This window comes from Telopea speciosissima, chromosome 7 (assembly GCF_018873765.1).
Source record: "Telopea speciosissima isolate NSW1024214 ecotype Mountain lineage chromosome 7, Tspe_v1, whole genome shotgun sequence".
Lineage (NCBI taxonomy): Eukaryota > Viridiplantae > Streptophyta > Magnoliopsida > Proteales > Proteaceae > Telopea > Telopea speciosissima.
Genome location: NC_057922.1, coordinates 37,585,042 through 37,729,220, shown reverse-complemented (window position 1 = coordinate 37,729,220; position 144,179 = coordinate 37,585,042).

Here is a 144,179-nt window from a genome sequence, read left to right as displayed (position 1 = left end):
CCCTAGATGACCCACCCGATCTGGTTTAAACAAAAAATGAACTTATATCGAAATAGGTATCAATTCGAAGGTGACGACCCTCAACATCGCATGCATACAGCTAATAAGAGCTGAGGACATATTTTAGAACATCCCAAACCCAAAAAAGTACAGAAATGCCCCCAAATAAACCCAAACGACCCACCCGGTCTAGTTTAAACCGAAAATGAATATTTGCCAAAATTGGTATCGATACGAATGTCACGACCCTCAACTTCATACCCACATGTGTAATAAGAGATAAGGACACATTTTAGAACATCCAAAACTCAAAAAAAGTACAGAAATGCCACCAAATAATCCCAAACAACCCACCCGACCTTATATAAATAAAAAATAAACATATGTCGAAATAGGTAATCAATTCAAGGTCACAACCCTCAACATCGCATCCACACATCTAATTAGAGATGAGGACACATTTTCGAACATCCCAAACCCAAAAAAGTATAGAAATGCCCCCAAATAACCCCAAACGACCCACCCGATCTGGTTTAAATCGAAAATGAACATACGTCGAAATAGGTATCGATTTCAAGGTCACGACCCTCAACATCGCATCCACATGTCTAATAAGAGATAAGGACACTTTTTAGGACATCCCAAACCCAAAAAAGTATAGAAATGCCCCCAAACAACCCCAAATGACCGACCCGGTCTGGTTTAAAACCGTAAATGAACATAAGTCGACATAGGTATCAATTCGAAGGTCACGACCTTCAACATCGCATCCACACATCTAATAAGAGATGAGGACACATTTTAGAACATCCCAAACCCAAAAAGGTATAGAAATGCCACCAAATAACCCCAAGCGACCCACCCGGTCTAGTTTAAACCGAAAATGAACATTTGCCGAAATTGGTATCGATACGAAGGTCACGATCCTCGACTACATATCCACACGTGTAATAAGAGATAAGCACACATTTAAGAACATCCAAAACACAAAAAAGTACAGAAATGCCCCCATATAATCCCAAATGACTCACCCGGTCTTGTTTAAACCGAAAATAAACATATGTCAAAATAGGTAATCGATTCGAAGGTCACGACCCTCAACATCGCATCCACACATCTAATAATAGATGAGGACACATTTTTGAACATCCCAAACAAGAAAAAGTACAGAAAAGCCCACAAATAACCCCGAACGACCCACTCGATCTGGTTTAAACTGAAAATGAACTTTCGTCAAAATTGGTATCGATACGAAGGTCACGACCCTCTACTTCATATCCACACCTGTAATAGGAGATAAGCACACATTTTAAAACATCCCCAACCCAAAAAAGTATAGAAATGCCCCCAAATAACCCCAAACAAACCACTTGGTCTTGTTTAACCCGAAAATGAACATATGTCGAAATAGGTATCGAATCCAAGGTCACCACCCTCAACATCGCATCCACACGTCTAATAAGAGATAAGGACACTTTTTAGAATATTCCAAACCCAAAAAACTATAGAAAAGCCCCCAAACAATCCCAAACGACCCACCCGGTCTGGTTTAAACCGTAAATGAACATAAGGCAAAATAGGTATCGATTCCAAGGTTACGACCCTCGACATCACATCCACACATCTAAGAAGAGATAAGGACACTTTTTAGAACATCCAAAACCCAAAAAAGTATAGGAATGCCCCCAAATAACCCCAAACGAGCCACCCGGTCTGGGTTAAATTGAAAATGAACATATGTCGAAATCGGTATCGATTCGAAGGTCATGACCATCAACTTCATATCCACACGTGTAGTAAGGGATGAGGACAATTTTTAGAACATCCCAAACCCACAAAAGTTCAGTAATGCCCCTAAACAATCCCAAATGACCCAACCTGTCCGGTTTCAATCTCAAATGAACAAAAGTCGAAAAAGGTTTCGATTCGAAGGTTACGACCCTTGACATTGCATCCACACATCTAGAACATCCCAAACCCAAAAAAGTATAGAAAGGCCCCCAATAACACCAAACTACCCACTCAGTCTTGTTTAAACCGAAAATGAACATTTATCCAAATTGGTATCGATCTGAAGGTCACAACCCTCAACTTCATATCCACACGTGTAATTTGAGATGAGGACACACTTTAGAACATCCCAAACCCAAAAAAGTATAGAAATGCCCCCAAATTATCCCAAACGACCCACTCGGTCTTGTTTAAACCGAAAATGAACATTTGTCCAAATTGGTAACAATACGAAGGTCACGACCCTCAACTTCATATCCACACGTCTATGAAGAGAGGACTCTTTTTAGAACATCCTAAACCCATAAAAGTACAGAAATGCCCCCAAATAACCCCAAACGACCCACCCGGTCTGGTTTAAATCGAAAATGAACATTTATCAAAATTGGTATCGATACGAAGGTCACGACCCTCAACTTCATATCCACACCTGTAATAAGAGGACACAATTTAGAACATCCCAAACCCCAAAAAGTGCAAAAAAGTGCAAAACTGCCCCCAAAATAACCCCTAACGACCCACCCGATATGGTTTAAACCGAAAATGAACATTTGTCCATACTGGTATCGATCCGAAGGTCACGACCCTCAACTTCATATCCACACGTACAATAAGAGATAAGGACACATCTTATAATATCCCAAACCCAAAAAAGTACGGAAATGCCCCCAAATAACCCCAAACGACCCACTCGGTCTTGTTTAAATCGAAAATGAACATATGTCAAAATAAGAGTCGATTCCAAGGTCACCACTCTCAACATTGCATCCACATGTCTAATAAGAGATAAGGACGCTTTTTAGAACATCCCAAACCCAAAAATGTATAGAAATGCCCCCAAATAACCCCAAACGACCCACTCGATCTTGTTTAAACTGAAAATGAACATTTGTCCAAATTGGCATCGATACGAAGGTCACGACCCTCAACTTCATATCCACACCTATAATAAGAGATAAGGACACATTTTAGAGCATCCCAAACCCCAAAAGGTGCAGAAATGCCCCCAAATAACCCCAAACGACCCACTTGGTCTTTTTTAAACAGAAAATGAACATATGTCGAAATAGGTATCGAATCCAAGGTCACCACCCTCAACATCACATCCACACGTCTAATATGAGATAAGGACACTTTTTAGAACATCCCAAACCCAAAAAACTACAGAAATGCCCCCAAACAACCCCAAAGGACCCACCTGGTCTGGTTTAAAACGTAAATGAACATAAGGCGAAATAGGTATTGATTCGAAGGTTACGACCCTCGACATCACATCCACACATCACAAAAGAGATAAAGACACTTTGTAGAACGTCCAAAACCCAAAAAAGTATAGAAATGCCCCCAAACAATCCCAAACGACCCACCCGGTCTGGTTTAAACCGTAAATGAACATAAGGCAAAATAGGTATCGATTCCAAGGTTACGACCCTCGACATCACATCCACACATCTAAGAAGAGATAAGGACACTTTTTAGAACATCCAAAACCCAAAAAAGTATAGGAATGCCCCCAAATAACCCCAAACGAGCCACCCGGTCTGGGTTAAATCGAAAATGAACATATGTCGAAATCGGTATCGATTCGAAGGTCATGACCATCAACTTCATATCCACACGTGTAGTAAGGGATGAGGACAATTTTTAGAACATCCCAAACCCACAAAAGTTCAGTAATGCCCCTAAACAACCCCAAATGACCCAACCTGTCTGGTTTCAATCTCAAATGAACAAAAGTCGAAAAAGGTTTCGATTCGAAGGTTACGACCCTTGACATTGCATCCACACATCTAGAACATCCCAAACCCAAAAAAGTATAGAAAGGCCCCCCCAATAACACCAAACTACCCACTCAGTCTTGTTTAAACCGAAAATGAACATTTATCCAAATTGGTATCGATACGAAGGTCACAACCCTCAACTTCATATCCACACGTGTAATTTGAGATGAGGACACACTTTAGAACATCCCAAACCCAAAAAAGTATAGAAATGCCCCCAAATTATCCCAAACGACCCACTCGGTCTTGTTTAAACCGAAAATGAACATTTGTCCAAATTGGTAACAATACGAAGGTCACGACCCTCAACTTCATATCCACACGTCTATGAAGAGAGGACTCTTTTTAGAACATCCCAAACCCATAAAAGTACAGAAATGCCCCCAAATAACCCCAAACGACCCACCCGGTCTGGTTTAAATCGAAAATGAACATTTATCAAAATTGGTATCGATACGAAGGTCACGACCCTCAACTTCATATCCACACCTGTAATAAGAGGACACAATTTAGAACATCCCAAACCCCAAAAAGTGCAAAAAAGTGCAAAATTGCCCCCCAAAATAACCCCTAACGACCCACCCGATATGGTTTAAACCGAAAATGAACATTTGTCCATACTGCTATTGATCCGAAGGTCACGACCCTCAACTTCATATCCACACGTACAATAAGAGATAAGGACACATCTTATAATATCCCAAACCCAAAAAACTACGGAAATGCCCCCAAATAACCCCAAACGACCCACTCGGTCTTGTTTAAATCGAAAATGAACATATGTCAAAATAGGAGTCGATTCCAAGGTCACCACTCTCAACATTGCATCCACATGTCTAATAAGAGATAAGGACACTTTTTAGAACAACCCAAACCCAAAAAAGTGTAGAAATGTCCCCAAACAACCCCAAACGACCTGCCCGGTCTGGTTTAAACCAAAAATGAACATAAGTTGAAATAGGTGTCTACTCGAAGGTTACGACCCTCGACATCGCATCGACACGTCTAAGAAGAAATAAGGACACTTTTTAGAACGTCCAAAACCCAAAAAATAACAGAAATGTGCCCAAATAACCCAAAACGACCCACTCAGTTTGATTTAAACCAAAAATAAACATATGTCGAAATACGTATCGATTCGAAGGTCACGACCTTCAACATCGCATCCACACGTCTAATAAGAGATAAGAACATTTTTTAGAACATCCAAAACTCAAAAAAGTACACAAATGCCCCCAAATAACCCCAAACGACCCACCCGGTCTGATTAAACCAAAAATGAACATTTGTCGAAATGGGTATCGATACGAAGGTCACTACCCTCAACTTCATATCCACACGTGTAATAAGAGATAAGGACAAATTTTAGAACATCCCAAACCCAAAAAAGTATAGAAATGCCCCCAAACAGCCCCAAACAACCCACTCGGTCTTATTTAAATAGAAAATGAACATATGTCGAAATAGGTATCGATTCGAAGGTCACAACCCTCAACATCACATCCACACGTCTAATAAGAGATAAGGACAATTTTTAGAACATCCCAAACCCAAAAAAAATACAAAAATGCCCCAAAACAACCCCAAAGGACCCACCCAGTCTAGTTTAAACTGCAAATGAACATAAGCCGAAATAGGTATCGATTTGAAGGTTATGACCCTTGAAATCGCATCCATACTTCTAATGAGAGATAAGGACACTTTTTAGAACATCCCAAACCCAAAAAAGTATAGAAATGTCCCCAAATAGCACCAAACGACCCACCCGGTTTGGTTCGAACAAAAAATGAACATATGCCAAAATAGGTATCGATTCGAAGGTTACGACCCTCAAGATTGCATCTACACATCTAATAAGAGATAAGGACAAATTTTAGAACATCCCAAACCCAAAAAAGTATAGAAATGCCCCCAAATAACCCCAAAACCCACCCGATGTGGTTTAAACCGAAAATGAACATATGTCGAAATAGGTATCGATTCGAAGGTCACGACCCTCAACATCGCTTCCACACATCCAATAAGAGATAAGGACAATTTTTAGAACATCCCATACCCAAAAAATACAAAAATGCCCCAAAACTGCCCCCAAAGGACCCACCTTGTCCGGTTTAAATCGCAAATGAACATAAGTCGAAAGAGGTATCGATTCGAAGGTTACGACCCTTGACATCGTATCCACACTTCTAATGAGAGATAAGGACACTTTTTAGAACATCCCAAACCCAAAAAAGTATAAAAATGCCCCCAAATAGCACCAAACGACCCACCCGGTTTGGTTCGAACAAAAAATGAACATATGCCAAAATAGGTATCGATTCGAAGGTCACGACCCTCAAGATCGCATCCACACATCTAATAAGAGATAATGACACATTTTAGAACATCCCAAACCCAAAAAAGTATAGAAACGCCCCCAAATAACCCCAAACGACCCACCTGGTTTGGTTTAAATAAAAAATGAACATATGTCGAAACAAGAATCAATTCGAAGGTCACGACCCTCAACATTATATCCACACAGCTAATAAGAGATAAGGACAAATTTTAGAACATCCCAAACCCAAAAAAGTACAGAAATGCCCCCAAATAAGCCCAAACGACCCACCCGGTCTAGTTTAAATCGAAAATGAACATTTGCCAAAATTGGTATCGATACGAAGGTCACGACCCTCAACTTCATACCCACACGTGTAATAAGAGATAAGGACACATTTTAGAACATCCAAAACTAAAAAATGTACAGAAATGCCCCCAAATAATCCCAAACAACCCACCCCATCTTATTTAAATAAAAAATAAACATATGTCGAAATAGGTAATCAATTCGAAGGTCACGACCCTCAACATCGCATCCACACATCTAATTAGAGATTAGGACACATTTTCGAACATCCCAAACCCAAAAAAGTATAAAAATGCCCCCAAATAACCCCAAATGACCCAATCAATCTGGTTTAAATCGAAAATGAACTTTCATCGAAATAGGTATCGATACGAAGGTCACGACCCTCTACTTCATATCCACACCTGTAATAAGAGATATGTACACATTTTAGAATATCCTAAACCCAAAAAAGTACAGAAACGTCCCCAAATAACCCCAAATGACCCACCCGGTTTGGTTTAAACCAAAAATGAACATAGGTCGAAATAGGTATCGATTCTTTGGTCACAACCTTCAACATTGCATCCACACATCCATTAACAGATAAGGACACTTTTTAGAACATCCCAAACCCAAAAAAGCACAGAAATGCCCCCATATAACCCCAAACGGCCCACCCGATCTGGTTTAAACCGAAAATGAACATTCGTCGAAATTGGTATCGATACGAAGGTCACGATCCTCAACTTCATATCCACACCTGTAAAAAGAGATAAGGACACATTTTTGAACATCCCAAACCCAAAAAAAATATAGAAATGCCCTCAAATAACACCAAACGACCCACCCGATCTGGTTTAAACCGAAAATGAACATACGTAGAAATAGGTATCGATTCCAAGGTCATGACCCTCAACATCGCATCCACGTGTCAAATAAGAGATAAGGACACTTTTTAGAACAACCCAAACCCAAAAAAGTACAGAAATGCCCCCAAACAACCCCAAACGACCCACCCGGTCTGGTTTAAATCGTAAATGAACATAAGTCGAAATAGTTATCGATTCGAAGGTTACGACCCTCGACATCGAATCCACAAATCTAAGAAGAGATAAGGACACTTTTTAGAACGTCCAAAACCCAAAAAACTACAGAAATGCCCCCAAATAACCCTAGATGACCCACCCGATCTGGTTTAAACAAAAAATAAACTTATATCGAAATAGGTATCAATTCGAAGGTGACGACCCTCAACATCGCATGCATACAGCTAATAAGAGCTGAGGACATATTTTAGAACATCCCAAACCCAAAAAAGTACAGAAATGCCCCCAAATAAACCCAAACGACCCACCCGGTCTAGTTTAAACCGAAAATGAATATTTGCCAAAATTGGTATCGATACGAATGTCACGACCCTCAACTTCATACCCACATGTGTAATAAGAGATAAGGACACATTTTAGAACATCCAAAACTCAAAAAAGTACAGAAATGCCACCAAATAATCCCAAACAACCCACCCGACCTTATATAAATAAAAAATAAACATATGTCGAAATAGGTAATCAATTCGAAGGTCACAACCCTCAACATCGCATCCACACATCTAATTAGAGATGAGGACACATTTTCGAACATCCCAAACCCAAAAAAGTATAGAAATGCCCCCAAATAACCCCAAACGACCCACCCGATCTGGTTTAAATCGAAAATGAACATACGTCGAAATAGGTATCGATTTCAAGGTCACGACCCTCAACATCGCATCCACATGTCTAATAAGAGATAAGGACACTTTTTAGGACATCCCAAACCCAAAAAAGTATAGAAATGCCCCCAAACAACCCCAAATGACCGACCCGGTCTGGTTTAAACCGTAAATGAACATAAGTCGACATAGGTATCAATTCGAAGGTCACGACCTTCAACATCGCATCCACACATCTAATAAGAGATGAGGACACATTTTAGAACATCCCAAACCCAAAAAGGTATAGAAATGCCACCAAATAACCCCAAGCGACCCACCCGGTCTAGTTTAAACCGAAAATGAACATTTGCCGAAATTGGTATCGATACGAAGGTCACGATCCTCGACTACATATCCACACGTGTAATAAGAGATAAGCACACATTTAAGAACATCCAAAACACAAAAAAGTACAGAAATGCCCCCATATAATCCCAAATGACTCACCCGGTCTTGTTTAAACCGAAAATAAACATATGTCAAAATAGGTAATCGATTCGAAGGTCACGACCCTCAACATCGCATCCACACATCTAATAATAGATGAGGACACATTTTTGAACATCCCAAACAAGAAAAAGTACAGAAAAGCCCACAAATAACCCCGAACGACCCACTCGATCTGGTTTAAACTGAAAATGAACTTTCGTCAAAATTGGTATCGATACGAAGGTCACGACCCTCTACTTCATATCCACACCTGTAATAGGAGATAAGCACACATTTTAAAACATCCCCAACCCAAAAAAGTATAGAAATGCCCCCAAATAACCCCAAACAAACCACTTGGTCTTGTTTAACCCGAAAATGAACATATGTCGAAATAGGTATCGAATCCAAGGTCACCACCCTCAACATCGCATCCACACGTCTAATAAGAGATAAGGACACTTTTTAGAATATTCCAAACCCAAAAAACTATAGAAAAGCCCCCAAACAATCCCAAACGACCCACCCGGTCTGGTTTAAACCGTAAATGAACATAAGGCAAAATAGGTATCGATTCCAAGGTTACGACCCTCGACATCACATCCACACATCTAAGAAGAGATAAGGACACTTTTTAGAACATCCAAAACCCAAAAAAGTATAGGAATGCCCCCAAATAACCCCAAACGAGCCACCCGGTCTGGTTAAATCGAAAATGAACATATGTCGAAATCGGTATCGATTCGAAGGTCATGACCATCAACTTCATATCCACACGTGTAGTAAGGGATGAGGACAATTTTTAGAACATCCCAAACCCACAAAAGTTCAGTAATGCCCCTAAACAACCCCAAATGACCCAACCTGTCTGGTTTCAATCTCAAATGAACAAAAGTCGAAAAAGGTTTCGATTCGAAGGTTACGACCCTTGACATTGCATCCACACATCTAGAACATCCCAAACCCAAAAAAGTATAGAAAGGCCCCCCAATAACACCAAACTACCCACTCAGTCTTGTTTAAACCGAAAATGAACATTTATCCAAATTGGTATCGATACGAAGGTCACAACCCTCAACTTCATATCCACACGTGTAATTTGAGATGAGGACACACTTTAGAACATCCCAAACCCAAAAAAGTATAGAAATGCCCCCAAATTATCCCAAACGACCCACTCGGTCTTGTTTAAACCGAAAATGAACATTTGTCCAAATTGGTAACAATACGAAGGTCACGACCCTCAACTTCATATCCACACGTCTATGAAGAGAGGACTCTTTTTAGAACATCCTAAACCCATAAAAGTACAGAAATGCCCCCAAATAACCCCAAACGACCCACCCGGTCTGGTTTAAATCGAAAATGAACATTTATCAAAATTGGTATCGATACGAAGGTCACGACCCTCAACTTCATATCCACACCTGTAATAAGAGGACACAATTTAGAACATCCCAAACCCCAAAAAGTGCAAAAAAGTGCAAAACTGCCCCCAAAATAACCCCTAACGACCCACCCGATATGGTTTAAACCGAAAATGAACATTTGTCCATACTGGTATCGATCCGAAGGTCACGACCCTCAACTTCATATCCACACGTACAATAAGAGATAAGGACACATCTTATAATATCCCAAACCCAAAAAAGTACGGAAATGCCCCCAAATAACCCCAAACGACCCACTCGGTCTTGTTTAAATCGAAAATGAACATATGTCAAAATAAGAGTCGATTCCAAGGTCACCACTCTCAACATTGCATCCACATGTCTAATAAGAGATAAGGACGCTTTTTAGAACATCCCAAACCCAAAAATGTATAGAAATGCCCCCAAATAACCCCAAACGACCCACTCGATCTTGTTTAAACTGAAAATGAACATTTGTCCAAATTGGCATCGATACGAAGGTCACGACCCTCAACTTCATATCCACACCTATAATAAGAGATAAGGACACATTTTAGAGCATCCCAAACCCCAAAAGGTACAGAAATGCCCCCAAATAACCCCAAACGACCCACTTGGTCTTTTTTAAACAGAAAATGAACATATGTCGAAATAGGTATCGAATCCAAGGTCACCACCCTCAACATCACATCCACACGTCTAATATGAGATAAGGACACTTTTTAGAACATCCCAAACCCAAAAAACTACAGAAATGCCCCCAAACAACCCCAAAGGACCCACCTGGTCTGGTTTAAAACGTAAATGAACATAAGGCGAAATAGGTATCGATTCGAAGGTTACGACCCTCGACATCACATCCACACATCACAAAAGAGATAAAGACACTTTGTAGAACGTCCAAAACCCAAAAAAGTATAGAAATGCCCCCAAACAATCCCAAACGACCCACCCGGTCTGGTTTAAACCGTAAATGAACATAAGGCAAAATAGGTATCGATTCCAAGGTTACGACCCTCGACATCACATCCACACATCTAAGAAGAGATAAGGACACTTTTTAGAACATCCAAAACCCAAAAAAGTATAGGAATGCCCCCAAATAACCCCAAACGAGCCACCCGGTCTGGGTTAAATCGAAAATGAACATATGTCGAAATCGGTATCGATTCGAAGGTCATGACCATCAACTTCATATCCACACGTGTAGTAAGGGATGAGGACAATTTTTAGAACATCCCAAACCCACAAAAGTTCAGTAATGCCCCTAAACAACCCCAAATGACCCAACCTGTCTGGTTTCAATCTCAAATGAACAAAAGTCGAAAAAGGTTTCGATTCGAAGGTTACGACCCTTGACATTGCATCCACACATCTAGAACATCCCAAACCCAAAAAAGTATAGAAAGGCCCCCCAATAACACCAAACTACCCACTCAGTCTTGTTTAAACCGAAAATGAACATTTATCCAAATTGGTATCGATACGAAGGTCACAACCCTCAACTTCATATCCACACGTGTAATTTGAGATGAGGACACACTTTAGAACATCCCAAACCCAAAAAAGTATAGAAATGCCCCCAAATTATCCCAAACGACCCACTCGGTCTTGTTTAAACCGAAAATGAACATTTGTCCAAATTGGTAACAATACGAAGGTCACGACCCTCAACTTCATATCCACACGTCTATGAAGAGAGGACTCTTTTTAGAACATCCCAAACCCATAAAAGTACAGAAATGCCCCCAAATAACCCCAAACGACCCACCCGGTCTGGTTTAAATCGAAAATGAACATTTATCAAAATTGGTATCGATACGAAGGTCACGACCCTCAACTTCATATCCACACCTGTAATAAGAGGACACAATTTAGAACATCCCAAACCCCAAAAAGTGCAAAAAAGTGCAAAATTGCCCCCAAAATAACCCCTAACGACCCACCCGATATGGTTTAAACCGAAAATGAACATTTGTCCATACTGCTATCGATCCGAAGGTCACGACCCTCAACTTCATATCCACACGTACAATAAGAGATAAGGACACATCTTATAATATCCCAAACCCAAAAAACTACGGAAATGCCCCCAAATAACCCCAAACGACCCACTCGGTCTTGTTTAAATCGAAAATGAACATATGTCAAAATAGGAGTCGATTCCAAGGTCACCACTCTCAACATTGCATCCACATGTCTAATAAGAGATAAGGACACTTTTTAGAACAACCCAAACCCAAAAAAGTGTAGAAATGTCCCCAAACAACCCCAAACGACCTGCCCGGTCTGGTTTAAACCAAAAATGAACATAAGTTGAAATAGGTGTCTACTCGAAGGTTACTACCCTCGACATCGCATCGACACGTCTAAGAAGAAATAAGGACACTTTTTAGAACGTCCAAAACCCAAAAAATAACAGAAATGTGCCCAAATAACCCAAAACGACCCACTCAGTTTGATTTAAACCAAAAATAAACATATGTCGAAATACGTATCGATTCGAAGGTCACGACCTTCAACATCGCATCCACACGTCTAATAAGAGATAAGAACATTTTTTAGAACATCCAAAACTCAAAAAAGTACACAAATGCCCCCAAATAACCCCAAACGACCCACCGGTCTGATTAAACCAAAAATGAACATTTGTCGAAATGGGTATCGATACGAAGGTCACTACCCTCAACTTCATATCCACACGTGTAATAAGAGATAAGGACAAATTTTAGAACATCCCAAACCCAAAAAAGTATAGAAATGCCCCCAAACAGCCCCAAACAACCCACTCGGTCTTATTTAAATAGAAAATGAACATATGTCGAAATAGGTATCGATTCGAAGGTCACAACCCTCAACATCACATCCACACGTCTAATAAGAGATAAGGACAATTTTTAGAACATCCCAAACCCAAAAAAAATACAAAAATGCCCCAAAACAACCCCAAAGGACCCACCCAGTCTAGTTTAAACTGCAAATGAACATAAGCCGAAATAGGTATCGATTTGAAGGTTATGACCCTTGAAATCGCATCCATACTTCTAATGAGAGATAAGGACACTTTTTAGAACATCCCAAACCCAAAAAAGTATAGAAATGTCCCCAAATAGCACCAAACGACCCACCCGGTTTGGTTCGAACAAAAAATGAACATATGCCAAAATAGGTATCGATTCGAAGGTTACGACCCTCAAGATTGCATCTACACATCTAATAAGAGATAAGGACAAATTTTAGAACATCCCAAACCCAAAAAAGTATAGAAATGCCCCCAAATAACCCCAAAACCCACCCGATGTGGTTTAAACCGAAAATGAACATATGTCGAAATAGGTATCGATTCGAAGGTCACGACCCTCAACATCGCTTCCACACATCCAATAAGAGATAAGGACAATTTTTAGAACATCCCATACCCAAAAAAATACAAAAATGCCCCAAAACTGCCCCCAAAGGACCCACCTTGTCTGGTTTAAATCGCAAATGAACATAAGTCGAAAGAGGTATCGATTCGAAGGTTACGACCCTTGACATCGTATCCACACTTCTAATGAGAGATAAGGACACTTTTTAGAACATCCCAAACCCAAAAAAGTATAAAAATGCCCCCAAATAGCACCAAACGACCCACCCGGTTTGGTTCGAACAAAAAATGAACATATGCCAAAATAGGTATCGATTCGAAGGTCACGACCCTCAAGATCGCATCCACACATCTAATAAGAGATAATGACACATTTTAGAACATCCCAAACCCAAAAAAAGTATAGAAACGCCCCCAAATAACCCCAAACGACCCACCTGGTTTGGTTTAAATAAAAAATGAACATATGTCGAAACAAGAATCAATTCGAAGGTCACGACCCTCAACATTATATCCACACAGCTAATAAGAGATAAGGACAAATTTTAGAACATCCCAAACCCAAAAAAGTACAGAAATGCCCCCAAATAAGCCCAAACGACCCACCCGGTCTAGTTTAAATCGAAAATGAACATTTGCCAAAATTGGTATCGATACGAAGGTCACGACCCTCAACTTCATACCCACACGTGTAATAAGAGATAAGGACACATTTTAGAACATCCAAAACTAAAAAATGTACAGAAATGCCCCCAAATAATCCCAAACAACCCACCCCATCTTATTTAAATAAAAAATAAACATATGTCGAAATAGGTAATCAATTCGAAGGTCACGACCCTCAACATCGCATCCACACATCTAATTAGAGATTAGGACACATTTTCGAACATCCCAAACCCAAAAAAGTATAAAAATGCCCCCAAATAACCCCAAATGACCCAATCAATCTGGTTTAAATCGAAAATGAACTTTCATCGAAATAGGTATCGATACGAAGGTCACGACCCTCTACTTCATATCCACACCTGTAATAAGAGATATGTACACATTTTAGAATATCCTAAACCCAAAAAAGTACAGAAACGTCCCCAAATAACCCCAAATGACCCACCCGGTTTGGTTTAAACCAAAAATGAACATAGGTCGAAATAGGTATCGATTCTTTGGTCACAACCTTCAACATTGCATCCACACATCCATTAACAGATAAGGACACTTTTTAGAACATCCCAAACCCAAAAAAGCACAGAAATGCCCCCATATAACCCCAAACGGCCCACCCGATCTGGTTTAAACCGAAAATGAACATTCGTCGAAATTGGTATCGATACGAAGGTCACGATCCTCAACTTCATATCCACACCTGTAAAAAGAGATAAGGACACATTTTTGAACATCCCAAACCCAAAAAAGTACAGAAATGCCCCCAAACAACCCCAAACGACCCACCCGGTCTGGTTTAAACCGAAAATGAACATACGTAGAAATAGGTATCGATTCCAAGGTCATGACCCTCAACATCGCATCCACGTGTCAAATAAGAGATAAGGACACTTTTTAGAACATCCCAAACCCAAAAAAGTACAGAAATGCCCCCAAACAACCCCAAACGACCCACCCGGTCTGGTTTAAATCGTAAATGAACATAAGTCGAAATAGTTATCGATTCGAAGGTTACGACCCTCGACATCGAATCCACAAATCTAAGAAGAGATAAGGACACTTTTTAGAACGTCCAAAACCCAAAAAACTACAGAAATGCCCCCCAAATAACCCTAGATGACCCACCCGATCTGGTTTAAACAAAAAATGAACTTATATCGAAATAGGTATCAATTCGAAGGTGACGACCCTCAACATCGCATGCACACAGCTAATAAGAGCTGAGGACATATTTTAGAACATCCCAAACCCAAAAAAGTACAGAAATGCCCCCAAATAAACCCAAACGACCCACCCGGTCTAGTTTAAACCGAAAATGAATATTTGCCAAAATTGGTATCGATACGAATGTCACGACCCTCAACTTCATACCCACATGTGTAATAAGAGATAAGGACACATTTTAGAACATCCAAAACTCAAAAAAATACAGAAATGCCACCAAATAATCCCAAACAACCCACCCGACCTTATATAAATAAAAAATAAACATATGTCGAAATAGGTAATCAATTCGAAGGTCACAACCCTCAACATCGCATCCACACATCTAATTAGAGATGAGGACACATTTTCGAACATCCCAAACCCAAAAAAGTATAGAAATGCCCCCAAATAACCCCAAACGACCCACCCGATCTGGTTTAAATCGAAAATGAACATACGTCGAAATAGGTATCGATTTCAAGGTCACGACCCTCAACATCGCATCCACATGTCTAATAAGAGATAAGGACACTTTTTAGGACATCCCAAACCCAAAAAGTATAGAAATGCCCCCAAACAACCCCAAATGACCGACCCTTCTGGTTTAAACCGTAAATGAACATAAGTCGACATAGGTATCAATTCAAGGTCACGACCTTCAACATCGCATCCACACATCTAATAAGAGATGAGGACACATTTTAGAACATCCCAAACCCAAAAAGGTATAGAAATGCCACCAAATAACCCCAAGCGACCCACCCGGTCTAGTTTAAACCGAAAATGAACATTTGCCGAAATTGGTATCGATACGAAGGTCACGATCCTCGACTACATATCCACACGTGTAATAAGAGATAAGCACACATTTAAGAACATCCAAAACACAAAAAAGTACAGAAATGCCCCCCATATAATCCCAAATGACTCACCCGGTCTTGTTTAAACCGAAAATAAACATATGTCAAAATAGGTAATCGATTCGAAGGTCACGACCCTCAACATCGCATCCACACATCTAATAATAGATGAGGACACATTTTTGAACATCCCAAACAAGAAAAAGTACAGAAAAGCCCACAAATAACCCCGAACGACCCACTCGATCTGGTTTAAACTGAAAATGAACTTTCGTCAAAATTGGTATCGATACGAAGGTCACGACCCTCTACTTCATATCCACACCTGTAATAGGAGATAAGCACACATTTTAAAACATCCCCAACCCAAAAAAGTATAGAAATGCCCCCAAATAACCCCAAACAAACCACTTGGTCTTGTTTAACCCGAAAATGAACATATGTCGAAATAGGTATCGAATCCAAGGTCACCACCCTCAACATCGCATCCACACGTCTAATAAGAGATAAGGACACTTTTTAGAATATTCCAAACCCAAAAAACTATAGAAAAGCCCCCAAACAATCCCAAACGACCCACCCGGTCTGGTTTAAACCGTAAATGAACATAAGGCAAAATAGGTATCGATTCCAAGGTTACGACCCTCGACATCACATCCACACATCTAAGAAGAGATAAGGACACTTTTTAGAACATCCAAAACCCAAAAAAGTATAGGAATGCCCCCAAATAACCCCAAACGAGCCACCCGGTCTGGGTTAAATCGAAAATGAACATATGTCGAAATCGGTATCGATTCGAAGGTCATGACCATCAACTTCATATCCACACGTGTAATAGGAGATAAGGACAGTTTTTAGAACATCCCAAACCCAAAAATGTATAGAAATGCCCCCAAATAACCCCAAACGACCCACTCGATCTTGTTTAAACTGAAAATGAACATTTGTCCAAATTGGTATCGATACGAAGGTCACGACCCTCAACTTCATATCCACACCTATAATAAGAGATAAGGACACATTTTAGAGCATCCCAAACCCCAAAAGGTACAGAAATGCCCCCAAATAACCCCAAAAGACCCACTTGGTCTTTTTTAAACAGAAAATGAACATATGTCGAAATAGGTATCGAATCCAAGGTCACCACCCTCAACATCACATCCACACGTCTAAAATGAGATAAGGACACTTTTTAGAACATCCCAAACCCAAAAAACTACAGAAATGCCCCCAAACAACCCCAAAGGACCCACCTGGTCTGGTTTAAAACGTAAATGAACATAAGGCGAAATAGGTATCGATTCGAAGGTTACGACCCTCGACATCACATCCACACGTCACAGAAGAGATAAAGACACTTTGTAGAATGTCCAAAACCCAAAAAAGTATAGAAATGCCCCCAAATAACCCCAAACGACCCACCCTGTCTGGTTTAAATCACAAATGAACATAAGTCGAAATAAGTATCAATTCGAAGGTTACGACCCTCAACATCGCATCCACACATCTAATAAGAGATAAGGGCACATTTTAGAACATCCCAAACCAAAAAAAGTATAGAAATTCCCCCAAATAACCCCAAACGACCCACCCAGTCTGGTTTAAACAGAAAATGAACATATGTCAAAATTGGTATCAATTTGAAAGTCACGACCCTCAACTTCATATCCACACGTGTAATAAGGGATGAGGACAATTTTTAGAACATCCCAAACCCACAAAAGTTCAGTAAAGCCTCTAAACAACCCCAAATGACCCAACCTGTCCGGTTTCAATCTCAAATGAACAAAAGTCAAAAAAGGTTTCGATTCGAAGGTTACGACCCTTGACATCGCATCCACACATCTAGAACATCCCAAACCCAAAAAAGTATAGAAAGGCCCCCGAATAACACCAAACGACCCACTCAGTCTTGTTTAAACCGAAAATGAACATTTATCCAAATTGGTATCGAGACGAAGGTCACAACCCTCAACTTCATATCCACACGTGTAATTTGAGATGAGGACACACTTTAGAACATCCCAAACCCAAAAAAGTATAGAAATGCCCCCAAATTATCCCAAACGACCCACTCGGTCTTGTTTAAACCGAAAATGAACATTTGTCCAAATTGGTAACAATACGAAGGTCACGACCCTCAACTTCATATCCACACGTCTATGAAGAGAGGACACTTTTTAGAACATCCTAAACCCATAAAAGTACAGAAATGCCCCCAAATAACCCCAAACGACCCACCCGGTCTGGTTTAAATTGAAAATGAACATTTATCAAAATTGGTATCGATACGAAGGTCACGACCCTCAACTTCCACACCTGTAATAAGAGGACACAATTTAGAACATCCCAAACCCCAAAAAGTGCAAAAAAGTGCAAAACTGCCCCCAAAATAACCCCTAACGACCCACCCGATATGGTTTAAACCGAAAATGAACATTTGTCCATACTGCTATCGATCCGAAGGTCACGACCCTCAACTTCATATCCACACGTGCAATAAGAGATAAGGACACATCTTATAATATCCCAAACCCAAAAAAGTACGGAAATGCCCCCAAATAACCCCAAACGACCCACTCGGTCTTGTTTAAATCGAAAATGAACATATGTCAAAATAGGAGTCGATTCCAAGGTCACCACTCTCAACATTGCATCCACATGTCTAATAAGAGATAAGGACACTTTTTAGAACAACCCAAACCCAAAAAAGTGTAGAAATGTCCCCAAACAACCCCAAACGACCTGCCCGGTCTGGTTTAAACAAAAAATGAACATAAGTTGAAATAGGTGTCTACTCGAAGGTTACGACCCTCGACATCGCATCGACACGTCTAAGAAGAAATAAGGACACTTTTTAGAACGTCCAAAACCCAAAAAATAACAGAAATGTGCCCAAATAACCCAAAACGACGCACTCAGTTTGATTTAAACCGAAAATGAACATATGTCGAAATACGTATCGATTCGAAGGTCACGACCTTCAACATCGCATCCACACGTCTAATAAGAGATAAGAACATTTTTTAGAACATCCAAAACTCAAAAAAGTACACAAATGCCCCCAAATAACCCCAAACGACCAACCCGGTCTGATTAAACCAAAAATGAACATTTGTCGAAATGGGTATCGATACGAAGGTCACTACCCTCAACTTCATATCCACACGTGTAATAAGAGATAAGGACACATTTTAGAACATCCCAAACCCAAAAAAGTATAGAAATGCCCCCAAAAAGTCCCAAACAACCCACTCGGTCTTATTTAAATAGAAAATGAACATATGTCGAAATAGGTATCGATTCGAAGGTCACGACCCTCAACATCACATCCACACGTCTAATAAGAGATAAGGACAATTTTTAGAACATCCCAAACCCAAAAAAATACAAAAATGCCCCAAAACAACCCCAAAGGACCCACCCAGTCTAGTTTAAACTGCAAATGAACATAAGTCGAAATAGGTATCGATTTGAAGGTTATGACCCTTGAAATCGCATCCATACTTCTAATGAGAGATAAGGACACTTTTTAGAACATCCCAAACCCAAAAAAGTATACAAATGTCCCCAAATAGCACCAAACGACCCACCCGGTTTGGTTTGAACAAAAAATGAACATATGCCAAAATAGGTATCGATTCGAAGGTTACGACCCTCAAGATTGCATCTACACATCTAATAAGAGATAAGGACAAATTTTAGAACATCCCAAACCCAAAAAAGTATAGAAATGCCCCCAAATAACCCCAAAACCCACCCGATGTGGTTTAAACCGAAAATGAACATATGTCGAAATAGGTATCGATTTGAAGACCCTCAACATCGCTTCCACACATCCAATAAGAGATAAGGACAATTTTTAGAACATCCCATACCCAAAAAAATACAAAAATGCCCCAAAACTGCCCCCAAAGGACCCACCTTGTCTGGTTTAAATCGCAAATGAACATAAGTCGAAAGAGGTATCGATTCGAAGGTTACGACCCTTGACATCGTATCCACACTTCTAATGAGAGATAAGGACACTTTTTAGAACATCCCAAACCCAAAAAAGTATAAAAATGCCCCCAAATAGTACCAAACGACCCACCCGGTTTGGTTCGAACAAAAAATGAACATATGCCAAAATAGGTATCGATTCGAAGGTCATGAACCTCAAGATCGCATCCACACATCTAATAAGAGATAATGACACATTTTAGAAGATCCCAAACCCAAAAAAGTATAGAAACACCCCCAAATAACCCCAAACGACCCACCTGGTTTGGTTTAAATCGAAAATGAACATATGTCGAAACAAGAATCAATTCGAAGGTCACGACCCTCAACATTATATCCACACAGCTAATAAGAGATAAGGACAAATTTTAGAACATCCCAAACACAAAAAAGTATAGAAATGCCCCCAAATAAGCCCAAACGACCCACCCGGTCTAGTTTAAATCGAAAATGAACATTTGCCAAAATTGGTATCGATATGAAGGTCACGACCCTCAACTTCATACCCACACGTGTAATAAGAGATAAGGACACATTTTAGAACATCCAAAACTAAAAAATGTACAGAAATGCCCCCAAATAATCCCAAACAACCCACCCCATCTTATTTAAATAAAAAATAAACATATGTCGAAATAGGTAATCAATTCGAAGGTCACGACCCTCAACATCGCATCCACACATCTAATTAGAGATTAGGACACATTTTCGAACATCCCAAACCCAAAAAAGTATAAAAATGCCCCCAAATGACCCACTCAATCTGGTTTAAATCGAAAATGAACTTTCATCGAAATAGGTATCGATACGAAGGTCACGACCCTCTACTTCATATCCACACCTGTAATAAGAGATATGTACACATTTTAGAATATCCTAAACCCAAAAAAGTACAGAAACGTCCCCAAATAACCCCAAATGACCCACCCGGTTTGGTTTAAACCAAAAATGAACATAGGTCGAAATAGGTATCGATTCTATGGTCACAACCTTCAACATTGCATCCACACGTCCATTAACAGATAAGGACACTTTTTAGAACATCCCAAACCCAAAAAAGCACAGAAATGCCCCCATATAACCCCAAACGGCCCACCCGATCTGGTTTAAACCGAAAATGAACATTCGTCGAAATTGGTATCGAAACGAAGGTCACGATCCTCAACTTCATATCCACACCTGTAAAAAGAGATAAGGACACATTTTTGAACATCCCAAACCAAAAAAAATATAGAAATGCCCCCAAATAACCCCAAACGACCCACCCGATCTGGTTTAAATCGAAAATGAACATACGTAGAAATAGGCATCGATTCCAAGGTCACGACCCTCAACATCGCATCCACATGTCTAATAAGAGATAAGGACACTTTTTAGAACAACCCAAACCCAAAAAAGTACAGAAATGCCCCCCAAACAACCCCAAACGACCCACCCGGTCTGGTTTAAATCGTAAATGAACATAAGTCGAAATAGTTATCGATTCGAAGGTTACGACCCTCGACATCGAATCCACAAATCTAAGAAGAGATAAGGACACTTTTTAGAACGTCCAAAACCCAAAAAACTACAGAAATGCCCCCAAATAACCCTAGATGACCCACCCGATCTGGTTTAAACAAAAAATGAACTTATATCGAAATAGGTATCAATTCGAAGGTGACGACCCTCAACATCGCATGCACACAGCTAATAAGAGCTGAGGACATATTTTAGAACATCCCAAACCCAAAAAAGTACAGAAATGCCCCCAAATAAACCCAAACAACCCACCCGGTCTAGTTTAAACCGAAAATGAACATTTGCCAAAATTGGTATCGATACGAACGTCACGACCCTCAACTTCATACCCACAGGTGTAATAAGAGATAAGGACACATTGTAGAACATCCAAAACTCAAAAAAGTACAGAAATGCCACCAAATAATCCCAAACAACCCACCCGACCTTATATAAATAAAAAATAAACATATGTCGAAATAGGTAATCAATTCGAAGGTCACAACCCTCAACATCGCATCCACACATCTAATTAGAGATGAGGACACATTTTCGAACATCCCAAACCCAAAAAAGTATAGAAATGCCCCCAAATAACCCCAAACGACCCACCCGATCTGGTTTAAATCGAAAATGAACATACGTCGAAATAGGTATCGATTCCAAGGTCACGACCCTCAACATCGCATCCACATGTCTAATAAGAGATAAGGACACTTTTTAGGACATCCCAAACCCAAAAAAGTACAGAAATGCCCCCAAACCACCCCAAATGATCGACCCGGTCTGGTTTAAACCGTAAATGAACATAAGTCGACATAGGTATCAATTCGAAGGTCACGACCCTCAACATCGCATCCACACATCTAATAAGAGTTGAGGACACATTTTAGAACATCCCAAACCCAAAAAAGTATAGAAATGCCACCAAATAACCCCAAGCGACCCACCCGGTCTAGTTTAAACCGAAAATGAACATTTGCCGAAATTGGTATCGATACGAAGGTCACGATCCTCGACTACATATCCACACGTGTAATAAGAGATAAGCACACATTTAAGAACATCCAAAACACAAAAAAAATACAGAAATACCCCCATATAATCCCAAATGACTCACCCGGTCTTGTTTAAATCGAAAATAAACATATGTCAAAATAGGTAATCGATTCGAAGGTCACGACCCTCAACATCGCATCCACACATCTAATAATAGATGAGGACACATTTTTGAACATCCCAAACAAGAAAAAGTACAGAAAAACCCACAAATAACCCCGAACGACCCACTCAATCTGGTTTAAACCGAAAATGAACTTTCGTCAAAATTGGTATCGATACGAAGGTCACGACCCTCTACTTCATATCCACACCTATAATAAGAGATAAGGACACATTTTAGAGCATCCCAAACCCCAAAAGGTACAGAAATGCCCCCAAATAACCCCAAACGATCCACTTAGTCTTTTTTAAACAGAAAATGAACATATGTCGAAATAGGTATCGAATCCAAGGTCACCACCCTCAACATCACATCCACACGTCTAATATGAGATAAGGACACTTTTTAGAACATCCCAAACCCAAAAAACTACAGAAATGCCCCCAAACAACCCCAAAGGACCCACCTGGTCTGGTTTAAAACGTAAATGAACATAAGGCGAAATAGGTATCGATTCGAAGGTTACGACCCTCGACATCACATCCACACGTCACAGAAGAGATAAAGACACTTTGTAGAACCTCCAAAACCCAAAAAAGTATAGAAATGCCCCCAAATAACCCCAAACGACCCACCCTGTCTTGTTTAAATCACAAATGAACATAAGTCGAAATAAGTATCAATTCGAAGGTTACGACCCTCAACATCGCATCCACATATCTAATAAGAGATAAGGGCACATTTTAGAACACCCTAAACCAAAAAAAGTATAGAAATTCCCCCAAATAACCCCAAACGACCCACCCGGTCTGGTTTAAACAGAAAATGAACATATGTCAAAATTGGTATCAATTTGAAAGTCACGACCCTCAACTTCATATCCACACAAGTAATAAGGGATGAGGACAATTTTTAGAACATCCCAAACCCACAAAAGTTCAGTAATGCCCCTAAACAACCCCAAATGACCCAACCTGTCTGGTTTCAATCTCAAATGAACAAAAGTCGAAAAAGGTTTCGATTCGAAGGTTACGACCCTTGACATCGTATCTACACATCTAGAACATCCCAAACCCAAAAAAGTATAGAAAGGCCCCCGAATAACACCAAACGACCCACTCAGTCTTGTTTAAACCGAAAATGAACATTTATCCAAATTGGTATCGATACGAAGGTCACAACCCTCAACTTCATATCCACACGTGTAATTTGAGATGAGGACACACTTTAGAACATCCCAAACCCAAAAAAGAATAGAAATGCCCCCAAATTATCCCAAACGACCCACTCGGTCTTGTTTAAACCGAAAATGAACATTTGTCCAAATTGGTAACAATACGAAGGCCACAACCCTCAACTTCATATCCACACGTCTATGAAGAGAGGACACTTTTTGGAACATCCTAAACCCATAAAAGTACAGAAATGCCCCCTAATAACCCCAAACGACCCACCCGGTCTGCGTTTTAAATCGAAAATGAACATTTATCAAAATTGGTATCGATACGAAGGTCACGACCCTCAACTTCATATCCACACCTGTAATAAGAGGACCCAATTTAGAACATCCCAAACCCCAAAAAGTGCAAAAAGTGCAAAACTGCCCCCAAAATAACCCCTAACGACCCACCCGGTATGGTTTAAACCGGAAATGAACATTTGTCCATGGTATCGATCGAAGGTCACGACCCTCAACTTCATATCCAAACGTGCAATAAGAGATAAGGACATATCTTATAATATCCCAAACCCAAAAAAATACGGAAATGCCCCCAAATAACCCCAAACGACCCACTCGGTCTTGTTTAAATCGAAAATGAACATATGTCAAAATAGGAGTCGATTCCAAGGTCACCACTCTCAACATTGCATCCACATGTCTAATAAGAGATAAGGACACTTTTTAGAACAACCCAAACCCAAAAAGTGTAGAAATGTCCCCAAACAACCCCAAACGACCTGCCCGGTCTGGTTTAAACCAAAAATGAACATAAGTTGAAATAGAATAGTCTTATTGGGAAGGTTTCTAATAAGGAGATTAGAGATGTGTTGTTTTCTATGAAGAATTCTAAGGCTCCTGGACCGGATGGATTTGGAGCAGCTTTTTTCAAGCATGCTTGGGAGGTTGTTGGTGAGGATCTTACTCGGCTATTAAATGGTTCTTTTCCACTTCTTTTATGCCGAGTTCTATCAATGCTACGTTCATTAGTCTTATCCCTAAAACTGATGCAACTTCTTCTTTTGCGGGGTATAGACCTATGGCTCTTTGTAATCTATTTTACAAAATCATTACAAAAATTTTGTCTAATAGGCTGCAAGGAGTGGTGGGGAAGGTAGTTAGTGACAACCAATCTGCTTTTATTAAGGGCCGGTCTATTGTGGATAATATCTTAGTTTGCCATGATATTGTTAGGGTATTGAGCATAAAGGAACTTCCTACGGCAGTTTTGAAGATTGATTTACATAAGGCCTAGACTCTCTTAGTAGGAAATTTCTTTTTGAGATCATGGAGCGGATGGGGTTTCCAAGCATGTTTATTCGGTGGGTGAAGGCGTGTGTTGACACACCATGCTTCTCAATCCTTCTTAATGGGAGTCCTACAGGTTACTTTAGGGGAGGAGGGGAATTCGGCAGGGGACCCCCTCTCCCCTTATTTGTTCACTATAGCCATGGAAGGTTTCTCGGCTTTGATGCGAAGTTAGAGATGGAGGGGCAGATTAGTCTATCCTAGATGTAAAAGCTCCCATCTTTCTCATCTCATTTCAGACGATTTGATGATCTTTGTGAAGGCTGTCTCGGACTCTATTTCGGCTTGTTTGGGAGCTTTGTCTGATTTTCATACCTACTCGGGTTGAAACTCAACAGAGTTAAGTCCTCTATTATTTTAGGGGGCCTCACTCAAACGGCCAGACTGCAACTTTTGGATTTAACGGAATTTGTGGACACTAAGTTGCCTATTCGGTACCTTGGTGTCCCCCTTATTTCTCGAAAACTTTCAATGGCAGACTGCTCCGCCATTGTGGACCTGGTTCGGAAAAGACTTGAAGGCTGGAAAGCACGATTCCTTTCTTTTGCAGGCAGGTTGCAACTCCTCAGATCTGTCCTACAGGGCTGCTATATTTATTGGTCAGGTATTTTTGCCTTGCCAGGTGGTGTCAAGCGAAAGTTGGAATCCATGTTTGCAAACTTTCTTTGGACGGGCCCTTCCTTCGAAAGAAAGGTACACTATATTTCTTGGGATAAAGTATGTAAGCCTAAGGATGAGGGAGGCTTGGGTATTCGCAGGATTTCAGATATGAATATTTCGGGTATCCTAAAGCAGATTTGGTGGATTGTCTCCATAAAAGACAGTCTCGGGTTCGATGGGTGTATGCCCGTTATCAAAGAATGATTCCATTTGGACGGTGAAAACCCCCCAAAATTGTTCCTGGGTTTGGCGTAAAGTTCTCAAATATAGAGACTTGGCTGAGCCCAATATTCACCACTTTATTGGGTCTGGCCGGTTTACAAGGCTCTGGCTGGATAAGTGGCACCCCCAAGGGGTTTTATTTAAGAGGTTTGGAGATCGCATCAGATATGATGCGGGTTCTAATCGTATGGCCTTGGTTTCAGATATTATACGGCATGGTGAGTGGCATCCCACTCCTCCTGGTTCCTTTGACCTTATTAGTGCTTGGGGTGAGTTACAACATGTTCCTATTTTGAGAGATATGGATGACCTTATTGTTTGGAAGGAAAATCCAAATGGCTTATTTACCACTAAATCAGCCTGGGAGACTCTTAGAGGGACTGCTCCTAAGGTAGGTTGGCATAAATTTATTTGGTTTGCACAGAACTTCCCTAAGCATTCTTGCACCACTTGGAGATGTCTTACGGAAGGCCTCCCTACCAAGGACCAGCTTATTAAGAGGAACATCCAAGTTGGACAGAATTGCAGTTTTTGCTGGGCTGGGATTGAAAGTCATGAACATCTCTTCTTCATTTGCCCCTTTTCAAGTAGCATTTGGGGTAAAGTTAGCTCTTTGTGTTCTCAAGGAGGAGGGGGACCTACCACTATTCAGAGTGCAATTGCTTGGCTTGCTAGTAGTGCTTGTGCTGATGATATGTTAGATATGGTTCCTAAATTGGCTTTTTGTGCCACTGTCCACTACATTTGGTGGGAAAGAAATCGAAGACTTTTTGAGAATAAGGTTAGGACTCATGACCAGATTGTTGAGGCCATTCGGCTGGATGTGTCTATTAAATGTGCTGCTTTTCCCATTTCGGTGATCCAAAACCCGAGGAACCAGTTCCTAGCTGATAAGTGGGGGCTTAGGGTGGATTGGAAGACTATTACTCAGAAAACTTGTGCCTGGTTTAGGCCTCCAGCTAATATGACCGTTCTTCATTGTGATGGATCCTTAACGGTTGATAGGGCCTCCTATGGTGGGATAATTCGTGATGCTACAGGTGCAGCCATTATGGCTTTTGTGGGTAATGGAGACAACAATTCTGTTCTTAGCATGGAGCTTTATGCAATTTTAAGGGGGGTTTCTCTTTGTGTTCAAAACAGCCAGCTTCAGGTTTCCATAAGATCTGATTCCAAGCTTGCAGTGGATATTCTGAATGGGGTCGTGAGCTGCCCTTGGAATATGCAAACTTTGAGAGATCGTATTTCTTCTATCTTCCATCATCTACAACGTAAGGAAATCAAACATGTTTGGAGGGAGATCAATCAGCCAGCAGACTTTATTGCTTCTATGGATACTGGAGATGGGGAAGTTATTATTTATCCACCGGATTTCCCACCGGAATTGGTGGAGTTGATAAAAAATGACCATGACCGGAAAGTCTATTTTCGAAACTTGTAACTTGAGTCTTGGGCCATTTGCTAGGCTGTATAACCGAGGGCCTGTCCTCGGGTTGTTTTGGGAGCTCTCCTCTTCCTCTTAGGCCTGTCTAAGGGGGGAGGGAAGGGGCTGCCCTCTTTTGTATCTTTTCTGTTTCTTTATACAATCATACTTACCTATCAAAAAAAAAAAAAGGTATCGATTCCAAGGTCACGACCCTCAACATCGAATCCACATGTCTAATAAGAGATAAGGACACTTTTTAGAACATCCCAAACCCAAAAAAGTACAGAAATGCCCCTAAACAACCCCAAACGACCCACCCGGTCTGGTTTAAACCGTAAATGAACATAAGTCAAAATAGTTATTGATTCGAAGGTTACGACCCTCGACATCGAATCCACAAATCTAAGAAGAGATAAGGACACTTTTTAGAACGTAGAAAACCCAAAAAACTATAGAAATGCCCCCAAATAACCCCAGATGACCCACCTGATCCGGTTTAAACCGAAAATGAACTCATGTCGACATAGGTATAAATTCGAAGGTCACGACCCTCAACATCGCATCCACACATCTAATAAGAGATGAGGACACATTTTAGAACATCTCAAACCCAAAAACGTATAGAAATGCCACCAAATAACCCCAAGCGACCGACCCAGTCTAGTTTAAATCGAAAATGAACATTTACCGAAATTGGCATCGATACGAAGGTCACGATCCCCAACTACATATCCACACGGGTAATAAGAGAAAAGCACACATTTAAGAACATCCAAAATATAAAAAAGTACAGAAATGCCCCCAAATAATCCCAAACGACTCACCCGGTCTTGTTTAAACCGAAAATAAACATATGTCAAAATAGGTAATTAATTCGAAGGTCACGACCCTCAACATCGCATCCACACATCTAATAATAGATGAGGACACATTTTTGAACATCCCAAACAAGAAAAAGTACAGAAAAGCCCCCAAATAACCCCGAACGACCCACTCGATCTGGTTTAAACCGAAAATGAACTTTCATCGAAATTGGTATCGATACAAAGGTCACGACCCTCTACTTCATATGCACACCAGTAATAAAAGATAAGGACACGTTTTAGAATATGCCAAACCAAAAAAAGTACAGAAATGCCCCAAATAACCCCAAATAACCCACCCGGTTTGGTTTAAACCGAAAATTAACATAGGTCAAAATAGGTAAGATTCTGAGGTCACGACCTTCAACATCGCATCCACACGTCCAATAAGAGATAATGACACTTTTTAGAACATCCCAAACCCAAAAAAGTACAGAAATGCCCCCATATAACCCCAAACGGCCCACCCGATCTGGTTTAAACCGAAAATGAACATTCGTCGAAATTGGTATCGATACGAAGGTCACGACCCTCAACTTCATATCCACACGTGTAATAAGAGATAAAGACACATTTTAAAACATCCCAAATCCAAAAAAGTACAGAAATGCCCCCAAATAACCCCAAACGACCCACTCGATCTTGTTTAAACCGAAAATGAACATTTATCGAAATTGGTATCTATACGAAAGTCAGGACCCTCAACTTCATACCCACACCTGTAATAAGAGATAAAGACACATTTTAGAAAACCCAAACCCAAAAAAGTACAGAAATGCCCCCAAATATCCCCAAACGACCCACCCAGTCTGGTTTAACCCGAAAATGAACATTTGTCAAAATTGGTATCAATTCGAAGGTCACGACCCTCAATATCGCATCCACACTGCTAATAAGAGATGAGGACACATTTTTGAACATCCCAAACCCAAAAAAGTACAGAAATGCCCCCAAATAACCCTAAACGACCCACCCGATCTGGTTTAAATCGAAAACGAACATTTGTCTAAATTGGTATCGATACGAAGGTCACGACCCTCAACTTCATATCCACACCTGTAATAAGTGATAAGGATACATTTTAGAACATCCCAAACCCAAAAAAGTACAGAAATGCGCCCAAATAACCCCGAACGACCCACCCGGTCTAGGATAAATCGAAAACAAACATTTGTACAAATTGGTATCGATACGAAGGACACGACCCTCAACTTCATATCCGCACATGTAATAGGCGATAAGGACACAGTTTAGAACATCCCCAACCCAAAAATTTATAGAAATGCCCCCAAATAACCCCAATCAAACAACTCGGTCTTGTTTAAACCGAAAATGAACATATGTCGAAATAGGTATCGAATCCAAGGTCAGAACCCTCAACATCGCATCCACACATCTAATAAGAGATAAGGACACTTTTTAGAATATCCCAAACCCAAAAAACTACAGAAATGCCCCCAAACAACCCCAAACGACCCACTCGGTCTGGTTTAAACCGTAAATGAACATAAGTCGAAATAAGTGTCAATTCGAAGGTTACGACCCTCAACATCGCATCCACACGTCTAATAAGCGATAAGGGCACTTTTTAGAACATCCCAAACCCATAAAAGTATAGAAATGCCCCCAAATAACCCCAAACGAGCCACCCAGTCAGGTTTAAACCGAAAATGAACATATGTCAAAATTGGTATCGATTCGAAGGTCACGACCCTCAACTTCATATCCACAAGTGTAATCGGAGATAAGGACAGTTTTTAGAACATCCCAAACCCAAAAAAGTATTGAAATGCCCCCAAATAACCCCAAACGACCCACTCGGTCTTGTTTAAACCGAAAATGAACATTTTTCCAATTTGGTATCGATACGAAGGTCACGACCCTCAACTTCATATCCACACCTATAATAAGAGATAAGGACACATTTTAAAGCATCCCAAACCCCAAAAAGTACAGAAATACCCCCAAATAACCCCAAACGTCCCACTCGGTCTTTTTTAAACCGAAAATTAACATATGTCAAAATAGGTATCAAATCCAAGGTCACCACCCTCAATATCGCATCCACATGTCTAATATGAGATAAGGACACTTTTTAGAACATCACAAACCCAAAAAACTACAGAAATGCCCCCAAACAACCCCAAAGGACCCACCCGGTCTGGTTTAAACAGTAAATGAACATAAGGTGAAATAGGTATCGATTCGAAGGTTACGACCCTCGACATCACATCCACACGTCTAAGAAGAGATAAAGACACTATTTAGAACGTCCAAAACCCAAAAAAAAATACAGAAATGCCCCCAAATAACCCCAAACGACCCACCCTGTCTGGTTTAAATCGCAAATGAACATAAGTCAAAAAAAGTATCAATTCGAAGGTTACGACCCTCAACATCGCACGTACATGTCTAATAAGAGATAAGGGCACATTTTAGAACATCCCAAACCAAAAGAAGTGTAGAAATTCCAACAAATAACCCCAAATGACCCACCCAGTCTGGTTTTAATAGAAAATGAACATATGTCAAAATTGGTATCGATTTGAAGGTCACGACCCTCAACTTCATATCCACACGTCTAATAAGCCAAAAGGACAATTTTTAGAACATCCCAAACCCACAAAAGTACAGTAATGCCCCCAAACAACCCGAAACGACCCAACCTGTCTGGTTTAAATCGCAAATGAACCAAAGTCGAAAAAGATTTCAATTCCAAGGTTACGATCCTTGACATCGCATCCACACATCTAATAAGTGATAAGGAAACCTTTTAGAACATCCCAAACCGAAAAAAGTATAGAAAGGCCCCCGAATAACACCAAACGACCCACTCAGTCTTGTTTAAACCGAAAATGAACATTTGTCCAAATTGGTATCGATACGAAGGTCACGACCCTCAAGTTCATATCCACACGTGTAATTTGAGATGAGGACACACTTTAGAACATCCCAAACCCAAAAAAGTACAGAAATGCCCCCAAATAACCCCAAACGACCCACTCAGTCTTGTTTAAACCGAAAATGAACATTTGTCCAAATTGGTATAGATACGAAGGTCACGACCTTGAACTTCATATCCACACGTCTATGAAGAGAGGACACTTTTTTGAACATCCTAAACCCAAAAAGATACAGAAATGCCCCCAAAGAACCCCAAATGACCCACCCGGTCTGGTTTAAACCGAAAACAAACATTTATCAAAATTGGTATCGATACGAAGGTCACGACCCTCAACTTCATATCCACACCTGTAATAAGAGATAAAGACACAATTTAGAACATCCCAAACCCAAAAAGTGAAGAAATGCCCCCAAAATAACCCCTAACGACCCACCCGATATCCTTTAAATTGGAAATGAACATTTATCCAAACTGGTATCGATCCGAAGGTCACGACCCTCAACTTCATATCCACACGTGCAATAAGAGATAAGGACACATTTTAGAATATCCCAAACCCAAAAAAGTACAGAAATGCCCCCAAATAACCCCAAAGGACCCACCCTGTCTGGTTTAAACCGTAAATGAACATAAGTCAAAATAGGTATCGATTCGAAGGTTATGACCCTTGACATCGCATCCACACTTGTAATGAGAGATAAGGACACTTTTTAGAACATCCCAAACCCAAAAAAGTATAGAAATGCCCCCAAATAGCACCAAACGACCCACTCGGTCTTGTTTAAATAGAAAATGAACATATATCCCAATAGGAGTCGATTCCAAGGTCACCACCCTCAACATCGTATCCACACGTCTAATAAGAGATAAGGACACTTTTTAGAGCAACCCAAACCCAAAAAAGTGCAGAAATGCCCCAAAACAACCCACCCGGTTTGGTTTAAATCGAAAATGAACATAAGTCGAAATAGGTGTCTATTCGAAGGTTACGACCCTCGACATCGCATCGACACGTCTAAGAAGAAATAAGGACACTTTCTAGAACCTCCAAAACCCAAAAAACAACAGAAATGCGCCCAAATAACCCAAAACGACCCACCCAGTTTGATTTAAACCGAAAATGAACATATGTCAAAATAGGTATCGATTCTAAGGTCACGACCTTCAACATCGCATACACACGTCTAATAAGAGATAAGAACACTTTTTAGAACATCCTAAACCTAAAAAAGTACACAAATGTCCCCAAATAACCCCAAACTGAAAATGAACATTTGTCGAAATGGGTATCGATACGAAGGTCACGAACCTCAACTTCATATCCACACGTGTAATAAGAGATAAGGACACATTTTAGAACATCCCAAACAAAAAAAGTATAGAAATGCCCCCAAATAACCCCAAACGACCCACTCGGTCTTATTTAAATAGAAAATGAACATATGTCGAAATAGGTATCGATTCGAAGTTCACGACCCTCAACATCGCATCCACATGTCTAATAAGAGATAAGGATAATTTTTAGAACATCCCAAACCCAAAAAAATACAAAAATGCCCCCAAACAACCCCAAAGGACCCACCCTGTTTGGTTTAAACCGCAAATGAACATAAGTCAAAATAGGTATCGATTCGAAGGTTATGACCCTTGACATCGCATCCACATTTCTAATGAGAGATAAGGACACTTTTTAAAACATCCCAAACCCAAAAAAGTATAGAAATGCCCCCAAATAGCACCAAACGACCCACCCGGTATTGTTCGAACAAAAAATGAACATATGCCGAAATAGGTATCGATTCGCAGGTCACGACCTTCAAGATTGCATCCACACATCTAATAAGAGCTAAGGACACATTTTAGAACATCCCAAACCCAAAAAAGTATAGTAATGCCCCCAAATAACCCCAAAGACCCACCCGATGTGGTTTAAACCGAAAATGAACATATGTCAAAATAAGTATCAATTCGAAGGTTACGACCCTCAACATCGCATGCACACGTCTAATAAGAGATAAGGGCACATTTTAGAACATCCCAAACCAAAAAAAGTATAGAAATTCTCCCAAATAACCCCAAATGACCCACCCAGTCTGGTTTAAATAGAAAATGAACATATGTCAAAATTGGTATCGATTTGAAGGTCACGACCCTCAACTTCATATCCACACGTGTAATAAGGGTAAGGACAATTTTTAGAACATCCCAAACTGACAAAAGTATAGTAATGCCCCCAAACAACCCCAAACGACCTAACCTGTCTGGGTTAAATCGGAAATGAACAAAAGTCAAAAAAGGTTTCGATTCGAAGGTTACGACCCTTGACATCGCATCCACACATCTAATAAGTGATAAGGAAACTGTTTAGAACATCCCAAACCCAAAAAAGTATAGAAAGGTCCCCGAATAACACCAAACGACCCACTCAGTCTTGTTTAAACCGAAAATGAACATTTGTTCAAATTGGTATCGATACGAAGGTCACAACCCTCAACTTCATATCCATACGTCTATGAAGAGAGGACACTTTTTAGAACATCATAAACCCAAAAAAGTACTGAAATGCCCCCAAATAACCCCAAACGACCCACCCGGTCTGGTTTAAACCGAAAACAAACATTTATCAAAATTGGTATCGATACGAAGGTCACGACCCTCAACTTCATATCCACACCTGTAATAAGAGATAAGGACACAATTTAGAACATCCCAAACCCAAAAGAGTGCAGAAATGCCCCCAAAATAACCCCGAACGACCCACCCGGTAAGCTTTAAACCAAAAATGAACATTTGTCCAAACTGGTATCGATTCGAAGGTCACGACCCTCAACTTCACATCCACACCTGCAATAAGAGATAAGGACACATTTTAGAATATCCTAAACCCAAAAAAGTACAGAAATGCCCCCAAATAACCCCAAACGACCCACCCGGTCTGGTTTAATCCAAAAATGAACATAAGTCAAAATAGGTGTCCATTCGAAGGTTACGACCCTCGACATCGTATCGACACGTCTAAGAAGAAATAAGGACAATTTTTAGAACGTCCAAAACCCAAAAAACAACAGTAATGCGCCCAAATAACCCCAAACGACCCACCCGGTCTGATTAAATTGAAAATGAACATTCGTCGAAATTGATTTAGATACGAAGGTCATGACCCTCTACTTCATATCCACACCTGTAATAAGAGATGAGGACACATTTTTGAACATCCCAAACCAAAAAAAGTACAGAAACGCCCGCAAATAACCCCGAACGACCCACCCGATCTGGTTTAAACCGAAAATGAACTTTCGTCGAAATTGATTTAGATACGAAGGTCATGACCCTCTACTTCATATCCACACCTGTAATAAGAGTTAAGGACACATTTTAGAATATCCCAAACCCAAAAAAGTACAGAAACGCCCCCAAATAACCCCAAACGACCCACCCAGTTTGGTTTAAACAGAAAATGAACATAGGTCAAACTAGGTATCGATTCTAAGGTCACGACCTTCACCATCGCATCCACACGTCCAATAAGAGATAAGGACACTTTTTAGAACATCCCAAACCCAAAAAAGTACAGAAATGCCCCCATATAACCCCAAATGGCCCACCCGATCTGGTTAAAATCGAAAATGAACATTCGTCGAAATTGGTATCGATACGAAGATCACGATCCTCAACTTCATATCCACACCTGTAAAAACAGATAAGGACACATTTTCAAACATCCCAAACCCAAAAAAATGTAGAAATGCCCCTAAATAACCCCAAACGACCCACCCGATCTGGTTTAAACCGAAAATGAACAAACGTAGAAATAGGTATCGATTCCAAGGTCACGACCATCAACATCGCATCCACATGTCTACTAAGAGATAAGGACACTTTTTAGAACATCCCAAACCCAAAAAAGTATAGAAATGCCCCCAAAAAACCCCAAACGACCCACCCGGTCTATTTTAAATCGTAAATGAAAATAAGTCAAAATATTTATCGATTCGAAGGTCATGATCCTCAAGTTCATATCCACACCTGTAAAAAGAGATAAGGACACATTTTTGAACATCCCAAACCCAAAAAAATATAGAAATGCCCCCAAATAACCCCAAACGACCCACCCGATTTGGTTTAAACCGAAAATGAACATACGTAGAAATAGGTATCGATTCCAAGGTCACGTCCCTCAACATCGCATCCACATGTCTAATAAGAGATAAGAACACTTTTTAGAACATCCCAAACCTAAAAAAGTACACAAATGCCCCCAAATAACCCCAAACGACCCACCCGGTCTGTTTAAACTGAAACTGAACATTTGTCGAAATAGGTATCGATTCTAAGGTCACGACCTTCAACATCGCATCCACACGTCTAATAAGAGATAAGAACACTTTTTAGAACATCCCAAACCTAAAAAGTACACAAATGCCCCCAAATAACCCCAAACTGAAAATGAACATTTGTCGAAATGGGTATCGATACGAAGGTCACGAACCTCAACTTCATATCCACATGTGTAATAAGAGATAAGGACACATTTTAGAACATCCCAAACAAAAAAAGTATAGAAATGCCCCCAAATAACCCCAAACGACCCACTCGGTCTTATTTAAATAGAAAATGAACATATGTCGAAATAGGTATCGATTCGAAGTTCACGACCCTCAACATCGCATCCACATGTCTAATAAGAGATAAGGACAATTTTTAGAACATCCCAAACCCAAAAAAATACAAAAATGCCCCCAAACAACCCCAAAGGACCCACCCTGTCTGGTTTAAACCGCAAATGAACATAAGTCAAAATACATATCGATTCGAAGGTTATGACCCTTGACATCGCATCCACACTTCTAATGAGAGATAAGGACACTTTTTAGAACATCCCAAACCCAAAAAACAATAGAAATGCCCCCAAAATAACCCCAAACGACGCACCCGGTCTGGTTTATATCGAAAACGAACATTTGTCTGAATTGGTATCGATACGAAGGTCACGACCCTCAACTTCATATCCACACCTGTAATAAGGGATGAGGACACATTTTAAAACATCCCAAACCCAAAAAACTACAGAAATGCCCCCAAAATAACCCCAAACGACCCACCCGGTCTGGTTTGAACCGAAAATGAATATTTATCTAAGTTGGTATCGATACAAAGGTCACGACCTTCAACTTCAAATCGACATGGGTAATAAGAGATAAGGACACATTTTAGAATATCCCAAACCCAAAAAAGTACAGAAATGCCCCCAAATAAACCCAAACGACCCACTCGATCTTGTTTAATCCGAAAATGAACATATGTCGAAATAGGTATCGATTCCAAGGTCACGACCCTCAACATCGCATCCATACGTCTAATAAGAGATAAGGACACTTTTCAGAACATCCCAAACCCAAAATAGTATTGAAATGGCCCCAAACAACCCCTAACGACCCACCCGGTCTGGTTTAAACCAAAAATGAACATAAGGCAAAATAGGTATCGATTCAAAGGTTACGACCCTCGACATCACATCCACACGTCTAAGAAGAGATAAGGACACTTTTTAGAACGTCCAAAACCCGAATTGCTACAAAAATGCCCCCAAATAGCCCCAAATGACCCACCCCGTCTGGTTTAAATCGCAAATGAACATAAGTCGAAATAAGTGTCAATTCGAAGGTTACGACCCTCAACATCGCATCCTCACGTCTAATAAGAGATAAGGGCACTTTTTAGAACATACCAAACCCAAAAAAGTATAGAAATGCCCCCAAATAACCCCAAACGAGCCATCCGGTCTGGTTTAAACCGAAAATGAACATATGTCGAAATTTGTATCCATTCGAAGGTCACGACCCCCAACTTCATATCCACACGTGTAATAAGAGATAAGGACAATTTTTAGAACATCCCAAACCCAAAAAAATACAAAAATGCCCCCAAACAACCCCAAAGGACCCACCCTGTCTGGTTTAAACCGCAAATGAACATAAGTTAAAATAGGTATCGATTCGAAGGTTATGACCCTTGACATCGCATCCACACATCTAATGAGAGATAAGGACACTTTTTAGAACATCCCAAACCCAAAAAAGTATAGAAATGCCCCCAAATAGCACCAAACGACCCACCCGGTATTGTTCGAACAAAAAATGAACATATGCCAAAATAGGTATCGATTCGAAGGTCACGACCTTCAAGATTGCATCCACACATCTAATAAGAGCTAAGGACACATTTTAGAACATTCCAAACCCAAAAAACGTATAGAAATGCCCCCAAGTAACCCCTAACGACCCACCCGATGTGGTTTAAACCGAAAATGAACATATGTCGAAATAGGTATCGATTCGAAGGTCACGACCCTCAACATCGCTTCCACACATCCAATAAGAGATAAGGGCACTTTTTAGAACGTCCAAAACCCAAAAAACTACAGAAGTGCCCCCAAATAACCCCAAACGACCCACTCGGTCTGGTCTAAATGAGATGAGGACAAATTTTAGAACATCCCAAACCTAAAAAATTATAGAAATGCCCCCAAATAAGCCCAAACGACCCTCCCGGTCTAGTTTAAACCGAAAATGAACATTTACCGAAATTGGTATCGATACGAAGGTCACGACCCTCAACATCATACCCACACGTGTAATAAGAGATAAAGACACATTTTAGAACATCCCAAACCAAAAAAGTACAGAAATGCCCCTAAAAACCCCCAAACGACCCACTCGATCTTGTTGAAATCGAAAATGAACATTTATCGAAATTGGTATCTATACGAAGGTTAGGACCCTCAACTTCATATCCACACCTGTAATAAGAGATAAGGACACATTTTAGAAAACCCAAACCCAAAAAAAGTATAGAAATGCCCCCAAATATCCCCAAACGACCCACCCAGTTTGGTTTAACCCAAAAATAAACATTTGTCGAAATTGGTATCAATTCGAAAGTCACGACCCTCAATATCGCATCCACACATCTAATAAGAGATCAGGACGCATTTTTGAACATCCCAAGCCCAGAAAAGTACAGAAATGCCCCCAAATAACCCCAAATGACCCACCCGGTCTGGTTTAAATCGAAAACGAATATTTGTCTAAATTGGTATCGATACAAAGGTCATGACCTTCAACTTCATATCTACACCTGTAATAAGTGACTAGGACACATTTTAGAACATCCCAAACCCAAAAAAGTACAGAAATGCCCCAAATAACCCCAAACGACCCACTCGATCTTGTTTAAACCGAAAATGAACATTTATCGAAATTGGTATCTATACGAAGGTCAGGACCCTCAACTTCATATCCACACCTATAATAAGAGATAAGGACACATTTTAGAAAACCCAAACCCAAAAAAAGTACAGAAATGCCCCCAAATATCCCCAAACGACCCACCCAGTTTGGTTTAACCCGAAAATGAACATTTATCGAAATTGGTATCAATTCGAAAGTCACGACCCTCAATATCGCATCGACACATCTAATAAGAGATGAGGACATATTTTTGAACATCCCAAGCCCAGAAAAGTACAGAAATGCCCCCAAATAACCCCAAACGACCCACCCGGTCTGGTTTAAATCGAAAATGAACATTTGTCTAAATTGGTATCGATACAAAGGTGATGACCCTCAACTTCATATCTACACCTGTAATAAGTGATTAGGACACATTATAGAACATCCCAAACCCAAAAAAATACAGAAATGCCCCAAATAACCCCAAACGACCCACCCGGTCTGGTATAAACCGAAAATGAACATTTGTACAAATTGGTATCGATACGAAGGACACGACCCTCAACTTCATGTCCACACGTGTAATAGGAGATAAGGACACATTTTAGAACATCCCCAACCCAAAAAAGTATAGAAATGCCCCCAAATAACCCCAAACAAACCACTCGATCTTGTTTAAACCGAAAATGAGTATATGTCGAAATAGGTATCGAATCCAAGGTCACCACCCTCAACATCGCATCCACATGTCTAATAAGAGATAAGGACACTTTTTAGAATATCCCAAACCCAAAAAACTGCAGAAATGCCGCCAAACAACCCCAAACGACCCACCTGGTCTGGTTTAAACCGTAAATGAACATAATGCAAAATAGGTATCGATTCGATTGTTACGACCCTCGACATCACATCCACAAGTCTAAGAAGAGATAAGGACACTTTTTAGAACGTCCAAAACCCAAAAAACTACGAAAATGCCCCCAAATAACCCCAAACGACCCACCCTGTCTGGTTTAAATTGTAAATGAACATAAGTCGAAATAAGTGTCAATTCGAAGGTTACAACCCTCAAGATCGCATCCACACATCTAATAAGAGATTATGAGACTTTTTAGAACATCCCAAACCCAAAAAAGTATAGAAATGCCCCCAAATAACCCCAAACAACCCACCCGATGCGGTTTAAATCGAAAATGAACATATGTCGAAATAGGTATCGATTCGAAGGTCACGACCCTCAACATCGCTTCCACACATCCAATAAGAGATACGGACACTTTTTAGAACGTCCAAAACCCAAAAAACTACAGAAGTGCCCCCAAATAACCCCAAACGACCCACCCGGTCTGGTCTAAATTGAAAATGAGCATATGTCGAAACAGGTATCAATTCGAAGGTCACGACCCTCAACATCGCATCCACACAGCTAATATGAGATGAGGAAAAATTTTAGAACATCCCAAACCTAAAAAAGTGCAGAAATGCCCCCAAATAAGCCCAAACGATCCTCCTGGTCTAGTTTAAACCGAAAATGAACATTTACCGAAATTGGTATTGATACGAAGGTCACGACCCTCAACTTCATACCCACACGTGTAATAAGAGATAAGGACACATTTTAGAACATCCAAAACTCAAAAAAGTAAAGAAATGCCCCCAAATAATCCCAAACAACCCACCCGATCTTGTTTAAATCGAAAATAAACATATGTCGAAATAGGTAATCAATTCGAAGGTCACGACCCTCAACATCGCATTCACACATCTAATTAGAGATGAGGACACTTTTCGAACATCCCAAACCCATTATAGAAATGCCCCAAATAACCCCAAATGACCCACTCGGCCTTATTTAAACCGAAAATGAACATATATCGAAATATGTATCGATTCGAAGGTCACGACCCTCAACATCGTATCCACACGTCTAATAAGAGATAAGGACAATTTTTAGAAGATCCCATACCCAAAAAAATACAAAAATGCCCCCAAACTGCCCCAAAGGACCCACCTTGTTTGGTTTAAATCGTAAATGAACATAAGTCGAAATAGGTATCGATTCAAAGCTTACGACCCTTGACATCGCATCCACACTTCTAATGAGAGATAAGGACACTTTTTAGAACATCCCAAACCCAAAAAAGTACAGAAATGCCCCCAAATAGCACCAAACGACCCACCCGGTTTGGTTCGAACAAAAAATGAACATATGCCAAAATAGGTATCGATTCGAAGGTCACGACCCTCAAGATTGCATCCACACATCTAATAAGAGACAATGAGACATTTTAGAACATCCCAAACCCAAAAAAGTATAGAAATGCCCCCAAATAACCCCAAACGACCCACCCGGTTTGGTTTAAACCGAAAATGAACATATGTCAAAATAGGTACCGATTCGAATAGGCTGCAAGGAGTGATTGGGCAGGTGGTCAGTGACTGTCAGTCTGCTTTCATCAAGGGAAGGTCTATAGTAGAGAATATTTTGGTTTGCCATGATGTGGTTCGAGGGATTGAGCAGAAAGGCACTAGCCCCACAGCTGTTTTGAAGATCGATCTCCATAAAGCTTATGATTCTCTTAGTAGGAGGTTTTTGTTTGAGATTATGGAGAGAATGGGTTTCCCTCAGCAGTTCATTGGTTGGGTGAAGGTTTGTGTGGACTCCCCTTCTTTCTCCATTTTACTGAATGGGAGTCCGGCAGGATATTTTAAAGGAGGAAGGGGTATTCGGTAGGGGGATCCAATATCTCCTTACCTATTCACTATTGCTATGGAGGGCTTCTCGGCTATGATGAGGAAATTGGAGGTTGAAAATAGGATCACTCTTCTCCCCAGGTGCAAGAGGTCCCATCTCTCTCACCTTATTTTTGCTGATGATTTGATGATATTCGTGAAAGCCACCACAGACTCTATTTCGGCCTGCCTGGGGGTCCTGGGTGATTTTCATACCTACTCTGGGTTGAAACTCAATAGGATTAAGTCCTCTATTATTTTAGGGGGCCTAACCCACACGGCCAGACTGCAACTTTTGGAATTAACGAATTTTGTGGATACCAAATTACCTATTCGGTATTTAGGTGTTCCGCTTGTCTCTCGGAAATTAACTTTTGCTGATTGCACCTCTATTCTGGATCGTGTTAGGAGCAGACTTGATGGATGGAAGGCTCGGCTCTTATCTTTTGCAGGGAGGCTTCAGCTGTTGATCTCAGTCCTTCAGGGGTGTTATATCTATTGGTCAGGACTCTTTGGTTTGCCTAGTGCTCTCAAGACAAAGCTGGAGTCTATGTTCTCGAATTTTCTATGGGCTGGCCCATCTCTTCATCGTAAGGTACATTACATTTCTTGGGATAGAATTTGTAAGCCTAAGGCTGAAGGGGGCCTTAGAATTAGGAGGATTTCTGATATGAATTCTGCGGGTATCCTTAAGCAAATCTGGTGGATTGCTTCTAGGAAGGACAGCCTTTGGGTTAGATGGGTGTACACCCGATACCTTAGAAATGATTCTATTTGGACTGTTAAGACTTCCCAAAATTGCTCTTGGGTGTGGAGAAAGTTTCTTAAGTATAGGGACTTGGCTGAACCCCATATCTATCATATTATTGGGAATGGCCACTCTACTAGACTATGGTTGGATTATTGGCACCCCAAAGGGGTTTTGATTAAAAGGTTTGGTGATCGGATTCGATATGATGTTGGTTCCACCAGGCTTGCCTTGGTTTCTGATCTTATTAGGAATGGCCAATGGCTTTCCCCCCCTCAGGGCTCTTTTGATCTGATTACTGTTTTTAGAGACCTCCCTAGTATTCCCATTGTTAATGGAAGGGCAGATCTTGTTGTTTGGAAAGGTACGGCTAATGGCACTTTTTCTACAAAGTCGGCTTGGGAGAAAGTGAGGAGTAGATCTATAATGGTAGCTTGGCACAAGCTTGTTTGGTTTCCTGGTTTTTTGCCTAGGCATCCTGTCCTGCTTGGAGATGCCTGATGTCAGGGCTCCCCACAAAAGACCAGCTTCAAAGAAGGAATATAAATATTGGGCAGAATTGTATTCTTTGTTGGGGAAATTCAGAATGCCATAGCCATTTATTCTTTGAGTGTCCTTTTTCCAGAAACATTTGGGATAGAGTTAGTTCTATGCTTTTCCTTGGTGGTAAAGGCCCGGCTAGCCTCCTCGATGTGGTTAACTGGCTTGTTCAGGTAGTGTGTGTTAATGATAATTTGGATGTTATCCCTAAGATGGCTTTTTGTGCGTCAATCTATCATGTTTGGTGGGAGAGAAATCAGCGTCTCTTCAGTAATCAAGCAAGGTCTTATGATGCTATTATCCAAGCTATTAAGTTTGATGTTGTGACTAAGGGCTCTCAAAGCCCTATTTCGGTTGCCTATTCACCTAGGAATCAATTCTTGGTCGATATGTGGGGTTTACAGGTGAGATGGGCTCCTGTTATTCCCAAAGCTTGTGTCTGGCCCATACCTCCAGCAGATTTGTTTACTTTGCATTGCGATGGTTCCTTGAGGGGAGATGGAGCTGCTTACGGGGGCCTTATTCGCAATACCTTGGGGGACCCGGTTTTGGCTTATGTCGGCAAAGGTGTGGAGGCCTCGGTTCTTCATATGGAGTTACTAGCCATTTACAGGGGGGTTACTCTGTGCTTACAGAGAGAGCTTCGCCATATGTCCATCAGATCTGATTCGAAGGTGGCTATCGAGATTCTTACAGGTGTTTCCAGCTGCCCTTGGAGTGTATATACCTTGAAGTTCCAGATTTTTTCTAGCCTAAACCAGTTGGCTCGTTATGAGATAAGGCATGTTTGGAGGGAGTTGAATCAGCTGGCGGATTTTATTGCTTCTATTGATCTTAGTGATGGGGAGACTATTTTATATCCTTCGGGTTTTGTTGAGGATCTTAACCGGTTGATTTATGATGATGTCTCCGGTAAGGTCCAGTTTAGACCTCCTTGATTGGGTCGGGTGTCTTTCTCATGTATTACCGAGGGGCATGTCCTCGGGGGGTGTGGGGCCCTTCCTCCCTCTTAGAGTTGTCTAAGGGTTGGAAGTAGGCTGCCTTCTTTTGTTTTCTTTCTTTTTCTTTTATACACATACATCTTACTTATCGAAAAAAAAAAGGTACCGATTCGAAGGTCACGACCCTTGACATCACTTCCACACATCCAATAAGATATAAGGACACTTTTTACAACGTCCAAAACCAAAAAAACTACAGAAGTGTGTATCAATTCGAAGGTCACGACCCTCAACATCGCATCCACACATCTTATAAGAGATAGGGACACTTTTTAGAACATCCAAAACCCAAAAAAGTACAGGAATGACCCCAAATAACCCCAAACCACCCACCCAGTCTTGTTCAAACCAAAAATGAACATATGCCGAAATAGGTATCGCTTCGAAGGTCACGACCCTCAACTTCATATCCACACGTGTAATAGGAGATAAGGACACATTTTAGAACATACAAAACTCAAAAAAGTGCAGAAATGCCCACAAATATTCTAAAACAACCCACCCGGTCTGTTTTAAACCGAAAATGAAGATATGTCGAAATAGGTATCAATTCGATGCTCACGACCCTCAACATCGCATCCACACATCTAATAAGAGATGAGGACACATTTTAGAACATCCCAAACCCAAAAAAGTATCGAAATGCCCCCAAACAACCCCAAACGACCCACCCTGTCTGGTTTAAATCGCAAATGAACATAAGTCAAAATAGGTATCGATTCGAAGGTCACGACACTCAACATCGCATCCACACGTCTAATAAGACATAAGGATAATTTTTAGAACATCCCAAACCCAAAAAAGTACAGAAATGCCCCCAAACAACCCCAAATGACCCACCTTGTCTGGTTTAAACTGAAAATGACCATAAGTTAAAATAGGTATCGATTTGAAGGTTACGACCCTTGACATAACGTCCACACGTCTAAGCAGAGATAAGGACACTTTTTAGAACATCCTAAACCCAAAAAAGTATAGAAATGCCTCCAAATAACCCCCAACGATCTACTCGGTCTTGTTTAAACCGAAAATGAACATATGTTGAAATAGGTATTGAATCGAAGGTCACGACCCCCAACATTGCATCCACACGGCTAATAAGAGATAAGGACAATTTTTAGAACATCCCAAACCCAAAAAAGTACAGAAACGCCCGCAAACAACCCCAAACGACCGACCTTGTCTGGTTAAACCGGAAATGACTATAAGTCAAAATAGGTATCGATGCGAAGGTTACGACCCCTGACATAGCATCCACACGTCTAATAAGAGATAAGGACACTTTTTAGAACATCCCAAACCCAAAAAAGTATAGAAATGCCCCCAAATAACCCCAAACAACCCACCCGATCTGGTTTAAATCGAAAATGAACATTTATCTAAATTGGTATCGATACGAAGGTCACGACCCTCAACTTCATATTCACATGTGTAATAATAGATAAGGACATATTTTAGAACATCTCAAACCCAAAAAAGTATAGATATGCCCACCAAATAACCACAAACGACACACTCGGTCTTGTTTAAACCAAAAATGAACATATGTCGAAATAGGTATCGATTCCATGGTCATGACCCTCAACATCGCATCCACACATCTAAAAAGAGATAAGGACAATTTTTAGAACATCCCAAACTCAAAAAAAGTATAGAAATGCCCGCAAACAACCCCAAACGACCCACCCAATCTAGTTTAAACCGTAAACGAACATAAGTAGAAATAGGTATCAATTCGAAGGTCACGACCCTCAACATCGTATCCACATGTCTAATAAGAGATTAGGACACTTTTTAGAACATCCCAAATCCAAAAAAGTACAGAAATGCCCCCAAAAAACCTCAAACGACCCACTCGGTCTTGCTTAAACCAAAAATGAACATATGTCGAAATAGGTATCGATTCGAAGGTCACGACCCTCAACAGCACATCCACGCGTCTAATAAGAGATTAAGACACTTTTTGGAATATCCCTAATCCAAAAAAGTACAAAAATGCCCCCAAATAACCCCAAACGATCCATCCAGTCTGGTTTAAACCGAAAATGAACATTTGTCTAAATTTGTACCGATACGAAGGTCACGACCCTCAACTTCATATCCACACCAGTAACAAGAGATAAGGACACATTTTAGAACATCCCAAACCAAAAAAAGTACAGAAATTCCCCAAAATAACCCCAAACGACCAACCCTGTATGGTTTAAACCGCAAATGAACATTTGTCTAAATTTGTACCGATACGAAGGTCACAACCCTCAACTTCATATCCACACTAGTAATAAGAGATAATGACATATTTTAGAACATCCCAAATCCAAAAAAGTACAGAAATGCCCCCAACTAACCCCAAACAACACACTCGGTCTTGTTTAAATAAAAAATGAACATATGTCAAAATCGGTATCGATTCGAAGGTCACGACCCTCAATATCGCATCCACACGTCTAATAAGAGATAAGGAAAATTTTTAGAACATCCCAAACCCATAAAATTATAGAAATGCCCCCAAATAACCCACCTTGTCTGGTTTAAACTGAAAATGACCATAAGTCGAAATAGGTATCGATTCAAAGGTTACGACCCCTGATATGGCGTCCACACGTCTAATCAGAGATACGGACACTTTTTAGAACATCCCAAACCCAAAAAAGTATAGAAATGCCCCCAAATAACCCCAAACGACCCACCCTATCTGGTTTAAACCGAAAATGAACATTTGACTAAATTGGTATCGATACGAAGGTCACGACACTCAACTTCATATCCACACGTGTAAGAAGAGATAAGGACACATTTTAGAACATCCCAAACCCAAAAAAGTACAGAAATGTCCCCAAATAACCCAAAACAACACACTCGGTCATCTTTAAATAAAAAATGAACATATGTCAAAATAGGTATCGATTCCATGGTCACGACCCTCAACATTGCATCCACATGTCTAATAAGAGATAAGGACAATTTTTAGAACATCCCAAACCCAAAAAAGTACAGAAATGGCCGCAAAGAACCCCAAACGACCGACCTTGACTAGTTTAAACTGAAAATGACCAGAAGTCGAAATTGGTATTGATGCGAAGGTTACGACCCCTGACATAGCGTCCACACGTCTAATAAGAGATAAGGACACTTTTTAAAACATCCCAAACCACAAAAAGTATAGAAATGCCCCCAAATAACCCCAAACAACCCACCCGGTCTGGTTTAAATCGAAAATGAACATTTGTCTAAATTGGTATCGATACGAAGGTCACGACCCTCAACTTCATATTCACACTTGTAATAAGAGATAAGGACACATTTTAGAACATCCCAAACCCAAAAAAGTATAGATATGCCCACCAAATAACCCCAAACGACACACTCGGTCTTGTTTAAACAGAAAATGAACATATGTCGAAATAGGTATCGATTCCATGGTCATGACCCTCAACATCGCATCCACACGTCTAAAAAGAGATAAGGACACTTTTTAGAACATCTCAAACCCAAAAAAAGTATAAAAATGCCCGCAAACAACCCCAAACGACCCACCCAATCTAAATTAAACCGTAAATGAACATAAGTAGAAATAGGTATCAATTCGAAAGTCACGACCCTCAACATCATATCCACATGTCTAAGAAGAGATTAGGACACTTTTTAGAACATCCCAAATCCAAAAAAGTACAGAAATGCCCCCAAATAACCCCAAACAGCCCACTCGGTCTTGCTTAAACCAAAAATGAACATATGTTGAAATAGGTATCGATTCAAAGGTCATGACCCTCAACATCGCATCCACACGTCTAATAACAGATTAAGACACTTTTTGGAACATCCCTAATCCAAAAAAGTACAGAAATGCCCCCAAAAAACCCCAAACGACCCATCCAGTCTGGTTTAAACCGAAAATGAACATTTGTCTAAATTTGTACCGATACGAAGGTCACGACCCTCAACTTCATATCCACACCAGTAATAAGAGATAAGGACACATTTTAGAACATCCCAAACCAAAAAAAGTACAGAAATGCCCCAAAATAACCCCAAACGACCCACCCTGCATGGTTTAAACCGCAAATGAACATTTGTCTAAATTTGTACCGATACGAAGGTCACAACCCTCAACTTCATATCCATACCAGTAATAAGAGATAATGACATATTTTAGAACATCCCAAATCCAAAAAAGTACATAAATGCCCCCAACTAACCCCAAACAACACACTCGGTCTTGTTTAAATAAAAAATGAACATATGTCAAAATAGGTATCTATTCGAAGGTCACGACCCTCAATATCGCATCCACGCGTCTAATAAGAGATAAGGATAATTTTTAGAACATCCCAAACCCAAAAAATTATAGAAATGCCCCCAAATAACCCACCTTGTCTGATTTAAACTGAAAATGACCATAAGTCGAAATAGGTAGCGATTCGAAGGTTACGACCTCTGACATAGCATCCACACCTCTAATAAGAGATACGGACACTTTTTAGAACATCCCAAACCAAAAAAAGTATAGAAATTCCCCCAAATAACCCCAAACGACCCACCCGATCTGGTTTAAACAGAAAATGAACATGCGTCAAAATTGGCATCGATACCAAGGTCATGATCCTCAACTTCATATCCACACCTGTAATAAGCGACAAGAACACATTTAAGAACATCCCAAACACAAGAAAGTATAGAAATGCCCCCAAATAACCCCAAACGACCCACTCGGTCTTGTTTAAATCGAAAATGAACATATGTCGAAATAGGTATCTATTCCAAGGTCACGACCCTCAACATCGTATCCACACGTCTAATAAGAGATAAGGACACTTTTTAGAAAATCCCAAACCCAAAAAAGTACAAAAAAGCCCCCAAACGACCCACCCGGTCTTGTTTAAACCAAAAATGAACATATGTCAAAATCGGTATCGATTGGATGGTCACGACCCTCAACATCGCATCCACTTGTCTAATAAGCGATAAGGACAATTTTTAGAACATCCCAAACCCAAAAAAGTACAGGAATGCCCCCAAATAATCCCAAACGACCCACCCGATGTGGCTTAAACCAAAAATGAACATTCGTCGAAATTGGTATTGATACGAAGGTCATGACCCTCAACTTCATATCCACACCTGTAATAAGAGATAAGCACACATTTTAGAACATGCCAAACCCAAAAAAATACAGAAATGCCCCCAAATAACCCCAAACGATCCACCCGGTTTGGTTTAAATCGAAAATAAACATAGGTCAAAATAGGTATCGATTCGAAGGTCACGACCCTCAAGATCGTATCCACACGTCTAATAAGAGATAAGGACACTTTTTAGAAGATCCCACAGCCAAAAAAATACAGAAATACCCCCAAATATCCCCAAACGACCCACCCGGTCTGGTTTAACCCGAAAATAAACATTTATCAAAATTGGTATCGATGCGAAGGTCATGACCCTCAACTTCATAACAACACATGTAATAAGAGATAAGGACACATTTTAGAACATTCCAAACCCAAAAAGCTACAAAAATGCCCCCAAATAACCCCAAACAACCCACTCGGTCTTGCTTAAACCGAAAATGAACATATGTCGAAATAGGTATCGATTCAAAGGTCATGACCCTCAACATTGCATCTACACATGTAATAAGACATAAGGACATTTTTTAGGACATCCCAAACCCAAAAAAGTATAGAAATACCCTCGAAAAACCCCAAACGACCCACCCTGTCTGGTTTAAATCACAAATGAACATAAGTCTAAATAGGTATCGATTCGAAGGTTACGACCCTTGACATAGCATCCACACGTCTAATAAGAGATAGGGACACTTTTTAGAACATCCCAAACCCAAAAAATTATAGAAATGCCCCCAAATAACCTGAAACGACCCATCCGGTCTGGTTTAAACCGAAAATGAACATATGTCGAAATAGTTATCAATTCGAAGGTCACGACCCTCAACATCACATCCACACATCTAATAAGAGATGACGACACATTTTACAACATCCCAAACCCCAAAAAGTACAGAAGTGCTCCCAAATAACCCCAAACGACCCACCCGATCTGGTTTAAATCGAAAATGAACATTCGTCTAAATTGGTATCGATATGAATGTCACGACCCTCAACTTCATATCCACACGTGTAATAAGAGATAAGGACACATTTTAGAACGTCCCAAACTTAAAAAAAGTACCAAAATGCCCCAAACAACCCCAAATGACCCACCCTATCTGGTTTAAATCGTAAATGAACGTAAGTCAAAATAGGTATCGATTCGAAGGTTACGACCCTTGACATCGCATCCACACATCTAATAAGAGATAAGGACACTTTTTAGAACATCTCAAACCCAAAAAAGTATAGAACTGCCCCCAAATAACCCCAAACGACCTACTCGGTCTTGTTTAAATCGAAAATGAACATTTGTCTAAATTGGTATCGATACGATGGTCATGACCCTCAACTTCATATCCACACCTGTAATAAGAGATAAGGTACATTTTAGAACAACCCAAACCCAAAAAAGTATAGAAATGCCCCCAACTATCCCCAAACGACTCACTCGGTCTTGTTTAAACCGAAAATGAACATATGTCAAAATAGGTATCGATTGGAAGGTAACGACCCTTAACATCGTATCCACACGTTTAATAAGAGATAAGGACAATTTTTAAAACATCCCAAACCCAAAAAAGTACAGAAATGCCCCCAAACAACCCCAAACGACCCACCCTGTCTGGTTTAAACCGCAAATGAACATAAGTGGAAATAGGTATCGATTCGAAGGGTACAACCCTTGACAACGCTTCCACACGTCTAATAAGAGATAAGCAGACATTTTAGAACATCCCAAACCCAAAAAAGTAGAGAAATGCCGCCGAATAACCCCAAACGACCCACTCGGTCTGGTTTAAACCGAAAATGAACATTTGTCAAAATTGGTATGGATACGAAAGACATGCCCCTCAACTTCATATCCACACGAGTAATAAGGGATAAGGACACATTTTAAAACATCCCAAACCCAAACAAGTACAAAAATGCCCCCAAATAACCCCAAACGACCCACCTGGTTTGGTTTAAACCAAAAATGAACATATGTAGAAATAGGTATCGATTCGAAGGTCATGACCCTCAACAATGCCTCCACACGTCTAATAAGAGATAAGGACATTTTTTAGAACTTCCCAAACCAAAAAAAGTACAGAAATGCCCCAAATAACCCCAAACGATCCACCCGATTGCGTTTAAACCAAAAATGAACATAGGTTGACATAGGTATTGATTCGAAGGTCATGACCCTCAACGTCTAATAAGAGATACGGACACATTTTAGAACATTCCAAACCCAAAAAAGTAGAGAAATTCCCCCAAATAACCCCAAACGACCCACTCGATCGGGTTTAAATCGAAAATGAACATTGTCAAAATTGGTATGGATATGAAGGGTATGCCCCACAACTTCATATCCACACGTGTAATAAGAGATAAGGACACATTTTAGAACATCCCAAACCCAAAAAAGTACAGAAATGCCCCCAAATAACCCAAACGACTCACCCGGTTTGGTTTAAACCAAAAATGAACATATGTCAAAATAGGTATCGATTCGAAGGTCACGACCCTCAACAATGCATCCACACGTCTAATAAGAGATAAGGACATTTTTTTGAACATCCCAAACCCAAAAAGTATAGAAATGCCCCAAATAACCCCAAACGATCCACCGGTTTGATTTAAACAAAAAATGAACATTCGTCGAAATTGGTTTCAATACGAAGGTCACCATCCTAAACTTCATATCCACACCTATAATAAGAGACAAGGGCACCTTTTAGAACAACCCAAACCCAAAACAGTACTTAAATGGCCCCAAACAACCCCAAACGACCCACCTGGTCTACTTTAAACCGCAAATGAACATAAGTCAAAATAGGTATCGATACGAAGGTCACGACCCTCAACTTCATATCCACACGTCTATGAAGAGACAAGGACACTTTTTAGAACATCCAAAACCCAAAAAACTACAGAAATGCACCCAAATAACCAAAAAACGACCCACCTGGTCTGGTTTAAACCGAAAATGAACTTATGTCGAAATAGGTATCGACCCTCAACATCGCATCCACACGTCTAATAAGAGATAAGGACACTTTTTAGAACATCCCAAACCCAAAAAAGTACAGAAATGCCCCCAAACAACCCCAAACGACCCAGCCGGTCTGGTTTAAACTGAAAATGAACATATGTCGAAATAGGTATCAATTCGAAGGTCACGACCCTCAACATCTCATCCACACATCTAATAAGAGATGAGGACACATTTTAGACCATCCCAAACCCAAAAAAGTATAGAAATGCCCCCAAATAACCCCAAATGACCCACCCGGTTTGGTTTAAACCGAAAATGAGCGTATGTCGAAATAGGTATCGATTCGAAGGTTATGACCCTTGACATCTCATCCATACGTCTAATAAGAGATAAGGACATTTTTAAGAACATCCAAACCCAAAAAAGTATAGAAATGCTCCCATATAATCCCAAACGACCCACCCAGTTTGGTTTAAATCGAAATGAATATATATTAAAATAGGTATCAATTCGAAGGTCACGACCCTCAACATCGCATCCACACATCTACTATGAGATGATGACACATTTTAGAACATCCCAAACCCAAAAAAGTACAGAAATGCCACCAAATAACCCCAAAAGACCCACCCGGTCAAGTTTAAATTGAAAATTAACATTTTTCTAAATTGGTATCGATACGAAGGTCACGACCCTCAACTTCATTTCCACACGTGTAATAAGAGATAAGGACACATTTTAGCACATCCCAAACCCAAAAAAGTACAGAAATGCACTCAAAAAGCCCAAACGACCCACTCGGACTTCTTTAAACCGAAAATGAACATTCGTCAAAATAGGTATCGATTCGAAGGTCACGACGCTCAACATCGTATCCACACGTCTAATAAAAGATAAGGACATTTTTTAGAACATCCCAAACCCAAAAAAGTACTGAAATGCCTCAAATAACCCCAAACGACCCACACGGTCTTGTTTAAACCGAAAATGAACATAGGTCGAAATAGGTATCGATTCAAAGGTTACGACCCTTGACATTGCATCCACACGTCTAATAAGAGATAAGGACACTTTTTAGAACATCCCAAACCCAAAAAAGTACAAAAATGCCCCCAAATAACCCCAAACGACCCATCCGATCCAGTTAAAACCGAAAAAGAACATTCATCGAAATTGGTACCGATACTAATGTCACGATTCTCAACTTCATATCCACACCTGTAATAAGATATAAGGACACATTTTAGAACATCTCAAACCGAAAAAAGTACAGAAATGCCCCCAAATAACCCCAAACGACAAACTCGGTTTTCTTTAAATCGAAAATGAACATATGTCGAAATAGGTATCGATTCGAAGGTCACGACCCTCAACAATGCATCCACACGTCTAATAAGAGATAAGGACATTTTTTTGAACATCCCAAACACAAAAAAGTACAGAAATGCCCCAAACCCCAAACGATCCACCCGATTTTATTTAAACCGAAAATGAACATTCGTCGAAATTAGTTTCGATACGAAGGTCACAATCCCCAACTTCATATCCACACTAGTAATAAGAAATAAGGACACATTTTAGAACATCCCAAACCCAATAAAGTACATAAATGCCTCAAATAACCCCAAACGACCCACACGGTCTTGTTCAAATCGAAAATGAACATAGGTCAAAATAGGTATCGATTCGAAGGTTACGACCCTTGACATTGCATCCACACGTCTAATAAGAGATAAGGACACTTTTTAGAACATCTCAAACCCAAAAAACTATAGAAATGCCCCCGAATAACCCCAAACGACCCACTCGGTTTGGTTTAAACTGAAAATGAACATATGCCGAAATAGGTATCGATTCGAAGGTCACGACCCTCAACAATGCATCCACACGTCTAATAAGAGATAAGGACATTTTTTGAACAATACAAACACAAAAAAGTACAGAAATGCCCCAAATAACCCCAAACGATCCACCTGGTTTTATTTAAACCGAAAAAGAAGATTCGTTGAAATTGGTTTCGATACGAAGGTCACAATCCTCAACTTCATAACCACAGCTGTAATAAGAGATAAGGACACATTTTAGAACATCCCAAACCCAAAAAAGTACAGAAATGCTCCCAAATAACCCCAAACGACCCACTGGTCTAGTTTAAACCAAAAATGAACATTTGTTTATTTTGGTATCGATATGAAGGTCACGACCCTCTACTTCATGTCCACACGTGTAATAAGAGATAAGGACACATTTTAGAACATCCCAAACCCAAAAAAGCATAGAAATGCCCCCAAAGAACCCCAAATGACCCACTCGATCATGTTTAAATCGAAAAAGAACATATGTCAAAATAGGTATCGATTCTTAGGTCACGACCCTCAACATGGCATCCACATATCTAATAAGAGATAAGGACACTTTTTAGAACATCCCAAACCCAAAAAAGTAGAGAAATGCCCCCAAAAAAACGAAACGACCCACCCGGTCTAGTTTAAAGCGCAAATGAACATAAGTTGAAATAGGTATCGATTCGAAGATTACGACCCTCGACATCGCATCCACACGTCTAAGAAGAGATAAGGACACTTTTTAGAACACCCCACACCCAAAAAAGTACAAAAATACCCCAAAATAATCCCAAACGACCCACCGGTCAGGTTTAAACCAAAAATGAACATTTGTCTAATTTCGTATCGATACGATGGTCACGACCCTCCACTTCATGTCCACATGTGTAATAAGAGATAAGGACACGTTTTAGAACATCCCAAACCCAGAAAAGCATAGAAATGCCCTCAAAGAACCCCAAATGACCCACTCGATCATGTTTAAATAGAAAATGAACATATGTCAAAATAGGTATCGATTCCAAGGTCACGACCCTCAACATGGCATCCACATATCTAATAAGAGATAAGGACACTTTTTAGAACATCCCAAACCCAAAAAAGTAGAGAAATGCCCCCCAAAAAAGGAAACGACCCACCCGGTCTGGTTTAAAGCGCAACTGAACATAAGTTGAAATAAGTATCGATTCGAAGATTACGACCCTCGACATCGCATCCACACGTCTAAGAAGAGATAAGGACACTTTTTAGAACACCCCACACCCAAAAAAGTACAAAAATATCACAAATAACCCCAAACGACTCACCCGATCTGGTTTAAAACGAAAATGAACATTTATCGAAATTGGTAACGATACGAAGGTCACGACCCTCAACTTCATATCCACACGTCTATGAAGATATAAGGACACTTTTTAGAACTTCCAAAACCCAAAAAACTACAAAAATGCACCCAAATAACCAAAAAATGACCCACCTCGTCTGGTTTAAACCGAAAATGAACTTATGTCGAAATAGGTATCGACCCTCAACATCGCATCCACACGTCTAATAAGAGATAAGGACACTTTTTACAACAGCCCAAACCCAAAAAAGTACAGAAATGCCCCCAAACAACCCCAAACGACCCACCCGGTCTGGTTTAAACTGAAAATGAACATATGTCGAAATAGGTATCAATTCGAAGGCCACGACCCTCAACATCTCATCCACACATCTAATAAGAGATGAGGACACATTTTAGACCATCCCAACCCCAAATAAGTATAAAAATGCCCCCAAATAACCCCAAATGACCCACCCGGTTTGGTTTAAACCGAAAATGAGCATATGTCGAAATAGGTATCGATTCGAAGGTTATGACCCTTGACATCTCATCCACACGTCTAACAAGAGATAAGGACATTTTTAAGAACATTCCAAACCCAAAAAAGTATAGAAATGCTCCCATATAACCCCAAACGACCCACCCAGTTCGGTTTAAACCGAAATGAATATATGTTAAAATAGGTATCAATTCGAAGGTCACGACCCTCAACATCGCATCCACACATCTACTAAGAGATGATGACACATTTTAGAACATCCCAAACCAAAAAAAGTACAGAAATGCCACCAAATAACCCCACACGACCCACCCGGTCAGGTTTAACCTGAAAATTAACATTTTTCTAAATTGGTATCGATACGAAGGTCACGATCCTCAACTTCATTTCCACACCTGTAATAAGAGATAAGGACACATTTTAGCACATCCCAAACCCAAAAAAGTACCGAAATGCACTCAAAAAGCCCAAACGACCCACTCAGACTTCTTTAAATCGAAAATGAACATTCGTCGAAATAGGTATCGATTCGAAGGTCACGACGCTCAACATCGTATCCACACGTCTAATAAGAGATAAGGATATTTTTTAGAACATACCAAACCCAAAAAAGTACAGAAATGCCTAAAATAACCCCAAACGACCCACACGGTCTTGTTTAAACCAAAAATGAACATAGGTCGAAATAGGTATCGATTCAAAGGTTACGACCCTTGACATTGCATCCACATGTCTAATAAGAGATAAGGACACTTTTTAGAACATCCCAAACGCAAAAAAGTACAGAAATGCCCCCAAATAACCCCAAACGACACACCCGATCTGGTTTAAACCGAAAAAGAACATTCATCGAAATTCGTACCGATACTAATGTCACGATCCTCAACTTCATATCCACACCTGTAATAAGATATAAGGACACATTTTAGAACATCTCAAACCCAAAAAAGTACAGAAATGCCCCCAAATAACCCCAAACGACCCACTCGGTTTTGTGTAAACCGAAAATGAACATATGTCGAAATAGGTATCGATTCGAAGGTCACGACCCTCAACAATGCATCCACACGTCTAATAAGAGATAAGGACATTTTTTTGAACATCCCAAACACAAAAAAGTACAGAAATGCCCCAAATAACCCCAAACGATCCACCCGATTTTATTTAAATCGAAAATGAACATTCGTGAAATTAGTTTCGATACGAAGGTCACAATCCTCAACTTCATATCCACACTAGTAATAAGAGATAAGGACACATTTTAGAACATCCCAAAAACCAAAAAAGTATATAAATGCCTCAAATAACCCCAAACGACCCACACGGTCTTATTCAAACCGAAAATGAACATAGGTCGAAATAGGTATCGATTAGAAGGTTACGACCCTTGACATTGCATCCAAACGTCTAATAAGAGATAAGGACACTTTTTAGAACATCCCAAACCCAAAAAAGTACAGAAATGCCCCCGAATAACCCCAAACGACCCACTCGGTTTGGTTTAAACTGAAAATGAACATATGTCGAAATAGGTATCGATTCGAAGGTCATGACCCTCAACAATGCATCCACACGTCTAATACGAGATCAGGACATTTTTTGAACAATACAAACACAAAAAAGTACAGAAATGCCCCAAATAACCCCAAACGATCCACCTGGTTTTATTTAAATCGAAAATGAACATTCGTTGAAATTGGTTTCGATACGAAGGTCACAATCCTCAACTTAATATCCACAGCTGTAATAAGAGATAAGGACACATTTTAGAACATCCCAAACCCAAAAAAATACAGAAATGCCCCAAAAAACCCCAAACGACCCACTCGGTCTGGTTTAAACCGCAAATGAACATAAGTCAAAATAGGTATCGATACGAAGGTGACGACCCTTAACTTCATATCCACACCTGTAATAAGAGATAAGGACACATTTTATAACATCCCAAACCCAAAAAAGTACAGAAATGCCCCCAAATAACCCCAAACGACCCACCGGTCCAGTTTAAACCAAAAATGAACATTTGTCTAATTTGGTATCGATACGAAGGTCACGACCCTCCACTTCATGTCCACACGTGTAATAAGAGATAAGGACACGTTTTAGAACATCCCAAACCCAAAAAAGCATAGAAATGCCCCCAAAGAACCCCGAATGACCCACTCGATCATGTTGAAATCGAAAATGAACATATGTCAAAATAGGTATCGATTCCCAGGTCACGACACTCAACATGTCATCCACATATCTAATAAGAGATAAGGACACTTTTTAGAACATCCCAAACCCAAAAAAGTAGAGAAATGCCCCCAAAAAAATGAAACGACCCACCCGGTCTATTTTAAAGCACAAATGAACATAAGTTGAAATAGGTATCGATTTGAAGATTATGACCCTCGACATCGCATCCACACGTCTAAGAAGAGATAAGGACACTTTTTAGAACACCCCACACCCAAAAAAGGACAAAAATACCCCAAAATAACCCCAAACGACCCACCGGCCTGGTTTAAACCAAAAATGAACATTTGTCTAATTTGGTATCGATACGAAGGCCACGACCCTCCCCTTCATGTTCACAAGTGTAAGAAGAGATAAGGACACGGTTTAGAACATCCCAAATCCAAAAAAGCATAGAAATGCCCTCAAAGAACCCCAAATGACCCACTTGATCATGTTTAAATCGAAAATGAACATATGTCAAAATAGGTATCGATTCCAAGGTCACGACCCTCAACATGGCATCCACATATCTAATAAGAGATAAGGACACTTTTTAGAACATCCCAAACCCAAAAAAGTAGAAAAATACCCCCAAAAAAATGAAACGACCCACCCGGTCTAGTTTAAAGCGCAAATGAACATAAGTTGAAATAGGTATCCATACCAAGATTACGACCCTCGACATCGCATCCACACGTCTAAGAAGAGATAAGGACACTATTTAGAACACCCCACACCCAAAAAAGTACAAAAATAACCCCAAAATAACCCCAAAAGACCCACCGGTCTGGTTTAAACCGAAAATAAACATTTGTCTAATTTCGTATCGATACGAAGGTCACGACCCTCCACTTCATGTCCACACGTGTAATAAGAGATAAGGACACATTTTAGAACATCCCAAACCCACAAAAGCATAGAAATGCCCTCAAAGAACCCCAAATGACCCACTCGATCATGTTTAAATAAAAAATGAACATATGTCAAAATAGGTATCGATTCCAAGGTCACGACCCTCAACATGGCATCCACATATCTAATAAGAGATAAGGACACTTTTTAGAACATCCCAAACCCAAAAAACTAGAGACATGCCCCCAAAAAAACGAAACGACCCCTACGGTCTGGTTTAAAGCGCAACTGAACATAAGTTGAAATAGGTATCGATTCGAAGATCCTCAACTTCATATCCACACCTGTAATAAGATATAAGGACACATTTTAGAACATCTCAAACCCAAAAAATTATAGAAATGCCCCCAAATAACTCCAAACGACCCACTCGGTTTTGTTTAAACCGAATATGAACATATGTCGAAATAGGTATCGATTCGAAGGTCACGACCCTCAACAATGCATCCACACTTCTAATAAGAGATAAGGACATTTTTTTGAACATCCCAACCACAAAAAAGTACAGAAATCCCCCAAAGAACCCCAAACGATCCACCCGATTTTATTTAAACCGAAAATGAACATTCGTCGAAATTAGTTTCGATACGAAGGTCACAATCCCCAACTTCATATCCACACCAGTAATAAGAGATAAGGACACATTTTAGAACATCCCAAACCCAAAAAAGTACATAAATGCCTCAAATAACCCCGAACGACCCACACGGTCTTGTTCAAACCGAAAATGAACATAGGTCGAAATAGGTATCGATTCGAAGGTTACGACCCTTGACATTGCATCCACACATCTAATAAGAGATAAGGTCACTTTCTAGAACATCTCAAACCCAAAAAAGTACAGAAATGCCCCCGAATAACCCCAAACGACCCACTTGGTTTCGTTTAAACTGAAAATGAACATATGTCGAAATAGGTATCGATTCGAGCGTCACGACCCTCAACAATGCATCCACACGTCTAATAAGAGATCAGGACATTTTTTGAACAATACAAACACAAAAAAGTACAGAAATACCCCAAATAACCCCAAACAATCCACCTGATTTTATTTAAACCGAAAATGAACATTCGTTGAAATTTGTTTCGATACGAAGGTCACAATCCTCAACTTCATATCCACAGCTGTAATAAGAGATAAGGACACATTTTAGAACATCCCAAACCCAAAAAAATACAGAAATGCCCCAAAAAACCCCAAACGACCCACTCGGTCTGGTTTAAACCGCAAATGAACATAAGTCAAAATAGGTATCGATACGAAGGTCCCGACCCTCAACTTCATATCCACACCTGTAATAAGAGATAAGGACACATTTTATAACATCCCAAACCCAAAAAAGTACAGAAATGCCCCCAAATAACCCCAAACGACCCACCGGTCTAGTTTAAACCAAAAATGAACATTTGTCTAATTTGGTATCGATACGAAGGTCACGACCCTCCACTTCATGTCCACACGTGTAATAAGAGATAAGGACACGTTTTAGAACATCCCAAACCCAAAAAAGCATAGAAATGCCCCCAAAGAACCCCGAATGACCCACTCGATCATGTTGAAATCGAAAATGAACATATGTCGAAATAGGTTTCGATTCCAAGGTCACGACCCTCAACATCGCATCCACACATCTAATAAGAGATACAGACACTTTTAGAACATCCCAAACCCAGAAAAGTACAGAAATTCCCCCAAACAAGACCAAACGACCCACCCGGTCTGGTTTAAAGCGCAAATGAACATAAGTTGAAATAGGTATCGATTCGAAGGTTACGACCCTCGACATCGCATCCACGCGTCTAAAAAGAGTTAAGGACACTTTTTAGAACGTCCAAAACCCAAAAAACAACAGAAATGCCCCAAAATAACCCCAAACAACCCATCTGGACTGGTTTAAACCGAAAATGAACATATGTCAAAATTGGTATTAATACGAAGGTCACGACCCTCAACATCGCATCCACACATCTAATAAGAGATGACCAAACATTTTAGAACATCCCAAACCCAAAAAAGTACTGAAATGCCCCCAAATAACCCCAAATGACCTACCCGGTTTGGTTCAAACCGAAAATGAACATAGGTCAAAATAGGTATCGATTCAAAGGTTATGACCCTCAACATCGCATCCACACGTCTAATAAGAGATAAGGACACTTTTTAGAACATCCCACACCCAAAAAAGTACTGAAATACCCCCAAATAACCCCAAAGGACCCACCCGGTCTGGTTTAAACCGAAAATGAACATTTATCAAAATTGGTATCGATACGAAGGTCACGACCCTCAACTTCATATCTACTGGTGTAATAAGAGATAGGGACACATTTTAGAACATCCCAAACCCAAAAAAATATAGAAATGCCCCCAAATAACCCCAAACAACCCACTTAATCTTGTTGAAATCGAAAATGAACATATGTCAAAATAGGTGTCGATTCGAAGGTGACGACGCTCAACATTGCATCCACATGTCTAATTATAGATAAGGACATTTTTTAGAACACCCCAAACCCAAAAATATACAGAAGTGCCCCCAAACAACCCCAAACGACCCACCGGTCTAGTTTAAACCAAAAATCAACATTTGTCTAATTTGGTATCGATACAAAGGTCACGACCCTCCACTTCATGTCCACACGTGTAATAAGAGATAAGGACACGTTTTAGAACATCCCAAACCCAAAAAAGCATAGAAATGCCCCCAAAGAACCCCAAATGACCCACTCGATCATGTTTAAATCGAAAATGAACATATGTCACAATAGATATCGATTCCCAGGTAACGACTCTCAACATGGCATCCACATATCTAATAAGAGATAAGGACACTTTTTAGAACATCCCAAACCCAAAAAAGTAGAGAAATGCCCCCAAAAAAATGAAATGACCCACCCGGTCTATTTTAAAGCGCAAATGAACATAAGTTGAAATAGGTATCGATTCGAAGATTACGACTCTCGACAGCGCATCCTCACGTCTAATAAGAGTCAAGGATACTTTTTAGAACATCCCGAACCCAAAAAAGGACAAAAATACCCCAAGATAACCCCGAACGACCCAACCGGTCTGGTTTAAATCGAAAATGAACATTCGTCGAAATTGGTATCGATACGAAGGTCACGATCCTCAACTTCATATCCACAGGTGTAATAAGAGATAAGGACACATTTTAGAACATCCCAAACCCAAAAAAGTAAAGAAATACCTCCAAAGAACCCCAAACGACCCACTCGATCATGTTTAAATCGAAAATGAACATATGTCGAAATAGGTTTCGATTCCAAGGTCACGACCCTCAACATCGCATCCACACATCTAATAAGAGATACAGACACTTTTAGAACATCCCAAACCCAGAAAAGTACAGAAATTCCCCCAAACAAGACCAAACGACCCACCCGGTCTGGTTTAAAGCGCAAATGAACATAAGTTGAAATAGGTATCGATTCGAAGGTTACGACCCTCGACATCGCATCCACGCGTCTAAAAAGAGTTAAGGACACTTTTTAGAACGTCCAAAACCCAATAAACAACAGAAATGCCCCAAAATAACCCCAAACAACCCATCTGGACTGGTTTAAACCGAAAATGAACATATGTCAAAATTGGTATTAATACGAAGGTCACGACCCTCAACATCGCATCCACACATCTAATAAGAGATGACCAAACATTTTAGAACATCCCAAACCCAAAAAAGTACTGAAATGCCCCCAAATAACCCCAAATGACCTACCCGGTTTGGTTCAAACCGAAAATGAACATAGGTCAAAATAGGTATCGATTCAAAGGTTATGACCCTCAACATCGCATCCACACGTCTAATAAGAGATAAGGACACTTTTTAGAACATCCCACACCCAAAAAAGTACTGAAATACCCCCAAATAACCCCAAAGGACCCACCCGGTCTGGTTTAAACCGAAAATGAACATTTATCAAAATTGGTATCGATACGAAGGTCACGACCCTCAACTTCATATCTACTGGTGTAATAAGAGATAGGGACACATTTTAGAACATCCCAAACCCAAAAAAATATAGAAATGCCCCCAAATAACCCCAAACAACCCACTTAATCTTGTTGAAATCGAAAATGAACATATGTCAAAATAGGTGTCGATTCGAAGGTGACGACGCTCAACATCGCATCCACATGTCTAATTATAGATAAGGACATTTTTTAGAACACCCCAAACCCAAAAATATACAGAAGTGCCCCCAAACAACCCCAAACGACCCACCGGTCTAGTTTAAACCAAAAATCAACATTTGTCTAATTTGGTATCGATACAAAGGTCACGACCCTCCACTTCATGTCCACACGTGTAATAAGAGATAAGGACACGTTTTAGAACATCCCAAACCCAAAAAAGCATAGAAATGCCCCCAAAGAACCCCAAATGACCCACTCGATCATGTTTAAATCGAAAATGAACATATGTCACAATAGGTATCGATTCCCAGGTCACGACTCTCAACATGGCATCCACATATCTAATAAGAGATAAGGACACTTTTTAGAACATCCCAAACCCAAAGAAGTAGAGAAATGCCCCCAAAAAAATGAAATGACCCACCCGGTCTATTTTAAAGCGCAAATGAACATAAGTTGAAATAGGTATCGATTCGAAGATTACGACTCTCGACAGCGCATCCACACGTCTAAGAAGAGACAAGGATACTTTTTAGAACACCCCACACCCAAAAAAGGACAAAAATACCCCAAAATAACCCCAAACGACCCACCGGTCTGGTTTAAATAAAAAATGAACATTTGTCTAATTTCGTATCGATACGAAGGTCACGACCCTCCACTTCATGTCCACAAGTGTAATAAGAGATAAGGACACGTTTTAGAACATCCCATACCCAAAAAAGCATAGAAATGCCCTCAAAGAACCCCAAATGACCCACTTGATCATGTTTAAATCGAAAATGAACATATGTCAAAATAGGTATCGATTCCAAGGTCACGACCCTCAACATGGCATCCACATATCTAATAAGAGATAAGGACACTTTTTAGAACATCCCAAACCCAAAAAAGTAGAGAAATGCCCCCAAAAAAACGAAACGACCCACCCGGTCTAGTTTAAAGCGCAAATGAACATAAGTTGAAATAGGTATCGATTCGAAGATTACGACCCTCGACATCGCATCCACACGTCTAAGAAGAGATAAGGACACTTTTTAGAACAAACCACACCCAAAAAAGGACAAAAATACCCCACAATAACCCCAAACGACCCACCGGTCTAGTTTAAATAAAAAATGAACATTTATCTAATTTCGTATCAATACGAAGGTCACGACCCTCCACTTCATGTCCACAAGTGTAATAAGAGATAAGGACACGTTTTAGAACATCCCAAACCCAAAAAAGCATAGAAATGCCCTCAAAGAACCCCAAATGACCCACTTGATCATGTTTAAATCGAAAATGAACATATGTCAAAATAGGTATCGATTCCAAGGTCACGACCCTCAACATGGCATCCACATATCTAATAAGAGATAAGGACACTTTTTAGAACATCCCAAACCCAAAAAAGTAGAGAAATGCCCCCAAAAAAACGAAACGACCCACCCGGTCTAGTTTAAAGCGCAAATGAACATAAGTTGAAATAGGTATCGATTCGAAGATTACGACCCTCGATATCGCATCCACACGTCTAAGAAGAGATAAGGACACTTTTTAGAACACCCCACACCCAAAAAAGGACAAAAATACCCAAAAATAACCCCAAACGACCCACCGGTCTGGTTTAAACCAAAAATGAACATTTGTCTAATTTGGTATCGATACGAAGGTCACGACCCTCCACTTCATGTCCACACGTGTAATAAGAGATTAGGACACGTTTTAGAACATCCCAAATCCAAAAAAGCATAGAAATGCCCTCAAAGAACCCCAAATGGCCCACTTGATCATGTTTAAATCGAAAATGAACATATGTCAAAATAGGTATCGATTCCAAGGTCACGACGCTCAACATCACATCCACATGTCTAATTAGAGATAAGGACATTTTTTAGAACATCCCAAACTAAAAAATGCACAGAAGTGCCCCCAAACAACCCCAAACGACCCACCCTGTCCGGTTTAAATTGCAAATGAACATAAGTCGGAATAGGTATCGATTCGAAGGTTACGACCCTTGACAGTGCATCCACACGTCTAATAAGAGATAAGGACACTTTTTAGAACATCCTGAACCCAAAAAAGTACAAAATGCCCCCAGATAACCCCAAACAACCCACCCGATCTGGTTTAAATCGAAAATGAACATTCATCAAAATTGGTATCGATACGAAGGTCACGATCCTCAACTTTATATCTACACCTGTAATAAGAGCTAAGGACACGTTTTAGAACATCCCAAACCCAAAAAAGCACGAAAATGCCCCCAAACGACCCACTCGGTCATGTTTAAATAAAAAATGAACATATGTTAAAATCGGTATCGATTCTTAGGTCACGACCCTTAACATGGCATCCACACAACTAATAAGAGATAAGGACACTTTTTAGAACATCCCAAACCCAGAAAAGTGTAGAAATGCCCCCAAACAACACCAAAAGACCCACCCGGTCTGGTTTAAAGCGCAAATGAACATAAGTTGAAATAGGTATCGATTCGAAGGTTACGACCCTCGACATCGCATCCGCAAGTCTAAGAAAAGATAAGGACACTTTTTAGAATGTCCAAAACCCAAAAACCTACAGAAATTCCCCCAAATAACCCCAAACAACCCACCCAGACTGGTTTAAACCAAAAATGAACATATGTCGAAATAGGTATCAATTCGAAGGTCACGACCCTCAACATCGCATCCACACATGTAATAAGAGATGAGTACACATTTTAGAACATCCCAAACCCAAAAAAGTACAGAAATGCCCCCAAATAACCCCAAACGACCCACTCGGCCTTGTTTAAATAAAAAATGAATATATGTCAAAATAGGTATCGATTCGATGGTCACGACGCTCAATATCGCATCCACACGTCTAATAAGAGATAAGGACATTTTTTAGAACATCCCAAACCCAAAAAAGTTATAAAATGCCCCCAAACAACCCCAAACGACCCACCCTGTCTGGTTTAAATTGCAAATGAATATAAGTCAAAATAGGTATCGATTCGAAGGTTACGACCCTTGACATTGAATCCATACGTCTACTAAGAGATAAGGACACATTTTAGAACATCCCCATCCCAAAAAAGTATAGAAATGCCCCCAAACAACCCCAAACAACCTACCCTGTCTGGTTTAAATCGCAAAGGAACATAAGTCGAAATAGGTATCGATTCGAAGGTAACGGCCCTTAACATTGCATCCACACGTCCAATAAGAGATAAGGACACTTTTTAGAACATCCCGAACCCAAAAAAGTACAAAAATACCCCCAGATAACCCTGAACGACCCACCCAGTCTGGTTTAAACCGAAAATGAACATTCGTCGAAATTGGTATCGATACGAAGGTCACGATCCTCAACTTCATATCCACACTTGTAATAAGAGCTAAGGACACATTTTACAACCTCCCAAACCCAAAAAAGCAAAGAAATGCCTCCAAAGAACCCCAAACGACCCGCTCGATCATGTTTAAATCGAAAATGAACATATGTCGAAATAGGTATCGATTCCAAGGTCACGACCCTCAACATGGCATCCACACATCTAATAAGAGATACGGACACATTTTAGAACATCCCAAACCCAAAAAAGTACTGAAATGCCCCCAAATAACCCCAAACGACCTACCCGGTTTGGTTCAAACCGAAAATGAACATAGGTCAAAATAGTAATCGATTCAAAGGTTACGACCCTCAACATCGCATCCACACGTCTAATAAGAGATAAGGACACTTTTTAGAACATCCCACACCCAAAAAAGTACTGAAATACCCCCAAATAACCCCAAAGGACCCACCTAGTCTGGTTTAAATAAAAAATGAACATTTATCAAAATTGGTATCGATACGAAGGTCACGAACCTCAACTTCATATCCAATGGTGTAATAAGTGATAGGGACACATTTTAGAACATCCCAAACCCAAAAAAGTATAGAAATGCCCCCAAATAACCCCAAACGACCCACTTAATCTTGTTTAAATCGAAAATGAACACATGTCAAAATAGGTGTCGATTCGAAGGTGACGACGCTCAACATCGCATCCACATGTCTAATTATAGATAAGGACATTTTTTAGAACATCCCAAACCCAAAAATTTACAGAAGTGCCCCCAAACAACCCCAAACGACCCACCCAGTCTGGTTTAAATTGCAAATGAACATAAGTCGAAATAGGTATCGATTCGAAGGTTACGACCCTTGACATTGCATCCACACATCTAATAAGAGATAAGGACACTTTTTAGAACATCCCGAACCCAAAAAAGTATAGAAATGCCCCCAAACAACCCCAACCGACCCACCCTGTCTGGTTTAAATCGCAAATGAACATAAGTCAAAATAGGTATCGATTCGAAGGATACGACCCTTGACATTGCATCTACACGTCTAATACGAGATAAGGACACCTTTTAGAACATCCTGAACCCAAAAAAGTACAGAAATACCCCCAGATAACCACAAACGACCCACCCGGTCTGGTTTAAACCAAAAATGAACAGTTATCAAAATTGGTATCGATACGAAGGTCACAACCCTCAACTTCGTATCCACAGTTGTAATAGGAGATAGGGACATATTTTAAAACATCCCAAACCCAAAAAATTATAGAAATGCCCCCAAATTACCCCAAACGACCAACTCGGCCTTGTTTAAATCGAAAATGAACATATGTCAAAATAGGTATCGATTCGATGGTCACGACCATCAACATTGCTTCCACACGTCTACTAAGAGATAAGGACATTTTTAAGAACATCCCAAACCCAAAAAGGTGATAAAATGCCCCAAAACAACCCCAAATGACCCACCCTGTCTGGTTTAAATTGCAATTGAACAGAAGTCAAAATAGGTATCGATTCGAAGGTTACGACCCTTGACATTGCATACACACGTCTACTAAGAGATAAGGACACTTTTTAGAATATCCCGAACCCAAAAAAGTATAGAAATGCTCCCAAACAACCCCAAACGACCTACCCTGTCTGTTTTAAATCGCAAATGAACATAAGTCCAAATAGGTATCGATTCAAAGGTTACGACCCTTAACATTGCATCCACACGTCCAATAAGAGATAAGGACAATTTTTAGAACATCCCGAACCCAAAAAAGTACAAAAATACCCCAAGATAACCCCGAACGACCCACCCGGTCTGGTTTAAATCGAAAATGAACATTCGTCGAAATTGGTATCGATACGAAGGTCACGATCCTCAACTTCATATCCACAGGTGTAATAAGAGTTAAGGACACATTTTAGAACATCCCAAACCCAAAAAAGTAAATAAATGCCTCCAAAGAACCCCAAACGACCCACTCGATCATGTTTCAATCGAAAATGAACATATGTCGAAATAGGTTTCGATTCCAAGGTCACGACCCTCAACATGGCATCCACACATCTAATAAGAGATACGGACACTTTTAGAACATCCCAAACCCAAAAAAGTACAGAAATGCCCCCAAACAAGACCAAACGACCCACCCGGTCTGGTTTAAAGCGCAAATGAACATAAGTTGAAATAGGTAACGATTCGAAGGTTACGACCCTCGACATCGCATCCACGCGTCTAAAAAGAGTTAAGGACACTTTTTAGAACGTCCAAAACCCAAAAAACAACAGAAATGCCCCAAAATAACCCCAAACAACCCATCTGGACTGGTTTAAACAAAAAATGAACATATGTCGAAATTGGTATTAATACGAAGGTCGCGACCCTCAACATCGCATCCACACATCTAATAAGAGATGACCAAACATTTTAGAACATCCCAAACCCAAAAAAGTACTGAAATGCCCCCAAATAACCCCAAATGACCTACCCGGTTTGGTTCAAACCGAAAATGAACATAGGTCAAAATAGGTATCGATTCAAAGGTTATGACCCTCAACATCGCATCCACACGTCTAATAAGAGATAAGGACACTTTTTAGAACATCCCACACCCAAAAAAGTACTGAAATACCCCCAAATAACCCCAAAGGACCCACCCGGTCTGGTTTAAACCGAAAATGAACATTTATCAAAATTGGTATCGATACGAAGGTCACGACCCTCAACTTCATATCTACTGGTGTAATAAGAGATAGGGACACATTTTAGAACATCCCAAACCCAAAAAAGTATAGAAATGCCCCCAAATAACCCCAAACAACCCACTTAATCTTGTTGAAATCGAAAATGAACATATGTCAAAATAGGTGTCGATTCGAAGGTGACGACGCTCAACATCGCATCCACATGTCTAATTATAGATAAGGACATTTTTTAGAACATCCCAAACCCAAAAATGTACAGAAGTGCCCCCAAACGACCCCAAACGACCCACCCTGTCTGGTTTAAATTGCAAATGAACATAAGTCGAAATAGGTATCGATAAGAAGGTCACGACCCTCAACTTCATATCCACACCTGTAATAAGAGATAAGGACACATTTTAGAACATCCCAAACCCAAAAAAGTACAGAAATGCCCCCAAATAACCCCAAACGACCCACCGGTCTAGTTTAAAGCAAAAATCAACATTTGTCTAATTTGGTATCGATACAAAGGTCACGACCCTCCACTTCATGTCCACACGTGTAATAAGAGATAAGGACACGTTTTGGAACATCCCAAACCCAAAAAAGCATAGAAATGCCCCCAAAGAACCCCAAATGACCCACTCGATCATGTTTAAATCGAAAATGAACATATGTCAAAATAGGTATCGATTCCCAGGTCACCACCCTCAACTTGGCATCCACATATCTAATAAGAGATAAGGACACTTTTTAGAACATCCCAAACCCAAAAAAGTAGAGAAATGCCCCCAAAAAAATGAAATGACCCACCCGGTCTATTTTAAAGCGCAAATGAACATAAGTTGAAATAGGTATCGATTCGAAGATTACGACTCTCGACAGCGCATCCACACGTCTAAGAAGAGACAAGGATACTTTTTAGAACACCCCACACCCAAAAAAGGACAAAAATACCCCAAAATAACCCCAAACGACCCACCGGTCTGGTTTAAATCAAAAATGAACATTTGTCTAATTTCGTATCGATACGAAGGTCACGACCCTCCACTTCATGTCCACAAGTGTAATAAGAGATAAGGACACGTTTTAGAAGAAATGCCCTCAAAGAACCCCAAATGACCCACTTGATCATGTTTAAATCGAAAATGAACATATGTCAAAATAGGTATCGATTCCAAGGTCACGACCCTCAACATGGCATCCACATATCTGATAAGAGATAAGGACACTTTTTAGAACATCCCAAACCCAAAAAAGTAGAGAAATGCCCCCAAAAAAATGAAACGACCCACCCGGTCTAGTTTAAAGCGCAAATGAACATAAGTTGAAATAGGTATCGATTCGAAGATTACGACCCTCGACATCGCATCCACACGTCTAAGAAGAGATAAGGACACTTTTTAGAACACCCCACACCCAAAAAAGGACAAAAATACCCCAAAATAACCCCAAACGACCCACCGGTCTGGTTTAAACCAAAAATGAACATTTGTCTAATTTGGTATCGATACGAAGGACACGACCCTCCACTTCATGTCCACACGTGTAATAAGAGATAAGGACACGTTTTAGAACATCCCAAATCCAAAAAAGCATAGAAATGCCCTCAAAGAACCCCAAATGGCCCACTTGATCATGTTTAAATCGAAAATGAACATATGTCAAAATAGGTGTCGATTCCAAGGTCAAGACGCGCAACATCACATCCACATGTCTAATTAGAGATAAGGACATTTTTTAGAACATCCCAAACTAAAAAATGTACAGAAGTGCCCCCAAACAACCCCAAATGACCCACCCTGTCCGGTTTAAATTGCAAATGAACATAAGTCGAAATAGGTATCGATTCGAAGGTTACGACCCTTGACAGTGCATCCACACGTCTAATAAGAGATAAGGACACTTTTTAGAACATCCTGAACCCAAAAAAGTACAAAATGCCCCCAGATAACCCCAAACAACCCACCCGATCTGGTTTAAATCGAAAATGAACATTCATCAAAATTGGTATCGATACGAAGGTCACGATCCTCAACTTTATATCTACACATGTAATAAGAGCTAAGGACACATTTTAGAACATCCCAAACCCAAAAAAGCACGAAAATGCCCCCAAACGACCCACTCGGTCATGTTTAAATAAAAAATGAACATATGTTAAAATCGGTATCGATTCTTAGGTCACGACCCTTAACATGGCATCCACACAACTAATAAGAGATAAGGACACTTTTTAGAACATCCCAAACCCAGAAAAGTGCAGAAATGCCCCCAAACAACACCAAACGACCCACCCGGACTGGTTTAAAGCACAAATGAACATAAGTTGAAATAGGTATCGATTCGAAGGTTACGACCCTCGACATCGTATCCGCACGTCTAAGAAAAGATAAGGACACTTTTTAGAATGTCCAAAACCCAAAAAACTACAGAAATTCCCCCAAATAACCCCAAACAACCCACCCAGACTGGTTTAAACCGAAAATGAACATATGTCGAAATAGGTATCAATTCGAGGGTCACGACCCCCAACATCGCATCCACACATGTAATAAGAGATGAGGACACATTTTAGAACATCCCAAACCCAAAAAAGTACATAAATGCCCCCAAATAACCCAAAACGACCTACCCAGTTTGGTTCAAACCGAAAATGAACATAGGTTGAAATAGGTATCGATTCGAAGGTTACGACCCTCAACATCGCATCCACACGTCTAATAAGAGATAAGGACACATTTTAGAACATCCCACACCCAAAAAAGTACAGAAACACTCTAAAATAACCCCAAACGACTCACCCGGTCTGGTTTAAACCAAAAATGAACAGTTATCGAAATTGGTATCGATACGAAGGTCACGACCCTCAACTTCATATCCACAGGTGTAATAAGAGATTGGGACACATTTTAGAACATCCCAAACCCAAAAAAGTATAGAAATGCCCCCAAATAACCCCAAACGACCCACTCGGCCTTGTTTAAATTGAAAATGAATATATGTCAAAATAGGTATCGATTCGATGGTCACGACGCTCAACATCGCATCCACACGTCTAATAAGAGATAAGGACATTTTTTAGAACATCCCAAACCCAAAAAAGTTATAAAATGCCCCCAAACAACCCCAAACGACCCACCCTGTCTGGTTTAAATTGCAAATGAATATAAGTCAAAATAGGTATCGATTCGAAGGTTACGACCCTTGACATTGAATCTACACATCTACTAAGAGATAAGGACACATTTTAGAACATCCCCAACCCAAAAAAGTATAGAAATGCCCCCAAACAACCCCAAACGACCTACCCTGTCTGGTTTAAATCGCAAATGAACATAAGTCGAAATAGGTATCGATTCGAGGGTAAGGACCCTTAACATTGCATCCACACATCCAATAAGAGATAAGGAGACTTTTTAGTACATCCCGAACCCAAAAAAGTACAAAAATACCCCCAGATAACCCCGAACGACCCACCCAGTCTGGTTTAAACCGAAAATGAACATTCGTCGAAATTGGTATCGATACGAAGGTCACGATCCTCAACTTCATATCCACACCTGTAATAAGAGCTAAGGACACATTTTACAACCTCCCAAACCCAAAAAAGCAAAGAAATGCCTCCAAAGAACCCCAAACGACCCGCTCGATCATGTTTAAATCGAAAATGAACATATGTCGAAATAGGTATCGATTCCAAGGTCACGACCCTCAACATGGCATCCACACATCTAATAAGAGATACGGACACATTTTAGAACATCCCAAACCCAAAAAAGTACTGAAATGCCCCCAAATAACCCCAAACGACCTACCCGGTTTGGTTCAAACCGAAAATGAACATAGGTCAAAATAGTAATCGATTCAAAGGTTACGACCCTCAACATCGCATCCACACGTTTAATAAGAGATAAGGACACTTTTTAGAACATCCCACACCCAAAAAAGTACTGAAATACCCCCAAATAACCCCAAAGGACCCACCTAGTCTGGTTTAAATCGAAAATGAACATTTATCAAAATTGGTATCGATACGAAGGTCACGAACCTCAACTTCATATCCAATGGTGTAATAAGTGATAGGGACACATTTTAGAACATCCCAAACCCAAAAAAGTATAGAAATGCCCCCAAATAACCCCAAACGACCCACTTAATCTTGTTTAAATCGAAAATGAACACATGTCAAAATAGGTGTCGATTCGAAAGTCACGACGCTCAACATCGCATCCACATGTCTAATTATAGATAAGGACATTTTTTAGAACATCCCAAACCCAAAAATTTACAGAAGTGCCCCCAAACAACCCCAAACGACCCACCCAGTCTGGTTTATATTGCAAATGAACATAAGTCGAAATAGGTATCGATTCGAAGGTTACGACCCTTGACATTGCATCCACACATCTAATAAGAGATAAGGACACTTTTTAGAACATCCCGAACCCAAAAAAGTATAGAAATGCCCCCAAACAACCCCAACCGACCCACCCTGTCTGGTTTAAATCGCAAATGAACATAAGTCAAAATAGGTATCGATTCGAAGGATACGACCCTTGACATTGCATCTATACGTCTAATAAGAGATAAGGACACTTTTTAGAACATCCTGAACCCAAAAAAGTATAGAAATACCCCCAGATAACCACAAACGACCCACCCGGTCTGGTTTAAACAGAAAATGAACAGTTATCAAAATTGGTATCGATACGAAGGTCACAACCCTCAACTTCGTATCCACAGGTGTAATAAGAGATAGGGACATATTTTAAAACATCCCAAACCCAAAAAATTATAGAAATGCCCCCAAATAACCCCAAACGACCAACTCGGCCTTGTTTAAATCGAAAATGAACATATGTCAAAATAGGTATCGATTCGATGGTCACGACGCTCAACATCGCTTCCACACGTCTACTAAGAGATAAGGACATTTTTAAGAACATCCCAAACCCAAAAAGGTGATAAAATGCCCCAAAACAACCCCAAACGACCCACCCTGTCTGGTTTAAATTGCAATTGAACATAAGTCAAAATAGGTATCGATTCGAAGGTTACGACCCTTGACATTGCATACACACGTCTACTAAGAGATAAGGACACTTTTTAGAATATCCCGAACCCAAAAAAGTATAGAAATGCTCCCAAACAACCCCAAACGACCTACCCTGTCTGTTTTAAATCGAAAATGAACATAAGTCGAAATAGGTATCGATTCGAAGGTTACGACCCTTAACATTGCATCCACACGTCCAATAAGAGATAAGGACAATTTTTAGAACATCCCGAACCCAAAAAAGTATAAAAATACCCCAAGATAACCCCGAACGACCCACCCGGTCTGGTTTAAATCGAAAATGAACATTCGTCGAAATTGGTATCGATACGAAGGTCACGCTCCTCAACTTCATATCCATAGGTGTAATAAGAGCTAAGGACACATTTTAGAACATCCCAAACCCAAAAAAGTAAAGAAATGCCTCCAAAGAACCCCAAACGACCCACTCGATCATGTTTAAATCGAAAATGAACATATGTCGAAATAGGTTTTGATTCCAAGGTCACGACCCTCAACATGGCATCCACACATCTAATAAGAGGTACGGATACTTTTAGAACATCCCAAACCCAGAAAAGTACAGAAATGCCCCCAAACAAGACCAAACGACCCACCCGGTCTGGTTTAAAGCGCAAATGAACATAAGTTGAAATAGGTATCGATTCGAAGGTTACGACCCTCGACATCGCATCCACGCGTCTAAAAAGAGTTAAGGACACTTTTTAGAACGTCCAAAACCCAAAAAACAACAGAAATGCCCCAAAATAACCCCAAACAACCCATCTGGACTGGTTTAAACAGAAAATGAACATATGTCGAAATTGGTATTTATACGAAGGTCGCGACCCTCAACATCGCATCCACACGTCTAATAAGAGATGACCAAACATTTTAAAACATCCAAAACCCAAAAAAGTACTGAAATGCCCCCAAATAACCCCAAATGACCTACCCGGTTTGGTTCAAACCGAAAATGAACATAGGTCAAAATAGGTATCGATTCAAAGGTTATGACCCTCAACATCGCATCCACACGTCTAATAAGAGATAAGGACACTTTTTAGAACATCCCACACCCAAAAAAGTACTGAAATACCCCCAAATAACGCCAAAGGACCCACCCGGTCTGGTTTAAACCGAAAATGAACATTTATCAAAATTGGTATCGATACGAAGGTCACGACACTCAACTTCATATCTACTGGTGTAATAAGAGATAGGGACACATTTTAGAACATCCCAAACCCAAAAAAGTATAGAAATGCCCCCAAATAACCCCAAACAACCCACTTAATCTTGTTTAAATCGAAAATGAGCATATGTCAAAATAGGTGTCGATTCGAAGGTCACGACGCTCAACATCGCATCCACATGTCTAATTATAGATAAGGACATTTTTTAGAACACCCCAAACCCAAAAATGTACAGAAGTGCCCCCAAATAACCCCAAACGACCCACCCTGTCTGGTTTAAATTGCAAATGAACATAAGTCGAAATAGGTATCGCTACGAAGGTCACGACCCTCAACTTCATATCCACACCTATAATAAGAGATAAGGACACATTTTAGAACATCCCAAACCCAAAAAAGTACTGAAATGCCCCCAAATAACCCCAAACGACCCACCGGTCTAGTTTAAACCAAAAATCAACATTTGTCTAATTTGGTATCGATACAAAGGTCACGACCCTCCACTTCATGTCCACACGTGTAATAAGAGATAAGGACACGTTTTAGAACATCCCAAACCCAAAAAAGCATAAAAATGCCCCCAAAGAACCCCAAATGACCCACTCGATCATGTTTAAATCGAAAATGAACATATGTCAAAATAGGTATCGATTCCCAGGTCACGACCCTCAACATGGCATCCACATATCTAATAAGAGATAAGGACACTTTTTAGAACATCCCAAACCCAAAAAAGTAGAGAAATGCCCCCAAAAAAATGACCCACCCGGTCTATTTTAAAGCGCAAATGAACATAAGTTGAAATAGGTATCGATTTGAAGATTACGACCTCGACATCGCATCCACACGTCTAAGAAGAGACAAGGATACTTTTTAGAACACCCCACACCCAAAAAGGACAAAAATACCCCAAAATAACCCCAAACGACCCACCGGTCTGGTTTAAATAAAAATGAACATTTGTCTAATTTCGTATCGATTCGAAGGTCACGACCCTCCACTTCATGTCCACAACTGTAATAAGAGATAAGGACACGTTTTAGAATATCCCAAACCCAAAAAAGCATAGAAATGCCCTCAACGAACCCCAAATGACCCACTTGATCATGTTTAAATCGAAAATGAACATATGTCAAAATAGGTTTCGATTCCAAGGTCACGACCCTCAACATGGCAGCCACATATCTAATAAGAGATAAGGACACTTTTAGAACATCCCAAACCCAAAAAGTAGAGAAATGCCCCCAAAAACGAAACGACCCACCCGGTCTAGTTTAAAGCGCAAATGAACATAAGTTGAAATAGGTATCGATTCAAGATTACGACCCTCGACATCGCATCCACACGTCTAAGAAGAGATAAGGACACTTTTAGAACACCCCACACCCAAAAAAGGACAAAAATACCCCAAAATAACCCCAAACGACCCACCGGTCTGGTTTAAACCAAAAATGAACATTTGTCTAATTTGGTATCGATACGAAGGTCACGACCCTCCACTTCATGTCCACAAGTGTAATAAGAGATAAGGACACATTTTAGAACATCCCAAATCCAAAAAAGCATAGAAATGCCCTCAAAGAACCCCAAACCCCATACGTCAAAATAGGTGTCGATTCCAAGGTCACGACGCTCAACATCACATCCACATGTCTAATTAGAGATAAGGACATTTTTTAGAACATCCCAAACTAAAAAATGTACAGAAGTGCACCCAAACAACCCCAATCGACCCACCCCGTCCGGGTTTAAATTGCAAATGAACATAAGTCGAAATAGGTATCGATTCGAAGGTTACGACCCTCAACTTCATATCCACACGTGTAATAAGAGATAAGGACACTTTTTAGAACATCCCAAACCCAAAAAAGTACAAAAATGCCCCAAATAACCCAAACAACCCACCCGATCTGGTTTAAATCAAAAATGAACATTCATCAAAATTGGTATCGATACGAAGGTCACGATCCTCAACTTTATATCTACACGTAATAAGAGCTAAGGACACGTTTTTAGAACATCCCAAACCCAAAAAGCACGAAAATGCCCCAACTAACCCCAACGACCCACTTGGTCATGTTTAAATAAAAATGAACATATGTTAAAATAGGTATCGATTCTTAGGTCACGACCCTTAACATGGCATCCACAACTAATAAGAGATAAGGACACTTTTAGAACATCCCAAACCCAAAAAGTATAGAAATGCCCCCAAAACACCAAACGACCCACCCGACTGGTTTAAAGCGAAAATGAACATAAGTTGAAATAGGTATCGATTCAAAGGTTATGACCCTCAACATCGCATCCACACGTCTAATAAGAGATAAGGACACTTTTAGAACATCCCACACCCAAAAAGTACTGAATACCCCCAATAACCCCAAAGGACCCACTCGATATGGTTTAAACCAAAAATGAACATTTATCAAAATTGGTATAATACGAAGGTCACGATCCTCAACTTCATATCACACTGTGTAATAAGAGATAATGACACATTTTAGAACATCCCAAACCCAAAAAGTATAAATGCCCCCAAATAACACCAAACAACCCACTTAATCTTGTTGAAATCGAAAATGAACATATGTCAAAATAGGTATCGATTCAAAGGTCACGACCAACATCGCATCCACATGTCTAATATAGAGATAAGGACACATTTTAGAACATCCCAAACCCAAAAAGTACAAAATGCCCCCAAACAACCCCAAGTGACCCACTCGATCTTGTTTAAATTGCAAATGAACATAAGTCTAAATAGGTATCGATTGAAGGTTACACGACCACAACATTGCATCCACATGTCTAATAAGAGATAAGGACACTTTTCAGAACGTCCAAAACCAAAAAAAACTACTGAAATACCACCAAATAACCCCAAAAGACCCACCCGGTCTGGCTTAAATCGAAATTTAACACATGTCGAAATAGGTATCGATTCGAAAGTCATGACCCTGACCATTGCATCCACACGTCTAATAAGAGATAAGGACACTTTTTAGAACATCCGAAACCCAAAAAATACAGAAATGCCCAAAAATAACCCCAAAATGACCCACCCTCCGCTTTAAACCGCAAATGCACATAAGTCGAAATAGGTATCGATTCGAAGGTTACGACCCTCGACATCGCATCCACACATCTAAGAAGAGATAAGGACACTTTTAGAACGTCCAAAACCCAAAACTATAGAAATGCCCCCAAATAACCCCAAACGACCCACCGGTCTGGTTTAAACAAAAATCCACATATGTCGAAATAGGTATCAATTCGAAGGTCAGGACCCTCAACGTAGCATCCACACATCTAATAAGAGATGATGACACATTTTAGAACCTGCCAAACCCAAAAAAGTACAGAACTGCCCCCAAATATCCCCAAATGACCCACCCGATCTGGTTTAAATCGAAAATGAACATTTTTCGAAATTGGTATCGATACGAATGTCACGACCCTCAACTTCAAATCCACACGTGTAATAATAGATAAGGACACATTTTAGAACATCCCAAACCCAAAAATGTTTTGAAATGCCCCTAAATAACCCCAAAAGACCCACTCGATCTTGTTTAAACAGAAAATGTACATATGTCGGAATAGGTATCGATTCGAAGGTCAAGACCCCCAACATCGCATCCACACGTCTAATAAAAGATAAGGACACTTTTTAGAACATCCGAGACCTAAAAAAATATAGAAATGCCCCCAAACAACCAAAAACGACACACCCTGTCTTGTTTAAACCGCAAATGACCATAAGTCAAAATAGGTATCGATTCGAAGGTTACGACCCTTGACATCACATCCACACTTCTAATAAGAGATAAGGACACTTTTTAGAACATCCCAAACCAAAACAGTTTATAAATGCCCCCAAATAACCCCAAACGACCCACTCGGTCTTGTTTAAACAGAAAATGAACATAAGTCGAAATAGGTAACGGTTCCAAAGTCACGACCCTTAACATTGCATCCACACGTCTAATAAGAGATAAGGACACTTTTTAGCACATCCCAAACCCAAAAAAGTACAGAAATGCCCCCAATTAACCCCAAACGACCCACCCGATCTGGTTTAAACTGAAATAGAACATTCATCGAAATTGGCATCGATACGAAGGTCACGACCCACAACTTCATATCCACACCTGTAATAAGAGATAAGGACACATTTTAGAATATCCCAAACCCAAAAAAGTACAGATATGCCCCCAAATAACCCCAAACGACCCACCCGGTCTGGTTTAAACCAAAAATGAACATTTGTCGAAATTGGTATCGATACGAAGGTCACGACCCTCAACTTCATATCCACAGGTGTAATAGAGATAAGGAAATATTTTAGAACATCCCAAACCCAAAAAAGTACAGAAATGCCCCCAAATAACCCAAAACGACCCACCCGATCTGGTTTAAATCAAAAAGGAATATTCGTCAAAATTTGTATCTATACGAAGGTCACGGTCCTCAACTTCATATCCACACCGGTAATAAGAGATAAGGACACATTTTAGAACATCCCAAACCCAAAAAAGTACAGAAAAGCCCCCAAATAACCCAAAACGACCCACCCGATCTAGTTTAAATCGAAAATGAACATTCGTCGAAATTTGTATCAATACGAATGTCACGATCTTCAACTTCATATCCAAACCTCTAAGAAGAGATAAGGACACATTTTAGAACATCCCAGACCCAAAAAAGTACAGAAATGCCCTCAAATAACCCCAAACCACCCACTCAGTCTTGTTTAAACCGAAAATGAACATATGTCTAAATTAGTATCGATACGAAGGTCACGACCCTCAACTTCATATCCACACGTCTATGAAGAGACATGGAAACTTTTTAGAACATCCAAAACCCGAAAAACTATAGAAATGCCCCAAAATAACCCCAAACGACCCACCCGGTCTGGTTTAAACAGAAAATGAACATTTGTCGAAATTGGTATCAATACGAATGTCACGACCCTCAACTTCATCTCCAGACGTGTAATAAGAGATATGGACACATTTAAAAACATCCCAAACCCAAAAAAGTATAGAATTGCCCCCAAATAACCAAAAACGACCCACCCGATCTGGTTTAGATAAAAAATGAACATTAGTCGAAATTGGTATCAATACGAAGGTCACGATCCTCAACTTCATATCCACACTTGTAATAAGAGATAAGGACACATTTTAGAGCATCCCAAACCTAAAAATGTACAGAAATGCCCCCAAATAACCCCAAACGACCTACTCGGTCTTGTTTAAACAAAAAATGAACATATGTCGAAATAGGTATCGATTCCAAGGTCACGACCCACAACATCGCATCCACACATCTAATAAGAGATAAGGACACTTTTTAGAACATCCCAAACCGAAAAAAGTTTAGAAATGCCCCCAAATAACCCCAAACGACCCACTCGATCTTGTTTAAACCGAAAATGAACATTTGTCGAAAATGGTATCAATACGAAGGTGACGACCCACAACTTCATATTCACATGTGTAATAGAGATAAGGACACATTTTAGAACATCCCAATCCCAAAAAAAGTACAGAAATGCCCCCAAATAACCCAAAACGACCCACCGGATCTGGTTTAAATCGAAAGGGAACGTTCGTCAAAATTTGTATCGATACGAAGGTCACGATCCTCAACTTCATATCCACACCTGTAATAAGAGATATAGACACATTTTAGAACATCCCAAACCCAAAAAAGTACAGAAATGCTCCCAAATAACCCCAAACGACCCACCCGGTTTGGTTTAAACCAAAAATGAACATTTGACTAAATTGGTATCGATACGAAGGTCACGACCCTCAACTTCATATCCACATGTGTAATTAGAGTTAAGGACACATTTTAGAACATCCAAAACCCAAAAAAGTACAGAAATGCCCTCAACTAACCCCAAACGACCCACTTGGTCTTGGTTTAAACTGAAAATGAACATATGTCGAAATAGGTATCAATTCGAAGGTCACGACTCTCAACATCGCATCTACACATCTAATAAGCGATGAGGACACATTTTAGAACATCCAAAACCCAAAAAAGTATAGAAATGCCCCCCCAATAACACCAAACGACCCACCCGATCTGGTTTAAAACGAAAATGAACATTCGTCAAAATTGGTATCGATACGAAGGCCGGGACCCTCAACTTCATATCCACACCTGTAATAAGAGATAAGGATACATTTTAGAACATCCCAAACCGAAAAAAGTATAGAAATGCCCCCAAATAACCCCAAACGACCCACCCGATATGGTTTAAACCAAAAATGAACATTAGTCGAAATTGGTATAATACGAAGGTCACGATCCTCAACTTCATATCGACACCTATAATAAGAGATAATGACACATTTTAGAACATCCCAAACCCAAAAAATTATAGAAATACCCCCAAATAACACCAAACGACCCACCCGATCTGGTTTAAACAGAAAATGAATATTTTTCAAAATTGGTATCGCTACAAAGGTCACGACCCACAACTTCTATCCACATGAGTAATAAGAGATAAGGACACATTTTATAGCATCCCAAACCCAACAAAGTACAAAAATGCCCCCTAATAACCCCAAGTGACCCACTCGATCTTGTTTAAACCGAAAATGAACATTTGTCTAAAATGGTATCGATATGAAGGTCACGACCCACAACTTTATTTCCACATGTCTATGAAGAGATAAGGGCACTTTTCAGAACGTCCAAAACCAAAAAAAAAACTACTGAAATACCACCAAATAACCCCAAAAGACCCACCCGGTCTGGCTTAAATCGAAATTTAACACATGTCGAAATAGGTATCGATTCGAAAGTCATGACCCTGACCATTGCATCCACACGTCTAATAAGAGATAAGGACACTTTTTAGAACATCCGAAACCCAAAAAAATACAGAAATGCCCAAAAATAACCCCAAAATGACCCACCCTGTCTGCTTTAAACCGCAAATGCACATAAGTCGAAATAGGTATCGATTCGAAGGTTACGACCCTCGACATCGCATCCACACATCTAAGAAGAGATAAGGACACTTTTTAGAACGTCCAAAACCCAGAAAACTATAGAAATGCCCCCAAATAACCCCAAACGACCCACCTGGTCTGGTTTAAACAAAAAATCCACATATGTCGAAATAGGTATCAATTCGAAGGTCAGGACCCTCAACGTAGCATCCACACATCTAATAAGAGATGATGACACATTTTAGAACCTCCCAAACCCAAAAAAGTACAGAACTGCCCCCAAATATCCCCAAACGACCCACCCGATCTGGTTTAAATCGAAAATGAACATTTTTCAAAATTGGTATCGATACGAATGTCACGACCCTCAACTTCAAATCCACACGTGTAATAATAGATAAGGACACATTTTAGAACATCCCAAACCCAAAAATGTTTTGAAATGCCCCTAAATAACCCCAAACGACCCACTCGATCTTGTTTAAATCGAAAATGTACATATGTCGGAATAGGTATCGATTCGAAGGTCAAGACCCCCAACATCGCATCCACACGTCTAATAAAAGATAAGGACACTTTTTAGAACATCCGAAACCTAAAAAAATATAGAAATGCCCCCAAACAACCAAAAACGACACACCCTGTCTTGTTTAAACCGCAAATGACCATAAGTCAAAATAGGTATCGATTCGAAGGTTACGACCCTTGACATCACATCCACACTTCTAATAAGAGATAAGGACACTTTTTAGAACATCCCAAACCAAAACAGTTTATAAATGCCCCCAAATAACCCCAAACGACCCACTCGGTCTTGTTTAAACAGAAAATGAACATAAGTCGAAAGAGGTAACGATTCCAAAGTCACGACCCTTAACATTGCATCCACACGTCTAATAAGAGATAAGGACACTTTTTAGCACATCCCAAACCCAAAAAAGTACAGAAATGCCCCCAATTAACCCCAAACGACCCACCCGATCTGGTTTAAACTGAAATAGAACATTCATCGAAATTGGCATCGATACGAAGGTCACGACCCACAACTTCATATCCACACCTGTAATAAGAGATAAGGACACATTTTAGAATATCCCAAACCCAAAAAAGTACAGATATGCCCCCAAATAACCCCAAACGACCCACCCGGTCTGGTTTAAACCAAAAATGAACATTTGTCGAAATTGGTATCGATACGAAGGTCACGACCCTCAACTTCATATCCACAGGTGTAATAGAGATAAGGAAATATTTTAGAACATCCCAAACCCAAAAAAGTACAGAAATGCCCCCAAATAACCCAAAACGACCCACCCGATCTGGTTTAAATCAAAAAGGAATATTCGTCAAAATTTGTATCTATACGAAGGTCACGGTCCTCAACTTCATATCCACACCGGTAATAAGAGATAAGGACACATTTTAGAACATCCCAAACCCAAAAAAGTACAGAAAAGCCCCCAAATAACCCAAAACGACCCACCCGATCTAGTTTAAATCGAAAATGAACATTCGTCGAAATTTGTATCAATACGAATGTCACGATCTTCAACTTCATATCCAAACCTCTAAGAAGAGATAAGGACACATTTTAGAACATCCCAGACCCAAAAAAGTACAGAAATGCCCTCAAATAACCCCAAACCACCCACTCAGTCTTGTTTAAACCGAAAATGAACATTTGTCTAAATTAGTATCGATACGAAGGTCACGACCCTCAACTTCATATCCACACGTCTATGAAGAGACATGGAAACTTTTTAGAACATCCAAAACCCGAAAAACTATAGAAATACCCCCAAATAACCCCAAAAGACCCATCCGGTCTGGTTTAAATAAAAAATGAACACATGTCGAAATAGGTATTAATTCGAAGGTCACGACCGTCAACATCGCATCCACACATCTAATAAGCGATGAGGACACAATTTAGAACATCCCAAACCCAAAAAAGCAAAGAAATGCCCCAAAATAACCCCAAACGACCCACCCGGTGTGGTTTAAACAGAAAATGAACATTTGTCGAAATTGGTATCAATACGAATGTCACGACCCTCAACTTCATCTCCAGACGTGTAATAAGAGATATGGACACATTTAAAAACATCCCAAACCCAAAAAAGTATAGAATTGCCACCAAATAACCAAAAACGACCCACCCGATCTGGTTTAGATAAAAAATGAACATTAGTCGAAATTGGTATCAATACGAAGGTCACGATCCTCAACTTCATATCCACACTTGTAATAAGAGATAAGGACACATTTTAGAGCATCCCAAACCTAAAAATGTACAGAAATGCCCCCAAATAACCCCAAACGACCTACTCGGTCTTGTTTAAACAAAAAATGAACATATGTCGAAATAGGTATCGATTCCAAGGTCACGACCCACAACATCGCATCCACACATCTAATAAGAGATAAGGACACTTTTTAGAACATCCCAAACCGAAAAAAGTTTAGAAATGCCCCCAAATAACCCCAAACGACCCACTCGATCTTGTTTAAACCGAAAATGAACATTTGTCGAAAATGGTATCAATACGAAGGTGACGACCCACAACTTCATATTCACATGTGTAATAGAGATAAGGACACATTTTAGAACATCCCAATCCCAAAAAAAGTACAGAAATGCCCCCAAATAACCCAAAACGACCCACCGGATCTGGTTTAAATCGAAAGTGAACGTCATCGTCAAAATTTGTATCGATACGAAGGTCATGATCCTCAACTTCATATCCACACCTGTAATAAGAGATATAGACACATTTTAGAACATCCCAAACCCAAAAAAGTACAGAAATGCTCCCAAATAACCCCAAACGACCCACCCGGTTTGGTTTAAACCAAAAATGAACATTTGACTAAATTGGTATCGATACGAAGGTCACGACCCTCAACTTCATATCCACATGTGTAATTAGAGTTAAGGACACATTTTAGAACATCCAAAACCCAAAAAAGTACAGAAATGCCCTCAACTAACCCCAAACGACCCACTTGGTCTTGGTTTAAACTGAAAATGAACATATGTCGAAATAGGTATCAATTCGAAGGTCACGACTCTCAACATCGCATCTACACATCTAATAAGCGATGAGGACACATTTTAGAACATCCAAAACCCAAAAAAGTATAGAAATGCCCCCCAATAACACCAAACGACCCACCCGATCTGGTTTAAAACGAAAATGAACATTCGTCAAAATTGGTATCGATACGAAGGCCGGGACCCTCAACTTCATATCCACACCTGTAATAAGAGATAAGGATACATTTTAGAACATCCCAAACCGAAAAAAGTATAGAAATGCCCCCAAATAACCCCAAACGACCCACCCGATATGGTTTAAACCAAAAATGAACATTAGTCGAAATTGGTATAATACGAAGGTCACGATCCTCAACTTCATATCGACACCTGTAATAAGAGATAATGACACATTTTAGAACATCCCAAACCCAAAAAATTATAGAAATACCCCCAAATAACACCAAACGACCCACCCGATCTGGTTTAAACAGAAAATGAATATTTTTCAAAATTGGTATCGCTACAAAGGTCACGACCCACAACTTCTATCCACATGAGTAATAAGAGATAAGGACACATTTTATAGCATCCCAAACCCAACAAAGTACAAAAATGCCCCCTAATAACCCCAAGTGACCCACTCGATCTTGTTTAAACCGAAAATGAACATTTGTCTAAAATGGTATCGATATGAAGGTCACGACCCACAACTTTATTTCCACATGTCTATGAAGAGATAAGGGCACTTTTCAGAACGTCCAAAACCAAAAAAAAACTACTGAAATACCACCAAATAACCCCAAAAGACCCACCCGGTCTGGCTTAAATCGAAATTTAACACATGTCGAAATAGGTATCGATTCGAAAGTCATGACCCTGACCATTGCATCCACACGTCTAATAAGAGATAAGGACACTTTTTAGAACATCCGAAACCCAAAAAAATACAGAAATGCCCAAAAATAACCCCAAAATGACCCACCCTGTCTGCTTTAAACCGCAAATGCACATAAGTCGAAATAGGTATCGATTCGAAGGTTACGACCCTCGACATCGCATCCACACATCTAAGAAGAGATAAGGACACTTTTTAGAACGTCCAAAACCCAGAAAACTATAGAAATGCCCCCAAATAACCCCAAACGACCCACCTGGTCTGGTTTAAACAAAAAATCCACATATGTCGAAATAGGTATCAATTCGAAGGTCAGGACCCTCAACGTAGCATCCACACATCTAATAAGAGATGATGACACATTTTAGAACCTGCCAAACCCAAAAAAGTACAGAACTGCCCCCAAATATCCCCAAACGACCCACCCGATCTGGTTTAAATCGAAAATGAACATTTTTCGAAATTGGTATCGATACGAATGTCACGACCCTCAACTTCAAATCCACACGTGTAATAATAGATAAGGACACATTTTAGAACATCCCAAACCCAAAAATGTTTTGAAATGCCCCTAAATAACCCCAAAAGACCCACTCGATCTTGTTTAAATCGAAAATGTACATATGTCGGAATAGGTATCGATTCGAAGGTCAAGACCCCCAACATCGCATCCACACGTCTAATAAAAGATAAGGACACTTTTTAGAACATCCGAAACCTAAAAAAATATAGAAATGCCCCCAAACAACCAAAAACGACACACCCTGTCTTGTTTAAACCGCAAATGACCATAAGTCAAAATAGGTATCGATTCGAAGGTTACGACCCTTGACATCACATCCACACTTCTAATAAGAGATAAGGACACTTTTTAGAACATCCCAAACCAAAACAGTTTATAAATGCCCCCAAATAACCCCAAACGACCCACTCGGTCTTGTTTAAACAGAAAATGAACATAAGTCGAAATAGGTAACGATTCCAAAGTCACGACCCTTAACATTGCATCCACACGTCTAATAAGAGATAAGGACACTTTTTAGCACATCCCAAACCCAAAAAAGTACAGAAATGCCCCCAATTAACCCCAAACGACCCACCCGATCTGGTTTAAACTGAAATAGAACATTCATCGAAATTGGCATCGATACGAAGGTCACGACCCACAACTTCATATCCACACCTGTAATAAGAGATAAGGACACATTTTAGAATATCCCAAACCCAAAAAGTACAGATATGCCCCCAAATAACCCCAAACGACCCACCCGGTCTGGTTTAAACCAAAAATGAACATTTGTCGAAATTGGTATCGATACGAAGGTCACGACCCTCAACTTCATATCCACAGGTGTAATAGAGATAAGGAAATATTTTAGAACATCCCAAACCCAAAAAAGTACAGAAATGCCCCCAAATAACCCAAAACGACCCACCCGATCTGGTTTAAATCAAAAAGGAATATTCGTCAAAATTTGTATCTATACGAAGGTCACGGTCCTCAACTTCATATCCACACCGGTAATAAGAGATAAGGACACATTTTAGAACATCCCAAACCCAAAAAAGTACAGAAAAGCCCCCAAATAACCCAAAACGACCCACTCGATCTAGTTTAAATCGAAAATGAACATTCGTCGAAATTTGTATCAATACGAATGTCACGATCTTCAACTTCATATCCAAACCTCTAAGAAGAGATAAGGACACATTTTAGAACATCCCAGACCCAAAAAAGTACAGAAATGCCCTCAAATAACCCCAAACCACCCACTCAGTCTTGTTTAAACCGAAAATGAACATTTGTCTAAATTAGTATCGATACGAAGGTCACGACCCTCAACTTCATATCCACACGTCTATGAAGAGACATGGAAACTTTTTAGAACATCCAAAACCCGAAAAACTATAGAAATGCCCCCAAATAACCCCAAAAGACCCATCCGGTCTGGTTTAAATAAAAAATGAACACATGTCGAAATAGGTATTAATTCGAAGGTCACGACCGTCAACATCGCATCCACACATCTAATAAGCAATGAGGACACAATTTAGAACATCCCAAACCCAAAAAAGCAAAGAAATGCCCCAAAATAACCCCAAACGACCCACCCGGTCTGGTTTAAACAGAAAATGAACATTTGTCGAAATTGGTATCAATACGAATGTCACGACCCTCAACTTCATCTCCAGACGTGTAATAAGAGATATGGACACATTTAAAAACATCCCAAACCCAAAAAAGTATAGAATTGCCCCCAAATAACCAAAAACGACCCACCCGATCTGGTTTAGATAAAAAATGAACATTAGTCGAAATTGGTATCAATACGAAGGTCACGATCCTCAACTTCATATCCACACTTGTAATAAGAGATAAGGACACATTTTAGAGCATCCCAAACCTAAAAATGTACAGAAATGCCCCCAAATAACCCCAAACGACCTACTCGGTCTTGTTTAAACAAAAAATGAACATATGTCGAAATAGGTATCGATTCCAAGGTCACGACCCACAACATCGCATCCACACATCTAATAAGAGATAAGGACACTTTTTAGAACATCCCAAACCGAAAAAAGTTTAGAAATGCCCCCAAATAACCCCAAACGACCCACTCGATCTTGTTTAAACCGAAAATGAACATTTGTCGAAAATGGTATCAATACGAAGGTGACGACCCACAACTTCATATCCACATGTCTATGAAGAGAAAAGGACACTTTATAGAACGTCCAAAACCTAAAAAACTACTGAAATGCCCCCAAAAAACCCCAAACGACCTACCCGGTCTGGTTTAAACCGAAAATGAGCATATGTCGAAATAGGTATCGATTCGAAGGTCATGACCCTGAACATTGCATCCACACGTCTAATAAGAGATAAGGACAATTTTTAGAATATCCCAAACCCAAAAAGTACAGAAATGCCCCCAAATAACCCTAAAGGACCCACCGTATCTGGTTTAAACCGTAAATGAACATAAGTCGAAATAGGTATCAATTCGAAGGTTACGACCCTCGACATCGCATCCACACATCTAAGAGGGGAAAAGGACACTTTTTAGAACTTCGAAAACCCAAAAAACTATAGAAATGCCCCCAAATAACCCCAAACGACCCACCCAGTCTGGTTTAAACCGAAAATGAACATATGTCAAAATAGGTATCAATTCGAAGGTCACTATCCTCAACATCGCATCCACACATCTAATAAGAGATGAGGACACATTTCAGAACCTCCCAAAGCCAAACAAGTACAGAACTGCCCCCAAATAACCCCAAACGACCCACCCGGTCTAGTTTAAATCGAAAATGAACATTTGCCGAAATTGGTATCAATACGAAGGTCACAACCCTCAACTTCACATCCACACTTGTAATAAGAGATAAGGACACATTTAAGAACATCCAAAACTCAAAAAAGTACAGAAATGCCCCCCAATAATCCCAAACGACCCACCCGGTCTTGTTTAAACCAAATTAAACATATGTTGAAATAGGTAATCAATGCGAAGGTCACGACCCTCAACATCGCATCCGCACTTCTAATAAGAGATGAGGTCACATTTTCGAACATCCCAAACCCAAAAAACTACAGAAATACCCCCAAATAACCCCAAACGACCCACCCGATCTGGATTAAATCGAAAATGAACATTCATAAAAATTGGTATCGATACGAAGGCCGCAACCCCCAACATCATATCCACACCTATAATAAGAGATAAGGACACATTTTAGAACATCCCAAACCCAAAAAAGTATAGAAATGCCCCCAAATAACCCCAAACGACCCACCCGATCTGATTTGAACAAAAAATGATCATTAGTCGAAATTGGTATCAATACGAAGGTCATGATCCTCAACTTCATATCCACACCTGTAATAAGAGATAAGGACACATTTTAGAACACCCCAAACCCAAAAAAGTACTGAAATGCCCCCAAATAACCCCAAATGACCCACCCGATCTGGTTTGAACAAAAAATGATCATTAGTCGAAATTGGTATCAATACGAAGGTCATGATCCTCAACTTCATATCCACACCTGTAATAAGAGATAAGGACACATTTTAGAACACCCCAAACCCAAAAAAGTACTGAAATGCCCCCAAATAACCCCAAACGACCCACCCAATCTGGTTTAAACCTAAAATGACTATTTGTCTAAATTGGTATCGATACGAAGGTCACGACCCACAACTTCATATCCACAAGTGTAATAAGAGATAAGGACACATTTTAAAGCATCCCAAACCTAAAAAAGTACCAAAATTCCCCCAAATAACCCGAAACGACCCACTCGATCTTGTTTAAATCGAAAATGAATATTTATCTAAAATGGTACCGATACGAAGGTCACGACCCACAACTTCATATCCACATGTCTATGAAGAGATAAGGACACTTTCTAGAACATCCAAAACCCAAAAAACTACTGAAATGCCCCCAAATAATCCCAAACGACCGACCCGGTGTGGTTTAAACTGAAAATGAACATATGTCGGAATTGGTATCGATTCGAAGGTCACGACCCTGAACATTGCATCCACACATCTAATAAGAGATAAGGACAATTTTTAGAATATCCCAAACCCAAAAAAGTACAAAAATGCCCCCAAACAACCATAAACGATCCACCCTATCTGGTTTAAATCGCCAATGAAAATAAGTCAAATAGGTATCGAATCGAAGGTTACGACCCTCGATACCGCATCCACACATCTAAGAAGAGATTAGCACACTTTTTAGAATGTCCAAAACCCAAAAAACTATAGAAATGCCCCTAAATAACCCCAAACGACCCATCCGGTCTGGTTTAAACCAAAAATGAACATATGTCGAAATAGGTATCAATTCGAAGGTCACGACCCTCAACGTAGCATCCACACATCTAATAAGAGATGAGGACAAATTTTAGAACCTCCCAAACCCAAAAAAGTACAGAACTGCCCCCAAATATCCCCAAACGACCCACCCGATCTGGTTTAAATCGAAAATGAACATTTTTCGAAATTGGTATCGATACGAATGTCACGACCCTCAACTTCAAATCCACACGTGTAATAATAGATAAGGACACATTTTAGAACATCCCAAACCCAAAAATGTTTTGAAATGCCCCTAAATAACCCCAAATGACCCACTCGATCTTGTTTAAATCGAAAATGTACATATGTCGAAATAGGTATCGATTCGAAGGTCAAGACCCCCAACATCGCATCCACACGTCTAATAAGAGATAAGGACACTTTTTAGAACATCCGAAACCTAAAAAAATATAGAAATGCCCCCAAACAACCAAAAACGACACACCCTGTCTTGTTTAAACCGCAAATGACCATAAGTCAAAATAGGTATCGATTCGAAGGTTACGACCCTTGACATCACATCCACACTTCTAATAAGAGATAAGGACACTTTTTAGAACATCCCAAACCAAAAAAGTTTATAAATGCCCCCAAATAACCCCAAACGACCCACTCGGTCTTGTTTAAACCGAAAATGAACATAAGTCAAAATAGGTAACGATTCCAAAGTCACGACCCTTAACATTGCATCCACACGTCTAATAAGAGATAAGGACACTTTTTAGCACATCCCAAACCCAAAAAAGTACAGAAATGCCCCCAATTAACCCCAAATGACCCACCCGATCTGGTTTAAACTGAAATAGAACATTCAACGAAATTGGCATCGATACGAAGGTCACGACCCACAACTTCATATCCACACCTGTAATAAGAGATAAGGACACATTTTAGAATATCCCAAACCCAAAAAAGTACAGATATGCCCCCAAATAACCCCAAATGACCCACCCGGTCTGGTTTAAACCAAAAATGAACATTTGTCGAAATTGGTATCGATACGAAGGTCACGACCCTCAACTTCATATCCACAGGTGTAATAGAGATAAGGAAATATTTTAGAACATCCCAAACCCAAAAAAGTATAGAAATGCCCCCAAATAACCCAAAACGACCCACCCGATCTGGTTTAAATCAAAAAGGAATATTCGTCAAAATTTGTATCGATACGAAGGTCACGCTCCTCAACTTCATATCCACACCGGTAATAAGAGATAGGGACACATTTTAGAACATCCCAAACCCAAAAAAGTACAGAAAAGCCCCCAAATAACCCAAAACGACCCACCCGAGCTGGTTTAAATCGAAAATGAACATTCGTCGAAATTTGTATCAATACGAATGTCACGATCTTCAACTTCATATCCAAACCTCTAAGAAGAGATAAGGACACGTTTTAGAACATCCCAGACCCAAAAAAGTACAGAAATGCCCTCAAATAACCCCAAACCACCCACTCAGTCTTGTTTAAACCGAAAATGAACATTTGTCTAAATTGGTATCGATATGAAGGTCACGACCCTCAACTTCATATCCACACGTCTATGAAGAGACATGGAAACTTTTTAGAACATCCAAAACCGAAAAACTATAGAAATTCCCCCAAATAACCCCAAAAGACCCATCCGGTCTGGTTAAATAAAAAATGAACACATGTCGAAATAGGTATTAATTCGAAGGTCACGACCGTCAACATCGCATCCACACATCTAATAAGCGATGATGACACAATTTAGAACATCCCAAACCCAAAAAAGCACAGAAATGCCCCAAAATAACCCCAAACGACCCACCCGGTCTGGTTTAAACAGAAAATGAACATTTGTCAAAATTGGTATCAATACGAATGTCACGACCCTCAACTTCATATCCAGACGTGTAATAAGAGATATGGACACATTTAAAAACATCCCAAAACCAAAAAAGTATAGAATTGCCCCCAAATAACCCAAAACGACCCACCCGATCTGGTTTAGACAAAAAATGAACATTAGTCGAAATTGGTATCAATACGAAGGTCACGATCCTCAACTTCATATCCACACTTGTAATAAGAGATAAGGACACATTTTAGAGCATCCCAAACCCAAAAATGTACAGAAATGCCCCTAAATAACCCCAAACGACCTACTCGGTCTTGTTTAAACAAAAAATGAACATATGTCGAAATAGGTATCGATTCCAAGGTCACGACCCACAACATCGCATCCACACATCTAATAAGAGATAAGGACACTTTTTAGAACATCCCAAACCGAAAAAAGTTTAGAAATGCCCCCAAATAACCCCAAACGACCCACTCGATCTTGTTTAAACCGAAAATGAACATTTGTCGAAAATGGTATCAATACGAAGGTGACGACCCACAACTTCATATCCACATGTCTATGAAGAGATAAGGACACTTTATAGAACGTCCAAAACCTAAAAAACTACTGAAATGCCCCCAAAAAACCCCAAATGACCTACCCGGTCTGGTTTAAACCGAAAATGAACATATGTCGAAATAGGTATCGATTCGAAGGTCACGACCCTGAACATTGCATCCACACGTCTAATAAGAGATAAGGACAATTTTTAGAATATCCCAAACCCAAAAAGTACAGAAATGCCCCCAAACAACCCTAATGGACCCACCATATCTGGTTTAACCCGTAAATGAACATAAGTCGAAATAGGTATCAATTCGAAGGTTACGACCCTCGACATCGCATCCACACATCTAAGAAGGGAAAAGGACACTTTTTAGAACTTCGAAAACCCAAAAAACTTTAGAAATGCCCCCAAATAACCCCAAACGACCCACCCGGTCTGGTTTAAATCGAAAATGAACATATGTCAAAATAGGTATCAATTCGAAGGTCACTATCCTCAACATCGCATCCACACATCTAATAAGAGATGAGGACACATTTCAGAACCTCCCAAAGCCAAACAAGTACAGAACTGCCCCCAAATAACCCCAAACGACCCACCCGGTCTAGTTTAAATCAAAAATGAACATTTGCCGAAATTGGTATCAATACGAAGGTCACAACCCTCAACTTCATATCCACACATGTAATAAGAGATAAGGACACATTTAAGAACATCCAAAACTCAAAAAAGTACAGAAATGCCCCCCAATAATCCCAAACGACCCACCCGGTCTTGTTTAAACCAAATTAAACATATGTTGAAATAGGTAATCAATTCGAAGGTCACGACCCTCAACATCGCATCCGCACTTCTAATAAGAGATGAGGTCACATTTTCGAACATCCCAAACCCAAAAAACTACAGAAATACCCCCAAATAACCCCAAACGACCCACCCGATCTGGATTAAATAAAAAATGAACATTCATAAAAATTGGTATCGATACGAAGGCCGCAACCCCCAACATCATATCCACACCTATAATAAGAGATAAGGACACATTTTAGAACATCCCAAACCCAAAAAAGTATAGAAATGCCCCCCAAATAACCCCAAACGACCCACCCGATCTGATTTGAACAAAAAATGATCATTAGTCGAAATTGGTATCAATACGAAGGTCATGATCCTCAACTTCATATCCACACCTGTAATAAGAGATAATGACACTTTTTAGAACATCCAAAACCCAAAAAACTACTGAAATGCCCCCAAATAATCCCAAACGACCCACCCGGTGTGGTTTAAACTGAAAATGAACATATGTCGGAATTGGTATCGATTTGAAGGTCACGACCCACCCTGAACATTGCATCCACACATCTAATAAGAGATAAGGACAATTTTTAGAATATCCCAAACCCTAAAAAGTACAAAAATGCCCCCAAACAACCATAAACGATCCACCCTATCTGGTTTAAATCGCCAATGAAAATAAGTCGAAATAGGTATCGAATCGAAGGTTACGACCCTCGACACCGCATCCACACGTCTAAGAAGAGATTAGCACACTTTTTAGAATGTCCAAAACCCAAAAAACTATAGAAATGTACCTTAATAACCCCAAACGACCCATCCGGTCTGGTTTAAACCGAAAATGAACATATGTCGAAATAGGTATCAATTCGAAGGTCACGACCCTCAACATCGCATCCACACATCTAATAAAAGATGAGGACACATTTTAGAACCTCCCAAACCCAAAAAAGTACATAACAGTCCCCAAATAACCCCAAATGACACACCCTGTCTGGTTTAAATCGAAAATGAACATTTGTCGAAATTGGTATCGATACGTAGGTCACGACCCTCAACTTCATATCCACACGTGTAATAAGAGATAAGGACACAATTTAGAACATCCCAAACCCAAAAAAGTATAGAAATGCACCCAAATAACCCCAAACGACCCACTTAGTCTTGTTTAAATAAAAAATGAACATATGTTGAAATAGGTATCGATTCGAAGGTCACGACCCTCAACATCGCATCCACACGTCTAATAAGAGATAAGGACACTTTTTAGAACATCCGCAACCCAAAAAAATACAGAAATGCCCCAAAATAACCCCAAAACGACCCACCCTATTTGCTTTAAACCGCAAATGAACATAAGTCAAAATAGGTATCAATTCCAAGGTTACGACCCTTGACATCGCATCCAAACTCCTAATAAGAGATAAGGACACCTTTTAGAACATCCCAAACCCAAAAATAGGTAACGATTCCAAGGTCACGACCCTCAACATCGCATCCACACGTCTAATAAGAGATAAGGACACTTTTTAGCACATCCTAAACCCAAAAAAGTACAGAAATGCCCCCAATTAACCCCAAACGACACACCCGATCTTGTTTAAACTGAAATAGAACATTCATCAACATTGGCATCGATACGAAGGTTACGACTCATAACTTCATATCCACACCTGTAATAAGAGATAAGGACACATTTTAGAATATCCCAAACCCAAAAAAGTACAGAAATGCCCCCAAATAACCCCAAACGACCCACCTGGTTTGGTTTAAACAGAAAATGAACATTTGTCAAAATTGGTATCGATACGAAGGTCACGACCCTCAACTTCATATCCACACCTGTAATAAGAGATAGGGACACATTTTAGAACATCCCAAACCCAAAAAACTAGTGAAATGCCCCCAAATAACCCCAAACGACTCACCCGGTCTGGTTTAAATCGAAAATGAACATTTGTCGAAATTGGCATCGATACGAAGGTCACGACCCTCAACTTCATATCCACACGTGTAATAGAGATAAGGACACATTTTAGAACATCCCAATCCCAAAAAAAGTACAGAAATGCCCCCAAATAACCCAAAACGACCCACCGGATCTGGTTTAAATCGAAAGTGAACGTTCGTCAAAATTTGTATCGATACGAAGGTCACGATCCTCAACTTCATATCCACACCTGTAATAAGAGATATAGACACATTATAGAACATCCCAAACCCAAAAAAGTACAGAAATGCTCCCAAATAACCCCAAACGACCCACCCGGTTTGGTTTAAACCAAAAATGAACATTTGACTAAATTGGTATCGATACGAAGGTCACGACCCTCAACTTCATATCCACATGTGTAATTAGAGTTAAGGACATATTTTAGAACATCCAAAACCCAAAAAAGTACAGAAATGCCCTCAACTAACCCCAAACGACCCACTTGGTCTTGGTTTAAACTGAAAATGAACATATGTCGAAATAGGTATCAATTCGAAGGTCACGACTCTCAACATCGCATCCACACATCTAATAAGTGATGAGGACACATTTTAGAACATCCAAAACCCAAAAAAGTATAGAAATGCCCCCCAATAACCCCAAACGACCCACCCGATCTGGTTTAAAACGAAAATGAAAATTCGTCAAAATTGGTATCGATACGAAGGCCGGGACCCTCAACTTCATATCCACACCTGTAATAAGAGATAAGGATACATTTTAGAACATCCCAAACCGAAAAAAGTATAGAAATGCCCCCAAATAACCCCAAACGACCCACCCGATATGGTTTAAACCAAAAATGAACATTAGTCGAAATTGGTATAATACGAAGGTCACGATCCTCAACTTCATATCGACACCTGTAATAAGAGATAAGGACACATTTTAGAACATCCCAAACCCAAAAAATTATAGAAATGCCCCCAAATAACACCAAACAACCCACCCGATCTGGTTTAAACAGAAAATGAATATTTTTCAAAATTGGTATCGATACAAAGGTCACGACCCACAACTTCAATCCACACGAGTAATAAGAGATAAGGACACATTTTATAGCATCCCAAACCCAACAAAGCACAAATATGCCCCCTAATAACCCCAAATGACCCACTCGATCTTGTTTAAACCGAAAATGAACATTTGTCTAAAATGTTATCGAGATGAAGGTCACGACCCACAACTTTATTTCCACATGTCTATGAACAGATAAGGGCACTTTTCAGAACGTCCAAAACCAAAAAAAACTACTGAAATACCACCAAATAACCCCAAAAGAACCACCCGGTCTGGCTTAAATCGAAATTTAACATATGTCGAAATAGGTATCGATTCGAAAGTCACGACCCTGACCATTGCATCCACACGTCTAATAAGAGATAAGGACACTTTTTAGAACATCCGAAACCCAAAAAAATGCAGAATTGCCCAAAAATAACCCCAAAATGACCCACCCTGTCTGCTTTAAACCGCAAATGCACATAAGTCGAAATAGGTATCGATTCGAAGGTTACGACCCTCGACATCGCATCCACACAACTAAGAAGAGATAAGGACACTTTTTAGAACGTCCAAAACCCAGAAAACTATAGAAATGCCCCCAAATAACCCCAAACGACCCACCTGGTCTGGTTTAAACAAAAAATCCACATATGTCGAAATAGGTATCAATTCGAAGGTCACGACCCTCAACGTAGCATCCACACATCTAATAAGAGATGAGGACACATTTTAGAACCTCCCAAACCCAAAAAAGTACAGAACTGCCCCCAAATATCCCCAAACGACCCACCCGATCTGGTTTAAATCGAAAATGAATATTTTTCAAAATTGGTATCGATACGAATGTCACGACCCTCAACTTCAAATCCACACGTGTAATAATAGATAAGGACACATTTTAGAACATCCCAAACCCAAAAATGTTTTGAAATGCCCCTAAATAACCCCAAACGACCCACTCGATCTTGTTTAAATCGAAAATGTACATATGTCGAAATAGGTATCGATTCGAAGGTCAAGACCCCCAACATCGCATCCACACGTCTAATAAGAGATAAGGACACTTTTTAGAACATCTGAAACCTAAAAAAATATAGAAATGCCCCCAAACAACCAAAAACGACACACCCTGTCTTGTTTAAACCGCAAATGACCATAAGTCAAAATAGGTATCGATTCGAAGGTTACGACCCTTGACATCACATCCACACTTCTAATAAGAGATAAGGACACTTTTTAGAACATCCCAAACCAAAAAAGTTTATAAATGCCCCCAAATAACCCCAAACGACCCACTCGGTCTTGTTTAAACCAAAAACGAACATAAGTCGAAATAGGTAACGATACCAAAGTCACGACCCTTAACATTGCATCAACACGTCTAATAAGAGATAATGACACTTTTTAGCACATCCCAATCCCAAAAAAGTACAGAAATGCCCCCAATTAACCCCAAACGACCCACCCGATCTGGTTTAAACTGAAATAGAACATTCATCGAAATTGGCATCGATACGAAGGTCACGACCCACAACTTCATATCCACACCTGTAATAAGAGATAAGGACACATTTTAGAATATCCCAAACCCAAAAAAGTACAGATATGCCCCCAAATAACCCCAAACGACCCACCCGGTCTGGTTTAAACCAAAAATGAACATTTGTCGAAATTGGTATCGATACGAAGGTCACGACCTCAACTTCATATCCACAAGTGTAATAGAGATAAGGAAATATTTTAGAACATCCCAAACCCAAAAAAGTACAGAAATGCCCCCAAATAACCCAAAACGACCCACCCGATCTGGTTTAAATAAAAAAGGAATATTCGTCAAAATTTGTATCGATACGAAGGTCACGGTCCTCAACTTCATATCCACACCGGTAATAAGAGATAAGGACACATTTTAGAACATCCCAAACCCAAAAAAGTACAGAAAAGCCCCCAAATAACCCAAAACGACCCACCCGATCTGGTTTAAATCGAAACTGAACATTCGTCGAAATTTGTATCAATACGAATGTCACGATCTTCAACTTCATATCCAAACCTCTAAGAAGAGATAAGGACACATTTTAGAACATCCCAGACCCAAAAAAGTACAGAAATGCCCTCAAATAACCCCAAACCACCCACTCAGCCTTTTTTAAACCGGAAATGAACATTTGTCTAAATTGGTATCGATACGAAGGTCACGACCCTCAACTTCATATCCACACGTCTATGAAGAGACAAGGAAACATTTTAGAACGTCCAAAACCCGAAAAACTATAGAAATGCCCCCGAATAACCCCAAAGGACCCATCCGGTCTGGTTTAAATCGAAAATGAACACATGTCGAAATAGGTATAAATTCGAAGGCCACGACCGTCAACATCGCATCCACACATCTAATAAGCGATGAGGACACAATTTAGAACATCCCAAACCCAAAAAAACACAGAAATGCCCGAAAATAACCCCAAACGACCCACCCGGTCTGGTTTAAACAGAAAATGAACATTTGTCGAAATTGGTATCAATACGAATGTCACGACCCTCAACTTCATATCCAGATGTGTAATAAGAGATATGGACACATTTTAGAGCATCCCAAACCCAAAAATGTACAAAAATGCCCCCAAATAACCCCAAACGACCTACTCGGTCTTGTTTAAACCAAAAATGAACATATGTCGAAATAGGTATCGATTCCAAGGTCACGACCCACAACATCGCATTCACACATCTAATAAGAGATAAGGACACTTTTTAGAACATCCCAAACCGAAAAAAGTTTAGAAATGCCCCCAAATAATCCCAAACGACCCACTCGATCTTGTTTAAACTGAAAATGAACATTTGTCGAAAATGGTATCAATACGAAGGTGACGACCCACAACTTCATATCCACATGTCTATGAAGAGATAAGGACACTTTATAGAACGTCCAAAACCTAAAAAACTACTGAAATGCCCCCAAAAACCCCCAAACGACTTACCCGGCCTGGTTTAAACCGAAAATGAACATATGTCGAAATAGGTATCGATTCGAAGGTCACGACCCTGAACATTGCATCCACACGTCTAATAAGAGATAAGGACAATTTTTAGAATATCCCAAACCCAAAAAGTACAGAAATGCCCCCAAACAACCCTAAAGGACCCACCGTATCTGGTTTAAACCGTAAATGAACATAAGTTGAAATAGGTATCAATTCGAAGGTTACGACCCTCGACATCGTATCCACACATCTAAGAAGGGAAAAGGACACTTTTTAGAACTTCGAAAACCCAAAAAACTATAGAAATGCCCCCAAATAACCCCAAACGACCGACCCGGTCTGGTTTAAACCGAAAATGAACATATGTCAAAATAGGTATCAATTCGAAGGTCACTATCCTCAACATCGCATCCACACATCTAATAAGAGATGAGGACACATTTCAGAACCTCCCAAAGCCAAACAAGTACAGAACTGCCCCCAAATAACCCCAAACGACCCACCCGGTCTAGTTTAAATCGAAAATGAACATTTGCCGAAATTGGTATCAATACGAAGGTCACAACCCTCAACTTCATATCCACACATGTAATAAGAGATAAGGACACATTTAAGAACATCCAAAACTCAAAAAAGTACAGAAATGCCCCCCAATAATCCCAAACGACCCACCCGGTCTTGTTTAAACCAAATTAAACATATGTTGAAATAGGTAATCAATTCGAAGGTCACGACCCTCAACATCGCATCCGCACTTCTAATAAGAGATGAGGTCACATTTTCGAAAATCCCAAACCGAAAAGACTACAGAAATACCCCCAAATAACCCCAAACGACCCACCCGATCTGGATTAAATCGAAAAAGAACATTCATAAAAATTGGTATCGATACGAAGGCCGCAACCCCCAACATCATATCCACACCTATAATAAGAGATAAGGACACATTTTAGAACATCCCAAACCCAAAAAAGTATAGAAATGCCCCCAAATAACCCCAAACGACCCACCCGATCTGGTTTGAACAAAAAATGATCATTAGTCGAAATTGGTATCAATACGAAGGTCATGATCCTCGACTTCATATCCACACCTGTAATAAGAGATAAGGACACATCTTAGAACACCCCAAACCCAAAAAAGTACTGAAATGTCCCCAAATAACCCCAAACGACCCACCCGATCTGGTTTGAACAAAAAATGATCATTAGTCGAAATTGGTATCAATACGAAGGTCATGATCCTCAACTTCATATCCACACCTGTAATAAGAGATAAGGACACATTTTAGAACACCCCAAACCCAAAAAAGTACTGAAATGCCCCTAAATAACCCCAAACGACCCACCCAATCTGGTTTAAATCTAAAATGAATATTTGTCTAAATTGGTATCGATACGAAGGTCACGACCCACAACTTCATATCCACATGTGTAATAAGAGATAAGGACACATTTTAAAGCTTCCGAAACCTAAAAAAGTACCAAAATTCCCCCAAATAACCCGAAACGACCCACTCGATCTTGTTTAAACCGAAAATGAACAGTTATCTAAAATGGTACCGATACGAAGGTCACGACCCACAACTTCATATCCACATGTCTATGAAGAGATAATGACACTTTTTAGAACATCCAAAACCCAAAAAACTACTGAAATGCCCCCAAATAATCCCAAACGACCCACCCGGTGTGGTTTAAACTGAAAATGAACATATGTCGGAATTGGTATCGATTTGAAGGTCACGACCCACCCTGAACATTGCATCCACACATCTAATAAGAGATAAGGACAATTTTTAGAATATTCCAAACCCAAAAAAGTACAAAAATGCCCCCAAACAACCATAAACGATCCACCCTATCTGGTTTAAATCGCCAATGAAAATAAGTCGAAATAGGTATCGAATCGAAGGTTACGACCCTCGACACCGCATCCACACGTCTAAGAAGAGATTAACACACTTTTTAGAATGTCCAAAACCCAAAAAACTATAGAAATGCCCCTAAATAACCCCAAACGACCCATCCGGTCTGGTTTAAACTGAAAATGAACATATGTCGAAATAGGTATCAATTCGAAGGTCACGACCCTCAACATCGCATCCACACATCTAATAAAAGATGAGGACACATTTTAGAACCTCCCAAACCCAAAAGAGTACATAACAGTCCCCAAATAACCCCAAATGACACACCCTGTCTGGTTTAAATCGAAAATGAACATTTGTCGAAATTGGTATCGATACGTAGGTCACGACCCTCAACTTCATATCCACACATGTAATAAGAGATAAGGACACAATTTAGAACATCACAAACCCAAAAAAGTATAGAAATGCACCCAAATAACCCCAAACGACCCACTCAGTCTTGTTTAAATAAAAAATGAACATATGTTGAAATAGGTATCGATTCGAAGGTCACGACCCTCAACATCGCATCCATACGTCTAATAAGAGATAAGGACACTTTTTAGAACATCCGCAACCCAAAAAAATACAGAAATGCCCCAAAATAACCCCAAAACGACCCACCCGATTTGCTTTAAACCGCAAATGAACATAAGTCAAAATAGGTATCAATTCGAAGGTTACGACCCTTGACATCGCATCCAAACTCCTAATAAGAGATAAGGACACCTTTTACAACATCCCAAACCCAAAAAAGTTTAGAAATGCCCCCAAATAACCCCAAACGACCCACTCGATCTTATTTAAATCGAAAATGAACATAAGTCGAAATAGGTAACGATTCCAAGGTCACGACCCTCAACATCGCATCCACACGACTAATAAGAGATAAGGACACTTTTTAGCCCATCCTAAACCCAAAAAAGTACAGAAATGCCCCCAAATAACCCTAAACGACCCACCTGGTCTGGTTTAAACAGAAAATGAACATTTGTCAAAATTGGTATCGATACGAAGGTCACGACCCTCAACTTCATATCCACACGTGTAATAGAGATAAGGAAACATTTTAGAACATTCCAAACCCAAAAAAGTACAGAAATGCCCCCAAATAACCCAAAACAACCCACCCAATCTGGATTAAATCGAAAATGAACATTCGTAAAAATTGGTATCGATACAAAGGCCGCGACCCCCAACTTCATATCCACACCTATAATAAGAGATAAGGACACATTTTAGAACACCCCATACCCAAAAAAGTACAGAAATTCCCCCAAATAGCCCCAAACGACCCACCCGATCTGGTTTAAACAAAAAATGAACATTAGTCGAAATTGGTATAAATACGAAGGTCATGATCCCCAACTTCATATCTACACCGGTAATAAGAGATAAGGACACATTTTAGAACATCCCAAACCCAAAAAAGTACCAAAAGGCCCCCAAATAACCCCAAACGACCGACCCAATCTGGTTTAAACCTAAAATGAATATTTATCTAAATTGGTATCAATACGAAGGTCACGACCCACAACTTCATATCCACACGTTTAATAAGAGATAAGAACACATTTTATATCATCCCAAACCTAAAAAAGTACCGAAATGCCCCCAAATAACCCCAAACTACCCACTCGATCTTGTTTAAACCAAAAATGAACATTTGTCTACAATGGTATCGATACGAAGGTCACGACCCACAACTTCAGATCCACATGTCTATGGAGAGATAAGGACACTTTTTAGAACGTCCAAAACCCACAAATCTTCTGAAATGCCCCCAAATAACCCCAAACGACCCACCCCGGTCCGGTTTAAATCGAAAATGAACATTTGTCAAAATTAGTATCGATACGAAGGTCACGACCCACAACTTCATATCCACACGTGTAATAGAGATAAGGACACATTTTAGTACATCCCAAACCCAAAAAAGTACAGAAATGCCCCCAATTAACCCCAAACGACCCACCCGATATGGTTTAAATCGAAAATGAACATTTGTCAAAATTTGTATCGATACGAAGGTCACGATCCCCAACTTCATATCCACACCTATAATAAGAGATAAGGACACATTTTAGAACATCCCAAACCCAAAAAAGTACAAAAATGCTCCCAAATAACCCCAAACGACCCACCCGGTCTGGTTTAAACCGAAAATGAACATTTGACTAAATTGGTATTGATACGAAGCTCACGACCCTCAACTTCATATCCATATGTGTAATTAGAGATAAGGACACATTTTAGAACATCCCAAACCCAAAAAAGTATAGAAATGCCCTCAAATAACCCCAAACGACTCACACGGTCATGTTTAAACTGAAAATGAACATTTGTCTAAATTGGTATCGATACGATGCTCACGACCCTCAACATCATATCCACACATCTAATAAGCGATGAGGACACATTTTAGAACATCCTGAACCCAAAAAAGTACAGAAATGCCCTCAAATAACCCCAAACCACCCACCCAGTCTGGTTTAAACCGAAAATGAACATTTATCAAAATTGGTGTCGATACGAAGGTCACGACCCTGAACTTCATATCCACAAGAGTAATAAGAGATAAGGACACATTTTAGCACATCCCAAACCCAAAAAAGTACAGACATGCCCCCAAATAACCCAAAACGACCCACCCGATCTGGTTTAAATAAAAAATGAAATTTAGTAAAAATTGGTATCAATACGAAGGTCACGATCCTCAACTTCATATACACACCTGTAATAAGAGATAAGGACACATTTTAGAACATCCCAAACCCAAAAAAGTACGAACATGCCCCCAAATAACCCAAAACGACCCACCCGATCTGGATTAAACAAAAAATCAACATTAGTCGAAATTGGTATCAATACGAAGGTCACGTTCCTCAACTTCATATCCACACCTGTAATAAGACATAAGGACATATTGTAGAACATCCCAAACACAAAAAAGTACAAAAATGCCCCCAAATAACCCCAAACGACCCACCCGATCTGGTTTAAACCGAAAATGAATATTTGGCTAAATTGGTATCGATACAGAGGTCACGAGCTCGAACTTCATATCCACACGTGTAATAAGAGATAAGGACACATTTTATAGCATCCCAAACCCAAAAAAGTACAGAAATGCCCCCAAATAACCCCAAACGACCCATCCATTCAGGTTTAAACCGAAAATAAACATATGTCGAAATAGGTATCGATTCGAAGGTCACGACCCTAAACATTGCATCCACACGTTTAATAAGAGATAAGGACACTTTTTAGAACATCCCACACCCAAAAAAGCACAGAAATACCCCCAAATAACCCCAAACGACCCACCCGGTCTGGTTTAAACCGAAAATGAACATTTATCAAAATTGGTATCGGTACGAAGGACACGACCCTGAACTTCATATCCACACGTGTAACAAGAAATAAGGACACATTTTAGAACATCCCAAACCCAAAAAAGTATAGAAATGGCCCCAAATAACCCCATACGACACACCCGGTCCGGTTTAAACCGAAAATGAACATTTATCGAAATTGGTATCGATACGAAGGTCACGACCCTCAACTTCATATCTACACGAGTTATAAGAGATAATGACACATTTTAGAACATCCCAAACCCAAAAAAGTATAGAAATGCCCCGAACGACCCACTCGGTCTTGTTTAAATTGAAAATGAACATATGTCGAAATAGGTATCGATTCGAAGGTCACAACCCTTAACATCGCATCCGCATGTCTAATAAGAGATAAGGACATTTATTTGAACATCCCAAACCAAAAAAAGAGCAGAAATGCCCCCAAACAACCCTAAATGACCCACCCTGTCTGGTTTAAATCGCAAATGAACATAAGTCAAAATAGGTATCGATTCAAAGGTTACGACCCTTAACATCGCATCAACACGTCTAATAAGGGAAAAGGATACTTTTTGGAACACCGCAAACCCAAAAAAGTATAGAAATGCCCACAAATAACCCCAAATGACCCACCTGATCTGATTTAAATAAAAAATGAACATTCATCGAAATTGGTATCGATACGAAGGTCGACCCTAAACTTCATATCCACACCAGTAATAAGAGATAAGGATACATTTTAGAATATCCCAAACCTAAAAAAGTACAGCAATGCCCCCAAATAACCCCAAACGACCTACCCGGTCTGGTTTAAACCGAAAATGAACATTTATCAAAATTGGTATCGGTACGAAGGTCACAACCTTGAACTTCATATCCACACATGTAACAAGAAATAAGGACACATTTTAGAACATCCCAAACCCAAAAAAGTACAGAAATGGCCCCAAATAATCCCATACGACACACCCGGTTTGGTTCAAACCGAAAATAAACATTTATCGAAATTGGTATCGATACGAAGGTCACGACCCTCAACTTCATATCCACACATGTAATAAGAGATATGGACACATTTTAGAACATCCCAAACCCAAAAAAGTACAGAAATGCCCCCAAATAACCTAAAATGACCCACCCGATTTGGTTTAAACCGAAAATGAACATTCGTGGAAATTGGTATCGATACGAAGGTCACGATCCTCGAATTCATATGCACACCTGTAATAAGAGATAATGACACATTTTAGAACATCCCAAACCCAAAAGAGTGCAGAAATGCCCCCAAATAACCCCGAATGACCCACCCGATCTGGTTTAAATAGAAAATGAACATTTGACTAAATTGGTATCGATACGAAGGTCACGACCCTCAACTTCATATCCACACGTGTAATAAGAGATGAGGACACATTTTAAAACATCCCAAACCCAAAAAGTACAGAAATGCCCCAAAATAACCCCAAACGACCAAGTCGATCTTGTTAAAATCGAAAATAAACATTTATCAAAATTGGTATCGATACGAAGGTCACGACCCTCAACTTCATATCCACACGTCTATGGAGAGATAAAGACACTTTTTAGAATGTCCAAAACCCAAGAAACTACAGAAATGCCCCCAAACAACCAAAAACGACCCACCTGGTTTCGTTTAAATCGAAAATGAACATATGTCGAAATAGCTATCAATTCCAAGGTCACCACCCTCAACATCGCATCCACACATCTAAGAAGAGATAAAGACACTTTTTAGAACGTCCAAAACCCAAAAAACTACAGAAATGCCCCTAAATAACCCCAAACGACCCACCCAGTTTGATTTAAACCGAAAATGAACATATGTCGAAATAGGTATCGATTCGAAGGGAAGGACCTTCAACATTGCATCCACACGTCTAATAAGAGATAAGAACACTTTTTGGAACATGCCAAACCCAAAAAAGTACAGAAATGCCCCCAAATAATCCCAAACGACCCACCCGGTCTGGTTTAAACCGAAAATGAACATTTGTCTAAATTGGTATCGATACGAAGGTCACGACCCTCAAATTCATATCCACACCTGTAATAAGAGATAAGGACACATTTTAGAACATCCCAAACTCAAAAAAGTATAGAAATGCCCCCAAAAAACCCCAAACGACCCACCCAGTCTGGTTTAAACCGAAAATGAACATTTGTCCAAATTGGTATCAATCCGAAGGTCACGACCCTCAACTTCATATCCATAGTTGTAATAAGAGATAAGGACACATTTTAGAACATCCCAAACCCAAAAAAGTACGAAAATACCCCCAAATAACCCCAAAAGACCCACTCGATCTTGTTTAAATCGAAAATGAACATATGTCAAAATAGGTATCAATTCGAAGGTCACGACCCTCAACATCGCATCCACACATCTATTAAGAGATAAGGACACTTTTTAGAGCATCCAAAACCCAAAAAAATACAGAAATGCCCCAAAACAACCCCAAACGACCCACTCTGTCTGGTTTAAATCGCAAATGAACATAAATCGAAATAGGTATTGATTCGAAGGTTATGACCCTAAACATCATATCCACACATGTAATAAGAGATAAGGACACATTTTAGAACAACCCAAACCCAAAAAAGTATAGAAATGTCCCCAATTAACCCCAAACGACCCACCCGTTCTAGTTAGAACCGAAAATGAACATTCATCGAAATTGGTATCGATACGAAGGTCACGTCCCTCAACTTCATATCCACACCTATAATAAGAGATAAGGACACATTTTAGAATATCCCAAACATAAAAAAGTACAGAAATGCCCCCAAATAACCCACTCGGTCTTGATTAAATCGAAAATGAACATAAGTCAAAATAGGTAACGATTCTAAGGTCACGACCCTCAACATCGCATCCACACGTCTAATAAGAGATAAGGACACTTTTTAGAACATCCCAAACCCAAAAAAGTACAGAAATGCCCCCAATTAACCCCAAACGACCCACCTGATCTGGTTTAAAACGAAAATGAACATTCATCGAAATTGGCATCGATACGAAGGTCACGACCCACAACTTCATATCCACATGTCTATGAAGAGATAAGGACACTTTTTAGAACGTCCAAACCCCAAAAAACTACTGAAATGCCCCCAAATAACCCTAAACGACCCACCCGGTCGGGTTTAAATCGAAAATGAACATTTGGCAAAATTAGTATCGATACGAAGGTCACGACCCACAACTTCATATCCACACGTGTAATAGAGATAAGGACACATTTTAGAACATCCCAAACCCAAAAAAGTACAGAAATGCCCCCAATTAACCCCAAACGACCCCCCCGATATGGTTTAAATTGAAAATGAAGATTCGTCAACATTTGTATCGATACGAAGTTCACAATCCCCAACTTCATATCCACACCTATAATAAGAGATAAGGACACATTTTAGAACATCCCAAACCCAAAAAAGTACAAAAATGGCCCCAAATAACCCCAAACGACCCACCCGGTCTGGTTTAAACCGAAAATGAACATTTGACTAAATTGGTATCGATACGAAGGTCACGACCCTCAACTTCATATCCATATGTGTAATTAGAGATAAGGACACATTTTAGCACATCCCAAACCCAAAAAAGTACAGAAATGCCCTCAAATAACCCCAAACGACCCACACGGTCTTGTTTAAACCGAAAATGAACATTTGTCTAAATTGGTATCGATACAATGGTCACGACCCTCAACATCGCATCCACACATCTAATATGCGATGAGGACACATTTTAGAAAATCCCGAACCCAAAAAAGTACAGAAATGCCCTCAAATAACCCCAAACGACCCACCCAGTCTGGTTTAAACCGAAAATGAACATTTATCAAAGTTGGTGTCGATACGAAGGTCACGACCCTGCACTTCATATCCACACGTGTAATAAGAGATAAGGACACATTTTAGCACATCCCAAACCCAAAAAAGTACAGACATGCTACCAAATAACCCAAAACGACCCACCCGATCTGGTTTAAACAAAAAATGAAATTTATTCAAAATTGGTATCAATACAAAGGTCATGATCCTCAACTTCATATGCACACCTGTAATAAGAGCTAAGGACACATTTTAGAACATCCCAAACCCAAAAAAGTACGGACATGCCCCCAAATAACCCAAAACGACCCACCCGATCTGGATTAAACCAAAAATCAGCATTAGTCAAAATTGGTATCAATACGAAGGTCACGATCCTCAACTTCATATCCACACCTGTAATAAGAGATAAGGACATATTGTAGAACATCCCAAACAGAAAAAAGTATAGAAATGCCCCCAAATAACCCCAAACGACCCACCCGATCTGGTTTAAACCGAAAATGAATATTTGTCTAAATTGTTATCGATACGAAGGTCAGGAGCTCAAACTTCATATCCACACGTGTAATAAGAGATAAGGACACATTTTATAGCATCCCAAACCCAAAAAAGTACAGAAATGCCCCCAAATAACCCCAAACTACCCATCCGGTCTGGTTTAAACCGAAAATAAACATATGTCGAAATAGGTATCGATTCGAAGGTCACGACCCTAAACATTGCATCCACACGTCTAATAAGAGATATGGACACTTTTTAGAACATCCCACACCCAAAAAAGCGCAGAAATACCCCCAAATAACCCCAAACGACCCACCCGGTTTGGTTTAAACCGAAAATGAACATTTATCAAAATTGGTATCGGTACGAAGGTCACGACCCTGAACTTCATATCCACACGTGTAACAAGAAATAAGGACACATTTTAGAACATCCCAAACCCAAAAAAGTACAGAAATGGCCCCAAATAACCCCATACGACACACCCGGTCCGGTTTAAACCGAAAATGAACATTTATCGAAATTGGTATCGATACGAAGGTCACGACCCTAAACTTCATATCTACACGAGTAATAAGAGATAATGACACATTTTAGAACATCCCAAACCCAAAAAAGTATAGAAATGCCCCGAAATAACCCGAAACGACCCACTCGGTCTTGTTTAAATTGAAAATGAACATATGTCGAAATAGGTATCGATTGGAAGGTCACGACCGTCAACTTCATATCCACACGTGTAATAAGAGATAAGGACACATTTTAGAACATCCCAGACCCAAAAAAGTATAGAAATGCCCCGAAATAACCCGAAATGACCCACTCGGTCTTGTTTAAATTGAAAATGAACATATGTCAAAATAGGTATCGATTCGAAGGTCACAACCCTTAACATCGCATCCACATGTCTAATAAGAGATAAGGACATTTATTTGAACATCCCAAACCAAAAAAAGAGCAGAAATGCCCCCAAACAACCCTAAATGACCCACCCTGTCTGGTTTAAATCGCAAATGAACATAAGTCAAAATAGGTATCGATTCAAAGGTTACGACCCTTAACATCGCATCCACATGTCTAATAAGGGAAAAGGATACTTTTTGGAACACCGCAAACCCAAAAAAGTACAGAAATGCCCACAAATAACCCCAAATGACCCACCTGATCTGATTTAAATAAAAAATGAACATTCATCGAAATTGGTATCGATACGAAGGTCGACCCTAAACTTCATATCCACACCAGTAATAAGAGATAAGGATACATTTTAGAATATCCCAAACCTAAAAAAGTACAGCAATGCCCCCAAATAACCCCAAACGACCTACCCGGTCTGGTTTAAACCGAAAATGAACATTTATCAAAATTGGTATCGGTACGAAGGTCACAACCTTGAACTTCATATCCACACATGTAACAAGAAATAAGGACACATTTTAGAACATCCCAAACCCAAAAAAGTACAGAAATGGCCCCAAATAACCCCATACGACACACCCGGTTTGGTTCAAACCGAAAATGAACATTTATCGAAATTGGTATCGATACGAAGGTCACGACCCTCAACTTCATATCCACACATGTGATAAGAAATAAGGACACATTTTAGAACATCCCAAACCCAAAAAAGTACAGAAATGCCCCCAAATAACCCAAAATGACCCACCCGATTTGGTTTAAACCGAAAATGAACATTCGTGGAAATTGGTATTGGTACGAAGGTCACGATCCTCGACTTCATATCCACACCTGTAATAAGAGATAATGACACATTTAGAACATCCCAAACCCAAAAGAGTGCAGAAATGCCCCCAAATAACCCCGAACGACCCACCCGGTGTGGTTTAAATAGAAAATGAACATTTGACTAAATTGGTATCGATACGAAGGTCACGACCCTCAACTTCATATCCACACGTGTAATAAGAGATGAGGACACATTTTAAAACATCCCAAACCCAAAAAAGTACAGAAATGCCCCAAAATAGCCCCAAACGACCAAGTCGGTCTTGTTTAAATCGAAAATGAACAATTGTTGAAATTGGTATCGACACGAAGGTCACCACCCTCAACTTCATATCCACACGTCTATGAAGAGATAAAGACACTTTTTAGAACGTCCAAAACCCAAAAAACTACAGAAATGCCCCCAAACAACCAAAAACGACCCACCCGATCTGGTTTCAATCGAAAATGAACATATGTCGAAATAGGTATCAATTCCAAGGTCACCACCCTCAATATCACACCCACACATCTAAGAAGAGATAAAGACACTTTTTAGAACGTCCCAAACCCAAAAAACTACAGAAATGCCCCTAAATAACCCCAAACGACCCACCCAGTTTGATTTAAACCGAAAATGAACATATGTCGAAATAGGTATCGATTCGAAGGTCACGACCTTCAACATCGCATCCACACGTCTAATAATAGATAAGAACACTTTTTATAACATGCCAAACCCAAAAAAGCACAGAAATGCCCCCAAATTACCCCAAACGACCCACCCGGTCTGGTTTAAACCGAAAATGAACATTTGTCAAAATTCGCATCGATAGGAAGGTCACGACCCTCAACTTCATATCCACACGTGTAATAAGAGATAAGGACACATTTTAGAACATCCCAAACCCAAAAAAGTATAGAAATGCCCCCAAATAACCCCAAATGACCCACCCGGTCTTGTTTAAACCGAAAATGAACATTTGTCCTAATTGGAATCGATTCGAAGGTCACGACCCTCAACTTCATATCCACACTTGTAATAAGAGATAAGGACACATTTTAGAACATCCCAAACCCAAAAAAGTACGGAAATGCCCCCAAAAAACCCCAAATGACCCACTCGGTCTAGTTCAAATCGAAAATGAACATATGTCAAAATAGGAATTGATTCCAAGGTCACCACCCTCAACATCGCATCCACACATCTAAGAAGAGATAAGGACACTTTTTAGAAAGTCCAAAACCCAAAAAACGATTGAAATGCCCCCAAATAACCCCAAACGACCCACCCAGCTTGATTTAAATTGCAAATGAACATATGTCGAAATAGGTATCGATTCGAAAGGAACGACCTTCAACATCGCATCCACACGTCTAATAAGAGATAAGAACACTTTTTGGAACATGCCAAACCCAAAAAAGTACAGAAATGCCCCCAAATAACCCCTAACGACCCACCCTGTCTGGTTTAAACTGAAAATGAACATTTGTCTAAATTGGTATCGATACGAAGGTCACTACCCTCAAATTCATATCCACACCTGTAATAAGAGATAAGGACACATTGTAGAACATCCCAAACTAAAAAAAGTATGGAAATGCCCCCAAATAACCCCAAACGACCCACCCGGTCTGGTTTAAACCAAAAATGAACATTTGTCCAAATTGGTATCGATCCGAAGGTCACGACCCTCAACTTCATATCCACAGTTGTAATAAGAGACAAGGACACATTTTAGAACATCCCAAACCCAAAAAAGTACAAAAATTCCCCCAAATAACCCCAAAAGATCCACTCCGTCTTGTTTAAATCGAAAATGAACATATGTCGAAATAGGTATCAATTCGAAGGTCACGACCCTCAACATTGCATCCACACGTCTAATAAGAGATAAGGACACTTTTTAGAACATCTGAAACCCAAAAAAATTCAGAAATGCCGCAAAACAACCCCAAACGACCCACCCTGTCTAGTTTAAATCGCAAATGAACATAAATCGAAATTGGTATGATTCGAAGGTTACGACCCTCAACTTCATATCCACACGTGTAATAAGAGATAAGGACACATTTTAGAACATCCCAAACCCAAAAAAGTATAGAAATGCCCCCAATTAACCCAAACGACCCACCCGTTCTAATTAGAACCGAAAATGAACATTCATCAAAATTGGTATCGATACGAAGGTCACGACCCTCAACTTCATATCCACACCTATAATAAGAGATAAGGACACATTTTAGAATATCCCAAACATAAAAAAGTACAGAAATGCCCCTAAATATTCCCAAACGACCCACCAGGTTTGGTTTAAACAGAAAATGAACATTTGTCAAAATTGGTATCGATACGAAGGTCACGACCCTCAACTTCATAGCCACAAGTGTAATAGAGATAAGGACACATTTCAGAACATCCCAAACCCAAAAAAGTACGAACATGCCCCCAAATAACCCCAAATGACCGACTCGCTCTAGTTCAAACCGAAAATGAACCTATGTCGAAATAGGAATTGATTCCAAGGTCATCACCCACAACATTGCATCCACACATCTAAGAAGAGATAAGGACACTTTTTAGAACGTCCAAAACCCAAAAAATTATTGAAATGCCCCCAAATAACCCCAAACAACCCACCCAGTTTGATTTAAACCGAAAATGAACATATGTCGAAATAGGTATCGATTCGAAGGGAACAACCTTCAACATCGCATCCACATGTCTAATAGGTGATAAGAACATTTTTTGGAACATGCCAAACCGAAAAAAGTACAGAAATGCCCCCAAATAACCCCAAAAGACCCACCCGGTCTGGTTTAAACCAAAAATGAACATTTGTCTAAATTGGTATCGATATGAAGGTCACGACCCTCAAATTCATATCCACACCTGTAATAAGAGATAAGGACACATTTTAGAACATCCCAAACTAAAACAAGTACAGAAATGCCCCAAATAACCCCAAACGACCCACCCGGTCTGGTTTAAACTGAAAATGAACATTTGTCCTAATTGGTATCGATCCGAAGGTCACGACCCTCAACTTCATATCCACAGTTGTAATAAGAGATAAGGACACATTTTAGAACATCCCAAACCCAAAAAAGTACGAAAATGCCCCCAAATAACCCCAAATGACCCACTCGGTCTTGTTCAAACCGAAAATGAACATATGTCAAATTAGGTTTCGATTCAAAGGTCACGACCCTCAACATCGCATCCCACACATCTAACAAGAGATAAGGACACTTTTTAGAATGTCCAAAATCCAAAAAAACTACAGAAATGCCCCTAAATAACCCCAAATGACCCACCCAATTTGATTTAAACCGAAAATGAACCAATGTCGAAATAGGTATCGATTCGAAGGTCAGGACCTTCAACATCGCATCCACACGTCTAATAAGAGATAAGAAAACTTTTTAGAACATGCCAAACCCAAAAAAGTACAGAAATGCCCCCAAACAACCTACTCGGTCTGGTTTAAACCGAAAATGAACATTTATCAAAATTGGTATCGATACGAAGGTCATGACCCTCAACTTCATAGCCACACGTGTAATAGAGATAAGGACACATTTCAGAACATCCCAAACCCAAAAAAGTATAGAAATGCCTCCAAAAAACCCAAAATGACCCACCCGATCTGGTTTAAATCGAAAATGAACATTCGTCGAAATTGGTATCGATACGAAGGTCACGATCCTCAACTTCATATCCACACCTGTAATAAGAGATAAGGACGCATTTCAGAACATCCCAAACCCAAAAAAGTACAGAAATGCCCCCAAATAAGCCCAAACGACCAACCCGGTCTGGTTTAAACCGAAAATGAACATTTGACTAAATTGGTATCGATACGAAGGTCACGACCCTCAACTTCATATCCACATGTGTAATTAGAGATAAGGCCACATTTTAGAACATCCTAAACCCAAAAAAGTACAGAAATGCCCATAAATAAGCCCAAACGACCCACTCGGTCTTGTGTAAACCAAAAATGAACATTTGTCTAAATTGGTATCGATACGAGGGTCACGACCCTCCACTTCATATCCACACATCTATGAAGAGAGAAGGAAACTTTTTAGAACATCCAAAACCCAAAAAACTACAGAAATGCCCCCAAATAACCCCAAACGACCCACCCGGTCTGGTTTAAATCGAAAATGAACATATGTCGAAATAGGAATCAATTCGATGGTCATGACACTCAACATCTCATCCACACATCTAATAAGCGATGAGGACACATTTTAGAATATCTCAAACCCAAAAAAGTACAGAAATGCCCCAAAATAACCCCAAACGATCCACCCGGTCTGGTTTAAATCGAAAATGAACATTTGTCCAAATTGGTATCGATACGAAGGTCACGACCCTCAACTTCATACCCACACATGTAATAAGAGATAAGGACACATTTTAGAACATCCCAGACCCAAAAAAGTATAGAAATGCCCCCAAATAACCCCAAACAACCCACTCGCTCTTTATTTAAATCGAAGATGAACATATGTCGAAATAGGAATCGATTCCAAGGTCACCAGCCTCAACATCGCATTCGCACGTCTAATAAGAGATAGGGACACTTTTTAGAACTTCTCAAACCCAAAAAAGTACAGAAATGCCCCCAAACAACCCCAAACAACCCACCCGGTCAGGTTTAAACCGCAAATGAACATAAGTCGAAATAGGTGTCGATTCGAAGGTTACGACCCTCGACATCGCATCCACACGTCTAAGAAGAGATAAGGACACTTTTTAGAACGTCCAAAACCCAAATAACTACAGAAATGCCCCCAAATAACCCCAAACGACCCACCTGATCTGGTTTAAACCGAAAATGAATATTTGACTAAATTGGTTTCGATACGAAGGTCACGACCCTCAACTTCATATCCACACGTGTAATTAGAGATTAGGACATATTTTAGAACATCCCACACCCAAAAAAGTACAGAAATGCCCCCAAAAAACCCCTAACGACCCACTCGGTCTGGTTTAAACCGAAAATGAACATTTGTCTAAATTAGTATGGATACGAAGGTCACGACCCTCAACATCATATCCACACGTCTATGAAGAGAGAAGGACACTTTTTAGAACGTACAAAACCCAAAAAACTACAGAAATGCCCCCAAATAACCCCAAACGACCCACTCGGTCTTGTTTAAACTGAAGATGAACATATGTCGAAATAGGAATCGATTCCAAGGTCACCAGCCTCAACATCATATCCGCACGACTAATAAGAGATAGGGAAACTTTTTAGAACATGCCAAACCCAAAAAAGTACAGAAATGCCCCCAAACAACCCACCCGATCAGGTTTAAACCACAAATGAACATAAGTTGAAATAGGTGTCGATTCGAAAGTTACGACCCTCGACATCGCATCCACACGTCTAAGAAGAGATAAGGACACTTTTTAGAATATCAAAAACCCAAAAAACTACAGAAATGCCCCCAAATAACCCCAAACGACCCACCCGATTTGGTTTAAATCGAAAATGAACATTTGACTAAATTGGTTTTGATACGAAGGTCACGACCCTCAACTTCATATCCACACGTGTAATTAGAGATTAGGACACATTTTATAACATCTCAAACCCAAAAAAGTACAGAAATGCCCCCAAATAACCCCAAACGACCCACTCGGTCTAGTTTAAATCGAAAATGAACATTTATCTAAATTGGTATCGATACGAAGGTCAAGACCCTCCAATTCATATCCACACCAGTAATAAGAGATAAGCACACATTTTAGAACATCCCAAACTCAAAAAAGTACAGAAATGCCCCAAAATAACCCCAAACGACCCACCCGGTCTGGTTTAAATCGAAAATGAACATTTGTCCAAATTGATATCGATCCGAAGGTTACGACCCTCAACTTCATATCCACAGTTGTAATAAGAGATAAGGACACATTTTAGAACATCCCAAACCCAAAAAAGTACGAAAATGCCCCCAAATAACCCCTAATGGCCCACTCGGTCTTGTTCAAACCAAAAATGAACATATGTCGAAATTGGAATCAATTCCAAGGTCACGACCCTCAACATTGCTTCCACTCGTTCAATAAGAGATAAGGAGACTTTTTAGAAAGTCCAAAACCTAAAAAACTACAGAAGTGCCCCCAAATAACCCCAAATAACCCACTCGGTTTGGTTTGAACGGAAAATGAGCATATGTCGAAATAGGTATCAATTCGAAGGTCACGACCCTCAACATTACATCTGCACAGCTAATAAGAGATGAGGACAAATTTTAGAACATCCCAAACCAGAAAAGTACATAAATGCCCCCAAATAACCCCAAACGACCCACCCGGTCTAGTTTAAATCGAAAATGAACATTTATCAAAATTGGTATCGATACGAAGGTCACGACCCTCAACATCGCATCCACACGTCTAATAAGAGTTAAGGACAATTTTTAGAACATCCCAAACCCAAAAAAATACAGAAATGCCCCCAAACGACCCACCCTATCTGGTTTAAATCGTAAATGAACATAAGTTGAAATTGGTATCGATTCGAGGTTACGACCCTTGACATCGCATCCACACGTTTAATAAGTGATATAGAAACTTTTTAGAACATCCCAAACCCCAAAAAGTCCAAAAATGCCCCCAAATAACCCCAAACTACCCACCCTATTTGGTTTAAACCAAAGATGAACATATGTCAAAATAGGAATCGATTCCAAGGTCACCAGCCTCAACATCGCATCCGCACATCTAATAAGAGATAAGGACACTTTTTTTAACATCCCAAACCCAAAAAAGTACAGAAATGTCCCCAAACAACCCCAAACAACCCACCCGGTCAGGTTTAAACCGTAAATGAACATTTGTCGAAATTGGTATCGATATGAAGGTCACGACCCTCAACTTCAAATCCACACGTGTAATAAGAGATAAGGACACATTTTAGAACATCCTAAACCCAAAAAAATATAGAAATGCCACCTAATAACCCACTCGGTCTTGTTTAAACTGAAAATAAACATATGTCGATATAGGTATCGATTCGAAGGTCACGACCCTCAACATCGCATCCACACATCTAACAAGAGATAAAGACAATTTTTAGAACATCCCAAACCCAAATAGTTACAGAAATGCCCCCAAACAACCCCAAACGACCCAGCCTGTCTGGTTTAAACCACTAATGAACTTAAGTCGAAATAGGTATCGATTCGAAGGTTACAACCCTTGTTGGGTTTGATTATTAGATAATTTGTTAATATTAAGCATGCTATCTTATACTTATAAGCATTGTGCGCATTGCATCTAATTCAATTATGAACTGTTGTGACTATGATAGTATGCTCACCATTGTATCGGGCTACGGTGCCTGGTGTGCGGGGGTCGGATTCCAATTTATTTAAATTATGAAAACTATTGTATGTCATCCTAATATGTATGTGCTGTGCTGTGTTGGTACCCCAGTACTAGATGGAATAGGACGTTGATGCACCCAGAATACCTCTCGGGACGATAGGACCTGCATATAGTATATCTGTGGCTAGGATGCTTGCTCCCTTATACTACGACCCTTGCCAACAGGGGTTTATGTGTTGGATAGTCTGAGCACCTGTGATTTGTGGAGGTGCGAGAAGCCAGGGCAGGGGTAGTGATGGCTATCGGGGTTTGCCAATGGGTGGTCATGATGGCTTCTACTGGCGCAGGTCCCTTCGTGATAATTGAGGTCTCACTGGGGCAATAGGATAAGTGACCCTCAGTGTTTTCCGAGTTATCACAGTAGCATGTACTTGACCGATAGAATTTATGTGCTAGGTGGAAAATGAATCTAACATTAGCATGCATCATTCTGTTTGATATTATTTGTGTTGTGTGCGCATTGTTAGATAAGTGTGTGTCCAACAAACCCGATTCGGTCCGGGTCAACCCGGTTCACCTTTGTATTGAACAATTATACACTGTAGTTTAATATTGTCACATGCGATATAAACTTTTTGAGCATTATGTGTCCGTAGTTATACTTAAAATGGTAGTCACGACTAGGGTTTGGGCTGGGCACCCTTATCATATGGTCATCGCATTGGGTATGCCTAGACATGTGATGTCAGGGTACAAATGCGAGTGCTCACATGTTTGATGTGTGCATTGGTGAATAATCTACTTTGTCGATTCCCTCATGTATTACTGCCAGATGTAGGAAGGGATAGACATGTGTCACCGACACCCTGTACCTGAGGGAACCCTATCACTGCAAAGTGTGATCGCATTCTTTGGTTCATCAATGACTGAGACTCAAGCGAGTCAAAGCCGGTGTTCTGGGAATGCGTGAACACTTTGTGAGTGAAGGAGTTATCCAACACGGTCACCATTGCCCGATTGGGGAACACCAAGATAGAGACTGTCTGTGCATGGTCGGATCGAATGGATCCAAGATGATTTTGGAAATGGTTTTGCAAAATTTATTTTACATAAAATGATACATTATTTATAGTTATTTCAAATAAAGTGTTTTATTGAGTTTTGCGGGACCCAATCAGATGCACAGACGCTCTTATATGGACATGTATTATGGATTGGGGTTTGGCAGTACATGTGTACATGCCTTAGATTCCATAATGATGGTGTTGATTAGGGGGGGTTGTATATGATAAATTGTTATCATATAGGGAGTTATTTGGAATTTACTAATTTAATTGGTTCTTTATTTAATTAATGGATTTGGTGCTAATTATAATTATCTATTAATAATTAAATAAAGAATCTAATTAATACTTTCCCTATTAGATTCTGCTTCTTCACCTGTGTAGCACTTTGAGTTTAAACAGAACTGCCAGACTGAGAGAGAGAGAGTCCGACTCTCACTAGCGCTCCATTAAATCTTTTTAGGATTTAATTAAATCCTATTATTATAAATAGGGGGCCAACACGTAGGAGGGAGGAGAAGCTCTCCATGTTTTTGGAGCAGACACTCTCTCTCCTACATTTTTGGTTTCTTTCTCTCCCTCTTGTGATCTCTGTTCTTCTTCTTGCTTCTCTCACCTGTGTTTGAGAGTTAGGGTTTGTAAAACCCCAGATCTATGCTGAGGAGTTTGAGGGCATCTGGGATTGGCGTGTAGAACCTTGGTAGCACCATTGGAGGTTCAGATCTGTTTGCTTGGAGCGCTCACTAGAAGAGAACCACTGTCTATTGGAGGAGCGACACCTGAGGCTCACCAGGTTAGCAGTTCTTTATTAATTCCTTCTATTCATTGATTATTAATATTTATGGGATGCGAAAGAAACTCGAATCGATTAATTTTCGCTGCGCATTCGAGTATGGGATGGATCCCTCTTGCCATGTTATGGACTAGAGACGAATTTCTCCGTCCCTATTGTGATAATTAATTTTATGGGATGCAATAGGGAGGAGAAACCCTAATAGGGATGCACCAGGGTTTCCATGGGCGACCATGGGAAACCCTAAAATTTAATGGGGCACCCATGGGACACCATGGGATAACCCAGGATGTGCAAAACCCTAATTTTTCTGTATATTGGTTTCCCTAGGGAACCATGGTTTGATTCCTGGACCGTTGTTTGACCAACAATGTGGTATCAGAGCCACCTTTCCCACCCATGAATATTAGATAATTAATGGTTTAATATGATTGTCATGAGTGGGATGCAAGTTGCACATGGGTGGTTAAAATTATGGTTGTTGTAACAACCTTCCCATGTGCACATGGGTAGTTACAAGGTTGTTAGTGTAACAACCTCCCCATGTGATGATGGATTTGGTTTGTTTGTTATTTCCAATTATTGTAACATGTATCCATGCATGATGTAATTAAATTTTTATTTAAATTTTTTTTTATCATGGTTATATGGGGGGGGGGGGGGGGGCGCACGCTGCCATGCACATGCGCACACCCTCCCCCTTTTCCTGCCTATGTGCACAAGCTAGGGCTGCTGCCTGCGGGCTGCAGCCTACAAGCTGCTGTCCATGGGCCTATGGGCAGCAGGCCTGAGGGCTCAGCAATGGGCTGCTGCCCGTTGGCCTTGGGCTTGCGGGCTGCGCAGGGAGTGCCTACAGCCTGCGCAAGTGGGCTGCATGCACCCCCCTTGTTTTCCCTCTAGTTTAATTGAAAAAAAAAAGGGAATTATTTTTCAAAATAGAATTTTACTATTTTGTTTTGTTTTTGGAGGATGATGATGGGTGAAGAGATTCCCTCTTTATCCACTTGTAATTAAAATGCGATTTTAATTTTATGGGCTTGGATACTTGTTATCACATGCGATGTGGTGGTTCAATAATTGAAGGAATCCATGTTTTAATTTTTGGTTCACTTGCTTTAATGCCCATGCATGAAATTATATTATGATATGATTATGGGAATGGCATTCTAATAAATGGATGAATTGTTTATGTATGTGATACATGGGGTAATGGGTGGATGTGATGCTTCTCTCTCTTTCTCTCTCTCCCCCTTTCTTTTTTATAAACAAATGTACTCCACCCCATGGGCAGCCCAAATGGTGAGTTGGTTTCTCTATGCGGGGTTTCTTTATTGTTATGGAAAGGAAAGTGTATAGAATTTTTCCTAGGTTTCCATTATAATTTAGAGGAGTTAGGACTCCCAGAGCATGTAGATGGTGATCCACATGTGGCGCTCAAAGCTTATGGAGATGCAAGTCACCTACTTTGAAGACGTGATTGGGCGGAGGAGATGATCGAGGTGTGGCATCCATGACATGATAAATGCACCCAAAGTTATTAGTTTTATTTTTATTGGGAGGGTTCTTTAATTGCTTCTGATAAAAATGCCGCCATCCCATAATCACTTTTAATTAATGTTGATTAATTATGTTATTTTATTCCATCCATGATATGTATGTGAGAGTTGCTTAATCCCTCTTTAATCATAATACATGTATGATATGGACTAGTCTTAATCGGTAGACATGTCCATGGCCTCCTATTGAAGATAAATGTAGAGATTGTGTGATATGCCCCACATACGCCGACAGGACATTGCTAGGACCACTATCACATTTATCTATATTTACCTCTATCGAGATACGTTAGGTTATGGATAGTGAAAGGGCACTACGACAGTGGGCCATCTTTCATGATTCCATGATTCTAACTAATGCGATAGGTAAGTACATGACTTGGGAGTGTGTCAGCCGACAGGATCTGGACATGGCACCCAGGTGGCCAAAAATATTGGTAGCCCATGAGGCGGACAGCTTAATCCACACTACCACGGTGTGTATAATAACTTCTGACAGGGTAAGTTATGCATGCAAGGGTTGTAGGTATCCAATTCATCTTTTGGGTTATGAGGGAAACCCAAATCATGAAAGACCATTGATGTGTGTGCTCAATTTATTATTTTCAATGGTCATTAATTAGCATGTGATTATTTACTTGTGCATGTGTAGATTAATATACGATGGCTGCCATTAATTCCAACCTGTTAACACTCATTGACGAATACAAACTTAATGGTACAAACTATGTCTGTTTGTACCGGAGCATTAAGTTGCTCCTAACTACTGAAGGACTGTACACAGTTCTAGATGAACAAGTTCCTCCTCAACCCGACCCGAACAATTTTGAGACAAATGAAGAGATGCAAGAGTTCCTCATGAGGGATTCCAAGGCATAACTCTATATCCTAGGATCATTGAAAAAGTCATTTGTAGACTCAATCAAGGATATACGCATTGCTGGGGGTAAAATGGATAAGCTTGTTGAATTATTCAACAGGCAGTTGACACACGCACATTCTGATGCGGTGAGTCAAATCCATAACTCCAAGATGTCCCAGGAAACTCCAGTGATGGATCATCTAATGAAAATGATCAATCTGTTTGAAAAACTGGAATCCATGGGGATTGATTTCAGCCTGCGATACAAGACTGATGTGATCTTAGCATCACTCACTTCTGCCTACGCACCTCTTAGGATGTCCTACAAGATGTTCGAGAAGGAGATGGAGCTCAGCGAGCTTGCTAATGCACTGGTAGAGGCTGAAGCGTCCTTGAAAAAGGACAAGGCTGAGGTCAATGCAACTGAGGCAAAGCCTTCTTCAAATGGGAAGAAGAAGAAAAAGGGAAGTAAGGGCAAGACCCTGAAAGCCAAGGGTGGGAAGTCTGGCAATAAAGGCAAAGGCAAGTACTTCTATTGCAAGAAAGAGAGTCACTGGAAAAGAAACTATCGTGCTTACCTAGCAACTTTGAAAGATAAGAAGCCGGATGAAACAGAGGCTACTAAAAAAGGTACATGTGATGTTCACATTCTTTATGAGTCTAATTTGTCTTTTGAACCGACCAATTCTTGGTTGGTGGATAGTGAATCCACTGTTCACATTTGCAATGATTTGCAGGGGTTCAAGGAGACAAGAAACCTGAAAAGAAATGAAGTACGTCTTCGGATGGGCACTGGAGCTGAGACCATGGCGATGGCTGTGGGAACTTTTATTTTAAATTTTAGTTCTTCTGGTTTAGTTTTAAAGGATTGCTATTATGTACCCTCTTTCAAGAGAAAGATAATTTCAGTTTCAAAACTTGTTTTGGACGGATATAGTTTTTCCTTTAATTCTAAATTGATTATTCGTCTTAATAATTCCTTTGTGGCATCTGGATATATGCAAAGTGGTTTGTATTTTTTAGATTGCCCTATTAGAACGAATGTTGTTTCAAATGTTGATTTGAAACGGAAAGCAGCTCCAGTGAACTCAACATATCTGTGGCATCTAAGATTGGGTCACATTAATGTGGACCGAATCAGTAGATTGGTGAGGGATGGGCCCTTAGAGAGTCTGAGGGTGGAACCATTCCCCACCTATGAGTCATGCCTTCAGGGCAAAATGACCAAGAAACCCTTTAGTAATAAAGGTACTAGAGCCACAGATCTGTTGGAGTTGATACACACTGACGTGTGTGGACCCATAAACATACAAGCAAGATATGGGTATGAGTTCTTTATCACGTTCACTGATGATTACTCTAGATATGGTTACATATACTTGATGCATAGAAAATCGGAAGCCTTTGATAAATTCAAAGAATTCCAAGCCGAGGCCGAAAGACAACTCGATAAACGCATCAAGTCCTTACGATCAGATCGTGGAGGGGAGTATCTATCAGATGAGTTTACAGAACATCTCATATCCCAAGGGATAGTTAATCAGCTAATTAATCTAGGCACACGACAACAAAATGGTGTATCCGAACGACGCAATCGGACCCTATTGGATATGGTCAGGACGATGCTTACTTATAGTGAGCTACCTCTTTCTTTCTGGGGGTACACTTTAGAGACGGCGATATATATCTTGAATAGGCTTCCATCTAAGTCTGTAGCCAAGACACCCTTTGAGTTGTGGAAAGAGCGAAAGCCCAGTATTCAACATCTTAGGGTATGGGGTTGCATAGCACATGTGCGAAAGCAACAGACAGACAAGTTGGAATCCAAGACTTCAAGATGCTATTTCTTAGGCTACCCCAAAGGCACGATAGGCTATTATTTCTATGACCCAGTTGACCAAAAGGTCATTGTAAGTAAACATGTCACATTTTTGAAGGAAGAAATGATAACCTAGAGGTCCGAACGAGTAATCATAAAAGAGCTATCAGATGGCTCAGAAATGTCACTTCCAGAAGTGAGACCAACTGACATACCCGCTGAAATACCAACACCTGAGGAACCTCGATGCAGTAGGAGGACTATTAGACCACCCACCAGGCTAACTCTTCTAACCGAAGAGGAAACAGTGGAAGAGTGCCACATGGTATCAGTTGAATCGGATGATGATCCGATAACATACTCTGAGGCTCTAAAGGATGTTGATGCCACTAGGTGGTTGGAGGCAATGCGCTCTGAAATCGATTCGATGCATTCCAACAAGGTCTGGACTCTAGTCGATCCACCACTTGGCGTCAAGCCTATTGGATGCAAATGGATCTTCAAGAGGAAGAAGGGCGCAGATGGAAAGGTCGAAAGATTCAAAGCGAGACTGGTGGCAAAGGGTTATACCCAGAAAGAGGGTATAGACTATAAGGAAACCTTTTCACTAGTGGCGATGATGAAATCCATCAGGATTTTATTGGCTATCGCCGCACACTTGGATTATGAAATCTGGCAGATGGATGTGCAGATTGCATTCCTGAACGGGTTCCTACAAGAGAAAATCTACATGGAACAGCCAGAGGGGTTCTCTTCCTTGGAGGAAGAAAGAAAGGTGTGCAAATTGCAGAGGTCTATTTATGGACTGAAGCAGGCTTCCAGGAGCTAGAACATCAGGTTTGATCAATTAATCAAATCGGTTGGTTTTGATCAAAACATGGATGAACCATGCGTTTACAAGAAGATCAGTGGGAGGGCAGTATGTTTTCTTGTTTTATACGTAGATGACATATTGCTGATTGGTAATGATGTAGGTTTTCTTTCATCAGTAAAATAGTGGTTATCCACAACATTTTTGCTGAAAGACCTTGGTGAAGCTAGCTATATCCTTGGGATCAAACTCGTAAGAGATCGCCAGAAAAGGATGCTAGGCTTGTTACAGCTACCTATATAGACAAAGTCCTGGCCAGATTTAGTATAGAGAACTCCAAGAGGGGAAGTGTTCCCTTGGACATGGAGTCAGTCTTTCCAGATCTCAATGTCTTGATCTCGAGACGACATTGAAGAGATGAAGAGGATTCCCTATGCCTCAGCAGTAGGGAGTCTTATGTACGCCATGTTGTGTACGAGGCCGGATATTTGCTATGCAGTAGGCATGGTAAGTTGTTATCAATCTAACCCTGGACGCGAGCATTGGAGTGATGTCAAGAATATCCTCAAGTACTTGAGAAGGACTAAGGAATATTTCTTGGTTTTTGGATCTGATCAGTTGTCAGTATTGGGATACACAGATTTGGATTTCTAAACTGACAAGGATGATAGAAAATCCACGTCTGGGATGGTATATCTAATGGGTGGAGGTGCCATTGTGTGGCGGAGTGCGAAACAAAAGTCTACGGTCGATTCTACTACTGAAGCAAAATATCTTATAGCTTGTGATGCAGCAACAAGTGTTTGGCTGAGGAAATTCCTATCAGATTTGAAGGTAGTCCCTGATCTTGTCAAGGGCCCTATTCCCCTGTTATGTGACAACAGAGGGGCCATTGCACAAGCTAAGGAGCCTAGGGCTCATCAGAGGAACAAGCACGTGCAGCAGAAGTATCACCTCATCAGAGAGATTATCCAACAGGGTGACATGAGTATCTCCAAAGTGGACACAATTGAAAATGTGTCTGATGCCATGACAAAGGGTTTGTCACCAGGAGTGTTTGAGAAACACATGGAGGGCATGGGTTTAAAATGTATGGGAAATTGGCTTTGATGTACAAGTGGGAGATTGTTATACAAGTGTGTGTCCATCAAACCCGGTTCAGTCCAGTTCAACCTGGTTCACCTTTGTATTGAAAATTTATACATTTTAGTTTAATAGTGTCACATGCGATATAAACTTTTTGAGCATTATGTGTCCATAAGTTATACTTAAAATGGTAGTCACAACTAGGGTTAGGGCTGGGCACCCTTATCATATGGTCGTCACATTGGGTATGCCTAGACATGTGATGTCAGGGTACGAATGCGAGTGCTCACATGTTTGATGTGTGCATTGGCGAATAATCTACTTTGTCGATTCCCTCATGTATTACTGCCAGATGTAGGAAGGGATAGACATGTGTCACCGACACCCTGTACCTGAGGGAACCCTGTCACTGCAAAGTGTGATCGCATTCTTTGGTTGATCAATGACTGAGACTCAAGCGAGTCAAAGCCGGTGTTCTGGGAATGTGTGAACACTTTGTGAGTGAAGGAGTTATCCAGCACGGTCACCACTGCCCGATTGGGAAACACCAAGATAGAGACTGTCTGTGCATGGTCGGATCAGAATCTGGATCCAGTACCGTTTTGGAAATGGTTTTGCAAAATTTATTTTACATAAAATGATACATTAATTATAGTTATTTCAAATAAAGTGTTTTATTGAGTTTTGCGGGACCCAATCAGATGCACAGACGCTCTTATATGGACATGTACTATGGATTGGGGTTTGGCAGTACATGTGTACATGCCCTAGATTCCATAATGATGGTGTTGATTAGTGGGGGGGTTGTATATGATAAATTGTTATCATGTAGGGAGTTATTTGGAATTTACTAATTTAATTGGCTCTTTATTTAATTAATGGATTTTGTGCTAATTGTAATTATCCATTAATAATTAAATAAAGAATCTAATTAATACTTTCCCTATTAGATTCTGCTTCTTCACCTGTGTAGCACTTTGAATTTAAACAGAACTGCCAGACTGAGAGAGAGAGAGTCAGACTCTCACTAGCGCTCTATTAAATCTATCTAGGATTTAATTAAACCCTATTATTATAAATAGGGGACCAACACGTAGGAGGGAGGAGAAGCTCTCCACATTTTTAGAGCAGACACTCTCTCTCCTGTGTTTTTGGTTTCTCTCTCTCTCCCTCTTGTGATCTCTCTTCTTCTTCTTGCTTCTCTCACTTGTGTTTGAGAGTTAGGGTTTGTGAAACCCTAGATCTGTGCTGAGGAGTTTGAGGGCATCTAGGATTGGCGTGTAGAACCTTGGTAGCACCATTGGAGGTTCAGATCTGTTTGCTTGGAGTGCTCAGTGGAGGAAGAACCACTGTCTATTGGAGGAGCAACACTTGAGGCTCACCAGGTTAGCAGTTCTTTATTAATTCCTTTTGTTCATTGATTATTAGTATTTATGGGATGCGAAAGAAACTCGAATCGATTAATTTATGCTGCGCATTCGAGTATGGGATGGATCCCTCTTGGCATGTGATGGACTAGAGACGAATTTCTCCGTCCCTATTGTGATAATTAATTTTATGGGATGCAATAGGGAAAGAGAAACCCTAATAAGGATGCACCAGGGTTTCCATGGGTGACCATAGGAAACCCTAAAATTTAATGGGGCACCCATGGGACACCATGGGATAACCTAGGGTGTGCAAAACCCTAATTTTTCTGTATATTGGTTTCCCTAGGGAACCATGGTTTGATCCCTGGACCATTGTTTGACCAACATCCCCTTTGCTCCCTCACTAGCCAGTGTAGCTAACCCCATTGTACAACCACTTTTTAGTTATATACAAATAGCCTCTTGACGAGCACCGTTGGATGCGAATCAAGTGGAGTTGATGACCGTGGCTTGGATGTAGATGTACACCCAAGGATTTGTGCCATTAGGCAATTGTTTATTATTTAAATTCTATTTTCATTCCACAACCATGTATAGACTGTATGTTTATTTATAGGGAGAGTAATAAATGGTTACTTATGTTAGAATTGCTATATGTATTATCATTAGAGAACCAATGCTCTATAATTTCACATAATTGAATCTAATTTCGCTTCCTTTAACTCTGTAATTGGAACGATTTATTCCTTTCGGTACGTTCCTTTCTGTCGTCATATGGTGATGATAGGGTGGACTATGGCTCAGGACACTGTAACTGCGATCCTGGTAGGTGTTGGGATGATGTGTGATTGTCCCAGTTATACCCCTATGTGGAAAAATATCTTACATCAGGATAGGGGCGTGACAGAGTGGTATTAGAGCGATGATGCTCTGCACCGACCACAGTCTGGACGTAATCTCTTGATTTACTCTCCACAACTAGGTTCTAAATTAAAAATCTCAAGAACATAAATGGTTTTGTGCAGACTTAGGGAGAAGACTGATTGGAGTGAAAATAAGAATCTAGATGATAATAGGCAACATGGAACCTAGAGTTGAAAACATAGGTTTGGAGATATAATTATATATTTGATTGGGCGAGTCTTAAATAGATACTAGGCGGTTATATATATGTTATAATTTACGCTCAGTATTATATTAATTTCACCAACCATAATAATCTACAATGATTTAAAAGAGGGAATAACTTATACATGTATATATGTAAGCACTAAATGCAACTTTTCCAAAGAATTTAATGTTCCTAGGTAGAATTAGTGTTCTTCACCATTTGACGCCTGTGACTCTATTCTGCTCAACTCAGATTTCGAATCCAACCATGATTGTATCATTCCCTGTTTGGGCATGATTATGCCCTCTCCCAACCTAAAACACCAGATTCCACCTGTTCAACCTAAAATACCTGATGGTAGTTACGCAAGATCTACATTCATCTATTAATTCTGAAGGTTTCCAAAGTTTTCCTAGATTGTTCACGAGGTTTGATCAAAAGAAAGGAAAAAGAAATACAAGAAGCTAAAGGAAAAGAGTAAATGAAATAGTTCCACAAATTACCCCCCAGGGCCAAGAGACTGAAAGAGCTGATCTGATAGGATGATTTCCGAAGATTTTGGAGGAAGATCAGAATTAGTCACTGGCACTGGCTTTACCATGGCCAAGGAAGAAATTGATGTTGTCTATTCCACGCCCCATATCCAACATACGCCAAGCCTGGGCATTTAGTTGCTTCCTGATCCTGTTGAAGCCATCTGCCACCCGCACACCCAGCCGCTTAAGGGCCATTGATAAGTCATCACCTTTTTCCGTGATCTTTACAGTACCTGCTGCAGTCGGGTTAGGACTCTTGAGCTCAGAATCGACCTCACTGTCATCTTCCTCACCATCTTTGATTCCTTTTCCTTTACCTTGCTGAATCGGTCCTCCTACACTGTCATAAATAGGGTATAGATTCATCTCTTGCAAGGTGTTGAACCCAATAGGCTCCCTAGTGCTTGACTTCCTAGGTTCTTGATCATGGTCAACCTCGAAGCAGAGGAAAACCCAAGTGAGTAATCGACCGTAGGGCAACGCATGAGTTCGGGTGGAATCCATAATAGTGCAATCCATGTGCTTCATGATTATGTAAGGAAGACAAACAGGTTGGCCAGTGTAGAGGGAGTGAGCCAATAGTGCAGACATCAGAGGAGGGTGTGTGCTACTTGCCTTGGAAGGAACCAGATTTGTTTTGGCAATGAAAGTAAGGACTCGCTGGCAAGGAGGAAACTTGGAGAGATCCTTATTCTTCTTGTATCTGTTGTTTGTTAACACTTGAAACAACTCTTTGCTCTCTTCTGGGCGCAGGCTTTGATCTGGGCGGCCATCTGAAGGATAGTAAACCTTTCTCCCTTCTGCCGAAACATCAAGGATGATTCCCAATTCTTCAGTTGTAAAACTGATGGAAACCCCCTTTACTACTGTAGATAGTCTGAGATCACAATCATCTCCCTCTGACAGCAGCAATTTTGAGTAGAACTCTCTAATTAGAGTAGGGTAGTAGAACTCATGCAGAACTAGCAAGTTGGACCACTCCAACTTCTCGAACCTAGTCTCCACCTGATATGCCATCATTTCCTCAATGGTTATGTCCCTTTCTACGAGGATTCTTCTACAGAAAAGATGTCCCCGGGAATGTCCCTCAGCCCCTACATGAGCCAACTGAGTCGCCCAGTGTGTGGTAGGAATGGTAAACACAATTGCAGTGTCCCTCTTTCTTTTAGGAGTCATGAGGTTCCCTGCACACATGAGACAACACCAAGTATAGTGGCAACAAGGTAAGCCAAAATGGGGTAATGATGTATGTGATTGGTAAATAAATTGGAGAAATAAAATGCCTAGTTAATGTGGGAATCATTGGATGAAGAGAGTGATCAGTGGGAAATAGAACATGGATACCATGAGAAATGTGTTTGAAGCAAAGAAAAGGAGACAAGACTGATACACAAATGAAATTCAGGTGAAAACCCTAATGCTTGGGTGTGAAGGGACGAGAACAATGTGGATGATATATGTAATTGGCTACTTTACATCCCAACAATGCCAAACAAACAAGTTATGGAGTGGAATACACCAATTGAGGCAAGAATCAATTGCTGAGAGAAGAAAATGAATACTAAGGATTGTGCAAGTAACCCAATAATAACAATGCATTTGGGAGTACACTAAGAGGATGAACTATCGAGAGAAGGAGATAGACTCCACGAATTTTATTTACTATTATGCAATGTATAAGAAGTGTACTTAGTGGCATGTCAATGAGGTGATTTGGTAAAAGCCTAGAAGCATGTAATGGATTAAATAGGATCTTGAAGGTTTCTCAAAGTATGAGGAATTGAAGAGTTATCTCAATCAAGCCTAGAACCAATCTAAGATAACTAACTAAGCAATGTTAAACAATCTCTAAAATGCTTAAAAGAATGCAATAATCAAATCGAAAGTCATTCCTATAGTGGCATTGATAGTTAGAGCACGATTCCCAACCCAAGGACTCAAGTTTAGATCGACTTTGGCATGAACATGGTGTATGTGGCCATAAGAATGCAAGCAAAGTCAAGACATGATCATATTTGGAGTAAACCACCACAAATCCAAGGAGAAATGAAGGAGAAGATGAAGAAACACAAGCAAAATCTCTCAATGAGAAGAATAGAGAATTGAAAGGAAAATGGAGAAGAAGAATTTTACCTTAAACAAGTAGGAAGTGATCTTTGAGGCTTGAAGTTGCAAAGAATCTCCTCTAGGCAGTTGTAGAGCCTTTCTCCTCTCCCTACGGTTGTGTTTTCTTTGGAGCCAAAGTGATTTTTGAAACTCACGGTTCTGTTTTTGCTGAGATTTCTCGAACGGACGAATGAACGGAATCAATTATCGTGACTCCGTTCACCAATCCGTCCCGCCTAGAATTTGAAAAGTCATTGATCGTGTCGTTAACCGGTCAAAAATAAAACCTTAGATTAATCTAGCCAGTAGCATGTAAGGGGTCGATCTATAGGAAACTAGAAGGCTAAATTACTAAGATGATAAGATGAAAATAATGAAAATTAAATTGCAATAAATCTGATTTTTAAAACTATGAATGAAAGTAACAAATCTGAGCTAACAAGGATATGCAAATACGGGAGAAGACTATCTTTAGGGTTTGAATCCCTAATGGATTGCTATTCAATTCGGTTGCATGCTTCGGTTTATTATAACCACAGGCCTAATAATACCACAGAATGTAGAGTTTCTCCTAGGTATGAACTATCTTAACGAGTACTATCGTCCTTCACCTATAGGGCTTGGTACGCTTAGTTCGTTCAGCTATAATCCATCATCGGTACAACCACATAAGAACAAAATACCATTGCTTGAATGAAAAATAATGAATCACAGAAATAGAATTTTTCAACTAAATACATCAATAAAAATCATCCAAACAGGGATGGGGTCTCAACATCAAGCCATCAAGAATGCAAACCAGAATTTTCAATAGCAAACACCATTAGTTCATCTACACCTAAAGACAGAGGGAACTTAGCCAATCATGGTGCTAAGAGACAAAGGGTAGCAATGGTGACGATGATCCATGGAGATGAAGCTGCTGGAACTGTGATCCTCCTCCCCTTGCTGAACCAAAATCCAAAACAAAAAAAAAATAACAAAAGAAGAAAGTGGAAAACTAGAGAGAAGAAGAAGAGAAGAGGGCACGGCTGCCTATGGAATAGCATGGGAATTAGAATCTGTCCATGGGTTTTATATCTATTGGTGTTTAAAAAAGAAATCTAATAATAAAACCAAAGAAAAATAAAGCATGAGAAAAGTCGGATATCCCTCCTGTCTCCAAACAAAATAAAAAAATAAAGCATGAGAGATAGAGAGAATGAGGGATATATGGAATCCGTGAGGGATTTGGATAGAAGAGATATAAGAGGAGGGATAGAGAAGTGGAATAGGATTAGGAAAGGTGGGACCCGTGAGGGATTTGAGAGGGAGAGGGAGAGGGAGCGAGAGAATTGAAGTTGGAGAGATAGATAAAACCGTAGTAGATGAGAGAGATATATTAGGGAGGAGAGAGAGAGTTTAATCCAAATTATCAATTTTGATCAAAATTCTCTTTTTGAAAATATTTCTCATTCCTGTCCCCGAGTGGCCCTAATCCGAGAATTAAAGTTGCTCCAATTAATATTCTGGATGGTATGAACCCAATATCGGATATCTTCTGAAAATTTCTCAATTTTATGAAATTATGATTATGCCCTTGGATCTATAGTGAAACTTCATCGCATGAATGGACTCCAAAACCAATGCGTACTTTTAATGCAATACGTCCATCTTGCTCAGAATTCAGCTCTCTTCGTAATCATGAAAAGAAATCAGTCCACTTTACGTGTAAATTAGAAGATATGATGCCTGATAGTCTAGAATCGCATAACATACCCCTGTACCCTGAAAAAGACATAAAATACCCAAGGTAGCTCCATTCTAAGCAGATAAAATGCATAATTAAATGGAATCATTTCACACATAAATGTGCTCTTCAAATACCCCCACACTTAGATTTTGCTAGTCCTCGAGCAAAAAGAAAATAAAGAAAACAAAAAAAACCTAACTCACTTTCGTAGGAATCACGGTTGCACTTAGCATATGCAACAAGCCTTTAAACCCCTAGATTACCCCTAGTGGACGAGTTTTGTCTCGTGAGTATTTGTAAGGAATATACACACAAAATTCATGATTGCAAGTTTAAATTTTGACAATGGGTAAGAAGCACACACCAAACTCGAAACTAAGATGCCCTACTTAAGATCAAAAAGACAAAGGAACCCCAACACTTGAGCTCTTTATTACCCAGTGTTGATTCTAGCAGCAGTTACACATCCTAATTAGGGAATCTCCCCATATCTTCTAAACACCACCTTACTTAAGGTAAGACCACTCATGACGTTGAGGGCACCAAGGACTTTAGGCTTTGGAGCATTTTTTACCATACAATTGCACCAAGGCAATGACATATCTTTCTCTTTTTTTTTTTTTCCCCCACAATGAACACCATTTGTTACTCCACTACTGTTCCTCAAATGCCATGTAGGGTTACTACACAAGACACCCGAGCTACTTGGTAGCTTTGTTTCTTACATATATCCACAAGGATAGTGATGCTAGAGTTCTTTTTCAGAGGTTTCACCCCAAGGAGTGTCGATCAAGTCACCTCGCTTTCTGAGGCAGAGTGCCTTGTCTAGCTCCAAGGAATTCAACTCTTACTTTTATTTATTTCTCTTTTTTTTCTATTACGTGATTCTCAGATCTGTGCAATGTTCTGGCTTTTTAAGCTTTCTAGAAGGCTCATGTAACGAGCTTTAAGCCAACCACTCCCAAGCCAGATGGCTTTAGGGGATTGAGTGTGAAACACTCATCGGGCTTACTCACTCGAACCAAAAAGGCTACAAGCCCGAACTGGATTCAAGAATTCTAGTAATAATAACCTAACTGGTCACTCCAACCGTTTTATGTGAGACTCCGGGCTTGTGGCCTAGATGCCTCGGTTACTAAGTTGAAGCAACAGAACTAAACTCTCATGTTGATTTTTTTTATTTTTTATTTTTATGTCACACCAAAACTAAACTTGGTCTCAGCTCCTAACCAAAAGCTCAAAGAAACACAAGAGAGCCAAGTGGTCTGTCCCTTCGACAAGATGGGGCTCTGATTGTCTTAGTCAAAACCCACCTTAGGATAAATACTAGCTACTATCCTCTCCACAGGGTTTTCATTACTTCAGATTAGGGTTCCTAAGTTTCTCTCTCCCGCGTTTCGCATCAAAGTAACAGGGAGACATGTAATGTCACACCCCAAACCACCCCCTAGGAGGATTGGGTAGGTGACCCGAATTGCGTAATGGCAATCCGCCAAATCTCACGGATCTAGAAACAGTGCTTACATTCATGAACCAATATCCACATCTTAACCATAAGTAAGATTAGAGTAATGCAGGACACCTACAATTTAAAAGTAAAAAGGAAGCATAGCGATATGGGAAATGGTGTTAATATATACACATAGAAACTTGTTTGTTACATTTCCCAGCACACACAATCCACAACATAAGAAAACATAAGCTGATAAGTACAGTACTACATACATGACTATATATAGGGTTAGGGCACCCAACCCCAAAAAGGAAGAAAGAAAAGAAAAACAACTAAAACTGGTCCACGGTCAAAATAGGAAACCTCCTGACAAAACAAAAAGGAGTTCCCAGCAAAAAACATTAGAAGCACTACTTAACGGTCTTCATCCACGACCTCCAAGAAAGTACGTAGAATCGGTATAACCTCCGTTGGGATCCATACCAACATCATCATACACACCAGGACTCTCCTCCTTGAGATAGCCCGCCATTGCCACAGCGGCATCAACCTATAAGATCATCTAAGAAGAGACCAAAATATAATAGAGTATGAGCCCCACCGTGCTCGTGAGCAAATAACATCCATCATGCATGCATATGCAATCACAATCCACAGTTCACATGATCTACATGATATGCAAGCCCAGATTTTATTATTAGCCACCTAACAATACAACTAAGTTTGATCTATGCCACTACAATCCCCAATACATGTATCCCTGTTGTGGTCTTGGTTACCCCTTCCCGCGATACACCCATTGAGTTGTCAGAGAGGACCAGTCGGCCCCAGCACACTAGTCCTTGGTCAGCCCAACCAACCCTCTGTGATTATCCAGGGGGACAACCGTTTCTTCCCTCATGCACAATTCCGGTGTTCTTTTATTTATGCATCATTCCGGTGTTCTTTTATTTATTTTTATTTTTTTCACTCCCTGATAACTGTCCCCACAGGCATCCAACACCTTAACCCCTGTTAGCAATGGTTCGTAGCACGGGTGATGAAACTCTAGCCCCATGTCTGTATGGCATCGTATGAGTCAAGTGGTGTCAACCGTACCCCATAATACGGGCTACCACAAGCCCCATTTCCAAGCCGAGTATGACATCTAGTCTAGCAATCACAATCATCATATAGAATTCACAGTGTTGATCAACAACAGACATTATGCAGTGATTTGAGTAACTTGAATTGTAAGTAAATAACATAGCATTCATGATTCAATTATTAATAGCCGGCATCAGATCATAATTACATTTACACATACGATAGTATTATTCACTCACCAGAACTTGGCTCTAGGTACTCAGCCACAGATTCAATTCCAGCTGTTGTCTGATTGTTGCCCTCGAGCACGGGATCAAGTCCTAAACATCAAAATCAAATAGTGTTTTATTCAGTTATTGGCCCTACACTGGTGTCCTAGGGTTACCCTATCTTACTTGGTTGACCCGGGGTTTAGTTGGTCTCATTTGAAAATACCGGGCTTTGCACGGGGTCTTAGGTCATGTCCCGGTGCATGGGCCAGTGCCTAGGGCATAGGGGCAATTTGGTCATTTACAGTGCCCGCACCTGGCTCCAGGCCAGATTTGGTCCCAATATAGTTTATGTCATAATACACTGCTGTCCAACTTAGGACAGTGCAGCAAAACCAATCACAGCAGTGCACAGTCACCTGCGGGGCCCACTTAGGGTTCCAAACTAATTTTCACCTATTGACAAATGTGGGGGAAGGTCATTTTTGTCATTTCCCACATCCCACAGTGTCCAAGAATCAAAGCCAACAAGAAATTACACTTCTGCCCCATTATTCCAGAAAGATTCCTTCACTGGGCGATGGCTCTGGGCCTTGTTGCATCGCCCAGTGCCTGCAATCGACAGCAGGGCTGAGTTCCCTAGGCTGGGCTTTGCAGGGCCATGGGTCTAATGGATCCTCTGCATGTTGGGGTGGTTGGGTAGCCCTAGTGGTGGTCTACCATTTGCCATAGGCTGATCGCACGGTAAATCCACTATCAGGCTGGATTTGGCTGCCCAAATAACCCTGATGAATAGTGTTCAGGGTTTTGCAAATTTGAGAACTTGAGATTCAGCCACATGCATGGCTGGATATGCATGTCCAGTAGGGTTTCAGGGCTGCAACCACCTAGGGTTTGGTCTCTGCAGCCTTGGCTTGCAATCTGGGCTTCAATCCAGTAGCCAGAAGGGGATCTGGGCAGTGCAACTATGCACAGCCAGGATTCGGCCATGGCAGCAGCATAACACAATGTTGATTTTCATAGAAAAACCTAGATCTACCATGCACAAGGTCTGCATGGCTGATCTGGACCAAGACTAGGCAAACCCTAGCTTGTCTGGGCTGCCCAATGTTGCAAAAAATGCAGGAAACAAGGAGGGAAAATGGAACCAGCAGGTGTACATAGGGTTTTTATACTTGGATATGCAGGAGAGAAAGCTCGGATGGGTGGCAGCAGCTCCCTCCTCTTCCTCCTTCTTCCTTCTTCTTCTTCTTCTTCTTCCTTTCTCTCTCTTCTTTCCTCTCTTCTCTCTTTCGGATTCAGTTCTGTCAAGGGTTCTAAATGAACCCAAAGGCCTCCTATTTATAGCCAAAAGCCAACTAAGGCCTGTTTGGCAATAGTCCTCTCTTTTAAAAATTGATTTTTGGAACTGATTCTGTTCAGTTCAGGGCTCTCTGGTGGGGTCCACACGGAACCAGGGATATGAGGTGGTCCCTCAGAGTCCCCTCTATCAGTGGAGGGTGCCTATGGTCAAGTTGGGTGGTCCCCATAATTATAATAATTAAATATATGCAAAAACAACCACTGGGCGATGTCACTGGGCCTTGCTGCATCGCCCAGTGCAAGGCCCAGTGAATTCCAGCAGCATGATTTCAAAAGGGAATTGCACAGGGGTTTAACCCTGGGTTATGTTACTATCCCCACATGCCCACCATGAGTTTTTACATGATTTTTCAGAGGTGGGTCCCACCATTTTAGGGAGGAGAGAGATTACCTGGGATCCAAGTCATACATCAGTCTGTGAGTTGTGCAAATGCAGGGGTCTGCTATCCATCTTCTAACAGGTATATAGGGAAACCTGTTCAAAGCATTTTCATTGATCTCATTGAGTGGAGTGATGCTCCATAGTGATCCTGGTGGCCTGGCCAGGGGTTCCTGCACTTCAGTCAGATTCTAGCCATTCAGGGTGTAGGGTTTGACATTTCTCCCTACCTTATAAAAATTTCATCCTCGAAATTTGCTTACCTAGTAATCCGAAGAGTTGAGGATACTTCTCCCTCATTTCTTCCTCACGCTCCCACGAAGCTTCTTCTACTGGGTTATTTTCCCATCGAACCTTCACGAAAATGACGGTGCGGTTTCGGAGGTTATGCTCCTTTCTGTCCAATATCTCTGTGGGGTGCTCTTCATAGGTCATATCCACGTCCAACTATTCAGGTTTAATTGATAATACATGCGTCAGATTATTTATGTATTTTTATAGCATTGACACATAAAAAACATCTTGGACGCCTGATAAAGTTGGTGGTAGAGCCAGCCTATATGCTACGAGTCCCACTCTATTTAGAAATTCATATGGACCAATAAATCTTGGGCTCAACTTGACTTTCTTGTTGAAGCGCAGCAGTCCTTTGGTTGGAGACACTCGAAGGAATACTTTTTCTCCGATCTCAAATTTAATATGTTTCCTTCGATTATCCATATAACTCTTCTGTCTCGACTGGGCTGCCTTGATCTTCTCTCTTATGACATCCACTTTGTCGCATGTCGCTTGTATCATCTCAAGTCCAAGATACTTCCGCTCACCAACTTCATCCCAATAGAGCGGAGTTCAACACTTCCTGCCATAGAGTGCTTCGAACGGTGCCATGCCAATGGTGGAGTGGTAACTGTTATTGTATGCAAATTCCACCAGTGGTATGTGAGCATCCCAACTGTCATTCATTTCCAAAACACAGGCTTGGAGCATATCCTCCAGAGTCTGAATGGTTCTTTCTGATTGTTTGTCTGTTTGTGGATGGAAAGCTTTACTAAGATTTAATTGAGATCCCAATGCCTTTTGTAGACTTCTCCAAAACCTTGAGGTAAATCGAGGGTCTTTGTCAGACACAATACTGACAGGCACGCCGTGTAAGCGGACTATGTTGTCAATGTAGATCTGGGCAAGCTTTTTCATCGGATAACTTATTTTAATCGGTATGAAGTAAGTTGCCTTTGTCAGTCCGTCTACGATCACCCAAATTGCATTCATGCCCTTCCTGGTGTTGGGCAGATTTGTTACAAATTCTATGGTGATTCTTCCCCACTTCCACTCAGGTATGGGAAGTGGTTGCAAGAGTCCATACAATCGGTGTCTTTTCACTTTTATTTGTTGACAGGTAAGGCACTTGGACACGTAGATTGCTATGGTCTGCTTCATTCCAATCCACCAATAATATTTCTTCAAGTCATAGTACATCTTTGTACTTCCTGGGTGGATAGTATAGGGTGAGCTGTGCGCCTCTTTAAGAATCCGGTCTTGGACATCAAAATCCTCAGGCACGCACAGTCTATCCCAAAACTTCAATGCTCCATCTTGGGCCAGTGTAAAGTCCGGGTCCTTGTGGACAGCTTGTTGAATCTCCCAAATTATTTTGGCCAGCTCAGGGTCCAATGGTTATTTCGTAATTATCTCCTCTCATATCGATCGTTGTAGATCCATTGCTGCTAATTGCATAGCCGCTTCTTCGATCATGAGTTCCAGATCAAATTTTTGAGCTTCCTCTATTAACTGATCACTTACGACTAATGATGCGAGGGACGTAGTCTGAGATTTTCCACTTAATGCATCTGCCACAACATTGGCTTTACCAGGGTGGTACTAGATTTCACAGTCATAATCCTTTACCAATTCCAGCCACCGCCTCTGTCTCATGTTCAGTTCCTTTTGGGTGAAGAAATACTTTAGGCTTTTGTAATCACTAAAGATTTCACTCTTTTCTCCGTACAGGTATTGTCACCATATCTTCAATGCGAAGACTACCACTGCCAATTCTAATTCGTGCATGGGGTAGTTCTTCTCGTGTTCCTTCAGTTGCCTAGAGGCGTATGCGACTACTTTTCCTCTCTGCATCAGGACGCCACCTAAGCCTGTTCTAGATGCATCCGTTCATACCACCATTCCTTCGGTTCCATCAGGAATGGTCAAAACTGGAGCTGTTACTAATCGATCTTTCAATTCTTGAAAACTCTTCTCGCATGTCTCATTCCATTCAAACTTAGTACCCTTCCTCGTGAGTTTTTTCATGGGCGCCGAGATGCGCGAGAAATTCTCAATGAATTGGCAATAATAACCAGCCAATCCCAAGAAACTTTGGATCTCCGTGGCATTCTTTGGAGTTTCCCATTTGAGAACTGCTTCCACCTTGTCAGGGTCTACTTTGATGCCGTCTTTGGTGACAATATGTCCCAGGAAACCAATTTGGTTGAGCCAAATTCGCACTTACTGAACTTGGCATAAAGTTGGTGTTCTCGTAGGCACTGTAACATGAATGTAAGATGTTGCGCATGCTCTTCCTCACTCTTGGAGTACACCAGGATGTCATCAATGAACACTATGACAAACTTATCCAGTACGTCATGGAATACTCTATTCATCATATCCATGAACGCTGTCGGGGCGTTGGTTAGTCCAAACGACAATACTAAAAATTCATAATGTCCGTATCGAGTTCGGAACACCATTTTATGGATGTCACCGCTCTTGGTCTTCAGTTGATGGTATCTTGACCTAAGATCAATCTTGGAGAAAACTCTTACTCGTAGCTGATCAAAAAGGTCGTCGATACGTGGCAATGGGTATCGATTCTTGATTGTCAACTTATTCAACTCGTGGTAGTCGATTCACAACTGCATGCTTCTATCTTTCTTCTTTACGAATAGCACAGGTGCTCCCCAGGGTGACACACTGGGTCGAATAAATCCCTTCTTCAGCAGATCTTGAAGTTATGTCTGCAACTCTTTTTAATTTGACTGGCGCCATCCTGTATGGTGCCTTAGATATCGACACTGCACCAGGAATCAGATCAATCGCGAACTCTATATCGCGGTCCGGTGGCAACTGTGTCAGATCTTCTGGAAATACATCAGGAAATTCTCTGACAATGCGAAGGTCCTCCAAGGGTTTTATCTTCGCCATCACAGTGGCCAAAAAGCCTTGGCATCCATTATCGAGCAACCTTTGCACCTAAAGTGCGGATAATGTTATTCATCTGGACTTCCTCCTCGATTTACTTTGATAGGTGAATTCTGACCCATCTTCTAGTTTAAACTTTATCTTTTTCTCTGCACACATGATGTTTGCATCATAGGCAGACAGCCAATCCGTACCTAATATCATGTCAAAATCATTTATATCCATTTTTATCAATCGTGCGGTTAGTCTCTTCCCACAGATTTTGATCTGACAGGGGTCATAAACCTCTTTCAAACTCACGACACTCCCTATCGGCGTACTGACTATTAACTCGTGCCCGATGTCCCTTGGTTGATCTTCCATCTTACTCGCAAAGGTTGAGGAGATGAAAGAGTGGGTTGCGCCCAAGTCAAATAATAATTGTGCGGGTATGGTTGAGACATTCAGGGTACCTAGGGTTTGTAGGTAATTTAGGTTTCACGAATTAAACCAGTTATTCTCTATAATTTACAGTGTTCGACCACTTACCTGTCATTACGTTGGGGTTTGCCTCAGCCTCTTCATTAGTCAGAGCGTACACCTTTCCTTGCGTCCAATTGTCATGCGGTTAGAATGGCTTAGCGTAGGGCTGATTAAATGAATTGTTGCCGTATCCACGCGATTTGCAATCTTTGGCCATATGCCCTTCCTTGTTGCATAGATAGCATTTGAAAGGTAGAGCTCCAGGTGTTGAGGCCTTGCTTACTTGACTTGTTGCTGGTTGAGCTGGCGAAACTGCTATCGTCGCTTAACTCGTAGTAGGTTGAGCAGATCGAGTAAATGTATGACGAAAAGAATTCTGACCTACACTCGACCTACGATACAGAGTTGGAGTAGGGCTTGAACTTGTTCCTCGATAAACCTTATTTGGCCAACCATAGGTTTGGAAATTATTCGACCTTTTGTTCAAACCAGGCGATGTCACAGTCTTTTCTTTCTCTTTTTACTTGAATCGATCCTCCATTGTCTTTGCCTTATCAACCATTTGAGCATAATCTCGAATATCCATGATTGACAAAACTGATCCAATCTCAGTTTTGAGTCCCTTCTCAAATTTCTTGGCCTTACTAACTTCCCCTTTCAAGTGCTCAGGAGCAAAGTAGAACAGATCTTCAAACCGCTGTTGGTAATCTAGTACTGACTTGTTCCCTTGCACCAGTACGATGAATTCTGCTTCCTTTCTATCCTTGAAACTTTCGGGAAAGTAGTTCTTGAAGAAAACTTCTTTAAACTGTTCCCATGTGGGGTTCAGGTGTGTAGCTTCCAAATTAGGTCTCGTGGCTTTCCACCAAGCTTCGGCTTCATTTTGTAACTGATAACCAGCACAAATAATCTTTTGCACGTCCGTGCACTCGAGTACTTCAAATGCCTTTTCTAGGGCACTGATCCATCGGTCCGACTGCATTGCCTCTGATGTTATTTTAGAAAATGTAGGTGGTTGGAGTTTCTTGAACCTTTCCATAACCTTGGCTGTAGAATTTTTCGCTAAGTGTTGAGGCACAGGTGGTGGAAACAGTACGGGTCAATTAGGTGGTGGTGGTGCAGCACGTTCGTGCATCATAGTTGCAAACTGTGTAGACATCTGACCAAGCAACTCCTGTTGTCGTTGCATGGTTCGCATCATCGTGGTCATGAACGCAGTCACGTCGTCGGCTGCCACACTTGGCTGAGGTGCTACTGCAATAGCTTGTGCAGCCGCTGGTGCTCCTGATGAAGCAGGCGATGCCTTAGAGTTTTGAGCCTCAGTTTCCTTGGGCAGTTTAACCTTCGGTACAATTCTAGGTTGTTTACCCTTACGACCTCCACGAGAACTTCTAGTGTTGACCATTGTTGCTTCTCTGAAAAGAGGAGCGTGTTCAATATTCCAATTTCATCTATGTGGGTAAATAGTTGTTTTTTAACTTAAGCAGGTTCAAATTCAGTCCACAGTTCCAATGAGTAGCATGAGTCATACCAGAAAAGGTGGAATTTGTTTGATTCTTTATCTCAGTTTGTTAAGTGATGTGTTTCATTGAATGCTTTGTGTTTCTCTGTCTTATGCATTTTATGAGTCAATATGCTATACATGGCACTAATGGAAAATTTTAGATTTTCAAATAAAAAGCTTTTAGTTAATTACCTGACCTAGCAGGCAAGCATCTCCAGCTTCTTCCCGGTCTCAAACTCTAGTGCCAGTAGAAATTCTATGTCAACTATCACCTCTCCAGCTAGACTCAGAAAATGCTCCCGATCCTCGGGTCCACTAATGGCTGCAATAGCCAAGTAAAAGTCCAGTCGACTCTCAGCCTGGGGTAGTACTAACCGTATCCATCTCAGTCTCTCTCGTAAATGTCTAATATAAAGCATGATGCTGGGGTTACCAGCCTCAGTCAACTCACTGGTCCTGTCAGGCAACATGGTTCTAAGCATTAGGACATACTTAATTAAAAGAATTAAGTACACAACTATTGGAAACTTAAATAACCATAACACCAACATAACAGATTCTTGGGTTGGCTCAAGGTACCTTAGTGTCTACATCTTCGATTGGCTATGAGCCCTATTAGGTCCTATGCTCAGTTATCCTAGGCCTAGGATTGGATGAGGTCTACGCTTCCCATACGTACTACGCACGTAACACAACATACTTATGTAGCTATGTTCTATTTTGCATAAAGCATATTGACTACATTACAATAGGCAAGCATAAAGCATATTAACTATATATATCATATTTTTTATTTATAAATATTCATTGTATATAATTATGCACATTAGTATATGACACACACTTGTCTAAAACCTACCCATATAGATTCTTTTCCCTTAGTCCCTATTTGTGAAATTTTCCTTCTTGAGCTTATGTAACCTAAGACCTTAAGTTGTCAATTTCCTATTATGTAACATATTTTAATATTTTTATTATTTAATAATAATAATAAATTAAAATTTTTTTTGGTGTAAAAGTCCTTACTTTAAGGCCTTATGAGGTTATTATGCCCAAAAATAGGGTTTCCATGTGAAAATTC